Source organism: Eretmochelys imbricata, chromosome 3, assembly GCF_965152235.1.
Source record: "Eretmochelys imbricata isolate rEreImb1 chromosome 3, rEreImb1.hap1, whole genome shotgun sequence".
Taxonomy (NCBI): Eukaryota; Metazoa; Chordata; order Testudines; family Cheloniidae; genus Eretmochelys; species Eretmochelys imbricata.
The window spans coordinates 108,755,913-108,887,488 of NC_135574.1; the positions used below are offsets into that span (position 1 = coordinate 108,755,913).

Sequence of the window (131,576 nt, forward strand, 5' to 3'; positions counted from 1 at the left end):
AGAGCTGGAGCTAGTGAACAGATCCCAGTGCATAATTTAAGGATTTAATGAGGTATGGCCAGGAAGTGTATCAGGGATATAGAGCTGGAGTTTGAAAGGACATACAAATCACTGGCACTCACACTGGAGGGAGAAGAGGAGGACCAGACCTACTCCTTGGAGGCGAAATTGTTTTGCAAGGCCCATGAGCTGGGGAGCTGCATTCCTTGTGGTAATTAGATCTTTGCTCTTAAAACATATGTCATAACATCCCATGTCCGAAAAATAAGGGAAGGCCCTGGAAAGATGGGTGTGGTGAATGAGGAACACTGTGGCTTTGGCAAACTGAATGTAACTGGAGGATGCTGGCACTTTTTTAACCATTTCACCACTTGAGCCAGGGTGTTTATCGTCTTATTGTCCACCTTATAACATGTTGGCTTTTGTCACAGAACACAAATATCAAACCTTCCATCTGGCATTGGCTTTCCACAAGACACATTTGATCACTGGAAAAGATTACCTCAGCTGCTGAATCTTCACGGCACAACGAATAAATAAAAGTAGCAATAACATCATGGGTCATATTCCAAGTATAGAATCAGCAGGTAGGTTCCTAGAACCCATGAGAAGGACCAGTGTGTCCACTCTGCTTCCTAGTGACAGCCCAGAGTGGTTGATTCTTAATGGCTTATTCCAAGGCCAAGAATTTGCCTCCAGACTGCAGCTAAATCATCTCCTCTGAAAACATGTTTGAAGTGAGTTTCACTTTTTCTCTCTCTCCCCATTTTTTAACGTGTGTGCTTTGCCATTTTACAGTAAACAGCCAAGAGGCTCAAGCATGAGGCAGCTCTCTCTGATAGGTAACACCAAACACACCAAGTGTAACAGCCAAAAAATAGCATGCATGTAAGCCTCATTGGGTATGATTTTTCCTTCAAGTGCTTCAAATACTGGAAGCAAAACAAATAGAATAAATATTACCTTTTCCAGCAAATGTTAACGCAGCTGGATTTAGTTGTGTTCTTTTTATTTGTATATTATAAACCAGCCCATTCCTTAGCAAATTGGCATTTGGGACAGACCACAACCACCACCACAGCTGGTAGTTTCAATGGAAAGACCAAGGATTGAGTTATTGTCTGGGATTAACTATCCTGTGTATTGGGGAAATTCTATGTTATGCAAGAGGTCAGACTAGATGATCACAATGGTCCCTTCTTGCCTGGGAATCTTGAATCCTCCTACTATTAGCGGTCCCTCCATGTCAGGATTGAGACATACTGGGGGTAAGGAGATGAACACTGCCCCTGTCTTTGAGATTCCTGTTCTGTTAATAAAGGACTTCACCTTTAGTTAGGCACCAGGAGCTTGGCAGCTTCTCTGAGCACTGAATTTATTGTAGGCCAATGCTGAGTTAAGTGTTAGGAGGACTTTTACTGTGAAATAAATGTTTGTTATATTGGGCCACATTTTTCAAGGTATTAACAAATTTTGGATACCCAACTTCAGACTTCCAGGGCCTGATATTCAAAGCTGCTGAGCGCCTATAGGTCCCATAAAAGCGGCAGAGTCCTGTGGCACCTTATAGACTAACAGATGTATTGGAGCATAAGCTTTCGTGGGTGAATACCCACTTCATCAGATGCATGTAGTGGAAATTTCCAGAGGCAGGTATAAATATGTAAGCAAGAATCAGGCTAGGGATAACGAGGTTAGTTCAATCAGGGAGGATGAGGCCCTCTTCTAGCAGTTGAGGTGTGAACACCAAGGGAGGAGAAACTGCTTTTGTAGTTGGCTAGTCAGTCACAGTCTTTGTTTAATCCTGAGCTGATGGTGTCAAATTTGCAAATGAACTGAAGCTCAGCAGTTTCTCTTTGAAGTCTGGTCCTGAAGTTTATTTGCTGCAGGATGGCTACCTATAAATCTGCTATTGTGTGTCCAGGGAGGTTGAAGTGTTCTCCTACAGGTTTTTGTATATTGCCATTCCTAATATCTGATTTGTGTCCATTTATCCTTTTATGTAGGGACTGTCCAGTTTCGTCAATGTACATAGCAGAGAGGCATTGCTGGTACATGATGGCATAGATTACATTGGTGGACGTGCAGGTGAATGAACCGGTGATGGTGTGGCTGATCTGGTTAGGTCCTGTGATGGTGTCGCTGGTGTAGAAATGTGGGCAGAGTTGGCATTGAGGTTTGTTGCATGGATTGGTTCCTGAGTTAGAGTTACTATGGTGCGGTGTGTAGTTGCTGGTGAGAATATGCTTCAGGTTGGCGGGTTGTCTGTGGGCAAGGACTGGCCTGCCTCCTAAGGCCTGTGAAAGTGAGGGATCGTTGTCCAGGATGGGTTGTAGATCACTGATGATGCGTTGGAGAGGTTTTAGCTGAGGACTGTATGTGATGGCCAGTGAAGTTCTGTTGGTTTCTTATTGGGCTTGTGTTGCAGCAGGAGGCTTCTGGGTACGTTTCTGGCTCTGTTGATCTGTTTCCTTATTTCCTCATGTGGGTATCGTAGTTTTGAGAATGCTTGGTGAAGATCTCGTAGGTGTTGGCCTCTGTCTGAGGGGTTGGAGCAAATAGGTCCCATGGAAGTCAGCTGGAGTTGTGGAGGTCCAAATCTCTGAAAATCAGGGCCAAGCATAGGTAGCCAAATTAGTGACGCTGGAACTAGGTGTCACACTGTCTGAAGTAGCTCACAACTGAGTGCCTACCTCAGGGCAGACAACCCAAACTGGTGGTGTGCTCTAAAATTAGATTTCACCAAGCCAGTAACAAATGTGAACTCCTGGATCACTATGCCAGTCTTATCATGGAGTCACAGACATTCCCCTTAGTCTCTCCAGTCTATCTTGCCAACCAGACAAACTGGACTTTGTGATAAAAGGTCACCTAAACCAAAAATCACATGACATCGGGTTGCTCCCCAGTTCCAAAAGACCAGTCACTTACCCCAGATCAGCTGGTACTCTAGATCTTACACCAAGGACAATGCTGGCAGCCAATTCTATAGTAAACAAACTAAAGGTTTATTAGCTAAGAACAGGAAGTGAGAGTTACTGAGGGGTTAAGCAGATAAAATATATGTACAGGTGAGTCACAGTTTGTAATTCCAAATCATACTAGAGATGTAGTAATCTGCCAGTTTCCCAAAAGTCTGTTAGGGCTACTCAGAATAACTCTGGGGATCTCTGTCTTCTTGTTCAGTTATTCTGCCCTGCTAGAATCCAAACAGTGCAGAGATGCAGGATCTTTCCATGAGTCCATACTTATAGCTTCTTCTCACAGAAAACAAGCTGACAGGGTCACTACCCACATGGGTTTTTCCTTTGATGATGGAGAGTGAGGAATGCATTTTGAACTTTGACTTCCAGTCATCACACACCAGGACCACTTGCTTTGAAATTAACACTTTTCTGTTATAGTTCTTCATTTGCATTTCACAAGGCTTCTTTCTTGTCTGATAGGTTATTTCATTAAAGTGGTATTTACAATTATAACAGGATACAGATAAGTAAAAACAATGCATGTAACATCCCACTAGTTTTCAGGAAGTTTAAACACCAAATACCCTCTTATGCATTTAACAATTACTTTCATCTATACTCACAGACAAGTGAATGCACCCGGGGCTTCGGCATGATCTTCCAGTGTCACAGTAGGCCACAGTGTACAGTGTATGTCAAGAGCATCCAAGGGATGAACAAAGTGTCTATGCATACACCCAGTCCCTGACCCTGACCAAAATGCCTCTGCATAAACCTAGGCGCTAGCTATGCCTCCCAGAAGGCCTGGCCGAGTAGTGAGGCAAAGGGTGAAGTTAGCTTTATGTCACCCTTGCATGCCCCTAGATTCACGGTCTATTGAGAGCCTCTAGTACCAGCCCCAGCAGGAGCTAGAAAAGCACAAGGAGATCATTTAGCTTACACAGTCCCAAAGGGAATGCTTGGCAGCCCAGAATAGCCAGAGCACAGAGCAATATGGTCACATCCCCTCCTTCTCCGAACAGATCCCCCTCCCATCCCTGGGCTGGATCTAAAAAGAGAGCAAGCATAGTGCTGTCACAGTGGCCTATAGCACTTGAGGAATGCCTCTGTACTGGGTAGACTTCCTGGATTATGAGATCCAGCTGTTTTAGGGTCCTTTTTCGTTGCTGGAGCACGGTAAAGAGACCAGAACACAGCCCAGAATCGGTGCCATTGTTATGGTGTGTGTCATTACAATTTCATGTCTAGGAGTCTGGGCAGGGACAGCTGCCATTTTGGTTAGGCAGAGTTGATGCAACATGTTACAGAAGATACCCAAACAGCAAAGGAAAGTTTATTAATAGCAATTTAGCTGTGGGCCAATTACAATAAAACCACATCTGAAATTATAAAATGCTAAAATACTTATAAATAAAGATTACAAAGGACATACACCTTTAAATCATATATGATCCCCAGGCTACTTGCCCTTTCCTTTTTTTAGTTCAGACGGAGCAACTGTTCTGGTCACAGTTACATTGTCAGTTCCTACGAAATGGTCTGTTTTCTGAGGAGTCATAGACAAAGGCATCTAGGACAAAAACACAGAAAGCCACTTTGACCTCAAATGGCAATACACATTTCAATATAATAAGTAGTGGGGGATAGGGCTTCCATTTGCCTTAAGCCGCATGGACAGGAGCAGACACATTTCTCTGTGCCAGTATATTACTGGCTTTCTAAGTAAGCTGTCTGCACAGACTGAAAATGGAGAGCTGTAAAGGCCCTTCTTAGATGTGATTATACAACAATCTAAATATCTGGCATACCCACGAATCTTTTTAACAAAAGGGAACCAAGGTGGTATATTTGAAATAGATCTGTTTGCTTATTAATATCCAAAGACACACACTGCTTCTGCTTCCATCAACTGCAAGGTGTGTTTAGCAGGCACCAGTAACTGCCTCCTCCTCTGCACATGGGTACCAGCATCCAGGGCTATGAACTCTTGTTTGCTCTTTATATTTCCTGGAGGTAAATTTACAAAGATGTCTGAATGGCAGGTGCAGACGAGACAATTGCACATGCACATGCTCTGCGTTGTGCATTCTCAACAGATGGCCTAAATCAGAAAACAAAAAAGAGAATGGGCCTTTGTCATAAACATACAGCTACAGGTAGCATAAAATCCCTCCTTTACCTGTAAGGGGTTAAGAAGCTCAAATAACCTGGTTGGCACCTGACCAAAAGGACCAGTAAGGGAAGAAGCTCCTTTCAAATCTGTGGGGGGAGATTTTGTTTGTACTTTCTTTGTTTGTGCTCTCTTCGGACAGAGAGAGGGACCAGGCAGGAAAAAACCCTCTCCTAAAACCCTACCTGAAATAAGCGTCCAAGATTACAAAAATTGTAAGTAAAGCAAGGAAATGCATTAGATTATCTTTTGTTTTAGCTTGTGAATTTTCCCTATGCTAGAAAGGAGGTTTATTCCTGTTTTTTGTAACATTAAAGTTTTGCCTAGACTGGAATCCTCTGTGTTTTAAATCTTATTACCCTGTAAAATTACCTTCCATCCTGATTTTACGAAGGTGCTTCTTTTACTTTTTTCTTTATAATAAAGTTCTGCTTTTAAGTACCTGATTGGTTTTTCGTGTCCTAAAAACCCAAAGGTCTGGTCAGTGCTCAGCTTGTTTACCTATTTGGTTGGTAGATTATTCTCAAGCCTCCCCAGGAAAGGGGGTGAAAGGGTCTGGGGGGATACTTTGGGGAAACAGGAACTCCACATGGCCTTTTTCCTGAATCTTTGTCTAACTCACTTGGTGGTGGCAGCAATACCGTCCAAGGAAAAAGGAAGAATTTGTGCCTTGGGGAAGTTTTAACCTAAGTGGGTAGAAATAAACTTAGGGGGTCTTTCATGCGGGTCCCCACATCTGCATGCCAGAGTTCAGAGCGGGGAGGGAACCCTGACAGCCTTCCGGTGTATTTCAGCATGCGTAGGCACTTTCAACATAATGGCACAAACTCTGCTGTAAAATGGAGAAAGAAAAGGAGTCCTTGTGGCACCTTAGAGACTAACCAATTTATCTGAGCATGAGCTTTCGTGAGCTACAGCTCACTTCATCGGATGCATACCGTGGAAACTGCAGCAGACTTTATATACACACAGAGAATATGAAACAATACCTCCTCCCACCCCACTGTCCTGCTGGTAATAGCTTATCTAAAGTGAGCATCAGGTTAGGCCATTTCCAGCACAAATCCAGGTTTCCATATTAAGGATTTAGGAATGAGTGACACACTCTGCTTTTACCCTCTGATTTCTGCCAATCAAATTTCTGAGGGAGAGAATGGACGGAGCATATTTAGAATATGTATTTTTAAAATGTCACTTCTGCCAACGCGTACTGACGTTAAGAAGTCAAACACCAAAAAAACCACCCAACCAGCTGTGACTAAATCATAGCAAACAAAATAGAACAAAACAAGTAATCAGAATGAAAATATAGAACAATGTGGATAATTCCCAACTAAAGCAGTTACGTTAGACAAACATCAGATCCACGTGCTCGCCACTAACACTTATGCAGATAAAAAAGAGCTCAAACCAAAGGGTGTGTTACATGCTCACATGCAAGGGCAACATTTAATCCTTTCCTTCCACCTTTGTTACCTCTCACTCTCCAGCCTTTTAATTTGGTGTGATTTGAGGAATGAAATAAAATTCTCTCCCTGACCCAGGGAGTGAGGTCCCCATGTGTTTGTTCTGATTACAGAGATTACAGTAAGAGTGGGATCCAGCTGGTAAAAATTCCTCATTAGGATGATGAGGATGAAAGTGCAAGTCTTGGGTGAAGCCAAGCAGCTGCCTGAACAGATCTGTTCTCTAGACCAGGAAAGACAGAGGTAGGCAAAGAAGCTGGCAGCAGGCTTATTTATAAATAGATATTTATTGCTTTTTCATGATTTATGACCCAAAGAAGGTAGCACCATAAATGTGCATGGTGCTTTAAAATACAGATGGATTCCCTCGCCCCAAGAGCATATAATCTAAGGGCTATATTGTGACTAGCCCTAATGTGGCTAATCAGGGCAGTAAAGGGATCTGAGGCCTCATTTCATCCCCTGGCTCTAGCGCTACAGATCTTGGGTCCAGGTCCTGTGCAACAAATGGGAGCTGTGCCCTGGATATTCCTCTCATCAAGTAAGTGCATGAGGAAGGGGTAGGGAGAATGGGCAAAGCCCAGATTCTGCTTTGTGCCCCACTATGTGCCAGTGAAAGTGGACAGCCCTGGTAGCAGGGGGGTATCTACTCAGACCATGCAGGAGATGAGCTGACTTTTTGTATCCATGGGTAGCCTGTGACATCTGGCCTCCCTGGTCCTATCGGGAACACCATAAAGGGACACTGTTCCTATGTAAGTCACTATGACTAGAAACAGAATAAACCATCCCAGTAGGAGGTTTTAGATAGGAGGAAATAGGACACATAGCAATGAAAACAGTTGCTGGTCTCTAGGAGTCCCTACAGTCTCTGTGCTGCAGCTAGATTATCAGGGAAAGTCTCTTATCTGCATCTAACAGGGCCAGTGAAAATTAAGCAGGACTATGCTGCTGCTGTCCATAGCTGACTGAAATCATTGGGTCCCAATTCAGCCCTCAATACCTCCATGTAATACCCTGGAAGTCAATGGGAGATGTGTGTGGATAGCTGAGGAATAATTGGTTCCACTCTTCATAACTTCTGTGTAGTTAGCACCTTGGCCTGACTCTTATTTGATTTTGTGCAATTAAGGAGTTGCATTGAGCACCACTTCCAGTTAAAATGCAAAGAACTCTGCTGTACATGCAAAGGAGGGCTGAAGAGGACCCTACTATAGTCTAATAATTGTATTTGTTTTGCTGCAGGGGCATGCGCAGGAATTTAAATTTGACCCCTTTTGACAAGAAGCTCACTGCGCCCCCTCTGGCCCCAGGAGGAGCTCGCTGCCCCCACACCCAGCCCTGGGAGGAGCTCAATCTTCCCTCCCTCCACCCTGCTCTGGCCCCAGGCAGGAGCTCAATCTTCCTTTCCACGCTGCCCCAGCCCGGCAGGAGCTCGATCTTCCCTGCCTCCATGGCCCTGGGGCTGGAGAAGTTGTGTGCCCCCGATGATTTGCCCCACCTTGCGCCTGCCCCTGCTTGATAATGATGATAAAACAGATACTGATATGATCTTACTCAGTTTGGGAAATCCCTCCATGTTCATTGAGTCTCCTTAGTCACCGTCTTGTCCTTATTTTACACTTAAGATTGATGGCCTATGCCAGACACAGCAGGGTTTAAACCCTAATTTAACACATTTATTATTATTTGTATTACTGTAGAGCCTCGGAGCCCCAGTCATGAGCTAGAACTCCATTGTGGTAGGTGCTGTACGAACACAACAAAAAGACAGTGCTTGCCCCAAGAGCTTACAACCTAAGCATAAGAGACAACAGATGGATACAGACAGATGGGGGGTACAAGAAAACCAAGAGACACTTGGTTATACTTGTTATACTGGTCAGCATAACAAGCTGTGGTCTCAGCACACCAGCAGCCTAGCAATTTTCATGAGCTCCCCAAGCAAATCTTTGTGACAAAGGATGTTATCTCCACTCCTTGATGCAGATGCTGGGCCAAAATCAGCTCTCAATTACACTATTGTAACTCTGTTTCATCTCCTGTATTCTCAAGAATGGACCTGGGAAGAGAAGATTTTAAAAGCATATCAAATTAGCCTTTTTTTGTGTCTGGCAAAACACTAAAAAAGCCACTAAGTCACATCTTAGATCTAGCTCGTTTACCCTAGTTCAGCTGAGGGCATCGCAGATATAACCAAGGTCTGAATGAGCTCTCCCCTGATGGCTACTGATGAGCTGGAGGGAAGGCTTCGGGACCAGACTATGTTTACATGAACAACCAAAGGCTATGGCTACACTACAGCTTAAGTCAACATATGTCACTCAGCGGTGTGAGCCAGTTGCGTTGGCAGCAGAGCTGAGGCATTGCTTGAAGTTTCTTCCCCCAGGCGGGAGGTGAACTCACGTGAAACGCACCTCCGGACTCTGGGTCTTCGCTGAACAAAGACAGCAGCTGTGAGCAGGGTGCGTGGAGGGAGAGGGGAGTGGTGTGTTAAAGGGATGTTTGTTTGTTAGGGCACATCTTCACTGGCAACGTTAAAGCACTAACGTGGCTTGTGTAGTCACAGCAGAGTGCTGGGAGAGAGCTCTCCCAGTGCTCAGAAAAAACCACCTCCAGGAGGGGCGTGGCTCCCAGCACTGAGAGAGTGGCTCCCAGTGCTGGGGCACTGTCTGTACTAGCATTTTACAGCTCTGAAACTTGCCGTGCTTGCGGGGAGGGGGAGGCGGGTTCACACCCCCGAGCAGGAAAGTTGCAGCGCTGTAAAGTGCCAATGTGGACAAGCCCTTAGACTCTCACACCACAAGGTGAGAAACGGAGGCAAAGGACACTGCCCAGTGTAGTCTGGGGGACATTTAACAAACACAAATGGACTGCTAAGTTTCCGTGTTAACCCACCTCTTTCTTCTCTATTTCTTTCAGTGAAGGGAGGTTTTAAACCCTAATATAGAGAACAGTTATTATTGAGTCACTCGGATAACTGTGAAACTGGTTTACTGCCCCAGTCAGGCTGCTGCACTCCTTGTATTGAAATGTGAGGATTGTAACAGTGAGTAGTGACTGTCACTCTTTACTCCCTTCATGCACCAGTGAACTGTGCTCATGGCAGCACCAAACAATTAAACAGATTAACCTAATTGCTAACAAAGCACAACTCACCTTATCCTTATGGACCCTCCAGAGCTGAGTCATACTCAAACCATAATCCAACTACTGGGAAAAAAAAGTCACGTTTCTTCCTTCCCTTCACTTGGCGCTCCAGGCCAAATTCTCCTGAGTAAAGAGGCTGTGTGTCCTGTGCAAGGATGGGGTGGGGAAAATAGCATCACCGGGGGGGCTGTGGCTGCTACTGTAGCTAGCATGTGTCCACAAACTGTGCAATATTTGGGGGCAGTGCTGTGCTTGTCCTAGTTGGCCACATTCCTGCCACTCCCTGAGCTGCTCATAACATCCCCTCTCTTTTGCAGAGAAGTAGGGACGGGGCAGGGAAATGGGTTTCTGTTTGCCAGTCGCCTTAAGCAGAGGAAATGGAACACTTCTGCCTTGTGCACCTACAGAAGGAACCAAACGATGTTGCCATCAGTGACTGAATTTAATCTTTCCACATCCATCTCCAAACTGAGCTCGGCCTTCCTGCGGATTCATTATGGTACATATGAATCTATTTTATCAGCTGCCTTTCCCTAGAAATACTTTAAGCTTAATGAGAATCTCGTTGGAAGGCACCGAATTGCTTTGCAAATGTTAAGCCTCACAACAACCTTGTGAGGTATTATCATGTGCATTGCATTATAGAGGGATAAACTGAGACTCAGAGTGGTTATATTATTTGCACAAAGTCAATAGCAGAAGTGGAAAGAGAACCCCCGAGTTCTACTCAACCACTCCCTTCCTAAGTAGTATAGCAATAAACAATAACCATGCATGAATTATCAGGGTACTGGTACATGCCTCTGCTACATTTGACTAATGCTTTCACTCACCAATAGCCTACTGATGCACCTCCTGGTGTGGCTTATTCATATTTCAGTATGTTTAATAATTTAAATAGTAAACTCAGTAGGACAGGGACATTGTCTATTTCTATGTCTGGGAAGTGCCTAATACACTCTGGGAATTATATGAAAATGGTAATGGGGTTCCAAAACAGGAATATTGAACAGTTTGGAATTTAGAATTATAAATGATAAAGGGCAGGGGATAGTTTAAATCTAATCACCTTTCTCCTCTTACTCCCTCTGGCTGCCTGTATTATCCCTGTCTCTTAATTCACTTTCTCATCCCCCCATTTAGTATAAGGGGCATAGGTTGGTTGGTTGGGTTTAAGTTGTTGCGGTTGTTGTTGATAAGGTCAATGCTAGGAGCTGGTGTACAGGTACAGAATCATCAAAAAGGCCCAGCCAGAATGTTGCTTTGGAAATGCTCTAAAAAAGTGACAAGCATTTTCTTACCATACAGTAATTATTTTCCAGTGTAGGGTCCTATGACAACATAGGGAAACTGACTGTACAATTTATTAATTCTATGTGACATTATGAATTCTCTATATGTATCTTATCAGACTGTAAACTCTGTTTTGGATATGGGTTCTTTACATTCTTTGTTTTCCTATTACCTACATGTTGGATTAAAATTCCAAAAGCAAATGGCAAAAGAATAACAGAAGAGGGTCACTGACTTAAGTGCCCAACCATTGAAACTGCTGTAGACAAAACACTGGATCCCAACTAGGAGAACTAATTTATCAGGGGAGAGCTTGCCTAGCAATGAAGTTACCTGATAAATATCTGGGATCACCTAAGAGGCTGATACAGAAATCACCTGACAGAGGGACTGGAAGACGATAAAGGGTAGAAGCTACTTTTGGTGGGGTTTTTTGGTTGTTGTTGCTTTTTGTTTTTGTTGGGGTTGGGGTTTTTTTTTGTTTTTTGCTCTTTCCCTGGCCATTTTTCACTCGCTTAAGATGAGGGAAGCTGCTACAGGAGCTGGATGAACTGGGCGGTGCGGGGGACCCTTCCTACATACCTACCTGAACACAGATCCCAAAGGACTCCCAAGATAAGGGTGAGCTATAGTGAGAGGAAGTGTGTGCAAGGTTTTGCTTTTTTTTTGCTTTTTTTTTAATGCATCTGTGTATTTCTGGGGTGATGAAGTAAAGAGCAACGTGTTTAGTTCTGTGCAAAGTGTCTGTCTGTTACATGCTACAGGTACCTGAGAGAGCTAAACCATAACCCAGAAGGCTGATACTTTTGATGGGCTTTTGGAAGAGGATGTGTTTAAGCCTCAGAGGAATTTGATGGATCAGCATTGGTAGCATGGGCTGGGTAGCTGGACTGTGTGATAGCAGCTGTCAGGAGGGGGTACTAGACAGAGTTGTCACTCTGACAGTGTCCCAAGGATCCCAAGCGTAGGACAGTGCCTGGGGTCTGTTCAAAATCCAGAGGCTTAAAACACCTGAGTATCCAGAGGCTGGGATTCCCCCACAGCAAAGTGGTGGGCTGCGGACAGGGAGATTATGACCAGATCTGTGACAAAGGCCCAGCCAGAGTGTGGCTTTGAAAATGTGTGCCCCATGCTAGGCTCCAAATAAGTATCAAGCATTTTCTTTTCTTACACTATAGTAATTTGTTTCCAGTATTGATTGTTTAGGTTCTATCTTGCAGCTTTTACTCCCTGTGAATAAAGGCTGCAGGATCGGGCCCAAGTTATTTGGGAGACTGATTGCCTCTCTATGGATCAACAGAACAACTGTAACACTAGCCGCAGCAGAGCAAGCTTTTCCCAGAATGCTATGCCAAAATGCCTGTGCTGTGGGCACTAGTTCTAAGGCTACATCTACACTGGGCACGAGACACGTAGTTTATCAGCTCCCATAGACACACTCATGCTAGCTGTCATCGAGCTAACATGCGAACTGTTGTCATGTAGCGATGGTAGTACGGGCAGTGGTGAGCAGTGGCATGGGTTCGCTCTGCCGAGTACATACCCAGGAATTCCAGGCAGGGTTGTACTTGGGGTGGCTAGCTGGTGTCGTTGCTCACCACGGCTCATTAAGAGCTCGTGCAAGGATATCTACATGAGCTGGGAATCACACCCCAAGCTCCAACTGCAGACATAGCCTAAAGGTAAGAGTGTAGTTCATTCTCCGCTTATTCAGGCCTCTCTAGTGAGCCTATCAACAACTACACCAACGAATGCCAACCAAGGTGGGTTGTTTTTTTTTTAATTTGTCTCTTGTCGATTAGGATTGGGAATGAGACCACCAACTCGTTTCACATGAGCCACTAAACAGCCAACAGATGGTAATAACTTTCAGTCACTGACAATATGGATTCAAAGCAGAAATATGGAAGTGAAAAACGATTCCATTGGCCATTTCTTGAACCATTCCTGGCTTTACTAATCCTAATACTGAATAGATTAAGGGCTTGGGCTCCTAAATCATCTAGGTGCCTTTGAAAATTTTATCCCATATTCCTTCTGGTTTAAATCCATTGAAGTTAATGGGGTTTCACAGGGGACTGAATCTAGCCAAATAAGTGTCAGTAGCTAGGAAGATTTAACTTTGATGTTCATTTTTTCTCTCTGTGGAATTCTAGTTATTATTGATTTAAATATATTATTGCCTGGTCTTCTGTTTCATTGCTCATGTCTGGGTTCTAGGTATTTAGAAATCTAAATAGCTAAATTATACGGTTATATTGTGTAGTTGAATTAATCTTACAGTATATTCTATAGTGTGGAATAAAAAAAGGCATTTCCTAGCAAAGATAAGATGTTAATGAATGGTAAAATAGGCATTAATTTATTATCTACATCAAATTTATTTTTTTCAGCTGGTATAATTGCTATAATATGTAATGTATGCATATGAAACAGTTATTATAATGACAGGTTTCAGAGTAGCAGCCGTGTTAGTCTGTATCCGCAAAAAGAAAAGGAGGACTTGTGGCACCTTAGAGACTAACAAATTTATTTGAGCATAAGCTTTCATGAGCTACAGCTCATGCTCAAATAAATTTGTTAGTCTCTAAGGTGCCACAAGTCCTCCTTTTCTTTTTGCAGTTATTATAATATAAATACAGAATTGAGACAGTTCTAGTTACCATCAATCTAGAGCACACTATTTAGAAATAATTTATGGACTGTAGTTGTCTTTTCCTCCTTTTTCTTTTTTTAGATTAAATGTACTGAAGGGGAACACAATTTAATGAACATGGAATTGATTTCATGTCAGCTAATTTTACACAAGTTAATATAATGGTATTAATGAATTGCCTGGTCACCCCTTGCTGTTGAGTTGTATTGTAGTCTCTCTTCAAATTGCTTAGTATTCTACAGGGAGTAACTATTTAATTGTTCAGAAAGTGACATGACCTACTGAAAAATAATTAAATATCTAAAAGGTGATTGCATGCTTACCAGGGGAGATAACGAATCGCTTGTTTCCATTAAATCGCTTAAATCCTTAAATTGCTTGTTTCCATTTGCTCATGCAAGACTCGAGTTCAAAGGTCAAATCCTTCTTTTATAGCAGGGATCGGCAACCTTTGGCACATGGTCTACCAGGGTAAGTCCCCTGGCAGGCCGGGCAGGTTTGTTTACCTGCCGCGTCTGCAGGTTTGGCAGATCGCGGCTCCCACTGGCGTGGGCTGAGGAATGTGCTGGTCGCTGCTTCCTGCAGCCCCCATCGGCCTGGAGTAGCGAACTGCAGCCAGTGGGAGCTGCGATCAGCTGAACCTGCGGACGCAGCCGGTAAACAAACCGGCCCAGCCTGCCAGGGTGCTTACCTTGGCGGGCCACGTGCCGAAGGTTGCCGATCCCTGCTTTATAGGCACTCATGGCCTCAAACACATCAGCACAAAGGCCTGGAAACAAAGTGACTCCGCTCTACCCTTGTGGAATAGATCTGGAGTGACAGTATGTATAGGAGCACAGAGGGAGAGGGATTCTAAGCTGGTAAAGTAGTGGTATGTCCAGTGGGTCTGTACCTGGCATGGATTCACTGTTTCAACATACCAGGGGAAACAGAAACTGGCCCTGTCCACTACTTCTCACTTATCTTTCAGATGTAGCTTCAGAGCAGCTTTAAAAGGGCTAGTAGTGAGGAGTAGAATCCTTAGCCCCACTGTATTCCCCTAAATGCACAGCTCATTTCTTCAACTAGTTTGAGTGCACAATATTTATTTTTTCCTCAGACCATTTTTCTCCTCTTCCCCCAATGATGATTCATTACAAACATGTTGTTAGCAAAACTTGTGGAAGCTTGTGGCCAGTGTATTAGAAATAGAACCATCTTCCTTTCCAAACGCTAACCTGACACAAATAGGTGCCCTGCATATGGAATATAATCTGAGCTTCAGTGAAGTACTACATGAGAGATGACTTTGGCTCACTGTATTTACTGTTCTATTAGAATTTTTCTGACCCACTCTCTACTCTCTTTTTTCCCTCTGTCAAAATTTTCCACTTCCAACCCTACTCTTTCATTGTGAAGTAGGTAAATACATTTCTATAGGCCAGACTGATACCCTTAATTGCATTGAATAGTACTTTATAATCAGTCAATGGAATTAGCGGAGTAAGGTAATACATCAATCTGGCCCCATTCAACTGAATTTCTGATAAAGTCGGTATTCTTATGCCACATCAATCATCATGATACGTGAGAGCTTCTGAATTCCAATGAGAGCTCACTATGCATCCTCATTCATTCAAATTACTCACCAAAGGAGCTTGAGTAATCTATAGGAGTGGCTATGTGGAAGTGATATGGAGGTGGGCGTTCTGTTGCTCACTGGAATTCAGACACAAAATTACATTTTATTTGTACTTACTTGAGGAGTGAAAGCAAAGATTCCTGACAAAATGGTGGATGTGGTCTTTCCCTATTATGACAAAGAAACCGTGAGCACAGGGAAATGGCCAGGAAGCTGCTGGCAGTGCAGTTTAAGAACAAGAAAGCACAGTGTGTAATATCATCTCTCTGCTTGGTCATCTGGTGCATGAGTTACAAAACCTCTGGACCTCGGTGATGTCTCTTGAGTTCTAAAAACCTACATAATTACTCTGAGTCAGCTGCCACATCTGAACTGACTCAAGGTCTCTTAAATAAAATGGAAATACTTATAATTCCTCAGGAAATTAGAGCACAGTTAGGTAGTCCTATAGCAGAGGGGAAAAAAGAAGCCATAAAATCTCTGGGCTCTGGAAAAGCTCTGGGTGAAGACGACTTTCTAATAGAATGTTGTAAGCTCTTTTAGTCTCATTTGGCTCCTAATCTACTGAAATGTTTTTAGATATGTAGAGGAAAAGGGTTTCATTGCAGCATTAATTGCAGCCTAGATTTTTCTTACCTCTCTCCCCACCAAAAAACTCAATGATGGACCATTTGCAATAATTAAATTACAGTCCAAAATCCTTTGATTAATAAGAATATAAAGACATAGACTAAAATATCATCCAGAAAATTCCAGAACAGTACCTTTTATGGAGAATATTTTAGTATCTAATCTTGAGGTTCACATTAATCAGAAAAGGTGATACAGAATCTATAGGCCTATTATAATTTGCTATTTTTAAAATTCTCAAGTAATCATAAAAATAAAACCCAACAGCCCCTAACTGGGCTGCACCCCACCCATAAACAGCAGCTGACTTCTTTGTTTACCCAAAAACCATTTAGTGCTCTGCCTACTCCTCTGCCATACTACTATAATTGTATCCATAATTTTTGTCTTGTTGCAAGTCTGCTGGAAAGCCAAGTGTGCAAGTCCTCATTAGCAGCAATTCATATGTAAATGGTTTAAGATGACATAAACAAAGTTTTTAAAAAAAAAAAAGTTGTCCCAAAGACTTGCAAACATTGTGAAAGCTATTGCTAATCCTTCTCGGGTGTGATGATGGCTCAGCTGGGGTTATGATGCTTGGTGAATCTACTGTGCAGCGTGAAGGATGCAGAGCACCCTCTCCATGCTATTTCCTTAGATGCTGTAGAAAGCATTTGACAAGAGAATACTTATCTCCAAATGCTATTATGCCACAGCTGCAGTATTGGAGGCACCTGAGTTGAAGCCTCATTAGCATAAGAGCAAGGGGCTGCTGGCAGGGTATTCTTCATTAGGTACATGAGCTTTTCGAAAGCATGTCTTCCCCTTGGTCTATACAGTGACCTGGATTTATTCATTTCCATGTGCATTGCAAGACTCATCTTTTCTACCCTGACAATAAAGAAATGGGTAGTGATGGAGTGGGAGTCTGGTGGGGACCTCATCACTGCTAAGGCAGAATAATTTTCCATATTCATGGAATGTGTGTCAGGTGTGTTGCTCTATTGATACAAAGGTGTATAAGGTAACTGTTAATTGTTTGTGTTAGAGTCCACATTTGATGAAGTTGGTGTTGCTTTTTGAGTACCTGTTGGAGCTGGGAATGAAAGCCTCATGGACCGTTGGGGAGAGTCATTGATTGCTTTGTAGGCAATATGAAGGTTGAAAGGAACACACAATTCTTTCCCTTTATTTCCATACTTTTAGGGTGTTGGATGATTCGACATGAATCATCAGTTCATTCCAGCAAAAGTATTGTGATAACCACTGAGAAATTTGGGCTCCTATCCAGATTTTTAAAAAGTAGGATAAAAGCAAGGATACTCCTATCCAGTGGCGAAAACCTGTGTTAAAACTGATGGCATCCAAAATCTCCATTGATTTTGATTCTGATGGGGAGTTTTGCTTTAAAAACTAATAGGACCACATGGATTCAGATTTAACCCTTAAAATTTTTAATAAATGGCAGATACATGATCCTGGAAAATGTAAAGTCAATCATGAGTTAATATCTCCAACTCCTTTTGGGCAAATCCTCTTTTGTAATTGGAAAAAAGATCTCCAATAGGAAGGTGCTAGAAATACATCAGACAGGACAGAGATTCATCACCTCTGATCCATGGAGCACTTGTTGGTCACATGGTGCAGGTTCACCATGTTTCCAACTGAGAGAAACAGAACAAACATGAGAAAGAAATGAAATGCACAGGAAAAAGAGAGAACCACATTCTTTAGTCTCGCTGGCTGTACTGAGTGCTAGACCAGATGTGGTGAGTGCAAAGATTGCTTTAAGTTACTTTTGCAGAACCCTGATCCTTGGCTGGCTCAGCACTGGACTAGGCTCACAACAGAGATTCATGTAGTCTGAAGGCTGCTGAAAACTGTGCCAGATAATGACTGGGGAAGACTGGAAAGATGGCCTAAAATGTGTAAGTATAAAAAAGCACAGGAAATAACATCCTAAACACATCATAGTACTCCCATTTATGCATCTAGCCTATGATACAGGGAATTTAGCAGTAAGAATAAAGACATGCCATATCTGCATTAAGAGCTGCCACAGTGAACAAGGAAACTATTGAAATAGGAGTGATAGTAAAACACAACAAAATGAGATAAACAAACACTTAAAAGACAGCCCTGGCACAAAGCTAAGGTAAAGAATGGGTGGGGTGGGAATGGGCCAAGGAGTCAACTCACTGTGTAAGGCTCTGAGGCATCTGTTGACATTCAGATCTCCAGCTGCCCCCTGGTGTGCAGGCAAGGTACAACACTGAACGCTGCTGGAATATTTTTTTTTAAAAATCCCTAAACCTAAAGATTTCTCAAGCTGCAGTTGCTAGACATCCCCCAAGATGGAAATGCTATTAAGGTATTTTCAAGTCGAAGTAATTAAGAGTCCTGTTGTGCAAGAAGCTAAGAAGTTTGCTGAAGTCAATGGGAGTGAAGGCTCCTCAAGATCTCACTGGAGGTGCTAGATGCCCTACTAGAAAAAGCCCCAAGTTAGCAAATTATTACACAACAAATTTAAAAACTACAGAGCACACTCAGTAAGTCCATATGTGTGTGCATGTGAGTGATTCCTTTAGACTGCTATTGCCAACAGCAGCAGCCCTGCAAAAGTGGTTGGAAATAAACTGTAGACTCTGCAGTGTGGAGGATAAGCAAATGAATCACATTGAAATGAAGTAGCAGCTGTCTTTGTGGAGAGGATTAACAAGAACAGGTTTGGCCACTTAGGAGCTGTCCATCTCCTTTCAGAGCCTGGGGATTCTTGGCCTGATGACAGCATGAGTTTATGAGTGAAGCCAGAGAACACAAAGGTAGCTACACAATTCTGTTCAAACATTAAAGTGACATTTGCTTGAGTAATGCTGTAAATCACAAACAAACTGGATTGATTTCATGTTTAAAAGTAAGAACATTTTCTTAATACAAATAAAATAAAAACTACTCTTCTCTTCTCCTGGCAGCAAAATTATGTGAGATGCCCAAATTCATCTTCACCCATTTTTTAAAAAAGTTTACACCAATTTGATGCACTAGCCTGACTCATATGGATCGTTTGCAAAGCAAGGAGCAGGGCTATTACATGACTCCAACGTAAGTGCTCCTCTCCACTTGTCACTGCTCAATTTGATGGGGACTTTGGAGAAGCAAATCAAAGAAAAATGCATGAAGTGCGAGTGCAGGCAGGAAAAAGATGGCACATGGAATATCCCTACACACACAAACATCTATGTAGTTGCTAATGACACCTGCACAAAAATTCCATGTGGCAGACAGACCATACATAGGGACAGAGGTCAGGGAGTGGAAGAACCGGAGAACAGATGCTCTTAGCATATGTTCTCCAACTGTGTAAAATATTCTGGTTATTTAGTGATGCTTGGAACAGCATTATTTATTAATTATTATTTAGCTGTACTAATAAACACTCTCAGAGAAAGCTCTAGGTTTCCTAATTAATTATAGTTACAGAATGATGACCATCCAGCAATATTAAATAATAGTAAAAGGGGAACAAGCTAACTCATCCAGCCAGTAAATCAAAACAGAAAAGCCCCTTTTACTTCTCTCCCAAGGGATATATCCTCATCTTTTCCCTCAAACTGTGTCAAATGGGTGGCTTTTGCAGTATGCCTGGAAGGTTCTGAAGTTTGAGCAATTTCAGACCAAGGTGGGAAACCAGTTAAAGTCCTGGGGCGCTTGCAGAGAAAACAGTACCAGCAGCCCCCTCATATTTCTAAGGAGGAAAATCAAACTTGAGAGCCTCTGCTGATCACAGCTATGGCAGTATGTCATAGAAGAGATGAGATCCCTCAGGTAGGCAGGTTCAAAGCCATTTAGGGCTCTATAGGTCAGAACTAATACCTTAAACTTCACTCAGAGACCGATAGGCAACCAGCTGAGATCCTGGAATTCTAGTGTTATGTGCTCCCAGCAAGATGCCTCACTCAGTAAGTGAACTGCTGTGTTCTGCACCAGCATCGGTCTCTGAAGGATTTTAAGCGGTCGTCCCACAGAGCATATTGCAGGTGGCAAAGGCATGGCTAGCAATAGCAAAATCCACATCCAAAAGTAAAAGTTGCAACATCCTGGCTAGGCACAGAGTGTAAAAAGCCACCTTAGTTACTGCTGCAAGATGATCCTCTAACAGCAGCTGGCAGTCTAAAATCACTCCCTAAGTCCTAAACTTTGGTGATGAGTGGTGAATTCACTTCCTCAATCGAAGAGGTTGATCTATTATCTCCGCTATCTCTTCTGCCGCTTCCCCAAACCCAGTCCTCTCCTCCATTTCTGATGAGCTGAGCTTCAGCCAGCTTGTTCTCATCCACAGCCCTGTCTGAACTGAACAGTGGCTGAGGCATTGGACCACAATGCTATTCAAGCAAGACAAGAGAGCCATACAGTTGGATGTTATCAGCATACTGAAATGGCTTCCCTGTGCTACCCCATACATGAGAGCCTTTTGGGAGGGGGAGCCATAGCATTAGCTATTCTTAAAGTAGCCAGTGGCCACATGGCAAATCTGTCAACTGTGGTGATGTTGCTAAGCATTCTTGTGTGAAATGATGGAGGACAGTCTGGGAGTTAGGGCCACAATTTTCCAGGAATCCTCAGTCTCCACATCTTTTATTAGTCCTTCCCCCTGCCCACACCCGTTTACGCCTGGTCTATTCCCATCACCAGGGTATCTGAGCAACTAACATGTCACAGTGTAATGCAATCTAATGGCTGCATCTCAAAATTCAAGGCTTCTTTTTCACAGAAGTGGAATATAGGGTGCTGTGGACACTGAGTGAATTTTTCATGATAGTCACTTATAAATAAGCTTACAAAAGCCAAAAGCCTCGCAACAAAATGTATTTTTTAACCATATTAAAATGGAAAAACAGCAGGTGAAATCTTGGCTCCAACTATCCCAATGGCAGTTTTGCCATTGACTTCACTGTGGGCAGGATTTCACCCCATGTCATTAAAATCTGACCAATTCCTTAATTCCAGAAATTGCCCCTACTTTACCCAACAGTATCATCAACACCTACATGTGCAGATGCACACACACCTCTAAAAGGAATGAGAGTAACTAGCAGACACATTTTTTTCTCTCTCTCTCACACACACACACCCCTAAAAGGACTAAGAGTAGCTGGCTTGCTCTGTCTCTCTCTCACACACACACCCACTCTAAAAGAAATAAGAATAGCTGGTGGACACACAAACACACTCGCTCTGTCTAGTTCTCTCGAAATAAGAATAGCTGGTGGACACATTCATAGCTGAGGTCACTGAGTTGCTCTTCAGCCAGAAAGCAACAAACCCACTCCTTCTGGCCTCAGGCTATATGAGGCTAACAAACATAACATCCCTTAAGAAAGGCAAGATTAATCAAACAGCTCTAAACCATCATGTCCGCAGAGTCCTAAGCTTTTTATTTTATTTTAATCTTACCTTTTTCTTATTTTTTAATCATGCATATTTTGAAAGAGACAAAAGTAAGACAACATTGAAAACATTTAACGTCTCTATGGAAACTAGGCTAACTCATATTTTATTGCCAAGTGACTACCTAACTAGAGTTTTATATCCTATTGGATCACTACAGGCCATCTGCCATACCAGAAACTTCTGAAAAAAAAAATCAGTTAAAGAAAGAAATTATCATTCTTGGCTTAGAACAATTTTGAAAAATTCAAATAACCTCACTTCAGAGGTGGTTCCTTAAAAAGATAAAGGCCTGCCTTAGAGAATTAATATAAAATGACCTATTTCTATGTGTATTTTAATTATAAGCTTGTATATTGGCAGCCACAAGGCAAAACAAATGATTAAACAGCTGTTTCTTGTTCTCTAGCACTAATTGTCTTCCTCTCTCCTTTCCTCTGTTAGTGTCAAAAGCCTTTTCTTTTAAGATTTAACAGTTACTGCCCTTTTCTTTTAAGATTTAACAGTTACACTGGCGCTCCTGGCTGCAGGCTATCTCCCCAGAACTTGCTCCAGATACAACAGAGGAATAGGTTTCCTGCCAAGCCCTGTGAAAGTTTGAGGACTTTACTTTTAAAAATATAATCTTTTATCAGTGCTCCAAGCCTGCCAAGGTAATTATGGGCCATGCTGCATATACATCTCTGCAAGAGACCTGCAGACATTTCAAACACTTAATAGAAGAACTCCATAAATGTACATATTTAAATAAATAAAACTGTCATGTAAAGGTATCACTTAATCTCAAATAGTGGAAGGAGCTCATAATGAGAATGGAATGGCTCAATAAGCCTTTCAAAGCCCCAAGTTGTAATTTAAATTAATGCTTTCTCCTGCCGTGCCAGTCACAAAACATACTTATTATATCTTTGGATTGTCAATCACAGTCCATTTAGCACAGACAGAGCCATGTAGCTTTGTGCTCTTGCCCTTCAAGTTGGTTCAACAGATTTTCATGTCAAAATCTATTGACAAGCAAGCCAATGGCTGAAATAAGGTCACAGAATTTTGTGATTTAAACTGGAGAAGATACAGTCCAAGGTAAGTGTGATGCGGCAGCATATTTTGGGGGGCTGGGGAAGTCTGCATTTAAAATACTTAAATTAATTCTATGTCGTACAAGCTGTGGGTATGTTTTCTGTACCTTTTCATGTCTCTTGGCCACACTGTAAGAAACAAACAAAAATAGAAATAATGAAACAAAAGTCATTTGAAAATAATTTGCATAATTAATAAGATTGCACTGAGATTTCCAGGTGGCATTGATAGCCAAGTGTCATAAATATAAAGGGAAGGGTAAACCCCTTTGAAATCCCTCCTGGCCAGGGGAAAGCTCCTCTCACCTGTAAAGGGTTAAGAAGCTAAAGGTAACCTCGCTGGCACCTGACCAAAATGACCAATGAGGAGACAAGATACTTTCAAAAGCTGGGAGGAGGGAGAGAAACAAAGGGTCTGTGTGTCTGTCTATAGTCTGTCTTTGCCGGGGATAGACCAGGAATGGAGTCTTAGAACTTTTAGTAAGTAATCTAGCTAGGTACGTGTTAGATTATGATTTCTTTAAATGGCTGAGAAAAGAACTGTGCTGAATAGAATAACTATTTCTGTCTGTGTATCTTTTTTGTAACTTAAGGTTTTGCCTAGAGGGGTTCTCTATGTTTTGAATCTAATTACCCTGTAAGGTATCTACCATCCTGATTTTACAGGGGGGATTTCTTTATTTCTATTTACTTCTATTTTTATTAAAAGTCTTCTTGTAAGAAAACTGAATGCTTCTTCATTGTTCTCAGATCCAAGGGTTTGGGTCTGTGGTCACCTGTGCAAATTGGTGAGGCTTTTTATCCAACATTTCCCAGGAAAGGGGGGGTGCAAGTGTTGGGAGGATTGTTCATTGTTCTTAAGATCCAAGGGTCTGGGTCTGTAGTCACCTAGGCAAATGGGTGAGGCTTTTTACCAAACCTTGTCCAGGAAGTGGGGTGCAAGGTTTTGGGAAGTATTTTAGGGGGAAAGATGTGTCCAAACAGCTCTTCCCCAGTAACCAGTATTAGTTTGGTGGTGGTAGCGGCCAATCCAAGGACAAAGGGTGGAATATTTTGTACCTTGGGGAAGTTTTGACCTAAGCTGGTAAAGATAAGCTTAGGAGGTTTTTCATGCAGGTCCCCACATCTGTACCCTAGAGTTCAGAGTGGGGGAGGAACCTTGACACGAAGGATGCTCTGTTTAACATTCACGTTGGTCTTGAGGCAAGCCCAGTGAAGTCTAAGATTCCCATTGACTACAACAGGCTTTGGATAGGCCCCTGGTGAGGCTGTAATCATTTCTTCAGCATGTGGAACCTACCAGTTTTTCATGCCTTGGTCACCTCCACCTTGGTTTGCTGTAATGCTCTCTACACGTGAAACCTACTTGCCACATTGTGGCTACCTGCCTACCTGGCAAAGATTTTTCTATGGAAAAATTACAGCCTGGAGCACATTACACCTGTGCTCCAAAAGCAGCAACGGATTCCTATTTGTTTCCAGCTGAGGTCAAGGTTCGATTTGGATCAGTAAATCATTATATGTTTTAAGTCCTGACTATAATGTCCTGCGTTCCATACCAATAATTGAGGTAGGCTGTGGAGGTCTCCATGGTTCTGACCCTGGAATTCTACTTCAAAGGAAGCAGGAACAGCATACTCTGGCAGAGAGTTCACAAATCTGAAACCTATCTTCCTGACGGTCTGACAGAGTCTGGGTTTGTAGAGCATAAAAACGTGATGCAAGGTCTATCAATTTTATTAAATTTTTCATGAAATAATGTTTTGACTAGTTGTTGGGGACATCAGAATTACTAGAACAGCCCAACAGACAATCTAATATCCTGTCTCTGAGTGACCACTAACAGACAATTCAGAGGAAGGTACGCAAAAACTCATAATAGACAGTTATGGAATAACATGTCCTTTAGAGGAAGTTTCTTCTTAACCGCCATCTGTTAGTTGTTGGTTTATGCCCTAAAATATGAGGGTTTAGATCCCTTGTTAAAATAATAACTTCAGCTATGTAACTTATTCTGACTCTAACAGCATCCCAACGCCAGAGGGCAAGGGGCTCATGGGTATCTGGTAGTGAGTTTCAGTTGGCCTGATGAGTTCAGTGTAGCCCAATTCACTATGTCATAATCTGTATTTCTTAGGTGTCATGTAAGGTGTTATTGGAAAACCATAACAACCTGGTCCTTAATATTCTTGTGTGGTGCAGAAATAGTAAATGTCCAAAGGACTGTACAAATGTGAAGGAAACACGGGACTAAAATGTGTTTAGGGACAAGTCTGGGTAGTGGGTAAACAGATTTTTTCCAAAGGAAAGGCCGACACCTCCATTCAAGCACAATCACAAACAACTGGCAACCAGTCAAGTGGTGACTCACTGGTATATTGGAGGCTGCAGAAAAAGATTAATTTTCATTGTAGAAAGCACCAGCAAGGAATAAACCTGCATGAAACCTTCTCCATCAGACTTCATGGCACATTTCCTCACAGCAGGGGCACGGGACTTTGAGAAAGATACATTTCAAAAGCTCATTGCACTATAAAAGAGAAGGGCATAGAACCCCAAGTTCCCTTTCACCTAAGATGACAAAGGAAACAAGTACTTTGGACTTAGTGGGAGATCCTTACCGACTAGGTGATCAGCCATCTTGCTGGTAGGAAGCATGGTAAGAATCTTACCTTGAACCAAGACTGTAGTTTTGTTAAGTCTTAATCAGCAGAAAGTGTTTTTCACTTTTTTTTTGCTTGTAACCATTTCTGACTTTATCCCTTATGCACGAACTCACTTAAAATCCTTTTTGTTAATAAACTCATTTTACTTTTAATCTCTACCAACCCAGTGCTGTATTTGAATTGAAGTGATTGTTAACACCACTTAAAGCAAAATAACTGCTACGTGTAGAGTAGCAGACCTTATTACTTGCATACATATTCCAGGCCAGAGCTGGACGCTTCAGGGCAGAGTTTTGGGGAAATTCGGGACTGGGGTGTGTGTTGGGATCACATGGCTAGTAGTAACCAAGACTAGTGGAGACCAGAGTGTTGCTGTGGTGTGTCAAGCAGGCTGCTGGAGTCAAAGTTGCTGAACCAGGGCTTTTTATCACACAGAGATTCAGTGCATGCTTATATGCTGGCTGGGAGCATCCAGACTGGGATGCTAAAGCAGTAGAGCATTTTAAGGCACTCAAGGTTACAGGACAAGTGGTGACACAACCTATCGCTACTCTGGGTTGCACCCCAAAATGTGACACTCATTAGCCATTAATAATGCACTGTATTAAAAATTCTCTTACTTGTAAATTTGATGCCTTTAATTGATCATTACCTCGTTCTTATACTGAGATGATACACAGGACATCCCATATACCTTTTCTATACTATCACTATTTTTAGACCTCTATCGTGTCCCCTCTTATTCATCTCCTCTATAAATTAATCCATCCTAACCTTTTCTTTCTCTCCACATAGAAGTCTTTTCATTTTTGTCATTCACCTCTGAATTTTTCTTTCTACTATGTCTTTGAGATTGGGGGGGAGAGGGGATACAAACTGAAGAGTTTTTCAGGTGAGGGCTTGTAACCATGCCTCAGTGAGCCACAACTGAGAATGCCAAATTCAGGACAAACCACTGAGAATAGGGCAGATGCACCCCAAGACTGGTGGCTAATTCCCCATAGAATATACCAAACCAGCAACAAAAGTAAACATCTGATTCACCTCACTGGCTAACAAGAAGTCATAAAAGCGGTTTCCTTAGGCATTCCACTTCTTATATTGCCACCAAAACACTGGATTTAGAGATGAGTGGTTCTTTAAAACCAATCTCTTCAAATTAAAGGTTATTCTGATCCCAAAGGACCAGCCACACACCCAGGTCAATATATAACTTAGATCTTACCCAAAAATCACACTGTTGCCAATCCTTTAGTATCTAAAATCTAAAGGTTTATTCATAAAAAAAGAAAGGTGAGTGTTAAAAATGGTTAAAGGAATCAAATACATACAATAATTGCAAAGTTCTTGGTTCAGGCTTGTAGCAGTGATGGAATAAACTGCTGGCTTAAGTCTAGTCTCTGGCTGCTTCCAAATCATTGGAAGGTCCTCAGTCCATTGGTTAGAATGCTCCCATTAGTATAAGTTCATAGTCCAGAGGCTTGGGCTAGAAAGAGGCAAAATGGAGGTATTTCCAGAGCCTTTTATATCTTCTGCCATGTGGAGAGAATCCCATTGTTCTCACCGTGGAAAATTACAGTAACAAGATGGTGTTTGGAGTCACATGTCCATGACTGATTTTGCTCAGTCACAGCAGGAAATCATTACCCATACCCCAGACAGCATGTTTGTAGGAAAATTCCATTAAGTGTAGATGGACGTCTCTCATGGTCCATTGTCAGTTAAGTGTCCTTTTGATGGGCCACTCAATTTGAATCGTCCCTCCAAGATGTGCTGGCTAACTACCTTGTGGGCGTTACCCCAGAATCAAACATTTGAAATCCAGGTATGGAGCCAATATTTGTAACTTCAAATACAAAACTGATACATGCATACAAATAGCATAATTGTAACCAGCAAATCATAACCTTTTCATAGACATCTTACACGCCACATTTGTGTAAGATTTGTTGCAAATATGTAACAGTGGTTGCAACAATGATCTATATGGTCATATTTTAATCAGATAACATCACAGGCCCTACCATTGTTTGCTATAATAGGATGATACTTTCATTATCATTCTCTATTCTGGTCTTCATGCATTGTTCCTGTTTGTTTGCTTTTCTGACTGCAGCTTAACATCAAGCAAAGATTTTTATTGAGCTTCCATATTGATATCTTGGTCTCTTTCCTTTAGAAAATTTAGAATCCAGCAATGTGCACAAGTAGCAAAAATTATTTCTTACAAAAGTATATTACCTTGCCTTTGTCATCTTGAATTTTATCAGTCATCTAGTTGCTGATTCACCTATCCTGTTAGGTCCCTCTGAAATCCCCCAGTCTTCTCTATTCTTGACTAATCCGAAGAATTTTGTTTCATCTGTAACCTTTACTGCTTCATTGTTCACTACCTTTTCTAAATCGATAATAAACTTATTGAAACAATACAGGTCCTGATATTTCGGGTACTCCGTTGTTAACTTTTTGCCATGTTGAAAATGGCCCTTTTAATTTCTAATCAATAACAGAACTTCATCTCTCACTCCCTTCCTACTTAAATAGCCTTTTCTGAGGGACATTCAAAGGTTTATAAGAAACCAAATAAATTGTGTCATCTGGCTCTTCTTTTCCCCTATATTGTTAATGCATGCAAAATATTGTAGTAGATTTGAGAAGCACAATTTTATTTTGAATAATTTTGCTTAGAGGGGTTGATTGGTTATTTTACACTGAAGGCTTCTTCTATGGTTTTATAAATGTGATGTGTTAATTTATGCAGTTTTAACGATTAAGTAAATGTGCACTGAGCTGGTGAAAAGGGCATATTATAAAATGGAATATATATATATTAGTTTCAAGAGCAGCAAGAATTGAGCCCAAGAATTTTAGGACTAAGATTTTTTGTTTAAGGTGACAGAATAACTAAAAGGTGGGTTACGTCCCAGTTCTAAATGGACACACTATAAAGCCTGTAGATTTTTTACATAGCTCGATTTCTCTATTAGGTTAAACTTCTCAAACTCAGCTGCCTAAAACTCAGACACGTATTTAGGTACATAATTTTCAAATGTATTGAACACCTACAGCCGCAACAGCAGTTAATAGGACTTGAGGCACCCAATATAAATACAGTACAATACAACAACGCCAACATTTTCTAACAGGCTTTGGGGGCATGTAGCTGTTAGGAGTATCTTTATCTATTGATCTATCAATGTATCTTTTCAAGTCAGGAGAGAGAGACTAAAATCCATGAATATTTTCCATGACAAGGAAATAGGTTTTGTAACCTAATTTTGCTTTTTCAGAGGAGAGAAATTGGTTCCCTTTCAAGTCCTTCATCAAGGATTCATCAATACCCAGGAGAGTCTGTTTTGGAACCCCAACAGACCAACATGAGGCTGGGGAACATGCAAATTTAGCATCAGTTCTAATACTACAAAAAGTGTTGGTAATAGAGACTAAAGCCTTGATCCTGAAAACAGTTAAGCGCATGAGCGGTCCCACTGATTTCAGGTGGGTTAGCACTGAAAAGATTTTTAGGAGCCTGTAACTGGCCTTTTTTTCTTTTCTGCTTTACCTGTTTGAAGGGATAATCAACCCTACCAGAGACTTAGAAATGTCACCACCAGATTTAGTCTGGGTTTTTTCACTTCATTATAACTTTGTCCTAGAAGCTAGAATTTGACCAGATTAGAAAAAAGCCAGTGGTTTGGGTACGGCTTTCTCACCCCTGCTATCTGAAATATGACCCAGCAATATATTTGGCCTCTCACAAGGATCAATATCCTGACAATTTTAGAGAAAGAAGAAGCTCCCTCTAAGATGGGTTTCTTCTAAAGAATCCCACTTGCCATCTTTTGTCCCAGTTCAAAAGTCCTAGATAGACTCTCACTGTGTCAACCATCTTCAGCTGTACCGTGTGCGTTATGCAGTCCTGCTACCCAACAGCTTGATTCTTCAGCCCTGGTTCTTGCTCAATTATTACTCATGTGAATAGTCCCATTGACTTCAGTGACTACTCCTCATGCAAGTAAGCATTCCTCAATGTAAGTAAGGATGGCAAAATCAGGCATGGCTTCAGAACTATTTAATTTTCCTATTAGCAGTGATCTATGTACTTAAATGGTTCCCATGACCAGTTTCAGTTTCAAATATTAATTAATTTGTCCTTTCAACACACTAGTGAGATAGGGAAGTATTGGTATCCATTTTACAGATGGAGAATGGAGGCAGAGAGTATAAGGCCCAGATCCTCAAAAAGTATTTAGGTGCCTAACTCCTATTTATTTCAACGGGAATTAGGTACCTAAATACCTTTCGTGGATCTGGGCCTTAAAATGACTTGTTCAAAGTAATCAAAGAAGCTTGTGTTAAAGCCAGGAATTTAACTCCTATCCCAGCCACCAGTCAAGTGCCTTAACCACTGGTATATCCGTCCCCACAGTGAGATCTGGACCTATGTTATCTAAATTGTGGATATTTAGGCAGTCTGTTTCAGGGTCCCTTGCAGCCCTTGCTTACTAAAGGAAGGGAACTGACAGAATCTCCTTTCAGCAGTACATAATCTCTGTTGATGCTGATGAATCTACAAATGCAGTAACATTTTATTTGGTTATAGGAAAGAAAAGACTCAGACCAGCAGCAACTGAGGTCCAATGGGTCAGGAAATTCAATAGACTGAAAATGTAAACAAAAGGAATAATTTTAAAATCTTGTAAATAACAGTAATATTTAAAAATAGCATATAGGAGCCCAGCACAATTTTTTTTTTTAGTTCCTTTTCCCTCCATTCAGTAAACTATAAGCATTGAGAAAATTGTATAAAGAAAATAAATTTCAAGGTGTTGGGGGAACTGGTGGCAAATTAGTTTTTTTATTTTACCATAAAAACCAAAAAATTCCACTTTTTCAACATGTTACTCTAATTGTAGAAAATATGTAATTGTACCATGATTTTGACTTTTGTATCCATAGAATTCTAATCTCTCTTCTGTAATAAAAAATAAGACATTTCTCAAAATTTCTGCAAATCAACCGACTAAATCACAAGATGTTTTTTCCTCAAGATAAATATCCACCAAAAGCAATATAATCAAGGATTCAACTTGGACCTATATTTTTTACTCATTAGTGGAACAGTAAGGCCCTCTTCTGGATTATGAATTACAGCATGGCCAAGCAAAAGCATATGTAAGTGACATTTAAATAACAAATGCTCCAAAAGGTAGACTGTCATGCATCTGGTTCTCTTTTTCTTACTGCCATTTTCCTTTCCTAGTTTTCACATTTGTGATTACACATTTCAAATGCCATGATTTAGGAGTTTAGAATGAGTCCAACTGACTAGTGGATTTAATTCTTAACTGTAATCTTTTTCTATATGCTAACATTCAAGAGAGGGGTAAGAGGGACCAACTTTCATGGCAACCTCCAAAACCTTCACGTACAAATATTATGCAGGCAAAACTGGAATTTATTTATGCAAATCAAGTAGTCTGACATGTAGTTTTGTATAAATATCTGCCTTTTCATATGTGACTTTTCAGAAGCTCTTTGAAAGTTTGGCCTACAGTAGATATACAGTGGAAAACAATGAACTGTTACATTGGTCTGATCTCAGTTTTCAAGATCGGTATAGTTGCTTAACTGTCCTTTTGTTACCCTCTTGTAACTCCTAACTGTATTCTAATTCAATATGCAGTACGGTATGTATATGAAAGTAACTTTCTAAGGGGCTTGTTTATCCACTTTTGGTACTGATCTAGTCTCTACAAGTATCTTTGGTCTAACAGCAAGAGGCTGCTCCATAGACGAAAGGACACAGATATTCATCCATGTGCTGTACAGAATGGCAGTTACTCCAATGGAGCGCTGAATCTATATGGCTGAAAAGAAGTTCAGTCTGAACTAAAATTCAAAATATTCCCCACCAAACAGAAGCCATATGTTCTTCATAAAGGCTATGTTTGGTGATTAAAAATCATTCAACCTACTCGCCACAGAAAATGACAGAAACCAATAACATTAAACTAGTGAAACCATACAGATAAACATATTTGAAGTTCATTAATGTTTCCATTCCATACCCAAATGCTGTATCAAAGGGAACTCTGAAGAGATCTTTTCCCACAAAACATTATTTTGTTATCTTTCAGTTTTCCATCAGTAGAGGACTATCTCTTATTGCATTCCTTTTTCCGTACTTTTGATTTCGGTGCTGCCAGAAAGGATGGAGGGGAAAAAAGGACATGGAAAGTGAAAGATGACAATGCCTGTGCCAGAATTCTTTTAACTTATGATTAGGGTTACGGTAATTGCAAAAAAAAAAAAGGAAACTTACCATTTGGATTTTCTTGTCTGTAGAAGGTTTTTAACATGTCCACTGCTTCTTCAGCGCGATAACCAGCAATGCACTGTTGAAATTAGAACTCTATGTTCATTAAAGCATCCAAAACCAAGATGCCTTGTGCCACACAGTAATACCTGAGGTGTAGGATAATTGCACAGAATTTGTACTGCCTTTTCTGTTTACTGAGAGTATACCTCTAATTATCTGTGATCAGAAACCCTCATTTTCAGGATGAAGACCTTGTCTGTTTTTAAAATTAGGCTGAGGCTTAGCATAGTAGTTGGCAGACCTGCTCATCCTTCATAGGAATTATAACAAAAACTCTTCTGCAACCACCCTTCCCTCCTCCGCATACTAGCAGTGTACTTTCCGATTACTTCTGTAAATCACACTAACTCTTGGGAATATAAGAAACATGCATGTGGGTATTTGTAAATTAGGTTCCTATCAAGTAGCTCTTCTATGATACTATTCCTAGAAATCAATTCTGAGGCCTCCTTGGCCCTTCAAAAGTAACATTCCCACCCACAAAATGTACAGTAACCTGCCCAAATATGTGAAGGGGAATGACAGCAAAAATAACGAACTAGGATGTTTTCAATAACACCACTAATTGCAGAGAGTACACCCACATAAAAAGAAGCTCACTTGTACACATTCATCCCACTGCAATTCCTTGAAAAAAACATTTACTATAGAAGTAGCCTTTTCCTTTACATAGTTGGGCATATCTGAGAGCTAATACCCATTTTCAGCTTGAATATCAGAATAATCTTTCAGGAGAAGACTGTACAAAGCTCTCAAACTGTAGTCTCACAAGCAAGTTTCCTCTCTATCCCACCACTGATCAGCAGGTGGTCAATCTAAAAAGCAGGTGCTTATGTTGTGGTGCCATCAGTATGTTCTTGCTCATGTCAGAAACCCTTTTACAGCCTCACTATCTCAGTTTCTCATCACCAACTGTAACTACATTCATTGTTTTAAACATTAAATACAAGAAGGCACACATCTTGATGTTTTACCTGAAATGGTTCCCCAGGGTCTGTTAAGTTAGCAGAGGAGATGTTCAAGACTGAGCCACAACCTCCAAATCGCTCATTTTGACAGCCATATACAACCAGTGGGATTTATATGAAAGAGTTAAGGAACTAAGTTAATGAGAAAAGAGTGGTATGAAGCAGAGTATCCTGATTTTACTGGCCATCTGAGTTCAGTAAATTGTGCCTGTACTCTTAATAAAATTAGTCTGCACTCAACCCTCACTCCTGGGCTGGCTGTTCTGGGTAACACATGGAGCATGCCTTCTGCAGATGGAAGGATGGGGTCATCCTGCTCTAGCCTTTGAAGATGGGAGAGAAGAGATCCCAAAGGGGACACATTGGAAACAACATATAACTAGTTTGTTACATTTTCGAAAACTGGACACTTGCGTGGGATTAACTAATTGTATACAGTAACAGGCTCTTTCTGAGATTTACTTTCACACCCCTAAGAGAAAACAATGTATGTGCCAGGTTTGCAAATTGCTTTCTCTTATCCTTAAATCACTCATTCTTGGTCATATGGCCTCCATATAGGATCTGTAGCATGGGCACGTTCTCTGAGCAGATAAGCTGGTACCCTATAAAGCTTTGTTTGACAACATCAAGCTCTTCTCCACTGGTTCATTACCAAATGATTTACTTGAAAGTAACATACCGAGATATGGTTTCCCAGCATGAATCAGTACCAAAGGATACTCATCAAGCGCAGGGCAGCTGCACACATAATACAAGGCTCTACAGTTACATACAACACTGTGTGTGCAAAAACTTCCGAAGGATCCTTGTTGTGTTGATGACACCAGTCTAGGACCTGATCGATTGCTACCATTTCTGCATGTCGAGTAGCCTGGGAATTAATAGGGAGACAAAAAAGGCTTGCATTGATCTGCAACTTTAAACATATTACCCCTATTAAATTTATCCACTCAAGTGAAATGAGAACACACCACCATAAAATTATCTCTTTTTAATAAAAACAAGATGGGCTACGCCTTGTTTATTAAAAATCAGTTATTTTCATTTCTATTACAGTGGCAATGTATCAAGTATCAGAGAGTAGCCGTGTTTGAATGAATATTGCCTAGATAATTTTATTTTTTTAAATCCTTAGTTAGGAAAAGGATTTTTTTTGTTACCCAGCACTGAACTGGAATGTGGGAGATGTGAGTTCAACTCCCGGCTCTGCCACTCACTTCCTGTGTGATGCTGGCCAAGTCACTTCATCTTTGTGACTTTATTTTCAATCTGTAAAATAGGAATAATACCTTATTAGGGTGCCATGAAGCTAAATTCAATGTTGATTGTGATGTGCTTGGATATTAAGGTGATGGGGCCCATGTATACAGATAAATAGGTTACTAATAAAATCTTATGTTGCTAAAACTAATAATTGTAAATTCATATTTAGATTCACATTTAGAATCTATATGTGGATCTAAATCAATATTTAGATGTAATTCCCACATACTTAGTGATGAAATGTGACCTTAACATTGCCTTAATATGGTAGCTGAGGATTCCTCAGTGAAGGTTGACACTAAAAACGATTTGAGGATTCTGGTGGGTAACCTGCTGAACATGAGATCCCAGTGCAATGCTGTGGCCAAAAAGGCTAATGCAATCCATCGATGCATAAAAAGGGGACTCTTGCATAGGAGTAGAGAGGCTATTTCCTCCCTGTATTTGGCACTGGTACAACTGCTACTGGAATACTGTGTCCAGTTCTGGTAACCAGAAGGATCCAATTCAAGATGTTGAAAAATCAGAGAGGGTTCAGAGAAGACCCATGAGAATGATTAAAGGATTAGAAAACAAAGTGACAGTCTCAAGGAGCTCAATTTATTTAGCTTAACAAAGAGTAGGTTTGTTAAGGTTTATCAAGTGCCATGATTACAGTCTATAAATACTTACATAGGGAACAAATATTTGATAATGGGTTCTTCAATCTAGCTGAAAAAAGTATAACACGATTTAATGGCTGGAGATTGAAGCTAGACAAATTCAGAGTGGAAATAAGGTGTAAATTTTTAACAGTGAGGGTAATTAACCGTTGGAACAATTGACCATGGGTCATGGTGGATTCTCCGTCACTGGCAATTTTTTAAATTGAGATTAGATGTTTTCCTAAAATTTATGCTCTAGGAAATATTTTGGGGAAAGTGTATGGCCTATGATCATCTAGTCTGACACAACAGTCCCTTCTGGCCTCGGACCCTAAGAATCTATGAAGGCTGTGTGCATTGAGAGTGCCTGGGAGTTAGCTCACTGCACTCCATTAATCCCTGGCCAGCAGACTGATTCACAGGAAACCATCATAGTCAATGTAATTTAGAGCAGCCCTGTTTGACTACTCTAAAGTATGCCCTGAAGATCACAGGAGGCATGAAGATAGAGTCACTTCTGCTTGCCCCCACACCGACTCAACTGCACCAACCATGAGCTGGATGTAGATGAGGATTGAGTCCACATTAGTGGAACAACACATGGCCTTAAAATATGACTTTGTAAACAGGTATATTGAAACAAACCTATGTGTCATTTTCATATGGGTTGTCCATGTGATCACTTTCATATTACATCATATGAGTCCATTTATAATCTCCTTTAAGACCAATATATAAAAATTACTGTTTGCATAGCATTTGTGTGCTACATATTAATTAATTATTGTATAAAAGAAAAAACAGATAAACAGTAACGATGGAATAAGAAAATAATTATTGTTATAGAAGAGCAATAAAAGGTGTTGGAAGAATAGGCATTACCTGAAAGTGAAGTCATTAGGGAAGAAACTTATGATGCTATTAATACAGTGCCCAAAAGTATCCTGCCCTGAAGAACAATCTAAATCTTACACAAGAATCAACAAGTGAGAGTGACAGGGCTAAAGCTGGTAGTTCTATTTTATCTCAGGGCATCATTAGTAATTTATGAGTGAAAACAATATTTCCTTTTCAGTGATTACACACAGTACTTGCAAGATGCTCTGGGCAAAGACGCATGCTGGCATGACTAAACAGGAGATAAATAGAGAGGAGAAGCCTCCATGTGGTAACAAAGCATCTTAAAGGGATAACAGTTTAGTGGGAGGGGTATGCCTGCACATAAACAATTTCCAAAAATGTTTCTTGCTGGGAAGGCCACATGTATTATTACAGAGGAAGTAGTATGGTTGTCTGAGGAAAGACTGAGAACAATCAGGCAAGCGTGGGAGCTGCCAGAGGGAAAACAATGCTGGCTAGGTCTTGTGCACCTATTGCCAGGTTGTTTAAAAAGAATGCCTTACAAAGATATTTGTTGCACTGTTGCCCAATAAATTCAAGTAATGACAAGCCTAACAATCTTGAAGGGCTGAATCTAAATACATGCTCCTACTAAGCAACACAAAAGATTCTGTAATATATACAGCCCTTCCTCCTATCCCCAACCTTAGCAAGAAGGAGGAACCAGATGATAAACAATTTTAAGATAAGGCTGGTAGATGAGGTTGCCTCACTGGTTTTACATATATTGCTATTGGCGTATGGAACAGAAAGAGAACATATGTGACAATATGCAGAATAACTAGAGATTTCAATTGCTGGCAAAATTTGGAGAGATTTCAGAAAATAAATTTTTTGACAAAAATGACCAGTTTTGGAATAGGGAGAAGGGATGTTGAGTGCCCTTAGCAGTTCACTTTGTGCCTAGTCAACTAATGCCAGAAAATGGTGTGAGAAAATACAAGGAGAAATATTGAAGACATTTTGGTCTTTTCCTGCTTACATATTTTCTAGTAAGTAATCACAGGGTGACCAGATGTCCCGATTTTATAAGGACAATCCTGATATTTGGGGCTTTTTCTTACATAGAATCCTATTACCCCCTACCCCCACCCCCGTCCCGATTTTTCACACTTGCTATCTGGTCACCCCACTGTAACACCATCTTTCATTCAAGACCCAGACTGCTTGTAGTCACTGAAGAACAAGGGTGAGATATTCAGAAGTGCTGAGCACCCTCAGTTCCCAATTACTTCAATGTGAGTGGTGTGTGCTCAGCACTTTTGAAAATCAAGCCACAAAAATGTGAAACTTGGGTGCCTAAAGTTCCCTTCATGCTTTTTTTCTGTAGGAGTAGAGATGCTACTGCTGATTTTTTGTGATTGACTTCTACCGTTACATTCTGTCTTATAACAGTACATTCTCCCTAATTGGATTTAGTATTCTTCACTTTATTTTCTAAATAATGGTGTAGTACTGATTAAATACATGTTGTAGGTCATCCAAGAGGTGCCTGTATTTCAATGATGGGAGAAGTGTTCATAAGGATTTTAAACTGAACCCCCTAACATGTACTACACTTCTAATTTTCATTAACTAGAGATGAGAAGCAAAGCTGCTACAAAAAGGTTGTGCATTATCGTCTAACACAAATGGAAGTGGGTCATTAGACTTACTACCATCTCTCTGAAACTGAATTTATAAGCCTCCTTTTTTTAATTTTGTTTTTGGACTGGATGAGACATAATACAAATCGAGGACCTGAATCTGCAATCAGATCCATTTGGGGGCAAACCTTTCTACCTGCACAGAGCCCCATTGACTTGTATAGGGCTCTGTGGGGCTTAGCATCCACCCACACAGATCTGATTGCAAGAACTGGGTCTAAATGTTGAAAGCAGAAATTCAGTATACCAAAAGTCTTTGTTATTGACATAATTTGGGTAAACAATACAGCTGAACTTTGTGAAAATGCCTATCCTATAACTTGCATACCAAAACTAGTAGTCCTGGTATTGTCTTTCTTCCCAGGGAAGTTTTCATAGAAGAATACTAGAGTTAGGTCTCATATTACTAAAACTAACTTTTGAGAACATACACTAACATCAATCCTATGACGTATTATTGTAAGTAAATAAAACCTAACTACACTGGTCAAAGTACATTTTGCAAAGAGATATCCTTGTTTTGTTCATTTAAATGCTAAACTAAAAAAATCAATTATCTGTCATCTCTCCCAGTCATTAGTGTGAATTAGCAAGGCTCTCCTGCATAATTTATGATGTCCACAAATATACGGAAAAAAATAAAAATTACCAGTAGTCTACATTATAATGCATTATCTTCAGTGTCCTATAGTCACAGGAAATTTGGATGCTGCTTTAACTGTAAATATGAATTCAGTAAAATATACAAGGTATAATATATGTATTTGTATATAGCCATGTTATATCTGTGTATATCAACTTCCTTTTCTGATTTTTGTTTATTTCTTGTCATAAATAGCTCTACCTAGAGGAATTGCTGATAAGTAGATAAGTGGAAACTTCTGAAATCCATCACTCACATAAATTACAGTCAGTAAGTACACAAATGTCCCAGGTGATAGCAAAAGCATACTGAAATAACTAGACCATGCTCTGAAAAATAAACATGCAAAAAGTGATAACAAAAAAAAAAGACAGAAAGGCTAATTTACCGAAAAGAGGGGTTAGGTGTGCAGAGATAGAAATTTGAAACATATATGAAAAGAAAACAAAATGTGCACATATGGGGGAAATCCAGGCCCCACTGAGGTCAATTGTGAAATTCCCATTGCACGTAGTGTGTACTTTTTGATAGGGCTTTTTTTGTGACTTACATTCTTAGTCTCATTCACCTCATTCCTCCCCTTTCCTAGGATCTCATTGTTGTAGACCATAAGGCAGCCAACAGGAACTTCCCCATTTTCCAATGCTTCTTTAGCCTGCAAGACACACAAGAAAATTAGGGGTGGAGGGGGAAATGTTAATGATAAAGCGCAGACAAAATAAAACCTAATTGCTGTTTGCGTTTGTATACACTGTACACTTGATGGCAAAGTTACACTCTGCCACAGAAGCTCTTTCTGTATTTCCAGTATAGGTTTACCATATTGCAGGTTCCCAAAAAAGAGGACACTGCCAGAGGGGGAGGGAGCTTGGGGGGAAGGGGGAGCGGGAGGGGTACAGTTGGGGGTACTGGAGGGGGTACCTACAGCAGAAGTACTCACTGGAGATGAGGGGCAGTGACGTTCCCTGTCATGGTGGCTAGTGCAAGCCTGGGGCACAGCAACAGCCATCAGTCAGTGCCTCCCGGCAGGACCCTCTCCCCAGGAATGGGAGCTGGGGCCTAGGTGTGCGGGATCCAGCAACTGTGGCTGCAGGGGAACGAACCAATCAGCTGAGGATGCAAGGGAGGGACCAACTGGAGCTCTTTCTGAGCTGCTCTGCAAAAACCCTGGACATTTCCTGTTATTAGAAAAATCCACACAGACAGAGAAAGGAAGCTCAAAAAAGAGACTATGTCTGGGAAAACCAGGACGTATGGTAACCCTATTCCAGTCAGAAGACAGACCTGAGATATTTTATGTCTTTTCTAAATAAAGGGCCTGTTTCGTCCCAGAAAACCTTGTGGCAAAAATATTGTGCAAACAGCAACACATACACCTTCCGTGAAGGCAGCGTAACCACAAATGTGGGAGTGCTGATCAGGATGAGAATGTGATGAGAGACTGACTGAACGCATTCAAACATCTTCTGGTGTGGCTACTATGGCTCTCACTCAATGTACAATCCACGAAGGCAGGCAGATGGTTATACTCCTGCCTGCCCTCCCTTGGGTGAATCTCCTTCAGGCACAGAGGGCCGGCCTATTGCAGAAAGGTGCAACTGACACCTCCCTAGTCCAGGAGACACTAACCCAGACACTTTGCTTGCAGTTTATGTCCACATCCTGATTTGTAAGCTCCATAAGGGTAATTTTAGATATCGGTGACCTTGACTGTACCCATGCAGCTGGGCTACTCTGAACTCTCTAGTGTAGCTGTGCCCTTAGATGAGGGGTAAACTTGAGGTGCTGACTTTTGGTCACTCGTGAGTAAACATACTAAATCCAGTGCCCAGACTCAGACTTCTGCAAGCCTGGTACAAGCAGCTGAGTGTTGCTGGGCTGTCCAGCTCTCTGCCTTCACTAGTTATTTTGCCTCAAGTGAACGGATTGGCCAATTAATTCAAAGTAGCCAACTCTAGGGAAGACAAGCCCTGAGTGCTGGAGCCCAACACCCCGGTGCCCCAGCTCCAGTCTAGGCACAAAGCTGCACCAGTTTAACCCCAGAGGTGTCTTTTAACCTGGACCTGAAGATGAGCTCTGTGTAACTCCAAAGCTGGTCTCTCCCACCAACAGAAGCTGGTCCAATACAAGATATTACCTCGCCCCCGCACACCCCCCCACACCCCTATTTTAACTCAGTTATAAGGGGGTGCAGCAGCTTCCCCTGCAGAGATTCCGCTCTGGGCTTGTGTCAAGAAATTAACAGGCGCCAACGAGCCTGTAAGCTCCGTGGGGCCGGGATCCGGGCGCTGTCCTGGCTCCGTCCAGCGCCTAGCATGGTGGGGACCCGGCGGGGGGGGGGGGCGCCTAGGTGCCCGGGGGCTACAAATAACAACAAGCGTCGCTCTCCAGCCTTTGCACGCCGGGGGCTTGGCCAGCTCGGGCTCTGCCCCCGCTTCCTGCGCCCGGCGGCCCCGCACTCACCATGCGCAGGGCTCGGTCCATCCAGCGCTCCGCCGCCTCCATCCCCCGCCGGCCGGGCCCGGAACGCGGCGCGCGAAGCGGCTGTTTCCGGGGGGGGCCGGGCGGCGGCGGCACCGCGGGGAGGCGGCCTGGGGGGCGTGTCGGGGCCTGCGCGGCCGCCTCTCCCCGCCCGGCGGCACCCGCGGGGGCTGAGGCGGCGGCGGCCTCTCTCGGCTGGTCCGGGCTGGGGGCGGCCGGGCCGGGGGCAAGATGCTGGGAGCCCTGTGGAGCTTCCTCAAGCGCCACAAGAAGAAATGTCTCTTCCTGGGCACCTTCCTGGGCGGTGAGTGACCCGCCCCGGGCCGCGGCCTCCCGACCCCCCCTTCCCGCCTCTGAGCCGCTCCCCCGCCCCGGACTCCCCCTTTCCCCGGCGTCTCTCCCCGCCGGGCACTTCCCCCTTGTAGGAGGCCGGTGCGGGAACCACAGCCCCCCCCCCCCCAACCGAGCCGTGCCCTGCGCCGTCCCCCATGTGTGGGGGGCCCGGGGGGACGGGGGCGCTTTCAGATCGGGGCGCCCTGGGGAAAAACTCGTGCCCACCCCGCCGCTGGCAGCCCCCGCGGCGCCCCCTGCGAGGGAATGGGGCGGGGGTGGGGCTGCCCGGGACCCCACGGAGCCCGCTGTAATCTGCTGCCTCTCTGGCCGTGCCCTTCGGGGATATCGCCGGTCAATGATTGCTGCGTATGTCGGATGGGCATGCTTCCTCTGCGCTTACACCTCGCAAGAGGTGCGGCCCAAAACCTTTTGGAGTATTAACTTGAAAGGCAGTTTTAAAAAATAGTCTTTTGGATAAGACAGTTTCATGTTCATATATAACTTTTGGGGCAAAATAACTTAAATTGATTAATTGGGTTACTGAAAACTATATGAATGAATGAAATGCATAAAAATGAATAATTTTGGGATGCAAAATCAGTGGTTTTAAGAAGCACAACAGACAGATCTGGGTTTTACATGGTATTTATTCTTTGCAGTTATGTGGAGAGGATGATGGCACAGTAGCCAATGAGGCAGCTAGTATTTTAAAATATTTTCCTCCTGTTACCATGTTAGTTTCCATAGTGATTGAGTTTTACTAAAATGTTACCAAGGACCATGGTCCCCCTATTGCTTGTGGGGAAACTAAGAGGATCAGCTGAAGCAAACAATATCAGTAAAACTTTTAGGATGTGCCCATTCAGTTGCTAATAAATCTGAATTAATTTGAAGGCCTTGAAAGCAACACATACCTTGAATTATTTAAGTTTTTAATGATAGTTTAACAAAATTCATACTGCAACATTGGAAAGCCATTACATATTTTGTATCATCCTTACAGGTACTAACTATTGCAATAATTCAGTAAGCTAGCTGTGTATTTAGCTGAAATGCACATTTGCCATCACTGATAAAAACATCCCATATCCTCATTTTAGCCCCAGTCTTGGAAAAGGCGCTGCCCCAAAACTTAGTTGACTGGCAGTGCCATGTATGCTTCCAGGATGTTGAATGCACCTATACGTAAATGTCTGAAAACCAGGAAATACAGAGTTTAGTTACGTGCAATAATTTGTCCCTGCTGTGGGGATTTGTGCTTGTCTGGTAGCGTACCTAACAGTACGCTACAGGGCAGAGGTAAGTGTGGGTGTTATTCCAGATGGAGTCCTTAAGGCAAGCATTAAGGGCTGGTAATACCTGGCAGCAAGTGATCAAATATAAGCACGCTAACCGTTTCTTTTACAGGTTTCAGAGTAACAGCCGTGTTAGTCTGTATTCGCAAATGGGCATCACCAGCAGGAGAGTGAATTTGTGTGGGGGGGTGGAGGGTGAGAAAACCTGGATTTGTGCTGGAAATGGCCTAACCTGATGATCACTTTAGATAAGCTATTACCAGCAGGAGAGTGGGGTGGGAGGAGGTATTGTTTCATATTCTCTGTGTATATATAAAGTCTGCTGCAGTTTCCACGGTATGCATCCGATGAAGTGAGCTGTAGCTCACGAAAGCTCATGCTCAGATAAATTGGTTAGTCTCTAAGGTGCCACAAGTACTCCTTTTCTTTTTGCGTTTCTTTTACTGTACCCATGTGTTGTGTCCCCACAGGGCTCTATATTTATCTGGAAAGATAGACATCTGTCAAGGCAGATTGGGACACAAAGGGCATGTCTACGCTACACTTGGGAGGTGTGATTGCAGCAAGCATAGCTGTACCTGAGCCAGCTTTGATATAGCTGGATCTAGCAGGCCCTGCTTCCCGAGGGCATCTCAGAGCTATCGCTGCCTGTACCTGGGCCTTATACCAAGAGGGCGTCTCAGAGCCACTTGGCTAACAGCTCTGCCTTCCTTCTGGCTCCTCTATCCCCCCATAGTAGAGCCCTGTAACCCAACCCAAACCCAACGGACCTGACTACAAGTGTTGGGGCTGGATCAATTGGGGGGAAAAAACTGGACCCTTTGGAGGTATGGGGGGGTTGGCACAGTGGCGACTGCCTGCCCTACTCCTGCCAGCTGCCTGCAGTGCAGAGCGAGAGTCTGTTTAGGAGTCGGTTCAGCAAGTGGTGGCAGACAGCAGGAGCCAGTCACACAGACTCCTGTTCTTTTTGCCACTGATACAAGCATCCACTGCTGCACTGACCCTATAGACAGGAGGTGGCTGACTCCATTTCGGGGGAATGGGTCCGGGTCAGGTTAGTAAATGACTCAGCCCTCTCAGGATCAGGCCAGGTAGGCTCGGGTCAGATCTAAAGATTCGGGTCAAGCTGACCTTACCTGTAGGAATGGAAGGGCAATGGGAAGGAAATAAAATGATAACCTATGGGCTGTGAGGAGCACATCTGCCTGCTGGAGAGAGCAAGGGGAAGTGGACGGAAGCCCTAGACTTCATATTCCACACTTCAGGAATAGGGTAGAGCTAGGGGAATCAGCAATATAGGAGGATTACTGAGGTGTGAAGTGTTTCATCTCAATAGGATGTGCTTGGGGGTGGGAGGGTGTGGATCAGACCATCCCATGGAGATGAATACAGCATGACATAATAGCTCTGAGACATGTGAATTGACCCATTTATCTCAGTGGGGGTTTTCTGTTCGCGGTTCTTTTCCTGTCTACCTGGCCAGTGCATCTGAGTTGAGAGCGCTGTCCAGAGCGGTGACAATAGAGCACTCTGGGATACCGTCGAATTGTGTCCACAGTACCCAAAATTCGACCCGGCAAGGCCGATTTAAGTGCTAATCCACTTGTCAGGGGTGGAGTAAGGAAATCGATTTTAAGAGCCCTTTAAGTCGAAAAAAAGGGCTTCATCATGTGGACGGGTGCAGGTTTACATTGATTTAACACTGCTAAATTCAACCTAAAGTCCTAGTGTAGACCAGGGCTTAAATACTGTTCGGGTTTATAGTAGTAACTTGCTTCCTCTTTCAAATATTTACTTTGTAGCCTGTGAATCTTGATTCAGTTGGGGGGGGAAAAGTGTAGATTTGTATTATACAGCTTTGTAAGTGCACTGTAGCATCAAGAGGAATTTTGAGTCAATATCTAAACTTGTTCTGTGTACTGTTATGTGATTCTCTCCAATGAGAAGAGCTGTATGAAGAGAATTAGTGTAGAAAAACACATGTATGTGGTCAGATAGCAGTGATGCTTATCCATATATGTCCTCTAAAACATCAATTTGACTGGTAATCTAGGAAATTTCAACATTCTAAGATTGAGGTGGTGTTCATGTCCAAGCTCAAGTACAATGAATATAAAAATAACATTAACCATTGATCAGTTGGGGAAAAGTTACTTAAATCTGTCAATGTCATGACATGAAACAAGTGCTCAAAGTCTTTTTAATAGAAGCATAGCAGGAATAGGGCAGGACTTCCCTTGAAGTCTGGAATCTTGTCTTTGCCATTAGTCAGTGCTAGATGTTTCAGTGGACAGTGAACCCCTATATAGTGTCCTCTGCCAATTGTACCATACTACAGTATTATAAGGTAAGGGAGATTTCTTCTTGATCCCAGCTGCTGGTTATCTTAGGCCCCTGATCCTGCAATGTGTTGTATATAGCAGATCCCTGAAGCCAATAAGGGCTTATCTACGTTTGAAACACTACAGTAGCACCACTGTAGCTCTTGAGTATATGTACTCCCTATAGTGATGGTAGGGGTTTTCCCCATCAGTGTAGGTAATCCACTTCCCCAAAAGGCAGTAGCTAGGCTGATGGAAGAATTTATCCATTGACTAGCACTGTCTACACCAGGGATTATGTTGACTTAACTGTGTCACTCTGCAGTGTGGATTTTTCACACCCCGAGTAACATAGCCAGGTCTACCAAAATATTTAGTGTTGACCAGGCCCACAAGTGGTTGATAGCCTTTGTGATTTTCATCCCAGTTAGAGATTTAATCACTTCTGTATATTAGGACTCATCTACACCTTCAGATGCTGAGGAATTTATTTCTGACTTTTTTTGGCTAACAGGCTCATACAAATATCTAAACAAAATATTTTTGTCTAAAATTGAGCTATCCATTTTCTTTTCTTTTGTATCTCGCTCTCTTCCCCCTTTCTTTGGGTTTTATGCATTTAACTTTTCTCACTGACCCTTTATTTCTACCACACTCTTGCATTGTGTCTGCTTTTCATTCTCCAGTCTTTTTAAATATTTGTTGTTTGTACAGTAACTCCTCACTTAATGTTGTAGTTATGTTCCTGAAAAATGTGACTTAAGTGAAACGATGTTAAGCGAATCCAATTTCCCCATAAGAATTCACGTAAATAGGGGAGGTGGGGTTAGGTTCCAGGGAAATTTTTTTCAGCAGACAAAAGACTAAAACACACACATTGTAAGTTTTTAAACAAACAATTTAATACTGTACACAGCAATGATGATTGTGAAGGTTGGTTGAGGTGGTGAAGTCAGAGTGTGGGATATTTCCGAGGGAATGCCTTACTGCTAAATGATGAACTAGTACTCGGCTGAGCCCTCAAGGGTTAACACGTTGTTAATGTAGCCCCACGCTCTCCAAGGCAGCACAAATGGAGGGAGGGGAGACAGCATGGCAGACAGACCCTGTGTGTAAGAGAGAGAGATGCGCATTGCCCCTTTAAGTACGCTGACCGCACTGTAAGTACATTGCCTTTTTAAGTAGATCAGCAAGTTGTGACAGCAGCTGTTGTGAGCAAGCTCCCTCTGTCCTGAGCCTTGTCGTGTCTCCCCCCAGTTCTGTGGAGATGGGGTAAGCAGGGGGTAGGGGGACAACCTGATACCCCCCCTGCAGAGCAAGCAGGAGGCTCGCAGGAGCAGCACATGGCAGTGGGGGAAGTGACAGCTGAACTGCCGGCAATTGATAGCCTGCTGGGTGGCTGCCGCACAGGGAACTTAGGGGAGCGGGGAGCTGATAGGGGGGCTGCCGGTCCACCCTCGTTCCAAGACCCCACCAGCTAGTTCCAATGGGCTGCTCTTTCTGCAAGCAGTGGACAAAGCAAGCAGCTGCCAAACAAATTATAAGGGAGAATTGCCTAACTTTAAACGAACATGTTCTCTAATTGATCAGCAACGTAACAACGTTAACCAGGACAACTTTAAGTGAGGAGTTACTGCATTGCAGTAGCACCAGAAGCCCCATTGTCAAATTGTGAGGAATCTCTGCTTGGAAGACATTTCTTGCGTAAATTCAAAGCATTATGTCTGGCATTTTATTTCAACTTGAAGTTCTAGTTTTTAATAGTACTGTGGAAAAATTCGACCCCAAATAGTTGATACCCAGATTCTTGAAGAAGAATATGATGTTGTGGTTTTGTTAAATAAAGAGAGAGAGGTCGGTAGTAAAACAGAACAAAGGGGCAGAAGTAGGAGGAGCTTAATGACATTTTGTAAATCTGCTTGTTGTTTAAAAAAAATGTGTATCTTTATAGGAGTCTACCTACTGGGAAAATACGGGCAGAAGAAAATTAAAGAAATCCAAGAAAGAGAAGCAGCTGAATATATTGCCCAAGCACGAAGGCAGTATCATTTTGAAAGTAATCAGAGGACCTGCAATATGACAGGTAAGGCAAGCAAATACATTTTTCTGATAAACAAAATCCTTTGGGGACTGAATCCTTTGGGGATTTATTTAAACCCACAATATGGAAGGAGAAAATTAACACAGCAGCTAATTAGAACTCAGAAGCATCAGTGTTGAATAATTGTCTTATAAAGGCATAGTTCAAATAGTATCATTGGGCTCTATAATAATATAGATTACAGTTCTTGTAGGTTCAAGTTCTCTAAGGTCCTTAAGCACTATCTTATTCAAGAATAAAGTGGTTGCCAAACTAAAGGGGCGGGTAGATTTACAGCAAGCCACCAAGATTAATAATATAAACAAACACTTATTAAGTTACATAGAATTAACTTGGCAGATAACCTTTAGTACATCCAGTAAGAAACTTTGCAGTTTAATAATTCCCTAACTTTGAAGGTAGACCAGTTAAAAGGTGGAACATTAAGGTGGTGGTGATTATTCTTGTATTACAACATAATCTATACTTTAGAGATGGGGAATTATTTATTCACAGGTGGTTCAAGGTTATTTATGTAGCACAGGAGTGGAGCAGCATTTCTTTTTTCCCCTTTGAAGTGCATAACGGCTCCCTGAGTTGCTGAAAGTGATTGAGGATACCAAGGGTGCTTGGAAAGCAGTCTGGACTTCCTTTTAACTCAGCAGAAAAACTTTTCCATTTCATAGGGCTGGGTTGACTCTACAGAGGAAATTAGATTTTATTTATCCTGCTCATCCACCCCAACTAAGTACCATCTCTCTGAGGGTTTTTTTTTTTTCTTTCTATGTGCATTATCATTATATACTGTGCGTGTCTGTCTTTCATTTTATTCTCCTAACAGGATAGGAATTTGGCTCTGAAATCTTCAAAGAAGAAGGGAAGTTGGCCCCCAATATCCCTTTTATGTGTTTCTTGTTTTAAATATAAAACAGATCTCGCAGATATGCAGCATCCTTCCTCTTTAGAAATAAGATCAGTGTTTTCTTCTCCACTGAAGAAAGCCAAATTTTAGTTTTGGCCCAGCTGCAATATACGTTTTAAGATTTTATATATCAAATAATTAGATATCTCCTATTTATATTGTAAAAATAATGACACACAAGTGGCACTAACAGTTTGTGTGCAAGCGGCCTCCTGAGCACTTTGCTTGTGTTGGGTTCCATTCTATCACCTTCCTTCAGTTTTTTTTTTTTTTTCTTTCAGGTTCATAACTCTTTGAGGCAGTGACTGTTTTCTTATGTCTGTAAAGTACCTGGCATACTTTAAATTCTACTGCAGCATAAATTATAATAATTTAGGCCCTAAGAACTATATTTTGTAGTTTGTGTGTGGTAGCATAGTATTCAATTGTGAATCAGTTAAAAAGAGGAAAGATGCCTTAATGGTTGGGATCCTAGCCTGAGATTTGGGAAACCTGAGTTCAATTTCTTGCTCAACCACTGATTCCTCTGGGATCTTGGGCAAGTCGCTCAATGCCTCAGTTTCCCATCTGTGAAATGGGGATAATAGCACTTACCCATCTCATGGAGCATTGTGATGATAAATGCATTAAAGACTGTGAGGCACTCAGATACTACAGTAAGGGAGGCTATCTAAGTACCTGAGAGACAGAAAAAGGAGGACTTGAAACAAAAGTCTAACTTGATCAGCCAATTAAGCCTGGCACAAAATATAGCTAACTTGGGAACTAGCCTGGAGTTGAGGTTTATAGACGCATGAACTTAGCAAACAGCAGGCAAGTGCAGACTCTAGGAAGTAGGAAATACTCTAGCTGGAGCTCTTGTAAAGCCTGTTCCTAGACAAGCGGATCAGGCTTTGATATGAGCAGTTAGATGGGCTGGTGCAAATTTGTTTCTTCCTGCACAGATAGGAGTTCCCAATCAGTAAACAGAACAAGCCAGGGGTTTCTTTGAAGCAAACCATCCCTGTGACTTTACATACTGTTAAAATGACGTAGTAAGTTTGACTGTACTGTTTCTTTTTTGATGTAACCTGAAAACGGCCTGCCTTAACGTCTAAAAATAGTGGTAACAGATGGGTAGTGGCCACCCCAGTTTGATTTCCACAAGACTTATTGAATTAATGTTTGCTTTTGTTAAACTATGATTGGAAACCTTAGATCTTATGGTCATGCTGTAGTGTACTTTCAGCCCCTTCTGTGTATCTTGTCCTTCCCTCCAGTCACACACACCTACCAGGTATGTTGTAAATTAAGAAACAAAAATGAATTTTCTTGACTATTGGAGAGAGGGACGCACTTAGGCTGGTTGTTTTTCTTTGTTTACCAATTTATTTTCTTTTAATGATAGTGCTGTCAATGCTTCCAACACTGAAGGATGCCCTAATGCATCAGTTGAATTCTGAGAGCCTCACATCTTTACTGAAAAATAGGTAAGAATATTTTGCAGGTGGTCTTAAAAAATGTGCTAACTGATTCTGAGACACAAATTTTCCCTGATTTGGGCTTTAAGTGATGCATTTGCAGTTTAAAGAGCATGAGAAGTGTTGATTCTCTAGACCCTTGAATCGACAGTCTATAATGGTATTCATTATTTCATAATAAAATGATTATTTATTAAGTATGTAGTTTCATGTATATGGCACTTCACAAACATTAGAAGAAAAGATCCTTGCCCTACAGCACTTAGTCTAAGAGCCCTAGCTTCAAGCACTTAACATGTGGAATTGCTGCAGAGAAAGTGCTTACAGAATCAGGCCCCATCTGAAACAGGACAGTGAGTCTTTCAATGAGTTGCTTACAGTGAATTTGTAAAAATGTTTCTGTACTCTTATCAAGGTCAGGCGTGAAAAGTATGCACGATAGCTTTCCAATTGTAATCTCACATGGAAGAAGTGAGGTATTAGAAATTAATTTAAAGTAGAACAGGTAGGGGCACGTTCTACACTAATGAGTAATGCACAGTTTTAGGGACATACCTCTACCAATTGTGGTGATGGCTTTTGTGGTTGTGATTCCCAACCCATTGAATTTAGGCTACTGAACAGCCATCACGTGGCAATGACTTCTTTACATTTGATCTGGTGTGTATTGAAACTAGTGACCTACAAGGGAAAAACTACACAGCATATAACCAATTTTGACCTATCCAGTCCCCTCATTACTATCAGAAGATGCTTTCACTTACATTAATGCTACAAGGAAAGCATTGTAGCTACCAAATTTCACCACGGCAACTTAAAAAAAGTTGCTGTTGTTTTTTGAAAAAGCATCTGGAAAGGCTTTTTCAAAAGTTCAGCCTTAATGAACTGATTAACTAGTCATTGTCTGTCTTAGTTACGTTAAGTCGCTTGCTAATTTTTTTAATGCTATTTAAAATGGTTATCAACCCCTAAGCAATTGACTTATAGTAGATGTTCCAACAGTATCTTAATTGTAGTTGTCAACTGCCAAAACAGTGGAAAAACACTCTACGTTATTTCAGTGCTGATGTGTTAATTTTATACAGTATATTAAATCAGTAATTTTGTCACAATAAACCATGATTTTAAAATGGAAATGTACTGAAGAAAATTTTAAGTAAATATTTATAATTAAGGGACTCTGCAATCAATCAGGTTCATGTCCTGAACTAATCAGCAAAACAAGTTTGACTACAGTCCTGGGTGTCCTTTGTTATAAGGCAAAGATGCACAGTAGCTGAAGTCATACACTGTAGTGTGTATTCTTCTATAAAAATTGATCTGTTTCTCACAGAATACAACGGTTGGACGGGACCTCAGGAGGTCATCTAGTCCAACCCCCTGCTCAAAGCAGGATGAATCCCCAGTTTTTGCCCCAGATCCCAAATGGCCCCCTCAAGGATTGAACTCACAACCCTGGGTTTAGCAGGCCAATGCTCAAACCACTGAGCTATCCCTCATCTAATAGGTGATTGTTTTGATAAGCTTGCAGGTCAAAATGTAAGTGAGCTCTGAGATGTTGGTGAAATGGAGTTGGTTTTCTTCATGCAGTGGCAGTGGATGTGGGAAAGGGCAGGCCAGGTAGTAATATAGTTTTGTTTTTATCTAATTTTCTGAATTCAGATGTTGCATGTAATTGCTAATCTCTTATGGAGAGAGCTGGGCAGCCAGATCACAGATATTAAGACGATCAGGGATTCTGTACAGTAGCTTGCAAGCATGAATAATCTTTTTGGATAATGATGCAGGTTAGGGTACATTCTGATCAATTGCCTCTATTGAGCTCACTGGTGCAGAGGAAGCATTGAATTTCATTTTGCTTGGATGTAGGATTGTGAGTTTTATTTTTTTGTGGAGAGACAGCTCATGAGATGAAGTAACTGACTGGATTGGGTATAAAGCTGGAGTTTTTCAAGTAGCTACGTATTCTTGGGCTCTGCCCAAAGATGCAGGGATGCTTTTTCACCTTCTCCTCTGGCAGAGAGGGATCAAACTACTTCAGTCCGTGAGAGGTCATTTAGACTGAAGGAGGAAAAGAGAGTACATAGCAGGCAGATAGAAAGGATCACCATTTCCTAACACTACTATTTTGTACCATGAAAAGGAGCAGAAATGGAGATTTCAGTTCTTGATGTCCCAGAGGATACATCATCTTTCTGATATTTCAGTGTGTTAAGATTGTGCCATGCCTTAGTAAGTCTGCTGAAATATGAAAAGCTGGTCACTTTTTTTTTTTTAGCATTGCTGTGGAAAAAATTTCCTCAGTCTTCCTAGGAAACTTGCTCCTATCTGATATTTCTTCTTCTCAGAGTATTCTGGTTTTGTCTTGGTCTCCTCTCCCACACCAGAGCACTCCTGGCTGTTGTGACCAGGAAGGTGGTCTGCCACTGTATTCCTTATTCAACACCTCCCATCTTCCAAGCTGCTCTTTTACATTGTCTTCCCTAGTGAACAACTCCAGTGCTTGCTTCTGCTGCTAACTATGGCTTTCCAGAGAAATAAGAATAAAGTCTATGTGATTCTGGTCAGTTTTGCTGCCTTGTCAAGGTTCTTCCCCCACTCTGAACTCTAGGGTACAGATGTGGGGACCTGCATGAAAAACCTCCTAAGCTTATCTTTACCAGCTTAGGTCAAAACTTCCCCAAGGTACAAAATATTCCACCCTTTGTCCTTGGATTGGCCGCTACCACCACCAGACTAATACTGGTTACTGGGGAAGAGCTGTTTGGACACGTCTTTCCCCCCAAAATACTCCCCAAAACCTTGCACCCCACTTCCTGGACAGGGTTTGGTAAAAAGCCTCACCAATTTGCCTAGGTGACTACAGACCCAGACCCTTGGATCTTAAGAACAATGAACAATCCTCCCAACACTTGCACCCCCCCTTTCCTGGGAAATGTTGGATAAAAAGCCTCACCAATTTGCACAGGTGACCACAGACCCAAACCTTGGATCTGAGAACAATGAAGAAGCATTCAGTTTTCTTACAAGAAGACTTTTAATAAAAATAGAAGTAAATAGAAATAAAGAAATCCCCCCTGTAAAATCAGGATGGTAGATACCTTACAGGATAATTAGATTCAAAACATAGAGAACCCCTCTAGGCAAAACCTTAAGTTACAAAAAAGATACACAGACAGAAATAGTTATTCTATTCAGCACAGTTCTTTTCTCAGCCATTTAAAGAAATCATAATCTAACACGTACCTAGCTAGATTACTTACTAAAAGTTCTAAGACTCCATTCCTGGTCTATCCCCGGCAAAGACAGACTATAGACAGACACACAGACCCTTTGTTTCTCTCCCTCCTCCCAGCTTTTGAAAGTATCTTGTCTCCTCATTGGTCATTTTGGTCAGGTGCCAGCGAGGTTACCTTTAGCTTCTTAACCCTTTACAGGTGAGAGGAGCTTTCCCCTGGCCAGGAGGGATTTCAAAGGGGTTTACCCTTCCCTTTATATTTATGACATGCCTCCTACAGGCTTCTGAGTAGCAACAGTGAAAACTAGCATGACTGTGGTCAGTTTTCACTCTTCTGTCGCTTGATATTGGAGACTTAAGAGACTTAAGAAGACCACATCAGTTTACATTGATTTTTATAATCACGAGCTCTAGAAACAGGTGTTATATTTAGATGAAAACATAGGTTCTGCAAAGGTTGATAGCACTGGTTCCTCTTCCATATCCCATTTGGCATGGAAAGTTTTGTACTCATTATATACAAATAGAACAAGTATATTTTCAAGCCCTGTAATATGCTGGCTTAAAGGAATGTTCTAGTATGTTTTTTTTATATAGGATTTTTTTTCCTCTCAATTTTTTTAAAACATAGTTTTTAAAATTGTTGATACTTTATTCTCTTTTGCGAAGTATAAGTATGAGTTGCTGTTACATATGCCATAGCATTCCTCTGTCTCTTCCTTAATGTGTCTCCATCTGGTTTCAGAGTAACAGCCGTGTTAGTCTGTATTCGCAAAAAGAAAAGGAGTACTTGTGGCACCTTAGAGACTAACCAATTTATTTGAGCATGAGCTTTCGACCTCACGAAAGCTCATGCTCAAATAAATTGGTTAGTCTCTAAGGTGCCACAAGTACTCCTTTTCTTTTTGTGTCTCCATCTGTCCACCAAAGTCATAGATTTGATAGCCTATTCTATTTCATTCAGTCTGTTGTATTATCTCTACTAGAGAACTGAGCAGTTGATTGATATTTTAAACAAATACCAAAATTCTGTGTGTTCCTTCCAAAAGGATGAAAATGGCCAGAAGTGTTGAGAGCCAGATCTATGAAGAACCATTAATTGGGGATCAAAAATCATAATTTAAATTTTATTATTTTACTGGAATTTCTTCCAGCCTGACTCAAGAGTAGATCATTGTTTCCTACATAAAAACAGCGATATTTATGTAACCTTTCACACCAAGGAATTACAAAATACTTCCCAGATTATTTTCAGGGATCATTTCATACAGCACTGAAATGCTGTCATCTCTGGAGTGGAACGCAACAGGCATTCTGTATCAGCAATGCTTAAAAATAAGCATGGCTACATTATCTTATGAAAAATTAGGAAGAATTTAGGTAATAAATAAGGGTTAAATTTGGCCAAGACATTGAGGATAACATACCTGTTTATTTAAAAAAAAAAAAAGTGGGAGTGGCATTTTCTTTTCCACAGGTGTCTCAGAGGATACATCATCTCTCTGATATTTCAGTGTGTTAAGATCGTGCCGTGCCATGCCTTAGTAAGTCTGGTCAGTTTAATCTTTTGAGCTTCAGTTTCATCTTTAAAAATCATCAACTGTGCTCCAAAAAGCCAAACTTGGCAATGGTTCGACTTGAAAGAAGGAATATGACCACTGAGACTCTGATCCTGCAGTGCACTGCACTGTGCCCACCCAGAGCCCCATTAAGTCAGTGGGACTCCAGGTGGGCATAGGTGTCTGTCTGTGTGAAACAAATGGTAGGATCTGGGCCCATGTCACCAACTCCGCTTTCTGGATCATCAGGGTTTTCTCTTTAAATATTGAGTCACTAAGCTTATGAACTCAGACCAGATAATAGAGCTACAGAATCTAAATTGCCAAAAAAATTAATCTGGTACATGAAAGTTGTTTTGAAAAACCTCCAGGATTTTGTAGTTCTTTATTATAGACACACTTCTTCCTGAACTACAAACAAATGATGGTGGGCACAAACTTAATTTCAGTAATTATTGTAGTTGTATTAACTTGCCTTACAACACTCTTATTTCTTTTAGTTTCTTTAATACTTTCTAGTTTCTCTTTGAATGTAAATGTTTTTAATGTTTTTCATTATTTCTTTCCCAATAGGCCACCAAACAAGTTAGAAATATGGGAGGATTTAAAGATAATAAGTAAGTCAAAAGAAAGATTTTTATGTACATATTATTGTAGCATAATCCTAAAAAAACACATCTCTTTTGTCTTCCCCTTTTAGAATATACATATCCATTTAGGTGCATAGGAGTGGGTTGCTCTTGCTTCAGCAAATATTGTTTATATAGTCACTATTGTACTACACTTCATAGCAACATTATACAGTATAAGCCATCACAGAAAGGTGCTACGGATAAGAGTTTTGTATCTCTTTGGAAAGTCGTAGGGTCAGAGGCCAAGCTGAAGTATCTCACTGAGTCTTGGAAGGCTGTTAGACCCTCATGAAAATCTGAGAAGAGTGGAATAACAATGCAGAACTATGCATGCCACACCTTCTGCACCACTGTGAAGAATCTCCAAAATAGGTGCTCAGAAATGACCGTGATGGGCGCAGTATAAGAACCTGAACAAAAAAAAAATACATTATTGCTACTAGAATGTCTTGTCCAGTTGTACATATTATCAGCTGTTGATTTTGCTGAAGCCCAGACTCATGACAGAGTCTCATGTCAATGTCAACATATGAGGATTCAGCAAACTCTATAGGCAAACACATATATGTGAGTTCAGACCAATGTGAGAATCGAAAACACAGTTACATGTGGGACAAACAAGATTGTCCATGACCGACCGGGGCAAGCTGTTGTGTCCTTGCTCTGTGGTGGTCGGATTTTTCACATAAGGTATTAAGGTGCCTTGCTTCAAAGCAGTTAATGACAACATGACAAAACTGCTGCCACCTTGCTCTAACATGGGCTGTTACTTCCCAGTTGCTGGGTCTATCTGACGTGTTTTCAAGTTTTTTAGTGTATCTTTATATTGTTTGTACTTGTCGTCATGAAGCTGGATACCTTGCTTTTAGCTGATCATAAAATATGGCCTTGTGTATTGAGTTGGCTTACGAATAAAATACCCAGAGCAAGGCAGCTGAACTTTTCTGAGCATGCCTTCAATGCCAAACATCCAACAGTGATTAAGGATTCCAATATTGGGAATCTCATCCCACTATTTCATCCTGCAAACAAACTGAAGACTGAGCATATAGAACTAATCAGGTTGCCTGTGTCTTACAACCATATATAAAAGTATTGTAAGTATGACAGTCCAATAGACATATGGCTTAGTGTTTTTTTTTATGTCTCTGTCACTCCATAGACAATATGATAGCATTCCAAATGCAAACCTGGCCTTGCTTATGCACTGGGTAATCTCATAACCAATTATGGCATTTGGTGATGGCATACTCCCTAAGTAGCAAAACTTCTCCACTGACTTGAGAGAAGCATGCTATCAGCTGTTGATTTTTTTTTTCTCAAGTTCATAGTAACCAATCATACCATAGGAGCCCCTTGTTTCATCATTGTACGTGTTTTGGGGTAGAGGGAAAGGGAAGGATGCCATAGTGTATACATAGCTGAATAGTTGTGCAGTGAAATACCATTGGGCCAAGGTGGAATACCCCTTCCTGACTCCTAGCTACCATGTGTTGTTCTGTTTTTTCTGTTCGATTTTCCACTCCCTTTGGTTCTGTTTGTCTCTCTTCTACAGCTCTCTTACATATGCTACTTTGTTCATCTGGTCCCCTCCTTCTCCTTCCCTGTTTCCTAGTCCTTTTCTTCTCATGTTCTTATTGCTTGCTACTCAAGCAGACTTACTGCCTAGTTGCCTCGTGTACCCTTCCATCCAGACATCCTCTCTTGCTTATGGCTGGCTGCTCCAGTGCCAGTGCTGGTTCCTGTTTCCTTTCTTAAGCAATATCAGCCCCAATCCTAGATAGTTAGCAGGCTGCTTCTTGTTCCCAGGCTGCTGTTATGCTGCCTTTGTCTGAATTGCATGATGAAGTCTAATGTAGTGTTCTAAATCCGTTTCCATGGCCTAATGAAGAATGGAAATTTCAATACAACACCCCATTTTGCATTTTATATTAGCCCAATAAAAGGAATCAGCTGGAAGTGCATATAGTTTGGGTAACTTGTGCAGTATCTTTTCTTTTTGCAAATAATTATAATAGTGTAATTTAGCATGTTTTACAGTGAATGATTGTGAATATTATTAAGCATTTTAGCTATCACTACTGTACATATTTAGACTTATGTGATCATCTTGGTTGTGAACTTTCTTTGAGTGGTGTGTGATCTAAGAAAAGGAATGAAAAATGGAATGACATGAAAAAATGACTGTAAAAATGAAAGCTGATACTTACTGAGCTCTGGAGAATGCTCTCCTTTGCCCTCCTAGTGATATAACTTCAAAATTATTTCCTTTTTCCTCTTTAAGGTTTTACCAGAAGCATTGTAGCTGTGTATAGTACGTGTATGCTTGTAGTTCTTCTGAGAGTCCAATTAAATATTATTGGTGGTTACATCTACCTGGATAATGCGGCAATCTGCAAAAAGAGCACAGTAAGTATTTATTCATGGAAAGAAATTATTCAGTGAGAGATGAAAGGGTATATAACCAGGAATATTGGGATGAAATTATGGAAGGGAAAACTTAGGTTGAAATCAGGAGTCGGGGTATGAGAACTCTTCTGGCGGAGAGACGTATTAGTCTATGGAATAGTCTCTCAGTGGAAGTAGTGATAGTCCTGTTGCTTAAAACCCTTAAAACTGGGCTGAACAAAATACTAATAACCTCACCTAACACCCTTTCTAAGCAACACAGGTGCAAATTGAGAGGGTTATTTGTTATTAAAGACCCAAATAAATACACTTATCTTATTAATTTTCTGAGAGCTTGTCTACATTACCTGCTGGATTGATGGGCAGCAGTCAACCCAGCTGGGGTCGATCTATCGCGTCTAGTCTAGACATGATAAATCAACCGCCGAGCACTCTCCTGTCGACTCCAGTACTCCACCAGGGCGAGAGTCGACGGGAGAGCGTCAGCTGTCGACTTACCTCAGTGAAGACACCGCGGTAAGTAGATTTAAGTACGTCATAACTTCGATCAGTTCCCCCCCACCCCATAGACCAGGCCTGAGATATAGCAATATCAGTATGGACAAATCAGCCTGTGGTAGGTAATCCAGGTGCAGGATTTTCATGCCTAGTTCCTCCCAGCATATAGGCAGGCTGCCCCAAGTTACAATCTCCCACAGCTGAAGAAAAATTGATTGGCTAATTACAACACTGACTATCTAGTCACGTTGCCTGACTCCAGTTGTCCCTTGAGGCTTCCTGACTGGATGTTCTCATTGGTGTTGCTAGATCATGGAAAACAGCTAGCAAGGTAAGAGATTTGGTTTTCTTTTCTGTGTTATGGCTCTCACCAACAGGAACAAATGGGTCCAACTAGGGTGTCAGATAAGATCTCAGTGAGCTACTGAGTGGCTGCTCTAAAAGCATGAGATGTGGTCATTAATAGTTATCTGAGTGCTTCTCTGTATTATTAACCGCTCCTTCCACCTTCCTTTCCAGAGTCATGAAGGACATGCTGGTCTCTAGAGACAGGCCTGGGGGCTTAGGAGGATCCACTTTCCAGTAAGGCAGCCAGAGGTGGTGGAAGTCAGGGTCCAGTTGGTAAAATCTAAGGAGGTTCTTGGGCAGGGTGAGTGTAGAGGGAGAAGCACTCTCTGTTTCTGCCATCTTCCGAGGAGTGGAGTGGATTGGCAGGATCCAGTCTGAGAGGTTGCCTTGGAGCAAAGCAGATGGCCTCCGCTTCATGTCCTGAGAATTTGTTTCACTACAGAGAGTTTTAAGGCTTTTATGAGACTTGAGTTGATGTTACCCCATTCCATCAGAGTGGCTTTCCTGAGGTGATCTGAGGAGCAGGAAGGTGGAGAGGGGACTGGTTCGAACTCTAGCTTGCCCTCTTCAGGAGAATTCCTATCTGAGCAAAGGGTGAATGAGGGATGCGGTTTTTCCTGCCACTAGGGATGGAGAAGAGGTCCCTACAATACAGTGGAGGGGAAAAGATCAGGGAGCTTATCTGCAGAAAGCTCTTTTTAGCAGAGAGGTAAAAGGATCCTTTAGGATGGAAGGAAGCAGAAGCCATACCCTGAATAAAGGGTCTCCTTTTTATTGGAGAAGGATGAATGTCTGAGAGAGACTTGTCATCTCCCACCTCCAGCGTGTCTGCTTGTGAGCTCTGGCTTGAGTTGATTTATTCTGGAGGTTCTCCTCTTGGGTGTGCTAGGACACATAGGAGCAGTCCTGCTGTTCCTCAAAGTCCCCGGTGGGGCAGGGGTTGCTAAATTAGATTGCCTGCTCCCATCGTTTGCTCAGGCTTGTGTATAGCAATTCTACACAAGGCTGGGAGAGGAAAGATGAGCAGAATGACCTGCAGCTAAAGAATGGATGTGCCGCAGAAGACATTTTTAGCTCTTCTTCTCAATTTTCCTTTGAGGAAGTCTTTGTCCTACCCTGTTCCATGCTGTGAAACTACTGAGGTCTGGAAGAAAGATGGTGCCTCACCAGTGAGGCAGAGTTGGGGAAGCCCATGCATGATATTAGAAGGATCTGGAGGAACCCACGTACGGTGTTGAAGGACTCGGGAGAGTAAAATCCACATCCAGAATGACTACAATCTACATGAAAGCAAAGGAGGAGGACTCATGCATTAATCTATACTAGTGGCTGGCACATCATTAAATTGTTTGGGGTTTTTTTTTCTTTACAGACACCTCTAGCTCCCCCTGAAGTCCAACAGCAATATTTATCAAGTATTCAACACCTTCTAGGAGATGGTATGACACTTGTAAATTTACTATTTTTATATCATGCCATTGTATGCAATATTTCAACAAATAAGACTTGAATAATTTTTGGTACCTTTTTTCTGCCCATAGGTCTGACTGAGTTAATAACTGTAGTTAAACAAGCTGTGCAGAAAGTTTTTGGAAGGTAAAGGTGACTTTTATTTTATCTTTTCCCTGGTAGTTGCTTCCAAATAGTGTCGGGGGGTAAAAATACTAAAATGAGGAAACTTTTTATTATTTGAAAATAGTATCTGAAAATGTCTGATTTATCTATTAATGTGCATTGGCAGGCTTAGCTTGTTGCAACAGATTTCTGGGTTGATCAGTATCTAAAAATGGTGATTGTTGTTGTGTGAATGTAATTTTGTCACAAGCAAATAAATGAAATCTATGTTGTTGACTCTGCAATTAACATTTTGGTCCTTTCTTTCCACAGTGTTTCTCTTAAACATACTCTGTCTCTTTTGGAGTTGGAGCAGAAACTTAAAGAAATCAGAAAGTTGATAGAACAGCATAAAGACTTGTCCCACTCAGATAAGATTGGATCTAGATCTCTGTTGTGTCATTATATGATGCCAGATGAAGAAAACCCATTAGCCACCCAGGTACTTGTTTAATTTTATGTGCATCATTTTTATTCTATTTTGTGTACCACATTATTGTTGTAGCATGGTAACTATACCCTTAATGAGAGCCAATGCCAGTTATTTCACATTAAGTCAAGTGTCCTAGTTTCTTTAATCTAGGCAATGTAATGTATGGACTAGAAGAGTTAAGACAGAATTGCTTTTTATTCTAATGTCAATTTCATCCTCCAGCATGGAGAAACAAAGGTTAGAGAGGAGAAGAAAACTTCAGTGGCAATCAGTTGTTTCACTAAAACAGTTTTCCAAACTTCCTGAAGTTTGCCAGCATCATAGTTACATATCTAATCCACATCTCGCACTGAGAGGAGATTTAGCTCTTAACTTGATATAAAACTAGTTTTAAGGAATAAACTTTCCCCAGAAGGGGTGATAAGATACTCATCTCATGTTAAATGACTAAATATAAACATGTTGAATTATTTCAACTTTAGAGGGCTAAGGAATACCGAATATCTCGCTAAGTTACTCTATTTCCCAGAAAACTTTCTGAAAGAAAACGGCAGTGATAAAATTAGTGAATGCTTCTGCGAACACAGAGATTATAAAGAGACTTGATAAGCACGATTTAAAACTTGGTTTCCAGTTGGACGTTTGTTACAATGATTTTCTTATTACATTTTTGGCTTGACTTCTCTCCCTTTTCCCTGTTGCTCTTACGTTTTAATCCTTATTTTTGGTTGCTCATGGGATGTTCGCTGTGAGGCTGCCTACCCTTTGCATGAGGAAGCCTTGTCTGTGCTTGCCATGGGTCAGCTCCCCAACCCTATGGCCATTGACAACACAAGCACTGCCCTCTTGGCCTCACTGTCGCTCTACAGATTAGTGATTGGCATACGCCAACCCCCAAGACCTCCCAGCATCTCCCTGGAGTGTCCAGCCCCATGTCCAGTGGACACTTGCAGTATTTACAAATCCACTGCTTCCTTCAAACAAACCATGCACTTCAGTTTACCACTTCCACCTCAGATCACCTCTGCTTTACACACAGCACATAGATATCTTTATAGTGAACTCAAGTACAGTAAAACCTCCGAGTTACGAACACCTTGGGGATGGAGGTTATAATTCTGAACAAAATGTTATGGTGGTTCCTTGAAAAGTTTACAACTAAACATTGACTTAATACAGCTTTAAAATTTTACTATGCAAAAAAATTCTGCTTTTAACCATCTTACTTTAAATGAAACAAGCACAGTTTCCTTACCTTGTCAAATCTTTTTTATACTTACCTTTTATTTTTGTAGTAGTGTATATTTAACATAGTACTGTACTGTATTTGCTTTTTTTTTTGGTCTTTGCTGCGGCCTGATTGTGTAGTTCCGGTTCCAGATGAGGTGTGTAGTTGACTGACCAGTTAATAACTTTGTTTGTAACTCTGAGGTTCTACTGTATAAGTCTATCTACACAGCATAGAGATTCAAGTAGCAGTATTGGAAACAGATGGTTACATGTAAAATAAAATCATAACACACATTCTAGTGTCTAGACTTACTTAAGATGATACTCTCATGTCTAATAAAGTATTGCTCACCTAAAATCTTTGTAGCCCAGGCTGGCTGCAACGCTTTTTGTGAGACTAGAACACTGTCAGTTGTTTCCTAGGTGAAGGATTCGGTATGTCGTCTTGTGCTCCAATATATACTGGAACAGATATACCTTTGTTTTTATTCATAAACCAGACACTTCCCCTGCTGTTTGTTCTTGTAGATTTTGCAATCTCTCAATCTGCACCTGATTCAGTATTCATGTAGGTATATAATACACAAAACGCAAATGGCCAGGGAGATAGGTGTCTTGCCTCTTGCCTGAAAGGAACATTTCTGAGATATGTCACTTTCTGGCGACCTGCCTTAATTCCAAGACATTGTGAATATAATTTTCAGTATAGCTACATAGCTCTGTAAATATCTGTACATACATGTTGCAATGATTATGACAACCAGCAGGCTACTACTGGCTCTTGTTAGAGATCTCACATGCCACCGTCCGTCAACTACAGATATTGACCCAGGGGATCCCTGTAAAGCACTTTGCGCCCCCTGTGCACTCTGCCAGTTGGTATCAAGCGGTCCCCGGGTCACTTACTCCCATTTTACTAAATTTTTGAAATGAACACTAGAGGAACACCAACCTGGTTCTGCAACAGTGACTTCAAAACTAGACCATTATATTTGTAGTCTAACTGTATTCCAGTTGCTAATGGAGTTCCTATTAAATTGGATGTTTTGTTTGCTTTTTCTAGGCCTGTGGACTTACCGAAAGAGATGTTGCTACTATTAAATTACTTAATGAAACCAGAGATATGTTGGAAAGGTATAGAGAGAACCTGTATTAGCATTAAAATCTTTATAATAATTGCAATTTTCATATATGTACCGGTGCTGGTGGTTCCCCTCATAAAATTTGACCCTTAAATTATTAATACTGTATTAAAATTTAATGAGCTAAAGGCTTTTAGGCTGCCATTTTAAAAAGTGCTTAAGGGGCTTGAGTGCTCAAATTCAGTGGGATTTGAATACTGAATTCATTGGGCCTTTTCAAAAAACCAAGCTTTAGCTTTTAAAAACAAAAAATTGATTAATCACTGTAAACATTACTAGACACATCACTAGAAAATATACTTGCAAGCAGAAATAATCTTGCAGTGACAAGCTGATACAACAGGTCTTTTCCCCCTCATTTTCTGTGGTTCTGCAATAACTTGGGCCAACTTCTCCTCTCTTTTAGATCAGTGTAATTCCAGAGTTGTTTCATTGAAATCAGTGGCTTTCCTCCACTCTTACTCGTACGTAAAAGTGCAGAAATTTGGGCTTAATTTTCATTTTCAGATTCTATTTTTAAATGGATTCCAATTGACACCTTTTTATGCAGGGTTTTAGCAGTGCATTAAATGCTTTCTTCTACAAGGGAGTTATAAAAGTGAGGGGTTTTTCATTGAAAATGTTGACAGAAATTGAATATGGATGCACTGAACTATGGGCAGGTTGTTCTTTTCATTGATCTTTGAGAGGTATTGGGGATTTTATTGTGCCCATCACCACAGTTTCTTAGCACTAAGTAAGAATGATTATTGAAGTTCTAGTTCTCCTGTATTAGTGATAAATGCTTGATCTGCGCTGGCTTTTATTCAGCTTGCAGGTGGATTTCAATGTGTTGGTTATAACCTGTAAAGCCCTAAACGGTTTGGGACTTGGTTACTCTCTCTGTGGTATACTGCCTCAATTGAGAACAGCACTGGTGCTCAAGGTGGAATTGCCGCAATAGAAATAAGAGGGAACCACTGGCAGGGTGTTCTGTGACCTTTTTTTTTTTCTTTTTGGAACCTGCGTCTGCCAGAACCCATACTTGCTAATCTTCTGGACATGCTGCAAAGACCATCTGTTGGTGGGCTGAGGAACATATATTTTCGAGCAGTCCTTTATCTCTGTTGTAACCTTTAATTTATGGGATAGGCATCCAGATTGCTGGAGGGGTGCCTATGGGTGTATTTTAAAAATGTGAAGAACTACATATTAGGAACCAGAACAGCAATTTTTAAAAACTTTTTCTTTTTACAGCCCAGATTTTAGTACAGTTTTGAGCACGTGTTTAAACAGGGGATTCAGTCGACTATTGGACAACATGGCAGAGTTCTTTAGACCCACTGAACAGGACTTATGTCAGAGTGGCTCTGTAAATAGGTAAATATTGCTTTGATGATATTTTACGTGTTTTCTGTCTTGATTATGCTTTTGACTTCACAGGAATCTCTGCACATGGTTATAGATACCATGGCCGCGTATAATGGAAGTAACTGGTGATGAGAAGAATTCTAGCACTTCATAAACAAACATGGATTTTAGGATTTTACTCACTTTAGTGAGGTAGAGAGGTACTAGCTGTGTCATTTTACAGGTGAGAAAACAGCAGTATAAGCTGTGATTTGACACAGGTCCCACACAGTCAGTTGCAGCGTTAAAGCTAGAACTTCAGAGTTCTTGGCTCTCTATCCCATGCTTAGTCTGCTAGAGCATGCTGATAATTATTTTAGCAATAGTTTTTACAAACCCTGAGTTCAGAGTCCTCCAGTCTAACCACTGGGCCAGACTCATCCCTGTTGTGACTCCGTTGTCTGTTTTTAATCCCCTACTTCTTAACACACTCCATCCTCCTTATAAAGCTTTGTTTTAGCATTCTCTGATATGAAGTTTCACTCCTTGACTGCCAGATGCTTAGTTTAACCCCTTCTGAACTACGTTCCATCTATAATACAGTCAGAGTACACAGAACTGTACAATAATTGGAGTGTGCTGAATACAGAATAGGTCCTTCCTGGAAGAATGGATGCTGAAAGGCAAAGTGGATTTAAAAACCCCCACACAGGATAAACATAGAATAATATGAAAAGGAGTACTTGTGGCACCTTAGAGACTAACCAATTTATTTGAGCATAAGCTTTCGTGAGCTACAGCTCACTTCATCAGATGCATACTGTGTAGCTCACGAAAGCTTATGCTCAAATAAATTGGTTAGTCTCTAAGGTACCACAAGTACTCCTTTTCTTTTTGCAAATACAGACTAACACAGCTGTTACTCTGGAACCATAGAATAATATGAGGTCATTTTTATAGCTGAAATACTTAACAGAATAGATAAATTGTGGACATTTCCAAGGGAGCTTGACTTAATTGCACTTCCCTTATAACACACTCTTTATGCCCTGATCCTGCTTTGGAGGACATATAGGCAAACTCCTGCACCTAGTGAGAACCCTGTTGGTTTCAGTGAGGCTCTATGTGTGTACAGGGGTCTGCTTACAAAGATCTGTTTCAGTGCAGGATTGAGTTTTGAGATGGACTGTGAAAGGGGCATATGGAGGGGCTTTATTACTCTGATATGTTTAGTAGTAAGATGAAAGTGAAATATGTGTACTTTTTGGATGAGATCCTGGCTACACTGAAATCAATGGCAAAACACCTTATTTGAAAACTCCACACTCATCCAGTTCTAAAAAATCATTTTCAAATGGGAAAAAGATTATCATTGTCAATAACACAAAAGCAGAACTGTAATTCATTTAAAAGTGCTTGATAGTCCCCTTAAATATAATTTATTTAAATGGATACAATTACTGTACTATTTTGGATTGCTATTAATCTCCCATCTGTCCTACTTGACTCCTCACGCTACCTCCAATAGTATTTGAAAGAGGATGGGACTGCAAACTGACATAGCTAGTGATACAAACGGTACAAACTTTGGTTGAACTATAGTTCTTGCTACATGTGATACACCTATGTTGTTGAATGGAGTACAGTCACCAACCGATCAGTTGCTGCTTCTTGTGCTTGTTTTCTATATGTGTGCTTTTAACAAAAGACCTGATAAAGAACAAATAAGTAAACTTAAAACCACACACAATGCAAATCTGAAACTTACATTTTCAAGGGTAAAAGAGATGGAAGTGACTTCTTCAGAGTTATAACAATCCCAAAGAATTTATATATAGTTTTTCAATATAAAAAGGAGGCTTATGCCTGCCTCTTATGTGTTTTTTATTCCTTCTAGTCTTTCCAGTGTCTGTCTTCCTTTGGCAAAGATAATACCCATCATAAATGGACAGATCCATTTGGTGTGCAGTGAAACCCCTAGTCATTTTATTCAGGTAAGAAGCCTTTGTACTTAGTATCTTAAAAGTATCCCAAGTCTGCTAAAATATTCATTGTTAAATGCAACATTTTATATCAAAACTGTATTGCCCAATTCTCATGTGATGAGTTTTAGTTCAGTTTCTTTTCAGAAGTGGGAACAATTGGTGCCACTTAAGAAAAGGCTCCCTCTCCAGTCTCTCTCTCTTATCCCTGCCACCTGCTGTTGTCAGTGGGAGGGTAGGGAGAGCGGGAGAGAAGAAGAGAAGGATGGTGGTAAATGCAGAATGATCTCTTGATCAGACTGTTTTGGCAATTCTGATCACAATTTTGTTTTTCAAATGTGACAAACTTTCATATTTGAGTAAAAAAACTCAACACTTTCTGGTATCAGACTCTGTCATGTTTAACCATGTGTAAGTACTTCAGCAAGAAAAGGTGATGGTTCTTAAACTAGTTATTTTTTACTTCCATCTTCTTCCAGGACCTGTTGATGATGGAACAAATGAAAGACTTTGCTGCTAATGTGTATGAAGCTTTTAGTACTCCTCAACAATTAGAGAAGTGAACTGTGCATCAAAAGGAACAGATCATGTCTTTATATAGTACATCCCTTGTGAATACCTGGTGGGAACTTAAGGATTTTGGTTAATTTCATGATAGTGTAGGATTGCTAGACCTTCAGAAAGAATACACTTATTGAAATACTTGGGAATGCACCTGCTATTGTTTATATAATAGAATTCTGCTTACAACACCTGATGAAAAACTTCGTGTTGGAAGAATCACTGTTCACTAAGACTTTGTATTAAGCAGGTTTCAGCTGTATTTAATTAACTCATTTAGAACTACTTTTATTGTACACAGAAGGCCAATATTAAGATACCTACAGTTATTAAAACTGACTTGCTTCAGATGTGGTGAATTTTGGAAGAAGCAATCTCTCTGATCATAAAACTCTAGAAACTGCAACAGACAGTAAGATGGGTGAAGTCAGGCTTCTCTCTCCTTCCCCCACAAAAACTTTAAAAAACCCTTCTTTCCTCAATTCTATAAATGCCATCCTAGAGGATTTAGTATTCCAGAGGCAAAAGCACAGTCTCTGCCAACTGATGCAGGTGCCTGACCAATGTTGTGGGTGCTTGCCTTCTTGCTGAAGACTTAGAATACATTGATTTTTAGAGGGTCTGTTGTGTTTATGCTATCGATGAGCAGCTATCGATGTACACATTTGTAAATATTTTATCTTACTTTATATTAATTTTGATCCCAGTACACTGTCTGTATTGCAATAAAGAATTTTAATGTAAAATTTGTGTGCAATAACTTTACCAACATAAAAATGTCTATACCTAAATAGACCACCATTTTAAAACTTTACATATATTAAAATTTCTCTACATTTTAGTCTTGCATTTATTTTCATTGATTTCCTACAGAAACTTGCAAAGACTAGAAAAATATAACTTTGGCACAAAAGGTGGGACTACGGGAGAGCAATTTTCATGTACATATGGATTTATAAGTCCACACGAGATACCTATTTAAAAACCCAATCAGCATAAATAAGAGAAACTACAGCAGCCCTACTGACTATAAGAATAGCTAAATGAACCACACAGCACAGGTGCATAACATCAGTTCACCACTCAGACTTTTAATATGCCCATCACTATACCATAAGTACAGATTTTGTAACTCAGGCCTACTCCTATTCACAATCTCCTAAATTCTACGCAGTAGATAAAATTTCACACGTAAAATTAAGATTTTGTGTTAAATTCCTCACCAAGGGGAGCTGCTTGAAATAGTTACAACTACATGATTTTCCTAGTCTATTACTTGCAGCCAGTCAGACTAGAGCCCTGATCTTGAAAAGACTTTAGCACATGCATAACCTTACTACTACTGTAGTACTCCTATTGAAATCAGTGCAACTACTCAGTATGTAATGCTATGGATGTGCATAACTCCTTGCAAGATTGCTGCCCAGGGTAGGATATACAATGGAATATTAGATAATGATTAATGTTTCTGAAGTAGGATAAAAGCTACAGCTGTACTAACTTCCCCAGCTCTCTAGAAATGTGGCACTGAAGCTTCTTTACAAATGCCTTTGACAAAATAAGTTGTAGTAGACTTTGACTCTTCTGAAGGCTGTGAAAATAGCCTAGTTAATCTTTCTTCATTTAGAATTCTGTCTAGCCACTTATACCATGTTCAATACCACAGTCCTGTTACCCAAAGATCAATACTGATTGGCCAGTTGGGCCTTTTTGGTGTCCCAACTGCACCCAGCCTCGTAGTCACTGAAACACAAATCTCTACATCCCTTTGGTTAAGTGGGTACTGAGGAAGAGATAAAGGGTTTGTCATAAATGGACAGCCCATGCCATAGGAGGAAGGAAGGATTAGAATGACTTTTAAACTGTTTTCTCCCACAAGTGCTATTTGGCTATTTAGAGCAGTATTTGGCCCTTTCAGTCACTTAACTCACCTTCTGCTGTAAAAAGGTAAACCTGGAACTGCTAAATACACAGTGAGTTGAAAATTATTGGGGGACACAATGCTGCTGAAAGGACAGCCATGTTCCTAGAAGGCAGCAGAGGTCCAGATATTTCTAGAAATATCTTTTCTGCTCTCTTATATCCTTCACGAGGAGTGCCTTTCATAGTGAAAGGATGTGTTGCTCAAGTTCTCCATAATTTAAAAATTAACCATACCCCTCATAGCAATAACCTTCAGCATAGCGGAGATTCTGCTAGACTCAGTGTAATTCTAATGTGGCTGAAAGTGCCTTATTCATGATTTACTACCACAGCTGGTCAAATTTTTTAATGTGAAATTATTTTTAATGAAAGATAGCCTTTTTTCAATAACAAACTTCAAAACTTTGCTTTTGATTAATTTTATTTTTGGTTATTTTTCCTTTTTCAGTGGCAAAGAGGGAGAGAGGAAACAACTGAAATATTTCCATTAGAAAAAAAATAAATGGTTTTAAAAAGTACACAAAATAACTTCAAAAAGGCTGACTGGTACAACTAACCCTTGCCCTGTACACCTGCTTTTTGATCAACTTATCCCTGCAGAATTTGGCTACATTCACAACCTTGCTCCTGCTGTTGTGGGCTGCTTAAGGAAGATGCACCATGGGTCAGTGCACAGACCTTTTTTGAAGAGATGAATTGAAACCAGTAGATCAGAAATCTAATATTATGCTGCAAACAAGGTCCAATGTAATCTTACAAATCCACCCCACCACTTAAAGCTAACCAGTCTTTCAAATCAAAGAGGTTAAATGCTGGAAGTGAAAGGCCAAATGCCCATTCCGCTGAATCTGGAACAGCATTTGTCTGCATTAAATCTGCTCCCATCAATCCCAATTTCAGCTGTAAATGGGGAGTTCAATATAGCGTATATATAAGCAAGTTAGAAATTTGAAGTATTCTCAGTAACATTTGTGAAGAAACAGCAACTGAAGTCTCCATTTGTATCGTTCAGTTTACATTCATCAGTTGCAGAGTCCAGCCCCATTGACAGGGTAACTGACTAGGAGTTAGCTGAGGCACAGCCACTGTCATCCCCTTTTCTCCCAGTGAAACCCACTTCAATTGTCCTTTATGTCCAATCAGCTTCACCTGGAAAAAAAAAACAATCAAACTGAAATCTATCCAAAGTGACTTGCCCCAATGATTCAAATTGCAGTCTATTCAAAGTGACTGTTGGCCCAATAATTACATGCATATATTTTTCCACTACTTAACAGCAGTGATGAGCTTCCCAAATCTGAAGAACCGGTTCCTTCAGTCGCTCTGGGTCTTCGGCGGCATGTCCTGAAGTACCAGCCGCCGAAGTGCCGCCGAAGACCCGGAGCGAGTAAAGGGCCCGCTGCCGAAGACCCGGAGCGCCACCGGGTGAGTGAAAATTAAAAAGGGATTCTCAGCCAGGGGAGCCTCCCCAGCCGGGAGCTCAGGCAGCCTGGACAGGACGGTCCTGCAGGCCAGATGTGGCCCGCGGGCTGGAGTTTGCCCATCCCTTTAAGAACCGGTTCTAAACCAGCTTCAAACTTTAACAACCGGTTTGCGCGAACCGGCTCCAGCTCACCACTGCTTAACAGGTCCTTTTAACATAATGGATTAACTGTAGGCACCACTTTGCCAGCCACATGAATGGTCAGAGGCTGTCCAAAGGTTCTAAACATGCTTCTAAGGTGGCCATATAAATAAGCTGGCAGATGTAATGATGCTGTGTCCTATGATTTGGGCCAGACTATGGTTATTATGTTCTACATGCAGATGGCAGTGGGAAATCAAAAGGATTTTGAGATACTAGCTCCCTATGTGAAGGGCCAGGTTTCACAATACAAACCAGATCATTATCTTACAAATAATGGAGTAGTTTACATTTTTTTTAATACATACTACCACAAAAATAGAGCAAAGTGACTATACACAAACAATGTTCAGATGATTAAGCAGAACATGTACATGAAGGTGAAGAGGTTCCAAACATAATAATGCAATGTTACACTTTTGGAAAGTTAGTTAACAGTTTCTTAAACTTGCACTACTTCTTGCCTATAGGAAGAAGTCAGATGCCAACATGGGTATTTTATGGGAAGCAGGAGTTTTTGTTTTTTTAAAAGGTAAGATATTCTGGAATCTGCTTTTAAACTGAATTGTACTTTACTGTAATGGAAATAACCATTCTGCTTAGCTCAGAAAAAAATCAATGATTTTTTAAATATACTACTGCTTCATTTAAAAAGCATATTAGAAAGCAGGACGGGGGGGGGAATCACTTAAGAAGCTATATAGAAATTATACCATTGCACATAGTACTTAGGGTGGTATAAATTCTATTCTCAATTTACTCTGCTGTAAATCAGGAGTAATTGTTTGATTTAGTACAACTGACACTTCCATTACACACACTGTTAACAGTAAGTAAAATTTTGGCAGATTAAAATTTTTTTTAAAAAACCTAGTGTTCTTTGAACAAGTCTTTGAAATAACTTTTCCTATTTGTCTACATTACACTACACCTCCTCTGAAATTTTGGCCCTGTGTTGTGACCAGCTGAATTCATGAGGAGTATTAATATTTAGAAAGGAAGGAGGGACTTGTGTCAAAGCATTGGCCAGGGAAAAGGTGATTTGGGTTCAATTCCCAGCTCTGCCACAGCCTTCTCCTGTGACCCTGGGCAAGTCCCAATCTATGCCTCAGTTCCCCCTTCTGTAAAATGGGGATAACATGTCCTTTTGCCAGTCTTGTTTATTTAGATTGTAAGCTCTTTAGGAGAGGGACTCTCTCTGATGAAGTTTGTACAAGGCCTAGCACATTAATGCTCTAGTATTGGTAGGGGCCTCTAGGCATTACCATAATGCTGCTACTAATAATGATTAAAAATGCAAAACTAAGAATGATCTATTCATTTTAAAGTCTCCCCATTCCTTGCCTTTCATCTGAGGAGCGCAGGCCAAATTCTTCAGTGTCATGATAATGTAATTCAGTTGCCAACTGTAATTTGTGCTACAGTAGCACTCTGTGTGTAACACAAGCACCCCCATTTATATACCAAGGTGTCATTATGGGGGAGTGTACTGAAGTGGGAACAGAGCTGGTCAAAAATTGGGCATGTCAAGAGGAAAGTCACGTTAGGCTAGAGCAGTGCAAGCAGCCAAAAAGCTACTCACAAGAGGGTGTAACACATCATCCCTTGGGGATAGAGGAATTACCACCTGCCCTAATTTACACTCCCATCCTTATGGGTTTTGGGTTTCTTCACTAAGAAGAAAAGTCAGGGTTGACTGGCTCAGCAAGACACCCTTAGAACCAAGGAAACATACTCTAGACCAGTGGTTCTTAACCTGGGGTGCACGCATCCTCTGGGGGCGCGAGATGCCCTTTCTGGGGGTGCGAGATATGCCAGATATTTTTTAGAAGGTAAATCATTGAAAACACCAGTTAAGCACAGGCACGTACGTACAACTACTTTGTTTCATCAAACCTATGTATTTATTAACATTATACATTTTTTAACGATTACTGTAATATACAAACAAAAAATACATCTAGGTTTAGAGAACTGACCTACTTCAACGATTTTTGATAAGGGGTGCGAGAACATATTTTGAGAACCAAAGGAGTGAAGGCTGCAGTAAAGGTTAAGAACCACTGCTCTAGACCATCTAGCCGCTCAGGGCATCATAGGCCCGGTTGGAAGCCTATTGATGAACCTATTTGCATCCATGACCAGTTTGAAAAAACAAGAGGTTCTACCTGAGAAAGAGACACTCCCTTATGTCAGAAGTAGGCCTCCTTTATGCCATTCCTCCCTCAGCCACTCAGAGTCTCTCGACACAAACACCTAGTTCACAGCAAGCCGGGGTGTAAATCTATGTCATACTAGCCTACCACACATTAAGTGTCTGTGTGGACCTTGCTGCCAGGCACTAAAAGTTCCCTGGTGAGCTGGATCTACCCCTCTTTGAAATGGGAGTCGATTAAAGCACACTAGGGAACTTTTTGTGCGCAGCAACAGGGTCCACACAAATACTTAATTCACACCTCAGCCTTAATTTACAACTGAATCCTCCCCCTTCCAAGGGATGACTTGCTGCTTTTTGCATGCCACTGTGAAGGCTGTCTGACATGGAGGGGACTGGGCTTGTCTTCACTATCAGTGTAAGTCGACCTAAGTTACACTACTCCAGTTATGTGAATAACGTTGCTGGAGTCGACATAGAATCATAGAATCATAGAATATCAGGGTTGGAAGGGACCCCTGAAGGTCATCTAGTCCAACCCCCTGCTTGAAGCAGGACCAATTCCCAGTTAAATCATCCCAGCCAGGGCTTTGTCAAGCCTGACCTTAAAAACTTCCAAGGAAGGAGATTCCACCACCTCCCTAGGCAACGCATTCCAGTGTTTCACCACCCTCTTAGTGAAAAAGTTTTTCCTAATATCCAATCTAAACCTCCCCCACTGCAACTTGAGACCATTACTCCTCGTTCTGTCATCTGCTACCATTGAGAACAGTCTAGAGCCATCCTCTTTGGAACCCCCTTTCAGGTAGTTGGAAGCAGCTATCAAATCCCCCCTCATTCTTCTCTTCTGCAGGCTAAACAATCCCAGCTCCCTCAGCCTCTCCTCATAAGTCATGTGTTCTAGACCCCTAATCATTTTTGTTGCCCTTCGCTGGACTCTCTCCAATTTATCCACATCCTTCTTGTAGTGTGGGGCCCAAAACTGGACACAGTACTCCAGATGAGGCCTCACCAATGTCGAATAGAGGGGGACGTTCACGTCCCTCGATCTGCTCGCTATGCCCCTACGTATACATCCCAAAATGCCATTGGCCTTCTTGGCAACAAGGGCACACTGCTGACTCATATCCAGCTTCTCGTCCACTGTCACCCCTAGGTCCTTTTCCGCAGAACTGCTGCCTAGCCATTCGGTCCCTAGTCTGTAGCGGTGCATTGGATTCTTCCGTCCTAACTGCAGGACCCTGCACTTATCCTTATTGAACCTCATCAGATTTCTTTTGGCCCAATCCTCCAATTTGTCTAGGTCCTTCTGTATCCTATCCCTCCCCTCCAGCGTATCTACCACTCCTCCCAGTTTAGTATCGTCCGCAAATTTGCTGAGAGTGCAATCCACACCATCCTCCAGATCATTTATGAAGATATTAAACAAAACCGGCCCCAGGACCGACCCCTGGGGCACTCCACTTGACACCGGCTGCCAACTAGACATGGAGCCATTGATCACTACCCGTTGAGCCCGACAATCTAGCCAGCTTTCTACCCACCCTATAGTGCATTCATCCAGCCCATACTTCCTTAACTTGCTGACAAGAATACTGTGGGAGACCGTGTCAAAAGCTTTGCTAAAGTCAAGAAACAATACATCCACTGCTTTCCCTTCATCCACAGAACCAGTAATCTCATCATAAAAGGTGATTAGATTAGTCAGGCATGACCTTCCCTTGGTGAATCCATGCTGGCTGTTCCTGATCACTTTCCTCTCATGCAAGTACTTCAAGATTGATTCTTTGAGGACCTGCTCCATGATTTTTCCAGGGACTGAGGTGAGGCTGACTGGCCTGTAGTTCCCAGGATCCTCCTTCTTCCCTTTTTTAAAGATTGGCACTACATTAGCCTTTTTCCAGTCATCCGGGACTTCCCCGGTTCGCCACGAGTTTTCAAAGATAATGGCCAATGGCTCTGCAATCACAGCCACCAATTCCTTCAGCACTCTCGGATGCAACTCGTCCGGCCCCATGGACTTGTGCACGTCCAGCTTTTCTAAATAGTCCCTAACCACCTCTATCTCCACAGAGGGCTGGCCATCTCTTCCCCATTTTGTGATGCCCAGCGTAGCAGTCTGGGAGCTGACCTTGTTAGTGAAAACAGAGGCAAAAAAAGCATTGAGTACATTAGCTTTTTCCACATCCTCTGTCACTAGGTTGCCTCCCTCATTCAGTAAGGGGCCCACACTTTCCTTGGCTTTCTTCTTGTTGCCAACATACCTGAAGAAACCCTTCTTGTTACTCTTGACATCTCTCGCTAGCTGCAGCTCCAGGTGCAATTTGGCCCTCCTGATTTCATTCCTACATGCCCGAGCAATATTTTTATACTCTTCCCTGGTCATATGTCCAACCTTCCACTTCTTGTAAGCTTCTTTTTTATGTTTAAGATCCGCTAGGATTTCACCGTTAAGCCAAGCCGGTCGCCTGCCATATTTACTATTCTTTCGACTCATCGGGATGGTTTGTCCCTGTAACCTCAACAGGGATTCCTTGAAATACAGCCAGCTCTCCTGGACTCCTTTCCCCTTCAAGTTAGTCCCCCAGGGGATCCTGGCCATCCGTTCCCTGAGGGAGTCGAAGTCTGCTTTCCTGAAGTCCAGGGTCCGTATCCTGCTGCTTACCTTTCTTCCCTGCGTCAGGATCCTGAACTCAACCAACTCATGGTCACTGCCTCCCAGATTCCCATCCACTTTTGCTTCCCCCACTAATTCTACCCAGTTTGTGAGCAGCAGGTCAAGAAAAGCGCCCCCCCTAGTTGGCTCCTCTAGCACTTGCACCAGGAAATTGTCCCCTACGCTTTCCAAAAACTTCCTGGATTGTCTATGCACCGCAGTATTGCTTTCCCAGCAGATATCAGGAAAATTAAAGTCACCCATGAGAATCAGGGCATGCGATCTAGTAGCTTCCGTGAGCTGCCGGAAGAAAGCCTCATCCACCTCATCCCCCTGGTCCGGTGGTCTATAGCAGACTCCCACCACTACATCACTCTTGTTGCACACACTTCTAAACTTAATCCAGAGACACTCAGGTTTTTCTATAGTTTCGTACCGGAGCTCTGAGCAGTCATACTGCTCCCTTACATACAGTGCTACTCCCCCACCTTTTCTGCCCTGCCTGTCCTTCCTGAACAGTTTATAACCATCCATGACAGTACTCCAGTCATGTGAGTTATCCCACCAAGTCTCTGTGATTCCAATCACATCATAGTTCCTTGACATCACCAGGACCTCCAGTTCTCCCTGCTTGTTTCCAAGGCTTTGTGCATTCGTATATAAGCACTTGAGATAACCTGTTGATCGCCCCTCATTCCCAGTATGAGGCAGGAGCCCTCCCCTCACAGACATTTCTGCCTGTGCTTCCTCCCGGTATCCCTCTTTCCCACTTACCTCAGGGCTTTGGTCTCCTTCCCCCGGTGAACCTAGTTTAAAGCCCTCCTCACTAGGTTAGCCAGCCTGCTGGCAAAGATGCTCTTCCCTCTCTTCGTAAGATGGAGCCCGTCTCTGCCCAGCACTCCTCCTTCATGGAACACCATCCCATGGTCAAAGAATCCAAAGCCTTCTCTCCGACACCACCTACGTAGCCATTCGTTGACTTCCACGATTCGACGGTCCCTACCCAGGCCTTTTCCTTCCACGGGGAGGATGGACGAGAACACCACTTGTGCCTCAAACTCCTTTATCCTTCTTCCCAGAGCCACGTAGTCCACAGTGATCCGCTCAAGGTCATTCTTGGCAGTATCATTGGTGCCCACGTGGAGAAGCAGGAAGGGGTAGCGATCCGAGGGCTTGATGAGTCTCGGCAGTCTCTCCGTCACATCGCGAATCTTAGCCCCCGGCAAGCAGCAGACTTCTCGGTTTTCCCGGTCAGGGCGGCAGATAGATGACTCGGTCCCCCGGAGGAGAGAGTCCCCGACCACCACCACCCGCCTTCTCCTCTTGGGAGTGGTGGTCGTGGAACCCCCAACCTCAGGACATCGCATCTCATGCCTTCCAACCAGCGGAGTCTCATTAGCTTAGGTCGACATAGCTTAGGTCGACGTACTCCGGTGTCTTCACTGTGCTGCATCGATGGAAGACACTCTATTATTGACTTACCTTATTCTTCTCAGGGAGCTGGAGTACAGGGGTCGGCCGGAGAGTGCTCTATTGTCGATTTAGCGGGTCTTCATTAGATCCGCTAAATCGACACCCACTGCATCGATTGCAGCAGCATTGATCTCCTGGTAGTGAAGACAAGTCCTCAAATAGGGACAATTCTGTCTTACCTGTGCATTTTCATTCTAGGAACCTCCAGGTCAGACAGCCAGACCCTCCCGGTGGAGAACTGCATTAAGTTTGCTGGAGAGGGGTGTCTGCCTATTGCTTGCTTGTTGAGTAGTTTGAAAGGCAAGTGGGTATTCCTCCAGGAAATCTCTAAATTTAATGTCAAGGCTCTGCTGTGGGTGGTTTGAGTTGAACAGCACTTTTACACTTCGATATAGTTAGCATTTTTCAGCTTTGGAAGCTATCATCCTGGGCAGTTCTTCCTAAGAGGTGGCCCTAAGCCCAAGCTCAGAGCAAAGATCTGCTCGGCCCCCAGTTGTCATGGACCAAGAGAACGCCCTACTATCAAGTCTGACATAGAGGGACCTAGACTTAAAGTTAATAGTGACGACAGAATTTTCCCTTTTTCAACATATTCTATTCTGTTTTTACATATCACCAAAGGTGACAGGTATGTATTATTTGAAAACAAAAATGTTCGCAGTGTTGATGGCACATTTTTCAGATATTTTCTGATCTATCTTATGAATATATTCCTTGACAATGCGTTAGAAAGCTCACAGAAGTAGCAAAAAAGATAGTGGTCACTTACTTGTGTTGCTCCAATTTTGGTTTTTGGGTCACCAAGTACCAGAGTCTCCGAGATTGGCCAATTAAGGAAAATGGCATAGACTGTCTCTTCTTTAGGTTTGAACGTGTACCTGGTTGGAAATGGGGAGTCATATAATTTAGGTCCAGTTGTTGTTGTTTTTTTATGATTATCCACACACTTGAGAGTAATGTACATGTAAAGATTTCAGGACTGGAAAAGGAATTTTAAAAGTTGATGGCAATTAGGATCACAAACACCACAAGAACTGTTTACATCAGAACTACAGCAATGCAGTCCTTGTCCTGCCAAACTACTATTTAAAAAAGTTTGGATTCCTGCAAATCTTTTTTCCAAGTATAATTTATTCTCTACCAAACAATCGTGCAAATATTTGTAACACTTCTCTTTCTCTTCTTACATATTAATGTTTCTCATGAGTTTTACTTCTAGCTTTTTATTGTGTCTAGACGTGATATTTATATTTAATAGCCGATGATGGGATCAGGAGTACAGAACGGACCACGAGGGAAGGAGAAGGAGTAGGGCCAAAATGCAGATGAGGGATGGTTGTGGATTACTGGCACAGCAAAGGCACAGAAGCTAAGGGATAGAGCAGGATCCAGAGACTAAAAAGGGGTGAATCTGATGGGTGATTTCACCAGAAATGACATTAACATTATCTTACCAAATAATTTATCCATCAGACTCAATTTGACAGGGCTCATGGCCATCCTACTATTGATCAGAGTTGTTTTCTAGGAACTTTTTTTTAAAAAAAATCCAGCTTTGGAAGCTATTATTGTGAGGAGTTCTTTCTAAGCATCCTTTAAAAAGTGGCTAATTTTAAAAAAGTACCTTAACATTTCTGTCTTTCTCATGATAGTGATATTGACTTATTTCTTATCATCACTTTTATATTGTATCGATCAATATTCTATAAAAAGAACAGGAGTACTTGTGGCATCTTAGAGACTAACAAATTTATTAGAGCATAAGCTTCCATGGGCCCATGAAAGCTTATGCTCTAATAAATTTGTTAGTCTCTAAGGTGCCACAAGTACTCCTGTTCTTTTTGCGGATACAGACTAACACGGCTGTACTCTGAAACCTGCCGATATTCTACAGTAATTCCTAGGTCCTGCTTTAGTTTTTCAGCTACTTTTGCTGAAAGGCATAAACGGGCCAAAGATACACATTGAGCCTTCGTTTCAGTCTGCATTGGAAGCATAAACTCTCTTGTCTCCCAGTTTTTTCCCCCTAATCATTAGGATGTACCAACTTCACTAATGTCCAATATATACATATTCTTCCTTTAGGCACCTATCTTGGCTTTCCGAAAGGGTTCTTTTCTGAGACAGCCAAATAACATACAAATTAAGGTAGTGGTTTCTTTATTGTAAACACTTGTCCACTAGAAATTGCACAACTTCACAAAAGGGTCTCAATAGTTATATTTTCTGCATATTGTTTCACTAGTCTTACCACACTCCTGGTGTGACAGTGTCATTCTGCGTTCTCCATGGTTTAGTTCCGTAAATGGCTTCTCCATTGACTCTCAGCCAGACACCCATCTGCCTTAGGCGTTCTTGGAATATAACATCAATGCGACCATCATGGGTGGGCCCAATGTTCATCAGGAGATTTCCCCCACATGATACTGTTTCTACGAGTTGCTGAAACATTTAGCAACGTCAGAATGTTAAGATTATGGCCAATGAAGGTATACACATTGTCTGGTGTTCTTACCAAAACTTAGAACTCTGCTCCAGACACATGGGTTGAAAGAGCTGAATCAGTATTTGACACTGCAATATGCAAAGTAGTATGTTAGTGGTTCCAATAGTTTCTACAAAATTTAAGCTTCCATTAAAAATGTTATATTTTTAGCTTGTATGGCTCAAGAAAACCTTCCAAATGTGATCTCACTCTGTGATGCCTGACTAACTCTGCATTTTTTCAGTCTGTCTGCATTATGAGTTATCTGCTTGTTTAACTGCGGGCTGAGTCTGAACCCTAATGATGACTGATATCAGTCGTTTTATATTGTAAACATCCAGATATTCTGAAATGGTGGTCAGATTCTGGGATTGTAGTTGGATACTGTGAAGAGCCCCTGATACATACACACATACACGTTACTTCTGAGAGTGGGTAACTATTACACGAAAAAAAAACTACTTGTACCACAGAATAAAACGAAATTAAACAAATATCTTTGGTTTCTGCAGCTAAATACTTCTCATTTCTTTTCAGAACTATCTTGTATACAGTACAAGAGTTTAAAGTAAACTGCAGCACCTAAACTATTAAGAGAGCTTACACACTAAGACCTCGTTCCTACAACTGATTTCAGGTGGGTGGACCTCCTGTGTCTGCAAAAAGCCCCACTGAACTCAATGAGGCAGGTGCAGGGGTCCACCTGCAAAGAACCAGTTGCAGGATCAGGATCCTACCTTACCTTACTAATTTGTTTTAAATCACAATTATCTGCATGTCCTACTTTAATGAACAGACAAAGTATTTTAATTTAAAAATGTAAGTATAAGATTGGATTGCATTGGGGAAATAAACCACCTAAAAAAAAAAACAGATGCAAAGTAACAAGGAAGTCATTCCTGAAACAACCAAATATATCAAAGCCTTTTGCATTTCTCTCACACCAGAGATTGATGAACACCTGGAGCCCATGCACTTTGAAATAATTCCCTACTGTTGTATTAGGTAAAATTCTCATTGACTTCAGCAGACATTAGAAGTGTTTAAAAGCTACAGCATCTACTCCAAATTTGGGTATATGAGGTACAACATGTACATACAGCTGTATGAATGTTTGTTTCTTTCCTGGACGTAATGTTTTTGTTTGACATGCTGTACATCAAATAACTTAACCCGTAGAAGGACTTAGTTGTTAACAGACCAATTAAAAGACTTTGTAGGTTCATTTGGAAGTCTCGAACTGGTAGGATGGAAACATCAATTTTATTATCACAAATGTTACAGGATTACCTGTGGGAGAAGTTAGAACTAGCCAGCAGAAATTCAACCCATTCCCTAGGAACTACTTCCTTTGTGATTAACTGTCACTGAAATGCCTAGTCTGTGGTCACACTTCTATTGGAAACTTTCCTAGCATGCTTTTCAGGCAACTGGCCCTTTACATTTGGAAAAGCAAAACAGCTACAACCATAAAGTTGCTATTTTGTAGCTGACTGCTGAGGGCTACATCTCACTTCCTTCTACCTGGCAAGTGCTGATAGTTCTTACTATGGTTTACCTTGGTATTTCTTTCACGCCTCAGAAAAGGCCACCGTCATATTTTTATATCTATACCTGTAGATTTTTTAAGCTAGTGGGCACCGATAGCTTGCATTATACTTAAGGTTAGTTCCATCTTGCATTCTAACTTATTTAAAAAATTGTAAGAAATTACATGTAAGACCTACACCTAAGATAAAAAATTAACTCAGCTGTTGACTGTTAGATGTTAACTCTAACCCAGCTGTTAGACTGCAAAGTCCAGCCATCAAACAAAAGCTAGATTTGGGTTATGTGATAATATCAAACTATACACACCCACAAAATAATTGAGTGTTACAACAACTGCAAATTTCACTGTGTTGTGACTACTCCTCAGAGATTAAAGTTTCGAGTTGATCTGATGGCTTGTCTCTAAATGTGTATAAGATGTGAGCTTGGGAACACCCTTTGAACTCTGGAGGGCAATGAAAGTTGCCGGTGGAGGCAGAAGTGTATTTGAGTTCTTTGGATGAGTCAGCAATCTGTTCTCAGCACCGTCTGTTGTCAAACTCATAAGGTGATGTTGAGGGTGAAATGAGAAAAGTGTCCCCTCAATGAAGAGGGACAGGCAAACCCAAATTCCTCCACATGGATCAGCCTTCAAATCTGGGTCGGATGTAGAGAATTCAGACTTGGATTGCTATTTCCACCAATCTGTAAAAACACATTAATATTTCTATCCTGTCTCTGGAAAACTTTTATCCTTTTATATTTATGAAATAGCAACATTTAATGTAGAGTATCGCTCTTTGCATTGCATGAATGTAGACTCTTTTTTGGAAACAATTAGTTATATGCTATGTAAACAGGGATTCAGCAGACATAAAGCCCATCCACTTCTATGGAATTTAATGCATGTTTTGCCATTGACTTCAGTAGCAGCAGGATTGGTTCCCTGAGTGTTGCTGGCAGAATATTCTGGGAGATATGAGTAGAAAACTACAGAAACAATAATGACTCTTTTGTATTTAAATGCCACAAACACTTAAAGTGTGTAATTTGCATAAAATACTTAGAAGAATACTAAATATCCATGGCTTATTATTACTTCATATTTGTCACCATAGAGTAGGAGCAGAGAGAACCTTAAAGACAGAAAGAAGAGGAAGTGCTTGGCTCTTTCATTTGCAATAAAAGTAACTGAGTGGAATTTATGGGCCTGATCCTCATCTTGCTTACATGTGTGTAAATCGCAAATAATTCCACTGAAGTCAAACTGGTGTAAGAGAAAGAGGAGAATCAAACCATAGGATTTGCACAGTTAAGGTAGAGCCATTACTGAACTTAGTTTGATAATATAATCAAAGGAAATGATCATCAAGAGGTCACATAATTAGTTATTTCTTCCCATTACATTGGTGAACTATAATAATCAGAAGTACTGGCCAGATGTTGTATACCATATCTCTGTCTTACTGTACCTTTACCAGTTCTTCAATCGTGAGGTAATCACTTAGCTGCGTATTCCTCCTATAACCCCATGACCATTTGTCTATGGTCATACAGTTTTCCCACTTATGAGGCAAAAGGTGTCCTGGGTTATAGCGGTCGCTGCAGGTGTAGTATCCACCATGTTTACAAATGCTGCCAACTCCCCAGCGATCATTTGTTACAACTGCATCCCGAACTGGGCTGAAATTACAGAAATTTTAAACAAATGATTATGATTTTTAATTTTTTAGACTAAATGTCAGCTCTTTTCCCCAGAAATTCACGTTCAAGATGACTTCTGTATTCCTAATTTTCCTCTTTACATAATGCAAATGGGTAAGAAATCTGAGGTCTTACACAGAATGAGAGTAGTGAATGGACCCGCTTCTGCACTCCTTACTCAGGCACACCTCCGACTGTCTGCCATGGAAATAGATTACAGTACAGATCCTTGAATATGTACTGTGTCTTATGTGCATGTCAAAGGCACGGTCTGTGAAGAAAGTGTCCTGATCATGGACTATAAGGTGGATAGAAAGCTGACTAGATCATCGCGCTCAACGGGTAGTGATCAATGGCTCCATGTCTAGTTGGCAGCCGGTATCAAGTGGCGTGCCCCAAGGGTCGGTCCTGGGGCCGGTTTTGTTCAATATCTTCATTAATCATCTGGAGGATGGTGTGGATTGCACCCTCAGCAAGTTTGCAGATGACACTAAACTGAGAGGAGAGGTAGATACCCTGGAGGGTAGGGATAGGATACAGAGGGACCCAGACAAATAAGAGGATTGGGCCAAAATAAATCTGATGAGGTTCAACAAGGACAAGTGCAGAGTCCTGCACTAAGGACGGAAGAATCCTATGCACCACTACAGACTAGGGACCGAATGGCTCGGCAGCAGTTCTGCAGAAAAGGACCTAGGGGTTAAAGTGGACAAGAAGCTGGATATGAGTCAACAGTGTGCCCTTGTTGCCAAGAAGGCCAATGGCATTTTGGGATGTATAAGTAGGGGAATTGCCAGCAGATTGAGGGATGTGATCGTTCCCCTTTATTCAACACTGGTGAGGCCTCATCTGGAGTACTGTATCCAGTTTTGGGCCCCACACTACAAGAAGGATGTGGAAAAACTGGAAAGCGTCCAGCGGAGGGCAACAAAAATTATTAGGGGACTGGAACACATGACTTATGAGAAGAGGCTGAGGGAACTGGGATTGTTTAGTCTGCAGAAGAGAAGAATGATTTGATAGCTGCTTCCAACTACCTGAAAGGGGGTTCCAAAGAGGATGGATCTAGACTGCTCTCAGTGGTACCAGATGACAGAACAAGGAGTAATGGTCTCAAGTTGCAGTGGGGGATGTTTAGGTTGGATATTAGGAAAAAAAATTTCACTAGGAGGGTGGTGAAGCACTGGAATGCGTGGTGGAAGAGGTGGTGGAATCTACTTCCTTTGGGGTTTTTAAGGTCAGGCTTGACAAAGCCCTGGCTGGGATGATTTAGTTGGCAATTGGTCCTGCTTTGAGCAGGGGGTTGGACTAGATGACGTCCTGAGGTCCCTTCCAACCCTGATATTCTATGATCATATTCTTAACAAAACCACCCTACTTGCCATCATGGTAGATGACTGTTACTTACAGGAGAATAAAAATAGATAGAATGGCCAGACCATGTTAATGGAACAACTTATGGACCTGCTTGACATTTTTCATGAAAAATGTTCATAATTTTTCAGCCATGTCTAATAATTTGGTTGTTAAAGGGAATACTCTTCCCTGATTTGATCCCTTATATCGCAGGGAAATTAAGTGGAGATGACATGGTTAAGTGCCCAATAAGTGAAACAATGGATCCCACACAATATATGAAAAATGAGACAGAGGCTATAGCCTGGCCAAAGTTCCAATTTAAGAGCTAAATATATGATAAAAACAAGACACCTGTCATTATACAGCCAGGCTAAAAATCCAGTGCTGTTCCAGTAAGTATCTGGTGCATTACCATCCCCATCAGACCAGAGGATCTCTGGCTGGTATTTAGCCACAATCTCATAGAGCTCAGGCAATGACTTGGCTGTTGGAAACTGTCTTGTCTTGAATACATTGGAGGCATCATAAAGGAAGAGAGGATTGAACCATTCAAAGAGAGAGTGATACAGCCCAAAGTGCAAATCCGTCCTGTTTCTAATAGATGTTGCTAGTTCAGCCACAATGTCCCGGTTTGGTCCTATGTTGACAGCATTCCAGTTCCATGAGTATTTGGACCCCCACAAAGTAAAACCTAGAAAGAGAAAGTTGAAGGATAAAAAGAGAATAAAAAGCACTGTAAGCATATTCTTATATATGCTATGCTATTAGTCAAACACACATGCTGATTGCAGCTCCCCAGGAAGAGGAAGTAGGCTCTTCCCTCTTCTGCAGCTCCCCAGAAAGAAGAAGTAGGCTCTCCCCACTTCTGCTTGCCCTATCACTGAAATCTCTAGTTATGTATAACCATAATATTCCTTCCTTTAGAAGAAGAATCCAATACCAAGATGTTGCTTAAAAATTGTTTATACCATGTCTACAAATGACACATAACTCTCAGTTTCTGCACTAAGCAGTCTCTTACTATGGGTATGTATAGCACCTAGTACCACGGAGACCTGATCTTGATTTGGGCTTCTAGCTGCAGCAGTAATAATAGGAATCAGGCTACTAATGTTGAAATATAATTGTGCATATTTCAAAATCTTAACCGACTCCCAAGAGCACATTGTACATTTCTTGGAGAAAGGTAGAGAGCTAACGAACTCTCTGCACACAGTAATGTTCTATATGAAACAGAACACGATTTACTCTTCTGGTTCATTAAGCAATAAAAAGCCTAGAGCTAAATTACGCAACAGTCAGACATTAACAACTTCTGTGGCTGTTGTAGGAAGCTCTGCAGCACTCTTAACTTCAGTCATTGCAACCTATAGCAGGAGGAATAATGTGACAACAAATTCTTCCTTCTATCAATGTTCCAGCCTTTTATAGAGGATATGGGCTAACAAATACCACTTTTATTCTTGCCAGGTTTTTAGCATCTAGCCAGCTGGACAAGATAACTTCACCTGGGTTTTTGTTCTGTTAGAAGAAATGAACCATGAACTGCAACAACTGCCAGCCCTTGCACATGTTCTATTTACCTTCATGATGTTTTGAAGTCAAGACAACATATTTTGCACCAGAAGCCTTCAGAATATCTGCCCACTGGTTGGCATCAAAAAACTCGGCTGTAAACAAAGGGCCAAAATCTTCATAACTGAAGCCAGGAGGGTAATTTGTCTCCATAAATTTTACATAGGCCGGTCTCTTTTCCTTCTGCCAATACCACCTTCCAAATACACAATACAAATATCCAATGACATTTAAAATATATATATACAGTTATAATAATCAATTCCTGTTTTGCCATTCTAAAGGGCGGTGCGCACTGTCACAGACATACTGTGGAAGTACACTGGAAATAACATAAAACTGCCTCAGGCAATAATAGCTTTGATATTTGGAAGCACCGTGGTCTACCTCCCTCAAGGACTTCATTTGAGGGACTGCCAGTGTTTCCTACTGAGCTGTGTTGTACACCAGCTAAAATTTGATGGGAGTGGGGAAAATATAGTCTTATTTACGGGCCAAATGCTGAAAACTTACTACGAGGCATACAGGGCTGATGTGGGACGTAGGCAGCTACGTTGGGTGCCAGTTTTGTAGGAACACCCCTGGTTCTGGGCCAGCACAGGCATGGACTTCTTTAACTGTGTCCCCCTGTAGAAGAGTAAGAGCAGCCATACCACCAAGCACAGCACAGCTTTTTTGCTTCTGCCTCTTAAAGGGCACCCCCACTTTCCAGTAGCTACTTGGGATGACAGCCATCTCACTGCTCCATCTACCCCCACCCCAAGCACAACTTTTAGGGAGTTTTGCTCCTTTAAAGATGGGCCTCTACCCCACACCAGCAGCAGCCAAAAATTGCCACACAGACAGAAGCAGGTCTCCAGTGTGGCTGTCCCCCACACCAGCACAGGTATGAGGAGGTGTGACAGGGTGGACTAGGTCTAGAAGCCTCACGGCCCTGCCATAGCCCACTCAAGAAAAGAGCAGAGAAGAAGTCCTCCCAGCAGCCTAGAGTGGTTTTAGGAGAACTGCTAATCAGAGGGGCTCCTGGAGTGACCAATCAGGGGGCAGAAGGGCCATATAAAAAGAAGCAGCAGAGCAGTCAGTTACTGCCTGGAGTTTGCAGAGGGAGAAATGGGTGCTTGGCTGGCTGGAAGAGCAGCAGGACTGCTAACAGATCAGTGAGGGCAAGCTGAGTCCAGGGGACCAAGCCCAGAAGTTCACCAGACCAGGTGAGGGTACCGTGATGGACTCTGCTGGTCTGGTTGAAGGCTGATCCCAGTCAAGGACTGCCAAAAGGACACCTACTGAGATAGACCCCTCTTGGGCTGTTAAAGAAAGTAGTGCCTTGGGGAAGGATGCCCTTGTGCTATGGCCCCATACTAGGGCCATGAGCAAGAACTAGAAACTGTATACCCCAGAAGGGGGGACAGTGTATATGACTCGGCTGGAAGGCTAGTCAATGAAGACCTGCCAAAAGAACCACCAGCCAGGGGAGTGCTTCCCCCATTCAAAGCTGAGCGATTGCAGGCATGAATCAGCTAGAGAGGTGGATGCCAGCCCAATTACAGGTAGGAATTCTTAGGGCAGCAAAATGTCCAGCACCAGTCCTGTGGATTAGTGTTTTCCACAGAGAGGAAAAAAGGTGGGTGAAATCATATCTTTTATTGAACCAACTTCTGTTGGTCAAAGAAACAAGCTCTGTGTAGCTCTTAATCTTGTCTCTTTCACCAACAGAAGTTAGGCCAACAAAATATATTACCTCATGCACCTTGTTATCCTGGGACCAACATGGCTACAACAATACTGCTTACTACATAAACAGTTCTATTGTCTATGGGCATAGCATGGGGTAGCATGAGTCTGTCACTGTAGAAATGCTATGGCCAGTAGTAAGGGTTTGTGGGGTTACAGTCATTAGGTTCCAGAGAGTGAGGCAGAGCAGCAAAGACCTAGGTAAGCTTAGACACACACTGGTCATTCAAAATTGGGGAGGAAAATAAACTGAATTTTTTAAAAATGTGTTTAAATCCCAAATTGAGGATCAGAGTCTGATCTCAGCAATACTCACGTAAATCCAGAGTAACTGCTGATAGCAATAAAGTTAACCCAAATTAACATGGACATAAGTGAGAACAGAACCTGGCCCCTTGTGGGGAAAAAGCTGGACGAAAAGGCCCAGAAATCATCCTGTGGAAAAAATAGTTGCAATCTCAAGACATTTTTAGTGTCTAAGGAAACTGATCACACCTTCCCCTCTCTTCTCCTTTGCCATGCACCGGTTGCTAATGATGTTAAAACGGAGAGAATTGAAATTCCAAAAGAAACAAACTGAAAAGTGATCTGCTGAGATCAGAGAAGTGGGAACAGCTGCAGGCCAAGGAAGAAAGTTGGTACTAACAAATAGGCTGTAATGACAGGGTAAATGAGGGTAAACCACAAGTGTAAATGCTATTTACAGTCAATAGTTACTATTTACAGTCAATAGTCCACATTAACACCGATGTAAGAGCAAAATCTGGAACATGGCTAATAAATAACAGCTCAAATACAAAATGCGGGGGGACATAACCAAGCAGCCTGATCCATTGCTTTAAAGTGAGTTTATTTTAATTTTGTACCACCTTAACATTTCTTTTTTGTGTAATCAAACACTGTAGTTTATCATAGGAAAGTCTGCAGTCAGGATTGGGGAGAGGAGGGGTTTACAAGATCATTTCTATTTTAGGGGGAAATTCTGCCCTCATTTACAGCCTGTACAACTCCATTATTTTCTAAATGACTGCACAGAGTGCCCAGCCCATAAAAAAAAATCCACATATAAAAGTTGGAGGACAACTGGCACTGAAAGTGTAAGGGAGGATTTGGAAATATTATACAAAAGGAGGATAGTTTTGCCAGTGGATGGATCTGTATAGTTAATATACTAGGAAGGAAAAGTGATTTTTTTGCAATGACACTTCAACCACAACCTTTCTTTTGGAAGGGTCTGTATCATGGCCAAAGCTTTCTTTTCTATTTTTGGTACATTTGGTATATTTATGATTGAGGTAGAGCCCTTTTGCCCTACATCAGATGCATGAGTACTTTCAGGAGTTAATAGAATAGACAGCATTAACACTCTCAAACTAGAGATGGCATTTCAGTCAAGAATATTTTACACTGTACTAAGAATATTCTATTAAACTGTAGTTGGTATCAAAGGCAGTCAAGACATCATCTTTATTCTTTGTCTAGAAAAGTTAAGTAGTAAAGTGCAGCCCACATCAGAGCTGTTTAAACCCATCCCCTGCAGCTCTGTATGTGTTGTCAAAATTCTGCCTTCAGAAAATCATGTTTTGCATGTATATACCTTTACTAAAATTATTTAATTAAGCCTTATAATATCCCCGTGACAGAGATCTTATTACCTCAATTTTACAAATAGCAGAAGAGATTTGTGACTTCTTGAAGATCACACAGAAAGTCAGGGGCAGACTATGGCATAGAAATGGTAAATCAGTTTACCAGACAAAGGGATTGATTCTGTGAACACTCACATGTGTCAAATAGTTTACCCATGTGTAAGTGTTTGCAGGACCTGAGTTTTCTCTTTTCTGTGGAAAGGATCTCTTTAAAAATCACAACCATTAACATAACATTAAAAAAAGCCAGTTTCATTAGTTCACTAAATATAGGCTCAAACGTCAGACCTGGATTATGGATACCCCCAAACTCTACAATTGCTCTGATTTGTGGTTTTTAGCCAGCCCGCTATAAATACAGGAGCACACTTGCAAAATTTGTTTGTGGGGTTACATTTTAAACACTCCCCACATTCAAGGATGCTCAGATGTGAGGTTTTGGTTCAATTCACTTACATCATGGGGATCCACATCTAGGTTTGGGTTGAAAACGTTCTCCAAATTAGGGAGCTGTGTTCAGACTAGTTGGGGCCAGATTTTACTGCTAAGAGACAAGGGAATAATTACCACATACACTGGGGGAGGGAGGGAATGGAGCGTGAAAGGTTGTTTACTACAGGGTGCAGCTTTGTTAGGGAAAGAAGAAAGAACAACAGGCTGCTCTGTCGACAGAAAGAGCAAGGAGAGGTTAAAGAGGCATAAAGGAGGAAGTGAGGAGCTGAGAGTCAAACGCATGGAAGGCTCACCAGAACCACTCACTGCCGAAGCTGGGCACGGAGAACACGCCCCAGTGGATGAAGATGCCAAACTTGACTTCATCAAACCAGGTCGGAAGTGGTCTGGAATCCAGAGACTCCCAGGTAGGATCATAGCGCGCACTGCATCCCTGTGGGCAAAGGAGCAGGCAGAGGAGCAGCAGCAGCAGCAGCATAGCTGGCAATGGGGAGGATGCAGCAGCTGGGGATGGTGTGTTTAACGTCTCACGTGAGAGCAGTCAGATGACAACCCGCGGCAGGCAGGGCTGCTTCCTGCTCCTTGTTTTTACACCCAGCGAGGCTGCTGGGTGCAGTTTAGTGCATTGTTTAGCAAGGGCGGGGCACTGGAGGACAAGGAGGTTACGAGAATAATTTCTTAGGCTCTGATTTTTTTTCCAGGCTTGCTGAGCAAGGAAAGGAGGCTTGGAGGGAAGCTGAAACCAGGCCCTACATCAGTGTCTCTTAGGGAACCCAGGATGAGTGGGCAGTGTGAAATTTGTAGTGCACACACTCACTGATTTAACGACTCAACCTGGTGCTATTTGCCCTCATTTGCTATATGAAAAGATGGGATTTGAGCGTTCAGGCACCATCTAGGGCCAGGACTTTGTTGCCCTGTTCCAAATGCAATTGGTTTGAGACAGACCTGCTGTTACATCTAGTATGATCACTAGCACAGTCGGTGCATAGAAATTGAGCGGTACCCTCTGAAAAATCCCAAGAACAAAGGAAATTTATCTCTCGTTATTTATAGGAAAATTAAGGAAAATTAAACTGTAGGCCTGCCCACCTTGCTCCCTGGAACTGAGTTCTGTAGACCAGTGGTTTTCAAACTGTGGGTTGTGACCCAGTACTGGGTCGTGGTGGCTCTAGTCAGCGGGGCTGCCTGGCTAAGGCAGGCTAGTTCCTACCTGTTCTGAAACCGTGCTGTGCCCCAGAAGTGGCCAGCATGGGGGGAGAGGGGCCTTCACATGCTGCTCCCACCCCGAGCACCAGCTCCGCACTCCCATTGGCTGGGAATCGGCGAATGGGAGCTGAGGGGGGAACAGTGGGCGAGAGCCGCACAGAGTCGCTTGCACACCTCTGCCTAGGAGCCGGACCTGCTGCTGGCCACTTCCAGGGCGCAGTGCGGTCTGTGGTGCCAGGACAGGCAGGAAGCCTGCCTTAGCACCCCCTCTGTGCCGCTGACCAGGAGCCACCCAGGGTAAGCCTGTGCCCCACCCTGCGCCCCAATCCCCTGCCCCAGCCCTGAGCCCCCACCCAATCCAGGAGCCCCTTCCTGCACTCCAAACCCCTCATTGCTGGCCCCATCCCAGAGCCTGCATCCCCAGCCCAGAGTCCTGAGCCCCTTCCACACCTCAACCCTCTGCCCCAGCCCTGAGCCCCCCCAAACCTGGAGCCCCAAACCTGGACTTGATAGCCCCTCCCCCGCCCTGTAAACTACAACTGTGGCGGCACGACATAGACCGTGAACCTCTGAATAAATGTCTGGAAAAGTGCTTCATTGTGCTTGCTAGAGCTGTTTGAATTGTAAAAAAATTAAACTTCAGTACATTTTTCACAAAAAATATGCACCATTGTAACCAGCCCTAGTGCTAAGTTATCATTTATTTCTGAATTTTTATTTGAGCACAACCGACTTCAGGAAATATGCTCTGTGTCAGCCATAACTTTAAATTACCACAAAGTGGCAGTGTTTCAGAGCATTGCTGGTAGAAATGGAGGAGTTTCTGCAATGTACTTAGCACTAGTGCATAGTACATCAAGTAGCAGAATTGCATGATTTCAAGTAGGACAGTCAATTAATCACAGTTAACTCATGCGATTAACTCAAAAACATTAATTGTGATTAAAAAATTAATTGTGATTAATCGCAGTTTTAATCACACTGTTAACAATAGAATACCAATTGAAATTTATTACATATTTTTGGATGTTTTTCTACATTTTCAAATATATTGATTTCTGTTACAACACAGAATACCAAGTGTACAGTGCTCACTTTATATTATTTTTTTATTACAAATATTTGCACTGTAAAAATGATGAACAAAATAAATAGTATTTTTCAATTCACCTCATACAAGTACTGTAGTACAATCTCTTTATCGTGAAAGTGTAACTTACAAATATCTATTTTTTTTGTTACATAACTGCACTCAAAACCAAAACAATGTAAAACTTTAGAGTCTACAAGTCCATTCACTCCTACTTCTTATTCAGCCAATTGCTAAGAGAAACAAGTTTGTTTACATTTATGGGAGATAATTCTGGCTGCTTTTTTTTTACAGCGCAAATATTTGTAATCAAAAATAAATATAAAGTGAGCACTGTACACTTTGTATTCTGTGTTGTAACTGAAATCAATATATTTGAAAATATAGAAAATATAAAAAAATATTTAAATAAATGGTATTCTATTATTAACGATGCAATTAATTGCACGATTAATTGTGATTAGTTTTTTTTATCATGCGATTAATCACGATTCATTTTTTTAATCACTTGACAGCCCTAATTTCAAGGTTTCATAGCACAATGCTTATATTTAAGCAATATTACAATGGCCAAAACTCTGAGGGAGAGGGGGAAGTTCCTGGAAGGTGCAGGGGAGTTTTCAGAAAAGATGATTTGGCAAACTCACCCTGAAGAAGAGCTCTGTGTTGTTCAATAGCTTGTCTCTCTCACCAACAGACATTGATCCAGTGAGAGATATTACCTCACCCACCTTGTCTCTCAAAAATCACAGGAATTTTCAAAGGTGAACATGGATATTGCTGGATTTTTGAAAAGTCAGCCCTGGCTCTGAGCATGCAATCTGCCTGGTCATTCTGTCTTAAGCTGTACATTCAGCCACCAGGCTTCTCAGTTGTCACATGAAGCTATGCCCTGGTCTACACTAGGACTTTAGGTCGAATTTAGCAGCATTAAATCGATGTAAACCTGCACCCGTCCACACGATGAAGCCCTTTATTTCGACTTAAAGGGCTCTTAAAATCGATTTCCTTACTCCACCCCTGACAAGTGGATTAGCGCTTAAATCGGCCTTGCCCGGCTCGAATTTGGGGTACTGTGGACACAATTCAACGGTATTGGCCTCCGGGAGCTATCCCAGAGTGCTCCATTGTGACCGCTCTGGACAGCACTCTCAACTCAGATGCACTGGCCAGGTAGACAGGAAAAGAACCGCGAACTTTTGAATCTCATTTCCTGTTTGGCCAGCGTGGCAAGCTGCAGGTGACCATGCAGAGCTCATCAGCAGAAGTGACCATGATGGAGTCCCAGAATTGCAAAAGAGCTCCAGCATGGTCCGAACAGGAGGTACGGGATCTGATCACTGTATGGGGAGAGGAATCCGTGCTATCAGAACTCCGTTCCAGTTTTCGAAATGCCAAAACCTTTGTCAAAATCTCCCAGGGAATGAAGGACAGAGGCCATAACAGGGACCCGAAGCAGTGCCGCGTGAAACTGAAGGAGCTGAGGCAAGCCTACCAGAAAACCAGAGAGGCGAACGGCCGCTCCGGGTTAGAGCCCCAAACATGCCGCTTCTATGATGAGCTGCATGCCATTTTAGAGGGTTCAGCCACCACTACCCCAGCCGTGTTGTTTCACTCCTTCAATGGAGATGGAGGCAATATGGAAGCAGGTTTTGGGGACAAAGAAGATGATGATGATGATGATGAGGTTGTAGATAGCTCACAGCAAGCAAGCGGAGAAACCGGTTTTCCCGACAGCCACGAACTGTTTCTCACCCTGGACCGGGAGCCAGTACCCCCCAAACCCACCCAAGGCTGCCTCCTGGACCCAGCAGGTGGAGAAGGGACCTCCAGTGAGTGTACCTTTTAAAATACTATACATGGTTTAAAAGCAAGCATGTGAAAGGATTACTTTGCCCTGGCATTTGCGGCTCTCCTGGATGTACTCCCAAAGCCTTTGCAAAAGGTTTCTGGGGAGGGCAGCCTTATTGCGTCCTTCATGGTAGGACACTTTACCACTCCAGGCCAGTAACACGTACTCGGGAATCATTGTACAACAAAGCATTGCAGTGTATGTTTGCTGGCGTTCAAACAACATCCGTTCTTTATCTCTCTGTGTTATCCTCAGGAGAGTGAGATATAATTCATGGTCACCTGGTTGAAATAGAGTGCTTTTCTTCAGGGGACACTCAGAGGAGCCCATTCCTGCTGAGCTGTTTGCCTGTGGCTAAACAGAAATGTTCCCCGCTGAGGGAGGGTTGAGGGGGTAGCCACGCGGTGGGGGGAGGCAAAATGCGACCTTGTAACGAAAGCACATGTGCTATGTATGTAATGTTAACAGCAAGGTTTACCCTGAAAGAGTGTAGCCACTGTTTTATAAAATGTGTCTTTTTAAATACCGCTGTCCCTTTTTTTTTCTCCACCAGCTGCATGTGTTTCAATGATCACAGGATCTTCTCCTTCCCAGAGGCTAGTGAAGCTTAGAAAGAAAAAAAAACGCACTCGAGATGAAATGTTCTCCGAGCTCATGCTGTCCTCCCACACTGACAGAGCACAGACGAATGCGTGGAGGCAAATAATGTCAGAGTGCAGGAAAGCACAAAATGACCGGGAGGAGAGGTGGCGGGCTGAAGAGAGTAAGTGGCGGGCTGAAGACAGGGCTGAAGCTCAAATGTGGCAGCAGTGTGATGAGAGGAGGCAGGATTCAATGCTGAGGCTGCTGGAGGACCAAACCAGTATGCTCCAGTGTATGGTTGAGCTGCAGCAAAGGCAGCTGGAGCACAGACTGCCACTACAGCCCCTGTATAACCAACTGTCCTCCTCCCCAAGTTCCATAGCCTCCACACCCAGACGCCCAAGAACGTGGTGGGGGGGCCACCAGCCAACCAGCCACTCCGCAACAGAGGATTGCCCAAAAAAAAGAAGGCTGGCATTCAATAAATTTTAAAGTTGTAAACTTTTAAAGTGCTGTGTGGCATTTTCCTTCCCTCCTCCACCACCGCTCCTGGGCTACCTTGGTAGTCATCCCCCTATTTGTGTGATGAATGAATAAAGAATGCATGAATGTAAAGCAACAATGACTTTATTGCCTCTGCAAGTGGTGATCGAAGGGAGGAGGGGAGGGTGGTTAGCTTACACGGAAGTAGAGTGAACCAAGGGGCGGGGGGTTTCATCAAGGAGAAACAAACAGAACTTTCACACCGTAGCCTGGCCAGTCATGAAACTGGTTTTCAAAGCTTCTCTGATGCGTACCGCGCCCTCCTGTGCTCTTCTAACCGCCCTGGTGTCTGGCTGCGCGTAACCAGCAGCCAGGCGATTTGCCTCAACCTCCCACCCCACCATAAACGTCTCTCCCTTACTCTCACAGATATTGTGGAGCACACAGCAAGCAGTAATAACAGTGGAAATATTGGTTTCGCTGAGGTCTAAGCGAGTCAGTAAACTGCGCCAGCGCGCCTTTAAACATCCAAATGCACATTCTACCACCATTCTGCACTTGCTCAGCCTGTAGTTGAACAGCTCCTGACTACTGTCCAGGCTGCCTGTGTACGGCTTCATGAGCCATGGCATGAAGGGGTAGGCTGGGTCCCCAAGGATACATATAGGCATTTCAACATCCCCAACAGTTATTTTCTGGTCTGGGAATAAAGTCCCTTCCTGCAGCTTTTGAAACAGACCAGAGTTCCTGAAGATGCGAGCGTCATGTACCTTTCCCGGCCATCCCACGTTGATGTTGGTGAAACGTCCCTTGTGATCCACCAGAGCTTGCAGCACTATTGAAAAGTACCCCTTGCGGTTTATGTACTCGGCGGCTTGGTGCTCCGGTGCCAGATAGGGATATGGGTTCCGTCTATGGCCCCACCACAGTTAGGGAATCCCATTGCAGCAAAGCCATCCACTATGACCTGCACATTTCCCAGGGTCACTACCCTTGATATCAGCAGATCTTTGATTGTGTGGGCTACTTGCATCACAGCAGCCCCAACAGTAGATTTGCCCACTCCAAATTGATTCCCAACTGACGGGTAGCTGTCTGGCGTTGCAAGCTTCCACAGGGCTATCGCCACTCGCTTCTCAACTGTGAGGGCTGCTCTCATCTTGGTATTCATGCGCCTCAGGGCAGGGGAAAGCAAGTCACAAAGTTCCATGAAAGTATGCGAAAGTTTCGCAGCCACTGGGAGTCGTCCCAGACCTGCAACACTATGCGGTCCCACCAGTCTGTGCTTGTTTCCCGAGCCCAGAATCGGCATTCCACAGCATGAACCTGCCCCATTAGCACCATGATGCATGCATTGGCAGGGCCCATGTTTTCAGAGAAATCTGTGTCCGTGTCCTGATCACTCACGTGACCACGTTGACGTCACCTCCTCGCCTGGTATCGCTTTGCCAGGTTCTGGTGCTGCATATACTGCTGGATAATGCGTGTGGTGTTTAATGTGCTCCTAATTGCCAAAGTGAGCTGAGTGGCCTCCATGCTTGCCTTGGTATGGCGTCCGCACAGAAAAAAGGCGCGGAACGATTGTCTGCCATTGCTGTGATGGAGGGAGGGGCGACTGACAACACGGCTTACAAGGTTGGCTTCAGGGAGCTAAAATCAACAAAGGGGGTGGCTTTACATCAAGGAGTATTTCAGGCAGGACTTCACGGAGGGTTCCAATAAGAAATGGTGCACCTAAGTTATTGTTCTTATTGGAACAAGGAGGTTAGCCTGGCCTCTGATTGATACATGGCTAGATTTACCTCACTGCACCTTCTCTGTGAGTGACTGTAGTGTGACCTAGAGGAATGAGTCCCCTAGACGGGGACGGGGGGAAGCAAATGAGTACAAAACAAATCTGGTCTATTTCTTGTTTTGATCCACTCCAGCTATCTTTTACATCTTTGGCTAGCAGAAGACGGTGCAGAAGGACTGCATGCCATCCACATCTCATGGCTCCTCGGCAGAAGATGGTACAGTACGACAGCTAGCCATCCTCATCTCTTGCCTGCCCGGCAGAAGATGGTACAATACGACTGTTGGCCATCCTCATCTCTTGCCTGCCCGGTAGAAGATGGTACAGTACGACTGCTAGCAATCCGTATCGCCTGCCTGCTCACCATAAGACGGTTCAATAGGACTGACTGCAGGACTAAAGAGAATGACCTGGTCAAGTCACTCCAAATTTAGTCCCTGCGCCCATGTCTGCCCAGGCGCTCCCAGCTGACGTGGCCAGGAGCACCTCGGACACGACGAGGACGGCTACCAGTCGTACTGCACCGTCTGCTGCCAGAAGGAAATGGGTTGCTGCTACTGTGTAGCAATGCCGTACCGCGTCTGCCAGCACCCAGGAGACATACGGTGACGGTTACCTGAGCGGGCTCCATGCTTGCCGTGGTATGGCGTCTGCACAGGTAACTCAGGAAAAAAGGCACAAAACGATTGTCTGCCCTTGCTTTCACGGAGGGAGGGAGGGAAGGGGGGCCTGACGATATGTACTCAGAACCACCCGTGACAATGTTTTAGCCCCATCAGGCATTGGGATCTCAACCCAGAATTCCAATGGGCAGCGGAGACTGCGGGAACTGTGGGATAGCTATCCACAGTGTAACGCTCCGGAAGTGGACACTTGCCTCGGTACTGTGGAAGCACTCCACCGAGTTAATGCACTTAATGCACTTAGAGCATTTTCTGTGGGGACACACATACTCGAATATATAAAACCGATTTCTAAAAAAACGACTTCTATAAATTCGACCTTATTCCATAGTGTAGACATACCCTATGGTACTCAGCCACTGGAGTGCTCAATCATAACTAGGGATACCCGATAGCAACTGTGAAAAAATGGGACAGGGGTGGGAGGTAATAGGCACCCATACAAGAAAAAGTCCCAAAAAACAGGACTGTCCCTTTAAAAATGGGACATCTGGTCACCCTAATCATAACCAAATGCAGGGGTGACCCTATCCTCCTTTTGGACTCAGGCACCCATCAGGCACCCATCTGGGTCTATATGGTGGCCTCTGAGTAATTGGAAGAACCCACACAGACCCAAGAAACTTACCAGACATCAGAAATGCAAAAGACTAGATGAATGAGGTAAAAACCTCACATCGTGCCTGTTCAGGGTAAGCACAGGAGAAATATTACCAAAAAGAAATGTGCCCTGCTAATGGCTACTGCACCATATTTTCATACCTGAATAATCCTTTCCCTATAAAAAATGGAACACTATATAAGGAACCATCCTGTAATACTCTTTCCATTCCACTAGTACCTCAGGAGGATGTTAAAGAGCAGCTACTGATGTTAGACATTTTAAAATCAACAGGTTTGGATCACTTGCATCCAAGAGTTTTTAAAGACCTGGCTGAGGGACTTGCTGAACCATTAACGTTGCTTTTCAATAAGTCTTGGAACACTGGGAAAGTTTCAGAAGACAAGAAAAAAACTACTGTGGTGCCAATATTTTAAAAGGGTAAACGGGATAACCCAGGTAATTATAGGTCTTGTGCTCAAATAAAAATATCAATTTAGTTGATAAAGGTAATAGTGTTCATGTAATATACTAAGATTTCTATATGGTGTCTGACTTGGTACCACACAACATTTTGATTAAAAAACTAGCATAATACAAAATTAACATGGCACACATAAAATGGATTCAAAGATGGTCAACTGATAGTAACTGTCAAATGGGAATCATCATCAAGCAAGTGTGTTTTTAGTGGGTCCCTCAGGGATCAGTTCTTGGCCCTACACTACTTAATATTTTTATCAGTGAGTTGGATGAAAACATAAAATCATCACTGATAAAGTTTTCAGATGACATAAAAATGGGGGGAATGGTAAATAATGAAGAGGACAGGCCACTGATACACATCGATGTGGATCGCTTGGTAAGGTGGGTGCAAGCAAATAATATGCATTTTAAAATGGCTAGACATAAATGTATACATGTACGAACATAGAATGTAAACCATACTTACAGGATAGTGGATTCTATTCTCAATCAAGGGTAACTCTGAAAAAGATTTGGGGCTTATGGTCAGTGTTCCCTCTAATTTTTCTCATACATGTGCGGAATGAATTTTGTTATATGCACCAATACGGAGGTGATGTGTGACACATCACCTTCATATCAGTGCACATAACAAAATTAATGTGTTGGGGGTGGGGCTGAGGGGTTTGGCGTGTGGGGGGGAGCTCAGGGCTGGGGCAGAGGGTTGGGGTGCAGGGGTGTGAGGGCTCTGGCTGGGGGTGCGGGCTCTGGGGTGGGGCCAGGGGGATGAGGGGTTTTGGGTTCAGGAGGGTGCTCCAGGTCTACAGTGAGGAGAGAGGACTCCCCCCAACTCGCTCCCTGCAGCACCACCTGGGCTGCGGGGGAGGGGCGCCTCTCCCCGCTGTGGCAGCCCAGGGGCTGGAGCCTCAGGATAGGCGCCCCTCCCCCAGCCCCCACAGGTCCAGGCCAGGGCTGGGTTCAGGGAGGGGCACCCCTGGCATCACAGGTCTGGGTTGGGGCTGGCAGGGGTGCTCCACAACAGATCGGGCTGGGCCGCCTGGGTCCAGGCCGAGCCGCCCCTGCTGTGGCTGGATCCAGGCTGCACCACGCTGCCCCGGCTACGGCTGGGTCTGAGCCACACCGCCACGGCAGGTTGGGGGCTGGGCTAGTTTGGAGCTGGGGGAGGACCACCCCTCCCCCGGCCGCGGCAGATCCCAGGGTGGGCTCCCTGAGCGCCTGTGCGGTACTAAATATGCTGCTGCACAGCCGTGCAGCTTACAGGGAACTTAGGTCATGGTGAATAATTAGCTGCACATGAGCTGCCTGTGTCACACTCTGGCCAAAGGAGCTAATGTGATCTTTGGAGTTATAAACAGGAATACTAAGTAGGAATGGGGAGGTTATTTTACCTCTGTATTTGCCAATGGTGACACCGCTGCTGTGTCCCGTTCTGGTGTCCACAATTCGAGAAAGATGTTGGTGAATTGGAGAGGGCTCAGAGAAGAGCCACCAGAATGACTAAAAGACTAGAAAAAAATACCTTAGAGAGTGAGGGATTCAAAGAACTCAGTCGATCTATCTTATGAAAAGAACATTAATGAGTAACTTGATTATGGTCTATAAGTATGTACAGGAGCAACAACTATTTGATAGAGGGCTTCTCAATCTAGCAGAGAAAGGTATAACCCAATCCAATGGCTGAAAGTCGAAGGCAGACAAGTTCCGACATGAAATAAGGTGTGCATTTTTAACAATGAGGGTAATTAACCATTAGAACAGAGGGGGGAGCTGCAGAGGAATGTTTTGGGGGGTAAAGCTGGGGCCCGGGCCAACCCCCGTGGGATGTGAGGAGGGAGCACCACCCAGCTCCACTCCTGGCCTCGCTTCCAGGGCCCTGGCTGCCAGCCTAAGCACCCCTGCCCCATCTGTGGTCCCAGCCGAGGCCCCCTGACCCCATCTATGTCCCCCCTCTCCCACAGCTGCAGCCCCGTTCCCAGCCTTGGCTCTGGGGGCAGGGTGTGGATAAGAGCAAGGGGGGCACAAGGTAAAAGGTTTGGGGACCACTGCATTAGAACAATGTACCGAGGGTCATGGTGGATTATCCATTACTGACAATTTTTAAATCAAACTTGGATGTTTTTCTAAAAGATCTGCTCTAGGAATTATTTGGGGGAAATGTTACAGACTGTGTTATACAGGAGGTCAGACCAGATGATCACAATGGTCCCTTCTGGCCGTAGAATCTATGTATCTATTCACCAAAGGACTGCACAACACCCTGATTCTGGACCACCTTCACCTACAATATGGTAAACTTGCTCTGTGATAGGCAAATAGGCCATTGGAAGGGAGGAAGACTAGGGAAGTGCTTTGTAATGGACAGGTACTGTGAGTGCACTCTACTGGTTGTAAGCACCAAGAGAGAGAAAGAGACCACAAAACCACCCATGGAGAACACTACTCAACGGTCCCCTGCCCACAAAAATCAGCTCTGTGCAAAGTGCAGTGAGTCACCAGGCAGCTTTGCTCTCAAGTTGTTCAAAACAACGAAACCAGCTCCGATAATAGAATTTAAGCATAATGCTAGCTTCACTGGGGGCAATAGAAAAAGGTCTCTGCTTGATATACAGAAAGATACAATGGTCACCTTGATTCTGTTTATCCCAAGGGCCAGGACTGGGCTAAGATCAGGTTGAAAAAATCAATAATATTTGAGACACAGGAACAGCAGCCTATGCCACTGCCCCAAACCAAGACACCACTGATGGGCAGCAGCTTTGTATACAGGCTTCTGTGATGCAAACCAGACTCTCCTGTTTGCTTCATGACGTGCAGCAGCAGAAAAGTTGTCTGTTATCTAGAAACCACTGCTTCTTTGTAGGTTAGATTAAACAAAAGGGACTGTGCTCAGTGGGTAGGGTGTTATATGAGGTTGAGGAAGTGTGTGTGTGTGTGTGTGCATGCATGTATGCAACCAATGGACAAAAGCATAGTGACTGGGAACCAATAGGGTTCTCTCATTGGAGGCTCTGAGCATAGGGATTGACCCTAAGTATAAAATAAGATATATGTTGAATGACATACCCCCAAAAACATGGAGGTGTAGGTTACTACCCCTATTGCAACACCCCTCTGCCTACATCTTGCTTTGCAATTGCAAGGCATCCTGCACTCCACTTCCCCTTTACACAGCAGCCCTGTAATTATAACTAGAGCTGGACATGACATTTTTGACTAAACTAAATTTCAACAAAATATGCTGTTTTTTGAAACTGAAACATTTTGGGAGACATAATGGTTTCAAAAGGTTTTTGAGTCCAGGATGGACAGAATGAGAGAGAGACTCTGTAGCTGGATGGTGATGGAACTGTCCTGGGATATGCTGATTTGGAGTGATATGGGACAACGAAAACTACTGAGTCAGGCAGAATCAGGGTCCCCCAGGGTATGTCTATACAGCAAGCAGGATTCCAGGACAGTAAGTCTCAGAACCTGGGTCTATAGACTCAGATTCACAGGGCTTGCACTATGGTGCAAAAAATAGCAATGTAGGAGCTTGACCTCGGGCTCTGAAGCTCACCCTCCTCCCCAGAGCTCCAGCCCAAGCCTGACTGTCCACGCTGCCATAGTATAAGCCCGAGTCTGTAGACTTGCTCCTGTGGGATCTGGTTTGCTGTGTAGATGTACCCCTGGTCAGTACCTATAACGTGTCTCACACACTCTCCCTCTTTTTATCGCGTGTGTGTGTGTGAAAATGTTCTAAAGGTTTTGTTTTCATTCCAGTATGGAAGAAAAACAGATTCTGAAACCTTGAAAGTTGATATGAAACAGAATTGTTCTCTTCCAATAAGCTCCAATTATAACAAACACACTAAGATACTCAGTTTCCAGCTGTGCCATACTTTGCTGCTCTGACGGTATTCACAAGTGAGAAATTGTGCTGATTGAGACTGTGGTGGGGCGGTGCCCCACCCTCCTGAGAGGAAGGGCTGAACCAGGCCAGAGAGGCTGCGCAGACCCACAGCCAATCAGAGAAGGACTGAGGAGAGCCAGTCGGGGCGGGGGAGAGGCAGCCAATCAGGGCCGGCATAGGCCCTATATTAAGGCTGGCTAGCAAAGAGCAAGGCAGTCTCTCCCTGGTGGGCAAGGGAGGAGAACTGGCTCTTGAGCTGAAAGGTAGTACCTTGGCCAGAGCAGTGTTGGGGAAGAGCAGAAGGAGCTGGGGAGCTCTGGCCAAGGAAAACCCCAGGCTGCTGGCCTAGATACCAAGGGCTGGGCAGGTGCATAGAGCTGAAGGGGAAGCAACCCAGTGACAATAGCAGGGGAGGGAAGGAGGGTGGGTAGGCTGCTGCTAGAGGGTTCCTGGGTCAGGATCCAGAGTAGCGGGTGGGCCTGGCTCCCCCCCTACCCTCTTATGCTACACCTGGCTGAAGAGGAGCGTAGCTGGATCCAGGCTGTGGCTGGTCCCAGCAACAAGGGGCTAGACTCTGAGGCTGCAGCTGGCCACTACAGCAAGTGCAGATTGTGGACTGCTGATAACACCAAACCCCTGGAAGGGGGCTAGTCTGGAGCAGTGAGCACTGCTGGAGGGCAGTGTCCTGAAGAGGATGCTGCTGAGCAAGAAGCAACATAGGTCCAGATGCCAGCAGGGTGAGAGATGGATGGGACACCACCAGCAGAGGTTGATCTGCACTGGACAGACCTAATTTGCTGAGATCCCAGCAGGAGATGCTGCAGTGGTGAGTCCTGAACCCCATCACAGAGACCCTACTGCACCATTTGTCATTTGTATTATTATTGTCATTGTTTATATGGCTGTAGTGCCTAAAGCCACCTACCAGGTCAGGGCCCCATTATACTAGGGATCATATGAATATATAGTAAATTACAATCCATTCCTCAAAGAGCTTACTGTATAAAAGACACTATGTAATAGTTGGATGAAACATCCAAATGTTATGGGGAGGGTAACAAAAGGACAGGGTAAAGAAAATAATAGGAGTCTTTGGTATAGACTAGCTGCCTGTACAGTCCCTAGCCAATCATTTGCATTAATCACAACTCTCCACCTAACTCACTGCCCCACCTGTCCATATTCTCCAACCACACTCCTGTATGTTGCTATATCTTTGAATCAAGGAGTCCACTTGGGTCATGATCTCTGCTGGCTGCTGTGTGATCTGTGAAGGATGGGTTTAGCTCTTCAGTGCTGCTTCTGTGTCATGATTTCAGATACCTCTACTTACTGGTCCATTTACACCCTCTCTAGCTACCACTCAGCTTTTAATTCCTGTCCTCACTTGTCTGCAGAAGACCATCAGGGTCACCAGGAGTCTCCAATAGTCCTCAGGCTCTCCCCCAAATAGTCTCCTGCCCCAAGAGAAGAGAGAAGAATCCCTCCCCAAATTTACCCTGTTTCCCTCCCTAGCATTCATTTGTTCCCTAATCTGACACTTCACCAAAGGCAAGATCTCTGCAGGGCCACCCAGGGCACATTGCTGCAGCACACTCTCCAATAGCTGATGCCTGTGGTGAGGCAGGACAGGAGACAAGACACTCTGAGACAAGCCTCCCATTTCTATATGTATAACAAAAGGTATCATGGTTACCTTTAGCAGACTCCAAGTCTGAAGGAAGCAGGGTGGATTTGATTTAAATCATCAATTCAGGAAGACGCTATTTAATCATGGATTTCTACATAAAAGTGCATTCTTGTTGGTGGTTATAATACATATTCTTCACAACTCAGGGGTAGATGTAGGCTTCATTTTTAGAAGGTACACACTGATGGTGCCCCTCATAAGGATTTATGGAAATAGTCTTATAACATAACTGGAATGTTCTGATACATATGCCATGTAACATATTTATGTAAAGGTTATGATCTACTGAATCTATTAATCCTATTTGTATGCATGTATCATTTTTGTATTCAAAGTTATGAATATTGGCCCTGTACTGGCTTGATTACTAAATAACCTTAGTAGAGCATTTGGTCAGTTCCTGGAGAAAGGAAATGGCAAAGTTAAGTGCCCAATCAAGAAGCACTTAAGGAACAAGGCATCTTGGAATGCACCGATCCACAAGTTGTCTTGGAGACATTCGATACCATGTGGGCAATGGCTTCTGCCTGTAAAAACTGAGTCATGCATGGACATGTGACTTGCCCAGGTGACTCCAGAACTCCATCTTGGAGCTGGACTTTGCACAGGAGAAAGGAGGGGGGTCTCCACCCCAAGAGTCTATTTAAGCCTGTGGGAGACCCCTCCATTTTGTCTTCAGCTGGCTAAGGAGATGGGTATCCTTGGAGGTGGAGAGGCTGAAAGAAACTGGAACAAACAGTAGTAACTACAGGGGGTGTGAGTGATTGCTGGACCCGGACTAGAAGGACTTTAGTCTGTAAAAGGAAGCTTACTGGAACTGGTGAGGTTTTGTCTCTAGTCATGTCTATTAGACATAGACATGCGGGTTTTATTTTGCTTGGTAATTCACTTTGTTCTGTCTGTTACTACTTGGAACCACTTAAATCCTACTTTCTGTAATTAATAAAATCACTTTTTTTACTTAACTCAGAGTATGTATTAATACTGGGGGGAGGGGGAGACAGCTGTGCATATCTCTGTTATAGAGGGCAAACAATTTATGAGTTTGCCCTGTATAAGCTTTACAGGGCAAAACAGATTTATTTAGGGTTTGGACCCCATTGGGAGTTGGGCATCTGAGTGTCAAAGACAGAAACGCTTCTGTAAACTGCTTTCAGTTAAGCCTACAGCTATTAGGGGATGTGGTCAAGACCTGAGTCTTGGTTTGCCGCAGGCTAGCAGGTCTGGCTCAAACTAGGCAGAGTACTGAAGTCCTAAGCTGCCAGGGCAGGAAAGCAGGAGCACAAGTAGTCTGGGCACATCAGGTGGCAGCTCCCAGGGGATTTCTGTGATCCAACCCATCATGCACACTATACATTTTTAAAAGTATTTTGAAAACTTTTCAGATCATTCATTTTCTGATATAGCTGTAAAACTGATTATTTGGCATTTCATTTAGCAAAGGTAATTGAAACAGAGTTCACATCCCAATGACTTCATAAATATCTCCAATTCAACAGATTAATAATTAATTGGAAGATTTTCTTGCCATTTTGTATTAGGCAGAGAACATCACCAGACAGACATTTTAAATTGTTTTAGTTAAGTAAAACAACAATGTTATGTATTCTGGAGTTTTCTTCAACAGCAAACATATAACTAACAAAACAAGCATGAATTTTTGAATTTGAACATTCAAGTTTTTAAAATCAGGTTGGTTTTTGTTAAAATTGTTAAATGAAATTAAAACAAATTAAGTCTATTTTAGTTAACCTAGCAGAGATAATTAACGTGAGAAACTTAAAATATTGGCTTCTGCGAAGTCTGTCGTCTTCACCTTCATTTTCCTGTTTTTTCATAATCTGGAAAAGAGAAACTCTTCTGCTTTTTTCAGGTCCCAAATGATCTTTCAATTTGGAATGAATTAGTCCAAAGGAAGAAAATATTCTTTCTACACTGGCAGCAGAAGCTACTGCTGTTAAAAGTGAGATGGTCACTTCAACAGTCTCTGAATCCAAGTGCTTAAGTGACTTCCACCACTGGTGTGACTTTCTTTAAAACATTATCTGGAAACATATATATTGAATGGTTCACCCCAAGCTCTGAAGTTTAATATAGTTGGTATTATGGAGGGGTGATTGCTGGAGGTCCATGTCATAGTCAACTCTTCAGCAATTAAGGTTTGATCCTGGTACCAAGTATTGAATGTTCTCAAGAAAATGAGCTTGAGATGGTGGTGCTTGTCCCATTTTTATTTTTTTTAATGCTTGTAATTTAACTCTATCTCTGCATATTTCTTTTTAAGATCTCTCAATTCCTTCCAAATTTCAACAGCATCAGTAATAAAACAGCTATTTCTCTGCATTTTGTTCAAGCCTACAGAAATAGGCTTCAGGGTACTTGGCATGTGTTCAATATTGGGCTTAAGAGAAATATTGAGAACTTTGGCTGTGACAGTGCCATCTGTTTTTTTTCATGATTTTGTTCAGAAACTGTCATCAGATTAGGCCAGTTCTTGATATAGTGCTCAACACAGTCCACTACTGAATTCCATCGCACATCTTGTGGGAGAATTTGCTTGGTTCCTCCCACTTCTTTCAGAGCAGGTGCTGCATAGTGACTTGTTACAGAAGTAATTTGCAATTTCAACAACATTCGCCTTTACTTCAGGAACACTGAAGTCATTGGCTAGGAGGTGCATCAAATGAGCACTGCAACTGTATGTTATTAGCTTGGGACTCACTTCTAAATTCCTTCTCTTCCTGGATACATTTGCAGCATTGTCTGTGACCAAGCTGCATACTAGACATGAGAATTTTTTTCACAGCTTGTTATAGCTTTTACTACTGCTACTTGTAAGTATTCTGGTGTGTATGCATTTCCTGATGTATCAATTGTTTCTGTAAGGAAGATATTCCCTTCTTTTGTCATACAAGCGCATACAACAAGATCATTGTGGACATTGCTCCATCCATCAACACTCAGGTTAACAATTTTATCCTCTAGACACTTTGCACACTACTCAATTTCTCTTTCATACACTTTATCCAGCAATTTACCTGCAACACCTGCTCTGTTAGGTGGACTGTATCCTTGTCTTAATGACTGAACCATGTTAATGAAGTGAGTTCTCAATCATAAGGAAAGGAGAGTTTGTTACATAAACAACCTGGGCAATTTTTTCTTCAATTACCTCTTTTTGTAATCTGCAGTTCTTATCACAAATTTATTTATGGTTGTATCTTTTTTCTTTTTGCTACAGGTGATATACTGTGGCTATGTGACATACATGATGTGACTGAAACACTATCATTGGCAGATAACTCTGAAACTATAGAAAATGATGGTGATCTTGAAGGTGGATAGTCTTCAGAATCCTCTGATGGATTCTCCTAAACAAATAAGTCAATGTAGTTATTTAATTATTACCATACTATTCATTTAGTATTACTCAAGGCATTCACTGCCACTCTGTACTACTTTAAAGGTGAAATTGTAAATGGAAGATGTGTCTATTTCAGCTATTTTTATCACAACTGCATCTAAAATTATATGCATTTTTTTGCTCAAACATGAGAGTTCAAGAATAGTAGGAGGACCAGCAGTCCTTAAGAAAGAAGTATGAAATAAAAGTGTACCAACCTGAAGATCTTGCATGTTCAGACACGTTGCTTTCATTATCTTCAACACAACTTCCTCCTGAGAAGGAACACTTCTCATAATGTTGTTTCATTTAGGCAACCAGGTCTTGCACTTCTTTGTTGCACTGTTTGCATCTTGCACGCATGCCTATCTTAACCACAGGTAGAGGAACTTAATTAAAATATTCCCAAACTGGGTCTCTCTTTATGGGCTGCTGCTGTTATAGGTTTCCCCTCTAGTGAGAGAATGGTATGGTGGATTTCAAATCAATGAAGGCTACACTCAGACTTCTGGAATATGCTGCTCAAACAGTTTCACTTTTGTTTCTACTGTCTGTCCCCTCCCTTCTCACACTTATCTCCAGACTTCTTCTCCTTGTCCAGATCTATTCCACCCCCAACAATCTTCTATTCATTGAAACTTTGCACCCTTAGAGATATTCTGTGACACAAATTTTCAGAGGGACAATAGGGCTGAGGTCTCTTATTTCTCACTCTATATATTTTAAAACATTTTTGCTGTTATATCTGGAGAGACAAATCCACAGTTTGAGAACTGCAAAACTAAGCATCTCTCATGGTATCTTCTAGACTGACCACTGAGTCCTATTGGATAGATAGAAAGATTAACCTAAAGAATCTATACAGAAGCCCCTGGACCCCCATAAGATTGGGTCCCTAATCCATGAACTATTGGAACTCATTTACAAAACTTTTCCTAATCATTACGTGAATATATTGTCTCATACTATAGAATTAGAATTTATAATCCCTATTCCATGATATATCTTTGAGCTATAATGTATCTTTCTTTAGATAGCTTTTCCTCAAAAAGCATTTTATAAAAAAATTGATTTTTTTATTTAAAAAATCATTGATTTTTATCTACCTGAGCAGGAAGATCATTTTTTGAAAGGACTCTGGAACAATAGAGCACTGCCCCAGCCTGATTTAGCATTGACTCATACTTGGACCACTCGCAGTGAAGGAGCAAAGTGACCCTGTGAGGAATGTACCAGGCACTATTTCTCATGATACTGTCTCAAAAGATCACCACAGAATCAACAGCATCCTTTTCAGGTGTCAACACGCATTTACAAGGGCAGGCAGTGCAGCATCCGTGTTCTCATTATTCTACCTCTCCTCTTGTGGTGCTGAGTAACTGGTTAAGGCATTCCCCCTTCCTCTCCAAATCTTAATTCCCTACCACACCGCAATAGAGTGAGACTGATGAACAAACTGATCCTTTACTTTTCTCCCCAACTTCTCCAGATGCCTCACGGAATGACTCTACATCCGCACCCATGTTACCCAACCTTGCCCCTCCCTCTGCCTCTCCACATTTTCTCCAAAATCTTAATTCTCCTATTCCTGCATCTACCATACCAGAACATCATGGTGCCCTTCCTTCTGCAGAAAACAATGAACAACCACATGGTTCTGTATCTATCAGTGTCCCTTTACCTAGATCCAGTACTAGGTATAGGCAGAAGCTGAACAAGGGCCCAAAAGAAAAACATAACCAACTTTTAGCCTCCTCCCCCTCTACCCCTCCCACAGGACAGCTGTTTTTGCATTAGCCACATGCCTGTTGCAATAAATCTGCATATTCACTGCCCATCTATCAGTATCTCTCTACTTGTCTTATTATTGTTCCTCATTCACTGGTCACCTGCAGAACTGTTTGCAATAAACCAGGCCTTTGTGGTCCTGGGGCTTGGGCCAGTTGGCTGCTGTTTTTGTCTCCCTGGTCCACCACCTCCTTTGGGTTCCTAAGGCCTTGTCTACACTACCAAGTTTTGTCGCCAAAAGCGATGTCGACACCCAGGAGTTGACAAAATAAAAATTGCAATTTCATGTTCACGCTTGTTCCCTCTGTTGGCAGATTGCATCCAGAGTGGGGGCACCATCATGAACAGTGTGAGCAATGCACTGTGGGTACCTATTCCTACAGTCCTTCTGTCGCTAGGTTTTGTGGGACAACGGAGCGGATTGCGGTGCATCTTAGGACATTTGGCACTGTCCCGTGATGCATTGCTTTCTGTCCCAGTACTCCATGGGCTTTCTTAAGGACTTTCTTTCATGGCATTTTTTCAACGGCCCTTCTTTGCTGTGCACCCCAGCATCTTTGTGAGAAGGGATGGATCCCACACTGCTCTCCTATGCTCTGTTAACTGTCATGAAGACATCATGGATAGCAGTGCAATTAATCGTGAAGTTCCTAACTGAAGAAGACTCACAGGTGCCCGACATTCTGCATGATACGGATAGGAGCAACTTTAGATTGCTTTTGGCATTCACAAAGCAAATGCATAGATAGGGTAGACCATCGCTTTTGGGCTCCTGAAACAAGCACTGAATGGTGGGATCATATTGTCATGCAGGTGTGGGATGACAAGCAGTGGCTACAGAACTTTTGGCTGCAGAAAGCCTCCTTCTTGGAACGATGCACAGAGCTCGCCCCAGACCTGCAGCGCAAGGACACCTGAATGAGAGCTGCCTTCTCGGTACAGAAGTGTGTGGCAATTTCTGTGTGGAAGCTGGCAACGCCAGACTGCTATTGGTCCGTCGCAAATCAGTTTGGAATGGGGAAGTTGAGTGTTGGGGCTGCATTAATGCAAGTGTGCAGGGCAATAAATCACATCCTGCCACGAAGGACCATGACTCTGGGAAATGTGCGTGAAATAGTGGAAGGCTTTGCAGACATGGGCTTCCCTAACTGTGGAGAGGCGATAGGTGGCGCACATATTCCAATTTTGGGACCAGACCACCTTGCAATGGAGTACATCAATAGGCTTGTGGATCACTGCAGGTGTTTCACTGACATCAACGCAGGGTGGTCTGGGAAGGTGCATGACGCATGCATCTTTAGGAACATCAGCCTGTACAGAAAACTGCAAGGGGGGACTTTCTTTCCTAACCAGAAGATTATAGTGGGGGGTGTTGAAATGGCCATAGTGATCCTGGGGGACCCTGCATACCCCTTACAGCCGTGGCTCATGAAACCTGATACAGGACACCTGGACAGAAGTAAGGAGTGGTTCAACAACAGGCTGAGTAGGTGCTGGATGACAGTTGAATGTGCCTTTGGCAGATTAAAGGAGTGCTGGTGATGCCTTTATGACAGGTTGGATCTCACTGAGGATAATATTCCTATGGTCATAGCTGCATGCTATACATTGCATAATCTCTGTGAAGCTAAGGGTGAAAAGTTTGCTCGGGGTGGAGTGCTGAGGCAGACCGTTGTCTGCTGATTTTGAGCAGCCAGATGCCAGGGCTGTCAGAGGAGCCCAGAGGGGAGCTATTTGAATCAGGGAAGCTTTGAGGCATCACTTCGACTATGACCACCAGTAACCAATGTTCCCTCTAATTTTTGACAGGCCGTGTGCGCAACAAATTTCTTCTGTGCAAATTTTTGTGCACGCGGTGTTTCGCTGTATGCATGGGGTTTAGGATCTGTGTGCGCACGCACGCAGCTTAGAGGGATCAGTGCCAGTAACATATATCGGAGTCTGAGTTGCTTCAATGTTCCATGACATGTAGTTTTCCTGGGGTGACATTGGGGACCTTATATTCCTGTAATAAAGTGATTACAATGCCTGTGCATGTATTGGCAGTGCCTACAATCTCACCTTGTAGAAAAAAAATAAAGATTTATCATTGCACGAGAAACAGCACACACAAATGCACAGATGCTTGGCGGGAAAGGAGAAACCAGGGAAGGGCAGACTTTCACAACTGTGTGCCGGTCCAGCTATCATTGTGAAAGTTGTCCGAGGGGGTGGAGTGAAAGGGAAACCGGGAAAGGACTGGGTGGGCGGCGTTTAGGGGAGCATGGAAAAGAGTTCTGAATGTGCTGCAGTGGAGGTCAAGCACGGATCTGCTCCGTCTGCAGCATTATTAAGGACTTCAGCATCTGTGTTTGCTCCTCCATGACTTTAATCATCTGCTCAGTGGTGTCCTTAACAAAAATGTGATTCTCTTTTCTGTCCTGCCATTCGGCTTCCCAGCACTCCTTTTGTTCCCTATTTTCTGCATTGGAGCAGGACCTCCCAGAGCATGTCGTCTTTGCTGCATCTTGGGCCCTTTCCTATCTGGCGGAGACACTCGGCTGAGGTGCATGGGGTGTTTCTGAAGGCCACATCTGGTGAAGCACAGGGGACAATGCACAGAAGTGGGATTGTTAAATTCACGCACAGCATTGAAACATTTCTGTTAAATGCACCTTTTGCAACATTGCCATCATTTTCTCACTGACCCTAGCCAGGCACACATCTCTGCAAACACCCAAAGCATGGTGAGTGTTGGCTGGGGGTGCTCCATATAGGGGAAAGAGCACACACTCTTTACAAGGGTCATGGTGTAGCTTTCTAGAACAAATTCTAAAATTCTCCCATACTTTTCCACAGGCAGGGGTAATTCTAGCAGACATCTCACTGCTAAGGGTAAGCAGGGAAATGAGGGTACATCTACTCCATGCTTGTGGCTTCCATCCTGCTCCCTATGCTGCTCATCTATGTGCCGCCTTGGTCCCTGCACACAGAGGAGAGGTAATCCTCTGCCAAAGGTCTGCTTTGTTTCTTCCCCCGCTGTAGGAAACTTTCCCTTGCCGCTTCCCGCAGCTCCCATTGGCCGGGAACACCAAACCATGGCCCCTGGCAGCTGAAGCTGCAGCCGTGCCTGCAGATGGTCAATGTAAACAAACTGTCTCGTGGCCCGCCAGCGGATTACCCTAACGGGCCGCATGCAGCCTGTGGGTCGCAGGTTGCCCACCACTGCCTTAGACCTACTAGCTACTGCTTACTGTCTGTCTTCTGTCTGAGGCCACTAATGGCTGTTGGGGTGACCTCTGTCAAATTAGTTGCTTTAATCCCATTTCTTAGTGAACAAATATGCACTTCCCAAAATCAGCACCACAACCGGGACCCAGGTTGGCAATCTTGTCAGAAAGGCCAAGGACTGAATTGACAGGCAATTGAAGTAATCTCTCCCCATTAGAATGGCCCCTCCTTCACGGTAGGGCTATATGAAGAAGTTTGTGCCTCACTTTGTTGTGTGTGCTTTTCCTGTTCTGTGGATAGAGGGCTTCAGTCTCCAGAGCTGTCGATCACAAACATTATGTTCTCCCCCAAAAAATTCAATGGCCTTAAAAAAACAAGGACTTAACATTTAATATTTTCATCAGTTGTATGTGTTGCTGAGCATATCAACTTAGTGGCTGATTAAAACATTGTGGTTCCCATGGCATCATTCATTCTGATTATTCACATTACTCTGATTTCTAATGGTGTTTTAAATTTAGAAATACAAGCACCTGAACTTTTACTTTTCATCCTGCCTTTTCATATTGGTATCTGCTTATTTTATTCTCAAAGTTGACCTACTTTCTGCAAGATATTTTTTTTACCTTCATTCCTTTCTATGTCACTTTGCTTCTCACCACGTATTATCATGCATCTTCTGTCTCTTGCTACTTTGTTGCTTTACTCTTCCAGTTTCTCTGTTCTTTTAGCTTTCTTACATGCTGTAGCCTGTTTCTTCTCCCTTTTGATATTTGCCCTTCACTAAAAGATTCCAAATACTTAAGTGCTCCTTACTTGTAGGTGTTTTGAAGTGTACTCTGTTAAAATAGCACCATGTCATGCAGCACACGTGAGGTGCAACCACTATGGCTTAAATGCTGTGAATGAAAAAATAGTCCAAAACTAGCTTGTGGCTCTAATTCAAAGCCCATTGAAGTCAATAATTTCTCGTTGACTTCCAAGAGCTTTGGATCAGATACTGTGTATTTTGTTAATTTAATTGAATCCATTGAAATTTAAAAAATAAAACCATTGAATAAATATTAATCATGACCAAAAATACATTTTTGATAAACAGGAATTCAGTTAACTGTGTCCAAGAAAAGTTACAAGGGCCCAGGATAGTCACTGAAATCCATGGTAAGAAAGAAGGTCAGCAGTGATACATTTTTTTTTATTATTATTATTAGTTTCCCATTGCATTTTGTATTACATTTCACTAATTGCCTATGAAGACTGAATAATAGAGCAATTCTGATGGGTACACAGGAAGCTGTCTGAATATGGACAGCATTTAGGTCACTCTGGGTATATCTATGCAGCACAAAAAAACCTGTGGCAGCAAGTCTCACAGCACTGCTCAAATGACTGGGGTAGCACTGTGGTACTAAAAATAGCAGTGTAAACATTTGGGCTGGGGCTGGAGCTTTTTGCAATAATGAAGTATAAAGAATGGCCTGTCAATGAATAGAAGAAATGAAGAAAAAATGAAGATAATCTCTAAGTAGCAGCTGCTGAATAGAATCTTTTTCATACAGCTTTAATGTGACACTTAATTTTGTATGTTATAGCTTAGATCAGGGGTAGGCAACCTATGGTTGTGTGCTGAAGGCAGCATGCAAGCTGATTTTCAGTGGCACTCACACTGCCCGGGTCCTGGCCACCCAGTCTGGAGGGCTCTGCATTTTAATTTAATTTTAAATGAAGTTTCTTAAACATTTTAAAAACCTTATTTACTTTACATACAGCAATAGTTTAGTTCTATATTATAGACCTATAGAAAGAGACCTTCTAAAAATGTTAATGTATTACTGGCACACACAACCTTAAATTAGAGCGAATAAATGAAGACTCGGCACACCACTTCTGAAAGGTTGCCGACCCCTGGCTTAGACACTATGATATTTGGTGCATTAGGAATACATAAAGGGTAAAACCCTGGCCCCACTGAAGTAAATAGGAGTTTTGCCACTGACTTCAATGGAGCCAGGATTTTACCAAAGTTAGATGACATCTGTGGGAAAAGCCAATACATTGCAGAGATTAAAATTTATTCCCTTCTGCTGCTGTAAGCACAGCACCCTTTTAAGATGCCTAAGAAGTAAGTCTTGAGAGGCAGTTAGAACCCCCGTTCCTAGTCACACACACAGCCGGTGAACTACAACTGCCATTAGTAGCACTTCCACAATCCATGTTTTGTAATGGCTGTAATATTGGTTGGGAACGCTTTAGACCAGTGGTTCTCAACCAGGGGTATGTGTACCCCTAGGGGTACACAGAGGTCTTCCAGGGTGTACATGAACTCATCTAGATATTTGCCTAATTTTACAACAGGCTACATAAAAAGCACTAGCAAAGTCAATACAAACTAAAATTTCGTACAGACAATGACTTGTTTATACTGCTCTATACACTGAAATGTACAGACAATATTTATATTCCAATTGATTTACAATTATATGGTAAAATGAGGAAGTAAGCAATGGTTCAGTAATAGTGTGCTGTGATACCTTAGTGTTTTTATGTCTGGTTTTGTAAGCAAGTAGTTTTTAATTGAGTGAAACTTGGGGGTACGCAAAACAAATCAGACTTCTGAAAGGGATATAGTACTGTAGTCTGGAAAGGTTGAGTGCCACTGCTTTAGACTTTCATATCAGTCTTTTTCTGGCTAACATTAATCTACTATAATGAACTGCAATTATTTATCTAACAGGAGCTGGATTTTTCCATTGATGACTTTTATGTTGCCTAATGTTATGGAAGTACTTAAATGGGAGAGAGATACTGAAATCATAGGGCCTGATCTTGCTTCCACTAAAATAATGAGAATTCCACAACTGATTTCAAGGGGAGGAGGAATGATTTCTAATGTATTTAGAATTTGTTACATATAGCAGCAGCTAGAGACTATATCAAGAAAAGGCAAAGCACCCTTCTTAACATAAAACTTCATGTTAGGCAGAAAATTTGACTCATCACAGTAACTATGGGTAGAGTGATGCAGCAAGCAACTTCTTTGTTGTACAGGTCAGGAGGTGGAGAAATAAGGCATCCTGTACAGGGAAGAAAATTGATACTGTCAATTTCTTAGCTCTTGTCTCATTGACCATTACAGTTTGTTTCTGGGAGTAGGAAACAAAGTGGAAAACAATTATCGTGTCACTGGGACTGCTGGCATAAGTGAGGAAGGATCAGGCTCTGAGTCTAGAATGAATTCTTTTTTCTTCCTACACAGACATGGCATAATTCTCCACTGACTTGCCCCCAGTTTGGTCATTTACACTTGCCCAACATGGGTATAAAATGCCACCTGTCTGATCTGAGTAAGCTTTTGCTTCCACTTTGTGCAAATGACTACAGCAGGTGCAAAGCAGTGGAGAATCAGGCCCAAGGTGTCTCTGAGACAGTCAGGAAGGGCTAACTAAAAAAGCCACAACAGAGTGGTTAGGCTGAACTTTGAAAAAGCGATAATAGTGTATTACATATGAACCCACCCACAGCTATATCTGTTTTGACTCATGTACACACACCCACACACATACACCTTCCCTTCCTCTCTGCAGATACATGTGGATGTAGGGGTGTGTAATAAGTAAAGGGCATTTAAACACACACAGATCTTATGCATGAAACGTTTAGAAACAATCTTTCCTGTTTCCTCATTAATGCTCTATCCGCTGCGATACAAACCCCTCCTTTTAGCCCCATCTTTTCAAACGCAGGGCTGCACAGAAAACCCGATCCAAGGGGACATGACTGAAGCCTGCTGCTGAAGCTGCCCGCGTGTGTGAGGGAGGTCAGCCAGGGCAGCACTCAGGCACATCTCTGGAGGCAGCACGCTGTGTCTCTGAGAGGAGTTTTGTGCCAGTGGGCGGCTCCTTCCTGTGCAAACTTTTCTCTTGCTTGCCTCCCTCCCCCGTCCACCTCAGTGCCTTGCAGAGGAGCGGGAGCCTATTTCGCTTGTTCCCTTTGCCCGCGGCTCTGTGCTGAAGACACCTCAGATTCCACCGCCCCGCCTCAGACAGACTCGGTCGGCAGGTCGCGCCCTGCCCCACGCTCCCGGCTAGCGGATCGCACGGCTGCCGCTGTCTGCCCAGGAGGTGATGATGGAGGGTAGGAAAGGGAGCGCTGCAGAGGCAGCTCCTCCAGCCAGTTGGCTGCTGCCCGGTGATCCTGGCCCCAGAGGCCGTTCCCAAAGCGACATCTCCTCCTCCTGTTCCTCCAGAAGAAGCCACCCGTTCAGATGCAACATCACAGGCTCCGGTGAGTGGCGGAGTCGGGTCGTTTTTTGGTGGATTTCTAGTTAAATGTGTTCCAGTCTGACTCGGGTGCAAGAAGTTGGTCTAGGCCACCTGCAGTCCGCAAACCTGGGCTCTTAGTACTCAGTACTCTGTTCTGCTTGGGAGCTGTTGCATAGGGTGTCCTGGAGGGGATTTGGGGTAAGGGAAGCCCTGTTAGTGACAGATCCGTCTGGGGTTTGTACCTGTCTGGTCACTGGGGTTTAAAAACCTTCCCAAGTGTTGAGGGCGGAAGGTGACAGCAGGAAGGTGACAGCAGGTGTTGTGACCAAAAACTTAGGTTTATATGGAGAACCCAGTGCCAGTTCTCTCTCCAGCTTGACTCAGGAGCATCACCTTGGAAGTTGTATTGTTCTGTGTCTGTTTCTAACATCCAAAGTGTATCTAAACAGGGAAAGGCAGTGTAGCACTCCATCTGACATGCTTCTGACATGAGTCTGCAAATTTGTTTATAAGACCTAAGCTGCCCTCACAACATGCGGCTGATCCTAAGAGGCAAAGAGTGCCTAAGATTAATTTTGACTTCACTCTATTGGGCACTCAAGATCAGCCTACCTTATGGCTAATATCACTGTTTGTTTATGCAGATTGTCTGTTTATGCGATGTAAACACCTTTATTACCCTCATTATTCATTGCTGGGATATTCCCTTCTTCTATTTCGAAAGTGCAGTTATCATTTTGCTACCTGGCAAAATGACTTTCCTCAAATATACAATATTTTATGCGAGTGTTCACAAACTTCCTGAAAAGAGTCAGTGAAATGCCCTGAAAGGGACCCCAAATACAGAGAAGTGGGACTGATTGCATGACTCACACAAGGCCCAGTTTGTCCTCATTAAGAGTGCTTTGCCTAATAAAGGCTGCAGGTTCTGGCTTGGAGTGGGAATTGCACTGTATTGTTTTACTGCCTTACGCTTTCTATTAAAATGTTATTTTGAAGATTCCTAAGTAAATGTACTACATTAAAACCTCTCACATTTACAGTTTCACTAACAAAGGTGGAGTTTCCAATGGGACAAAAACTTGTGATGCAAAATTTTGTCCACAGCTAGGAGTGTACAACATACTGACTTCAGGAAGTTGCGGGTGCATGTCTCTGGGTGTAATTTGAGCGTTAGAGACACATGAGGCTTCCAAGGAGGTCCAGGGAATTTCAAGTAGAAATTTAAGGGAGATGAGGATCCCAGTCTACACTGTAGAAATTGTAAAGTGTCAAAAGTAAAAATGAGGGTATTTCTTAGTGTTTTAGGCCATTTCTCATGGCTCAGTTTAAAAAGAGCAAAGCCCTGATGCATCCTGCAGTACAGATCTGCATATGTTTACACTTATTTGGAAAATGAAAGGCCAGATCCTCAGCTGATGTAAGTCAGCTCTACACCATTGAGTTAAATGAAACTATGCCAGTTTACACCAGCTGAGGATCTGGCCTGAGATGCTTTGGATTCAGTTATGCTATTTATACACCGAGGTTGATGTGGAGCCAAACCACAATGAGGGATTATGCTTTAGGGAGGCAGAGTGCCTTCTGGAGCTCCCAAGTGTACAGATTTCAGAGTAGCAGCTGTGTTAGTCTGTATTTGCAAAAAGAAAAGGAGTACTTGTGGCACCTTAGAGACTAACAAATTTATTTGAGCATAAGCTTTCATGAGCTACAGCTCACTTCATCGGATGCACAGAGTGAGCACCTCTGCTGCAGTATCTATTCAGATAATGTAGGTAGAGCAGCACACTGCACTGAGCTAGCAATGCTGCCTGGTATGAAGGGCACTGCCCTCTAATGCAGCTGCACCATGGGAAATGCTAGGTGGGAGTAGGTTCTTTGGTTGGGGGAACGCAGAAACTGTGAGTCCATCTGGCTGCTGTGCATAGTGCACAAGTGGGAGAGGAGGCTTCTTGCACACTCACAAGGAAGCGAAGCTCAGTCTGGGCCTGTATTAGATTCAGTCTGAAACTCTTTTGCTGACAAATACCCTATGCAGTTTCTGCATCTCATCTTTTCTTTTACCTTTTTCTTTTCATATTTGTTCTTTTTGAACTATGTTCAAGCAAATTCTGGGTTGGTGAGGGGTTCTGCAGGTATAGGGGACGAATTGTTTGTGTTAAGCAAGTGAGATAAGAGCCAGAACAGGTACAGCATGGACTGCAGCCCTGCAAGCTCCTCATGCTGCCCGACCAATATGCCTCAATCCAGGCCTAGAAAAGCCACTTCTAGGAGTGATAGTGTTCAGTCTCCATGTATGTTTGGTTTTCAGTTTGTCTGCCAAGACTGCCAACAAAGAGTTAGTGTTAACTGTGGTGACTACCATGATGTGGACATTTCCTTTCAACAGTATTATTTATTTGTAGTTTTCTTGCCTTATGTGAGGCAAATTAGGCTTCCCTTCCTGCCCTGGTATGTTTTTTAAAAAAAACCAAAACCTTTCAAGGACGTGCTCCCTGCCAGCAACTGACAAATAATTCCTTCTGATTTATTTTTTTAACCACTTCTTTATTTTCTCCATTGCTGTTCCCTGGATTTTTCCAGCTGTGCACAACAAAAGGTCAGGTAACAAAACTGTTGATTCCATTTTTTAAAAGGGAACACCTGCATTAAAAATTCAAAGCTGTTACATTTTTAATATGGTGGTTAGGAATATTTTTAATATAGTGTTTCCATGAAAAATAACCAGGCATTCTCATTCTTCCAAAAACATGGAAAGCAAACGTAACTGGGACTGCATTGTGGGGTGCTTGGAGGTACAATAAGATGGTGATTATTATTTTTGCCCCATCTTTTCCTGTAGCCTTATCAGTTTGTTTATTTAAAGTAGGCCACTCATTCACGTCAAAGATATCACATGCATGCCAAGTGTCCCATTTAGAAGGATTTTTAAAGAAATCTGTACGTTTTTTTTCCTCTTTGTCCCTCCCAAAATCTGTCCAGCCCCAGTATATTTGAATGAAATTAAATGGTGCCTGTTGAAGTCATATTTTTGTCCCCATCAGCCAGACTCTGAACTCAGTTGTGCTGACTTAAATGAGAGCACAGTTTGATCCATTTTCTGAAAAATCAATATCCCCTACAAGAAGGTTATTCCGCCATTTTAGTCACCGCTGAATTTGCTACTATAACTGCAGCAGTTGTCGAGGGACAATGTTAAAGGAGATTGTCTAGTTACGAAAATTATACTAGGCTTTCTAAAAGCAGTTTTGGCAATGGCTCACAAAATCCATCTGTCTGTTTTTCCAGACAAGCAATCTATATATCTGAACAGATGAATGAATCTAGGCTTTTTCTATATCCTGGAAGTAAGTTTCCTGGCATCTCTTTACAGCAGCTTGCCATCAACTGCCATCCTACTTTTTAGGCTAATACAATTTAAAATACATACTTTTTTTTTTTTCAAAAGGGACCTATCCTAGGGTAAGTGATGGCAGGTTATTTTCTTCCTCTGTCTGGGCCAAACTGTGTCAATCCTAGTCAGGCTGAGAAATACCTTATCTTCAAGTATTTTCATTCATTTCAGAGGGACTATTTGAGGAGTGAGGTACGACTTAATGGTGAATAAAAGTGGCATAATCTGGCCCTTTGGTAGCAATGTGACTTGTACCCTCAAAAAAGATTAGTCATCCAAGTTCAGAGGGCTCCTGCACAGCATAGCCTGCATGCCATTTAATTCCCATTCTAAGAGGAATTAAGTCAGGGAACTGCCTAGAGGTACCCTGGGGTGTGTCTCTGGACGGTAGGTGGAGAAGGAATATTCTCCCCAAGTTTCAGAGAAGCTGCAGAGCCAATGCATGGAAACTACTTGCGTCAAATGGCTGAAGCAGCTGTCCTCACAGCCCTAATGCACCTCAGTTATGAGGGTGGAACCCAAGGATGCGTATGTGGGCAATTCTCTGGTCCAGTGGTCTAATCCCCACCCACCTTTGGCAGTTGCCAAGAAAGAATTCATGAGTTTAATCCTTGTGGTAAAACGAAAAGGAGTACTAGTGGCACCTTAGAGACTAACCAATTTATTTGAGCATAAGCTTTCATGAGCTACAGCTTACAGTAAGCTGTAGCTCACGAAAGCTCATGCTCAAATAAATTGGTTAGTCTCTAAGGTGCCACTAGCACTCCTTTTCTTTTTGCGAATACAGACTAACACGGCTGTTACTCTGAAACTAATCCTTGTGGTTGACAGTTTAATTGTCCCTGTGGGTGTCTTGGTGTTGGTCCTTTGCAAGAGGTTCTTTGTTAAGATAACTTGTTCCAATGCCACGGATGCACTTTACGGGTGAAAGGGTAGATTTTGGACCCCATCTCCAACCCCATTGTGCAGTTTTGGTTGAGGAAAGGGACTGGAGAGATATCCTAAGAAGGCAACCAGGGATTCAACCAATGAAGCTGGCATTGCACCACCCCACAACCCATCCTGAGACACCAGGGGTTGGCCGGGGTGACAGGGTGGAGCCACAGTATGGTATATTCTGGCAATCCTTAGCCAGCAGAGTGGTCCTTAGGGGACTGCTCCATCTAGGATAATTTAGTTCAGTAAGGTCCCTGCTTGCAGAAAGGTCATTTAGAATCACCACTATCCTGAAATTAATCGAGTGTTCTGGGGGGAGCCAGTGTAGTGAGAAGAGCACCAGGGTGATGTGCTTTTGATGGCAGGTTTTGCTCAGGAAGAGAATTGACACACTTTGGATAGGTTGGAGCTTTTTATGGCTGGTGCACTCATTTCCAGAACCAGTGAGTTTCAGTAATCCAACCTGAAAGTCACTAAGAAGTGGATCATTGCAGCCAGGCCATTATCGGACAGCAGCAGGTACAACCTTCTTGGCAGATGCAAATAAAAGATGTTTTTGACAGCTGTAGGTATTTTAGTGTCCAGAAACAATCTGGAGCCCAGAACTCCCAGGCTATGGACTGATTTGACTCTTTGAGGGTAGACTGCCTCAGTAGTGGGAGATATTAGGTGCTGATTAGCTCTTTAGGCTTGTTTTGACTAATTTAGACTAATTTCTGAATTCGGCTCTTCATGTCTGACGTTGGGTAAGTCACTTAGGCCAAAGTCTTCAGAAGTGGCCACAGACTGAGTTCCATAATTTTGGGGTCTCATTTTCACATGTACCAGACACCCAATATTGTAACTGAAGTCCATGGGAGCTGCAGATGTTCAGTGCATCCAAAAAATCATGTCACGCATACGCTGAGTAGGGCTGTTCAGCAGAGAGAATCTTTCAGTCTGTGGATGAGGGAGATGGCAGGTTTTGGGGGGTGTCTCTTTCATGCTAGGGGAGTATATTTGTGTGTATAGTAATTAACTTTGCAAGTGTTTGTATGAAAATTACATACAAATTGAAAAAGGAGAAAAATATAAATGAAATATACACTTTTATTGAGCAGGCTTTTGCAGGATTTGTTTACAGCATAGATTAAAGAACAGAAATCACAGGAAATTTAAGACAGGTAATTTGGGATGGAAAATTACAGTAGAAGAAAAGACAAATAGTTACTTTGTTGTTTTAGGATCAGCAACTTAGGAACAACCTGTGTGATTTCTAAGAAATTGTACATCCTTTCACGAAGGCGGTAGGCTCTTGATCTTTGTTTCATTATATTTAAAACTTGGACTATTGAGAATAGGAGATAAACCTACCAGTAGTTTGTTTGACAAGTAAATGTTTATGAAATACGTAGACATATTTCTTTGTAATTGGGGAAACATACTGCAGCCATTGTCACATAATGTTAAACTTGACTGTTTTCATCATTACACATCATTTGTAGTTTCAAAGTTGTTCTAAGGAAAATGTCAGCTGTCGGTGTACATTTTTTCATACTGCATTTATTGTAAAAGATGAAGTCTGTGTGAATCTTGCTGCCTGCTGAAGCTTGTAGAAAACAATTGTCTCTGATAATAACACAGAATGATTAAGTCAGGGTGCACTGGGAGCACCATGATTTAAAAAACACAAAATAGTATGTCATTTTTACAAGTGGAATGATTTCCAATGCAGCACTTTAAAATCAATTCTAGATGTGGGCCCAGGATGAAAAACATTATCTATAGTGGTAATGATCTCCATGGCTAGCTAAGTAGAAAGCAGGTTACAAACATTTGCAGTATATGATTTAACATGTATTTGTGGCAATGAATCCGCTACTGGCTGTGTGATCTGTTTAGCATTTTGCCACTGTGTATTTTAGTTTCTCATGGCCTTTGGCATTTCTCACTTCCTGCTGAAGCGAGGCTTTTACTGAGTAACCATTTAATATCAGATCACATCTGAAGTACAAAGTCTGCGTAGGCTATTAAAAGATATGTTGCAAAAGAGTTCACTCCTTTATCTTTGCTGACTGTAAGTCATGTAAGGTTCTGAAAAACAAAACCCTAAATATTTCATCTGATTGAGCGCATCATTGACCTAAATTTATTTATTCCTTTGTTGTTTTGTCATTTCATGAAATAGTAGCCCTTTGTGGCAATCAGAACTGCATGTGGTTAGAGGTACATGGGCTGTAAACAGTTACATGGGGTTGTAATGGGGCACTCTGAGTAGCTGGGTGTGACACTGTACCTTTTCTCACCCTTGGTGTCACCTGCAGGCTGCTGACCAACCTTGATGGGTCTTCAATGGCTTGGCCCTCTGGCCAAGCCACAAAGTCTGAATGAACCCTTTTGGGGTAGGAAGAGTCCAATAAATAAACAGTCTACTTTGCCCTTACTCGGGCCATCAGACCCAGCTCTGGGCCCTTTAAATTCAGCCCTTTGTTCAGACTCCCAAATAAGCTACATCCCCTTCTTGGGGTTTATGCCACTTTACCTGGTGGCCAGTGGGGGAACCCAGGCCCACTAGTATGGGCTCCAATACTGGAACCCTCTATGCAGCAGCCATGTACTGCTTCATCCAATTCTTTGCTACTTCCTCTCTGGGCCTCTCCCTATGCAGCCCCTCTAGCTTCAGGGTTAAGGCACTTAGGTCTTTTCTCTCTCTACAAATCCAGTTATGCAAAACGCAGCCAAAAACAAACTCTGGCTATCCCTCAAGTTCCTTTAGCCAGAGAGAAGAACACTTCATCCCCTGCTCTGGTACCAGGCAGGAACTGATCTGCTAAGCTCCTGCAGCTTCTTTTATCTGCTGGGTTCCGACTGGCTGTCACTAGCCCTTCTAGCCCTTGGAGGACCACCCTCCAGGATTGTCCTGGAGTCTCCAGGATTAAAGATTAATCTTTAATTAAATTTTATGTCATGTGATGAAATTTCCAGGAATATGTCCAACTAAAATTGGCAACCCTAAGGCCCAGGTCTCTCTAGCTTCCAAGATGGGTTCTCTAACAAAGCCTCTCTAGGCAGGCCTGATGGATCTTTGCAGCCCTTTTCCTCCCACCTTCCTGGGGCGGGGTGTACAAGGACCATGGGCCCTCCCCTAGGGAGCCACAAAGGCCAAGTTACACCCCATCACAGGACCATTAACATATTATGATAGAAACCATGTACAGTTTGTAAGCTTCAATATGAGATTCGTAAGCCATCTATGATACAGAATATCAAGAGAAATTCCTGCTCCTTTGTGCATTACATATGGTAAATAGGAGCACTCAAAGTGGAATTTTAAGATGAAGACTGCACCCTGTGACTATTCTTGTTTTTCACAGTGGTGGAGCCCATGAAAGCCCCGCATAAAGTAGTCAGTTGTTATCTGGGTGTCCAGGCTGCTCATCGACAAGTATACTTTGGCGAATAATAATATCTAGCTCCTATATAGAACTCAGTGGATCTCAAAACACTTTACAAAGTGAGGTCAGTATTAGTATGATGTGATAAATTATCCCTTAGTAGCAATCATTACATTTGCCTAGTATTGTTTGTTGCTAGTTGTAGTGCAGATGAGTAGGTCAATATTTCCTAAAGGTACTCTGTTAAACCACTCTTCTCATCTGGAAGAGTTTCCAAAGCGGGACCAAAAAATCCTGAGTTCAGTGTCCTGGATTCCATTACCTGTTACTTGTCTTTGAAATATCCTGTCATAGAAATATTAATGACAAGAGACATTCTTTCTCGTCATCCAGGTGGAAAGCTTTGTCTTCTTCTTAACATATGTAAAGACTTACGCTGTTTATCCTGTAAAAGAAATACACAGACAGTAAGAGCCTGATCTTGCTCTCATTCACATCAGTTTTATACCATTGACTTCTGAGGACTTGTTCTTGTTTACAATGTTTGAGATCAGAATTGGGCCTTTAATATATAAAAGCAAGCTATATAACTATGAAAGTCTGTAAAAACATTAGGATTTGTGAGTTTATGAAGGGTTGAAGCACTGAAATATTCTTAAATATTACAGGAATCAAATCCTAGTTACAATGGCTTCAGAAATGTTAGTGTCGTTGTCACTCAGCCAGAAGCTTTATCAGAGCAATGTCAAAAGTCCTCGCAAAATTCCCTTGCCCTCATGTGAATTCAAGTACAGCTCTGTTAAACAGCAGCATCACCTGCTGTGTACTTTGGTAATGACATGCTTTTCTATCATCTCTCATCTCTCTCACATTACTGATCTTATATTCTTTTTGCATACATTAACATTATCTCGCTCTCATTCTTTGTGTCATTTCTAAATCCACTTTCCTACATCCTCAGAAGTACTCAATAGACCAGGGGTGGGCAAACTTTCAGGCCTGAGGACCACATCTGGGTATGGAAATTGTATGGCAGGCCATGAACACTCACAAAATTAACAATTCAGAGATATTCAAATAAACTCTATTTAATAAAGATACATTTTAGTGGAAATAAACATAAAACCTTACTTACTATTATAAATATACTGTCATAACAACGTATTACAATAATTAAACCAAACTTCACCCCTTTCCACGCCCTCATTGATGAATGTGAACAATGCAGCTGGTCACCCTTCTTTACAATAGCATCAAAGTCCGGTGTCATTCTCGTTGTGGAAATCCGCAATACTGAGCTGAGATGCTGGTCAGTTAACTGGAATCTGTTGCGAGATTTGTTGTAATTCAGCAAGGAAAACATTTGTTCACTAACATAGGTGGAGCCGAACAAAACAAAACAATGATCTTCTGTGTTACCTTGCAGATATTTGGGAACTTCATTTCACTCAAGGAGTTTCTCGATCAACCCCGGTGTCCGTGGTCAAGGCCTTCAGGCATTCCAAAAGATCTCTGTTGGCCACATTGCCCATGATGGAAGATATACTTTCAGTTCCGCCACGGCATTCATAAACACATCCCATCCTTTAGGTATGTGTCTGCTAGGAACAGAGCGCGTCTGGGTGATGGCCCTGCCTAAGTCGAGCATGTTAGAATCATTAACCACCAAGTCTTTGTACACAAAAGCCCCTTTATTGTTCCACGAAGAGATTTTTTTTATCCTGGCCCAGCTTATTTAGCAATACTAATACATTTTTGTTATAATGCTTATTCACGTTATCCAACACCTCCTGAACAACAGAGTCTGAGGTCTTTGGTGTTTCTGGGGGTTTGGCAGTTACACTTTGTTCCTGTTCCAGTAAAAACAGACTTATTTTCTCTTCTTCCTCAGTGCTCTGCTTCATGTACGTTAGGTACCTTTTTAAAGCACTGCACTGTAAAGTTTAGCCTTTTTGTATTCAGCTAAGTCCATCCTTTGAAGAACAGACTTCGTTTCAGCATCCAGTAAGCGAGTTGCGATCATTCTGATATTTTCCTCTGCCGGTGGGGGAGCCCTTAATTGCTCCAACAGGCGGCTGGCCACCAGGTACATTTTTTTCTGCATGCTCCATTATCGATTAGACAAAAGCACCATTATCAGAGGGATAGCAAAACTTAACAGAGGTCCGATAAACCCCCCTGACTGCTTTACCAGATGCTTCTTTCTTTTAAATGAAACCCTTTTCTTACACAAAGTTTTTATAAGTGTGCATCTCTTTTTCAGCACACGCACTTGATTCTGTATCAAAGATACGTTTCCTTTTAAGGTACTGAGTGCTATTTCTGAGATGGCCACTACTAAATTGTCAGAGGACACAGTATAGCCTTCCTTTGCTGCAGGGACGATTTGCTGAGTAATTTTAAAAGGACCAGGCTTCTCTTCATGCCGCTAGACATGTTTTTGGTCAGTGACCCTGGCTGTTGAAAAGGGTCTGTCGATAATTCATCTCTTTTTATACCCAGCTGCTGTTCTTTTCAAAGTATAAACCGCTGGTCAGTCTGGAGGGAAAAGACGAGTTCTTAGTCTATAAGCTTCTGGTGTGGAAGCATCTGAATCCACCACCAGGTAGCCATAAGGTCTTTTGGTAGCATCCTCAAAAGCTCTAGAAAGAACTGTGCTTTGCCAGGGTATACATTTGCTGAGCAAGCATAGCAATTTGTAATTTATCCCTGGGGTTTTTGAACAGAACCATGAACTTTGGGTTTAGGTTAATCTGCGAGTCTTTTTTCCCTGACAAAATATGTTCTGAACTATATTGGTTAAATTACAACTCTCTAAGCGTAACTGAACGTAATCATCACAGGCTACCCTACTGTTAACGTCATCAAGAACTAACTGTATCCCCCTGTGTATGGCTTCAACAACCTGCTGAGCTGAATTCATTCACTCAAGATTGACAAAATGAAATTCCTGACAATACACCAAACCTCCAAATCTAGGTAATTCCCATTGCCAACTTCTCACTCGCGCCATATATACGTCTGTTTCGGGGTCTGCATCTGCATTTTCAGGGTTACTTGGGGGTTCCTCTGTGGGACCATCAGCTGTGTCTTCTACGTCAGATGCTATTTGAGAGTCAGACTCCGAGGGGCCACCGCAAGGATCATCAGGAGTAGACAGGGACCCATCTGGAGAGCCTTCTGGGGAATTTTCTAACTCAGACTCTGTGTGAGAGTCACCACCACCCCACAGGTCAGATTCCGCCTCCCCATTCTCAGACACACCAGTTTGAGAGCCTCCAATAGGGGGCATCTCTTTGTTTTTTTTTCTCCTTATCACCTCTTTAGCCTTTTTCAAAATTTTTACAATGATCCTGGTCTGTAACTTTTGGACAGCCTTCCGTTTATCCCCCAAATTCTGTCCCCCCCCTTTGTTTTTGCTGTCATAAATATAAAGGGAAGGGTAAACACCTTTAAAATCCCTCCTGGCCAGAGGAAAAACCCTTTCACCTGTAAAGGGTTAAGAAGCTAGGATAACCTCGCTGGCACCTGACCAAAATGACCAGTGAGGAGACAAGATACTTTCAAAAGCTGGAGGGAGGGAGAAACAAAGTCTCTTTCTGTCTGTGTGATGCTTTTGCTGGGAACAGAAAGAAATGGAGTCTTAGAACTTAGTAAGTAATCTAACTAGATATGCGTTAGATTCTGTTTGTTTAAATGGCTGAGAAAATAAGCTGCGCTGAATGGAATGGATATTCCTGTTTTTGTGTCTTTTTGAAACTTAAGGTTTTGCCTAGAGGGATTCTCTATGTTTTGAATCTAATTACCCTGTAAGGTATTTACCATCCTGATTTTACAGAGGTGATTCTTTTACTTTTTCTTCTATTAAAATTCTCCTTTTAAGAACCTGATTGCTTTTCATTGTTCTTAAGATACAAGGGTTTGGGTCTGTATTCACCTGTGTAAATTGGTGAGGATTTTTATCAAGCCTTCCCCAGGAAAGGGGGTGTAGAGTTTGGGGGGGAAAGACGTTTCCAAGCAGGCTCTTTCCTGGTTATATATCTGTTAGACGCTTGGTGGTGGCAGCAATAAAGTCCAAGGGAAAAAGGAAAATAGTTTGTACCTTGGGGAAGTTTGAACCTAAGCCAGTAAAAATAAGCTTAGGAGGTTTTCATGCAGGTCCCCACATCTATACCCTAGAGTTCAGAGTGGGGAAGGAACCTTGACATATGCCTTAGCTGATGTGTACCTTTGAGGATGCCCCTTTTATCCAGGCCCCTTTCCACGACTAGTCACACCTGCTCAGAGCCACCCTCTGGAAAAATTGAAGTATTTTTCAAAAAGTCACCCGGAAGAGCTTTTGCATTTTGCAGTTTGTATGTAGTTTCCAGTCCTCCTTTCTTTAGAATCCCTGAGGATACAGCACCCATCAGCTTTCTGAATGAAGCATCATATTTTCCCCAAATCTTTTTAGAATACCAGAGAGCTGTGCTGAGCTTATTGTGTTGGGTGAATGGTTCGCAATAATTTTCAGATACTTCATAAAGAAATACCCCAGCATCGCAGGAGCTTTCAGTCCTTGGTTTTTTATTCACAACCTCTAAAGTGCGTGCTCCAGGTTTGTGAATGTGTGTGTGTTTTCTCAGGGCTTGGTGTGGTGCTGACCGCTGAGGAACTGGAGTTGTGTTTGCATGGTTGCTTTTTACCAGAGTCTTTTGTTTTGTCCTTGGGTTTGATGTATACGAGCTTTGAACTGTCCTGAGACTTAGTCTGCGCTCTTGTGCTGTTTTGCGTTGGTGCTGTTGTTGTTAAAGTTCTCAGAGCAGATTTCTGGTTCTTTGGCAGTTCTGGTAGTGGTGTTCCTGTAGCTCTGACTACAGCACTGCCAGGAGAGCTGCCCATGCCTGATTAAGGAAAACAGAGATGTTCCAATTCATCATCAAGTAAACATTTTACAAAACTTAACTTTACCATCATTCTCCCCCACACCTATGTATTTGCTTAAAATACAAAATCTCATAAAATAACCAAACCAATAAGCAACATATATTTACTGGGCTTCATCCATCCGTCAGCCATTGATGCTGGTGAATTTTCCTTTCCAGCTGTCTTTCCTTTTTCTTTTGAGCGTGTTTACCCTCTGGTCTAAGGATCTATCATGTTTTGACCGTACTGTGGAGCAGACAACAATATTATTTATAAAACACATGAAACTGTCTTGTAAACTTAAAAAATAAAATATTCATTAGGGTGTTTTTCTATTTAAAAAGTCATAGCTTTAAAACAAAATAATTCATTTCAGGCTGTACAACAAACACAGGTTTTGGTTTATTTCTACCAATAGTGTTTCTCTAAAACCTAGACATTTTTAATACAAGCACATGTTTCCACCATACACCCAATAACAAAGTGTGCAATAAAATACTTTTTAAATCCCACAACATAACTATGTCTTGAATAGGCCCCCTAAGTCTCCGACAACTAATTTTAAAACAACCCATTTTAAAAATACATCACATTTTGCAGAGTAAAAACCAAACTGTTTTGAAACAAAATACTGTAAAACCCCACACACTTATCTAACATAGGCCCCCCGAATCACCAACAACAATTTAAACATTAAAACTAATTTTAAAAAGACAAACCACCCATTTTTTAACACATCACATTTTGCAGAGTAAAAAATCCTGTTCGTTTGAAACAACCCAGTTTGCAACCAAATACTTTAAAAAAAAAAAACAAACCCACATCTATGTCTTTCACAGACCCTCCAACTCACAAAAATCCCACCAGTTTTGAACATACCAAACCAACTGTTTGCAACCATATACTTTAAAAAACCCCACACTTATGTCTTGCAGACCCCTAACTCCCAATTTAAACATTAAAACTAATTTTAAAACATTTTAAAACACACACATGCTTTTAAAAGCCAATTGCAGAAAGTTACCTTCCACAACAGGGTAAAGGAATGCTGGCACATAGCTATTCTGTTTTCCCCCTATGTGTATTTGGGCCTTTGGATTAAAGAACAAGCAAAGTTTTTAGTTAGTATTATTCCCCTATTGCATCAAATCTCTGTGCAGTCTGTGTTATACCTGGTGTTTTTTAATTTTAACAGTATTAAGCACAACTGTAGTTAAAAATGGGATTTTACCTGGCCCTGGTTGAAAAGCAGCTTGAAACTGCTATTTCCATGCTAAACAGATCACACTGCAATAAAGACAGGTACCATTATTTAGTACGGACAGCATGGACAAAGGGTGACATTATATAATATATATTTTCAGAGTTAAAACAAGCAACATATCTAGTCTTGCAGTCCAGTAGCTATTCTGTTCAAGATAGTTTCTGTTGAAAGAGGATAGTCTCCAAAAAACTGAGGTGTTTATACCATCCTAACTCTTTGTTTCAGAGTCTGTAGTTAGCAGGTTGACTTGATCACTTACAACTCTGAATTAATAGATACTTAAGGAAATTATGCACTCCTCCCCAAAGTTCCTTTTTGTGATCTGAGAAGTGGGGGAATTAAGTTGTCTGCACAACTGGGCTGCTTTTTTTTTTTTTTTTTTTTTTTTTTAGTTAAAATACATTTTTCTGTTTCAGTGAAAAAACAGAGCACTATAGGGCCTGCTTACAGTATTAAACAGTAAATCACCATACACAACAATCCTTAATGTTACTGATATTAATGAATGTCTTGGTTTTTTGTTTGTTTTTTTTAAACATGATTCTTTCATGCTTAAAGTTTTGGGTTGTTTTGAAATAAAATGGACGTATCACATTGGATGTATCACATACTGTGGGTGTACACCCATCAAACTTAATTACTGATCACTAATTCGTTTAACCCTGATGGCAACAAGGGTGGGTAATCACATCTAGACCTACAGACTGAATAGAGTCCCCCTTGCTATTCAGTAGGGGTGTGATTAAACCATCAGCTCAACAGGATGAATCAGCTCGATTAGATTCAAACACCCCTGTTTTATATAGAAGCCTTCTTTTTTTTTGCTTTTATTTTAAACACATTTGTCGGGGGGCTCCCCCGACAAGATTCTACTACGCACATTTCAGCTTTTTGCTATAAATGGGTGTCTTTTACACAGAGACACACGAGCTAGTTTCTCACAAACTATTTTTTTTTATTTAAAAGACATACAGGCCCTTGAAAACAAACCAAGATGCTCCATCAAAACTTTTATCTTACTTAATGGCCACACAGACCTTCTAACAGAAACACAGATAGTCACAAAGCCCTTTTCTATAGATATTTTTATTTACAGCTACCAAGTTTTATATCACATTTGTCCCCTCACCATTCTCTAACTTAATTCTTTTAGATTTCTTAACAATAGTCTTTCTTAAGCAGCGTTCTGTAACTTTTTGTAGGGACCAGACAGTCAATATAACGCTGTAAGCAGGCATCTTCCAGTTTGGTTATTTTCTTTAAAACACTGCCAGGGTCTCGACCGAATTGCACAGCATTTATCAAGGTCACCCCTTGTGCTAAATTTTCTTGAGTTAGGCACAGACATTGCAAAGCATAACCTATGGCAATAACAGTGTTTAATAAACTTTCCAAACACAAATCAGTGTATAGGTCCCGGAGCTTGCAGTTTATATCCTCCAAAGTCCAACTCACATAGTCATGGTGCCGTTGGGCTGGTGCGTCTATGACATAGCTCTCACAATCTTCAAAAAGCTTTTCCCTAAGGCAGTGATTAAGGACAGCATAAAAAGCAACACATACAATAGAATGCATGACTTTTTTATGCTAACGACGTGGCACTGGCTCAGTTAGTTCCATGCCAAGGCTCCTCTTAAATCCATATAGCCGTCATCCTCGGCATCCTTGGCATCGTTGTCAACAATTTGTACCAGCGTTGAGCAAAAACAGGATGGGCCCAGTTCATCTTTGTTGTCTGATGCAATGCTGTCTAGGGCCTCTGGGTCCTCTAGAATGGCATCATTGAGCTGTCGAGAGATTTTCAGAAAAGAAACAACTGTAAGCCCCCACTGCTTGTTTTTAGATTTTATGCAACCCCAGGTTCATTCTGAACCCCATTACACCCCATTCTCAACCATCACTTCTTAATTGTTCATTTACCTGAGTGACATATTTTCTGTTCACCTCGTCCATGGGTGTCTCTCATGAACCATGGTCGCCTTCTTCCATAGGGGTGGACAACGAGAGGCCGTCATTCTCATCGGTCTTCCTCATGAGCAGTTGGGTTTTGGGGTTGGGCTCTGTATCCATCATCGGCTGGGCCAAAGGGCTCCCCTTAGCCGCTCCCTCCTCCTCCTCAGAACTGTCACTGATGTAGGGCTTCCTCAGCGGGTCGTCAAAGGCCCTCAGAGCTAAAACAAAGTCTGAAGTTTTCACCAGGGTGGGGAAGGAGTCCATGTTTCCTCTCAGCATTTCCACAATTTCTAAAACACATGTTCTTGGAACCAAATCGCCTCTTCTGCATGGCTCTGGAACTTTCGGGGCTGGTGCTGTGCTCTGATTAGTAGAGTGGTCACACAACCCTCTTCTGGGTGGGTCACCCTGCCCCAGAACTCTCCGCAATTGGTCAAATCTGCTCTTGGGGAGGTCCTCTGTGGCTAAAACCCATTCTGATTGGTAGAGGGTGGTGGGAGGAGTTCATAGGGGGTCACATGACACCCTTTGCTTCCGGTCATATGTCTGTCTTGACTCCAGAAGTAATGCCCCAGGGGGTGGGTCTTAGGGTGACAGGTGGCCAGGGTCAGGGGGTGCGGCTCATGTTTGATTGATGGTAGGCCCCTTATACTACTAATGTTCTAGAGACCCTTTGACTAGGAAGCTCCAGTGAATGAGATTTGAATGGAGCTGGGACCCAGAAAACATGAGCTAGATTTATTAGATTCCACAAAAGCTCCATTAAAGCTAAAGACAGCCTTTGGCTAAGGTTGTGGATAAACAGGGGTAGTTGGAAGTTGCACAAGAAAAGGAGAGGTCCATTAGATCTTTCAGAGATCATGGGGAAGGAATAAAAGGCCTGTTAGGAGTCCTGAAAAGGGAAGACTGAATAGTGGGAATAGAGGGGAGATCTTTCAGAACCATAAGAAGAGTGATGGCGAAGCTCAGG

General features: G+C 42.3%; 3 protein-coding genes across 8 annotated transcripts; 1 reads left to right on the forward strand and 2 right to left on the reverse strand.

Annotated features, from left to right (window-relative positions):
* Window positions 1–4,045: 4,045 nt before the first annotated feature.
* Window positions 4,046–40,088, reverse strand: ADAT2 (adenosine deaminase tRNA specific 2). 5 transcript variants are annotated; one of them, XR_013345653.1, is made up of 7 exons: window positions 40,034–40,088; window positions 38,121–38,225; window positions 33,195–33,345; window positions 32,478–32,584; window positions 31,447–31,519; window positions 31,193–31,323; window positions 5,048–5,067 (listed from the first exon to the last, which is right to left on the reverse strand). XR_013345653.1 is itself a non-coding variant. In XM_077813148.1 (6 exons), exons 1-6 carry the CDS (start codon window positions 40,073–40,075, stop codon window positions 4,889–4,891), a joined length of 657 nt encoding a protein of 218 aa, XP_077669274.1. In that variant the 5' UTR covers window positions 40,076–40,088; the 3' UTR covers window positions 4,046–4,888. The 5 variants fall into 5 exon arrangements, 3 of the variants coding, with proteins under 3 accessions (XP_077669274.1, XP_077669276.1, XP_077669275.1); XR_013345652.1 differs by lacking the exon at window positions 5,048–5,067 and adding an exon at window positions 26,397–29,783; XM_077813148.1 differs by lacking the exon at window positions 31,193–31,323 and having other exon boundaries at window positions 4,046–5,067.
* An 85-nt stretch (window positions 40,089–40,173) lies between these two features.
* Window positions 40,174–66,183, forward strand: PEX3 (peroxisomal biogenesis factor 3). The gene is made up of 12 exons (XM_077813154.1): window positions 40,174–40,355; window positions 45,952–46,083; window positions 48,390–48,471; window positions 53,833–53,876; window positions 56,176–56,300; window positions 58,519–58,585; window positions 58,688–58,742; window positions 59,034–59,202; window positions 61,487–61,557; window positions 62,802–62,924; window positions 64,792–64,888; window positions 65,356–66,183. Exons 1-12 carry the CDS (start codon window positions 40,283–40,285, stop codon window positions 65,437–65,439), a joined length of 1,122 nt encoding a protein of 373 aa, XP_077669280.1. The 5' UTR covers window positions 40,174–40,282; the 3' UTR covers window positions 65,440–66,183.
* An 88-nt stretch (window positions 66,184–66,271) lies between these two features.
* On the reverse strand, window positions 66,272–105,966 carry FUCA2 (alpha-L-fucosidase 2). Of its 2 annotated transcripts, XM_077813152.1 has the most exons (9): window positions 105,739–105,966; window positions 97,924–98,040; window positions 97,002–97,036; window positions 83,930–84,117; window positions 82,698–83,037; window positions 80,756–80,966; window positions 77,520–77,710; window positions 76,038–76,146; window positions 66,272–68,509 (listed from the first exon to the last, which is right to left on the reverse strand). In XM_077813152.1, the coding sequence occupies exons 4-9, from the start codon at window positions 84,072–84,074 to the stop codon at window positions 68,369–68,371; spliced, it is 1,137 nt and encodes a 378-aa protein (XP_077669278.1). In that variant the 5' UTR covers window positions 84,075–84,117; window positions 97,002–97,036; window positions 97,924–98,040; window positions 105,739–105,966; the 3' UTR covers window positions 66,272–68,368. The 2 variants fall into 2 exon arrangements, with proteins under 2 accessions (XP_077669278.1, XP_077669277.1); XM_077813151.1 differs by lacking the exons at window positions 97,002–97,036; window positions 97,924–98,040; window positions 105,739–105,966 and adding an exon at window positions 88,048–88,240.
* Window positions 105,967–131,576: the final 25,610 nt, after the last annotated feature.

Bases quoted from the DNA above. Each gene is read 5' to 3' on its own strand.
- ADAT2 (XM_077813148.1), bottom strand. From the start codon at position 40,075: ATGGAGGCGGCGGAGCGCTGGATGGACCGAGCCCTGCGCATG. The intron at 31,520-32,477 runs GTAAAACATCAA...TAATTTCAACAG, and splicing joins ACCCTGGGGAACCATTTCAG to TGCATTGCTGGTTATCGCGC. The intron at 5,068-31,446 runs GTAAGTTTCCTT...TTTCTGATTTAG, and splicing joins CAGACAAGAAAATCCAAATG to GCCATCTGTTGAGAATGCAC.
- PEX3 (XM_077813154.1), top strand. From the start codon at position 40,283: ATGCTGGGAGCCCTGTGGAGCTTCCTCAAGCGCCACAAGAAGAAATGT. The intron at 62,925-64,791 runs GTAAATATTGCT...TATTCCTTCTAG, and splicing joins CAGAGTGGCTCTGTAAATAG to TCTTTCCAGTGTCTGTCTTC. The intron at 64,889-65,355 runs GTAAGAAGCCTT...ATCTTCTTCCAG, and splicing joins CCCCTAGTCATTTTATTCAG to GACCTGTTGATGATGGAACA.
- FUCA2 (XM_077813151.1), bottom strand. From the start codon at position 88,232: ATGCTGCTGCTGCTGCTGCTCCTCTGCCTGCTCCTTTGCCCACAGGGA. The intron at 77,711-80,755 runs GTACAGTAAGAC...TAAATGTTTCAG, and splicing joins CGATTGAAGAACTGGTAAAG to CAACTCGTAGAAACAGTATC. The intron at 76,147-77,519 runs GTAAGACTAGTG...ATTTCCAACCAG, and splicing joins ACTGTCACACCAGGAGTGTG to GTACACGTTCAAACCTAAAG.